Source organism: Vidua macroura, chromosome 2 (assembly GCF_024509145.1).
Source record: "Vidua macroura isolate BioBank_ID:100142 chromosome 2, ASM2450914v1, whole genome shotgun sequence".
NCBI lineage: Eukaryota > Metazoa > Chordata > Aves > Passeriformes > Viduidae > Vidua > Vidua macroura.
In genome coordinates this window covers 67,209,174-67,331,069 of record NC_071572.1, presented here as the reverse complement: position 1 = coordinate 67,331,069, position 121,896 = coordinate 67,209,174, and the positions used below count along the sequence as shown (strand labels likewise).

The 121,896-nt window shown below is 42.3% G+C and overlaps 2 protein-coding genes and 1 long non-coding RNA gene across 3 annotated transcripts; 2 read left to right on the top strand and 1 right to left on the bottom strand.

Annotated features, from left to right (window-relative positions):
- Positions 1-277: 277 nt before the first annotated feature.
- Positions 278-93,573, bottom strand: LOC128803955 (uncharacterized). Its single transcript, XR_008435880.1, has 6 exons — positions 93,492-93,573; positions 74,746-74,908; positions 55,013-55,175; positions 7,415-7,501; positions 6,208-6,317; positions 278-376 (listed from the first exon to the last, which is right to left on the bottom strand). It is a non-coding gene; the product is annotated as an uncharacterized LOC128803955 (long non-coding RNA).
- On the top strand, positions 53,955-57,836 carry LOC128803954 (lymphotactin-like). The gene is made up of 3 exons (XM_053971321.1): positions 53,955-54,056; positions 56,579-56,696; positions 57,408-57,836. The coding sequence occupies exons 1-3, from the start codon at positions 53,987-53,989 to the stop codon at positions 57,511-57,513; spliced, it is 294 nt and encodes a 97-aa protein (XP_053827296.1). The 5' UTR covers positions 53,955-53,986; the 3' UTR covers positions 57,514-57,836.
- Positions 73,502-77,247, top strand: LOC128803952 (lymphotactin-like). Its single transcript, XM_053971320.1, is given in 4 exon segments — positions 73,502-73,714; positions 73,717-73,791; positions 76,312-76,429; positions 77,142-77,247. Coding segments are annotated over 4 exon segments (369 nt in total). The 5' UTR covers positions 73,502-73,644.
- Positions 93,574-121,896: the final 28,323 nt, after the last annotated feature.

The window sequence follows — 121,896 nt, the reverse complement described above, 5'->3', positions numbered from 1 at the left end:
GTGCAAGTTTAAATCAATGGAGAGACATTAGGGACACTGGACTGTGTCCAGAAGTGAGCGAATGAAAAGCACAGGACAGAGGGTAGTGCTCCAGACAGCATTCATACAGGATATCAGATACTGGCAGACCTTGCACAGAAATTATGAATGGAAAATCCTTAGTAAGGCAGAAATTGCCTCATTTTTTAGCTATTCTTGGCATATTTCTCAATACCAAATCTAAGGTCCCAAAACCATAACTAAAGCTTTCCACAGGGTTTAGTGGGTTTACCATGAGTCTGGTTTAGTATAGCATCATTCTCTTCTTTGTGAATCCTGTTAAATTGTTTCCACTCTCTCATCACTGTGTTTCCAGTAAAGTTGGATTAGGTCCAGACTAAAGGAAGCAAAAAAACCAGAATCTCAGTTGCCTGGCAGTAAAACATATGGATAGCTTCTGCAAACACCTTAGATGTTTTAACTGCTTGAGTGCTGAAGGCCTGTACATGGGCTGTTTCAAACAGGACCAAACAAGAGAAAACCTTCACAATTCTTTGTTTGCCAGTGATTCTCAGTGGAGTGTGTCTCCTGAGATTTTTCTACTTCCATGGACATTTTCAGTAGGATTTGCATAAAGAGCATCTACCCCTGGATCTCCTAAGGATGTCCAAAATACTTTTGTCTCTCTCTCTCTCTGCCTTGGTCCTTGTGTGTGCTCCCTGCTTGTGGCTAGCTGGGAGACATTCCTCCTGCATATGTACATGCTTCTGACATGTTCCTCTTCTGAATTTTTCCTGGATAATAAAGACTTAACAGCTTGACTAACCAACTCTCAAGGAATCCAGCAGGCTTTAGATCTGTATCCATATGGGGACAGAATACAAAGCTGATAATTTGAGGAAGCTGCCATGATTGCGACATATGCATGGAGCATGAGATGAGTTCTTGCTTGACTTAGAGAGGCAGTGGGATGATGCACTGACAGACACACATAGAGAGCAAGACCTCCTGTTCACTGTGACTTCAGCATCACAGCACCACTGCTTCTTTCACTCTTTGTCTATCTTCCTCTAATAGATAAGTAACACCCAGGTAGATAATAAATGAGACACTCATTGCACAGGGAGAACCCAAGCAACATGAAAATCTGTCAAAGGATGCTGATTTAATGAACACAATAACGATAAATATTATGTGCACAGAGGGAAATGGCCCAGCATAGTGGTGAAGTGCTGTGCAGATATGAAACAATTTGGTTGCCAACTGAGAAATGTGGCAAATATATTAGCTGTAAGAGTTATATGCCTTCCAACATCATCTTAACATAAACTATTAATTTTCTATTCTTTCCCTCTACCTGGTTAATAAGGCTGATAAAATATTTATTAGGTAACATAAAATATGCACAACACAACCTTTAACTGTGTGTTTGTCAGAGAAAACACATTTTAAAAAAAGAAACAGCTTATGAAACTTTGCTAAAACACACTGATCTGGACTCTAGCAATGCCTACAGCCCTGCACACATATTTTCCCCAAGAAAGTGCAACTAGTTATTCAATATTCTTACTAATGATAACTCTAGTGAAGCCCCAGTAAACCTGAATAAATATATATATTTTTTTTAAAGATTGGGTTGAGTATACTAGCTATAACAGTATACTGTGAATAAGTGGAGTGAAACCTGCAAAAGATATAAGACATCTGTCAGAATTTATGGTGTGCACAAACTCAGTAAATCGTTGGTCTTCAACAATTATAAATGTTCTTTTTTAGATGATTGGAACTAGATGGATGAGCTCTATTTTTACACAGGTTCATTGAAGGAGAAAAGCTGTTGACTATCAGCTGACGTGCACACTCACCAGGGACTAAGCACAGTCAGGGCACATTTCCCTGGACTGCAGTCAGTGCTTTACAGGCTGCTAGCTAAGGAGAAGTCTGTAGTAGAGTCAATGAAGGCAGACAGCTCTTCCTTTGGGAAGCACCAGATCAACACAGCCTCTCCTATAATACATTGCTCACAGATAAGAAGCTCAGGCACCATAACTTGAACAGAGACCAAATAAATATACACACACAGACCACAGCTCCTGGGACCATGCCACAAGACATGGAATCAACCACCCTCTCTCCTCTCTGAATTGGCTCCAAGCCTTGATTCTCTGGCTTCAGCTTTATATGTTTTTTTCATTATAATCAGCTTGACAATGCAGGGGGAAATGGCAGGGGGATTTTTTTTTCACTGTGCATGGACTCTCTCCTCATCTGTTACATGATTAGGTAGTTACATAAATTACCCAAGATGTCACATTCCTCACCCGGGCACTGACCTTTGAAATAGACCAGGCAACATGACTCTGAGTAGCTGGAGGGTCTATTTGTGAGAGGATTTGCTGAGCAGGGCTGCATTATAGAATGTTTTTTCCACCTACATGACTGTGTTCATCAGTGGATCATCATTTGCAGGCAGAGACATTCAGACAGCCATGATGCTGAGAGTTTCCATGATGTGTTCCAAAACTGGATGCACATCAATGGGATACCAGTAATGTTTCCTTCATCTTCCTTTTTCCAAGTAAAAGGAAAAAGGGCAATCAATCACAAATGCACCAACTTGGTTCCTTGTCTAGAAACAAGTAGATGACCTTGAATAAGATTTTTCTCTCCCATCACTCTCTTCACACTGGCTATCTGATCCAGAGCCCACAGAAATCTGTGAAAACTTTAAAACCAGACTTCAAAGGGGCCACAATCAGCCCTTTTTCATCTACCCTTTTCAAACATACCCAGCATTTGATGCAGCACAGTGTATTCAATAAATCTGGTGCCATTCACCTACAAACCACAAAGCATTTCACAGTCATTAACAACACATGGTAACAGAAGCAAATATTATTCAATGGCTGATTCTATGGCTCCTGAAAATGAATCTAAGTGAGGGGAAAAGGATTTATCCAGAATCACACTGAGTTAGTGCCATGACTGCAAAAGAAATCTTGCTCTCTCTTCCCTAAGGAATGTTTCATCTCCCTGCCTACTATTAATTTTGAAAAGACAGTGAAGGAAACACCATCCCTGCTTCTTATGGCACCTTCCCGAGGGTGATTCTCACATGTTGTCCTCTAACACACTATCAGAACATATTGTCCAATTCTCAGAAAGGGCAAAGCACCTGAGCAAGGCTGATGGTAATGCCAATAGACCATCTAGTGAACCCCAAGAGGTATTTGCCTCCGTGCTATAGGTCATTCAAGCATAATTGTCTAATCCACAGAACCAGGAACAGTGCTGGTTTAGAGATTATGTATTCCATGAACTAATGCCCTGTTATCCTGTGCACTACAGGCTTGCAGATCTCCACAAGAAGAACTCACCCACTTGGTTTTGGCCACCAAAAAAGAAAGCTTTTCTTCCTTTTCTTTTTCTTTTTTTTTTTTTTTTTTTTTTTTCTTTTTTTTTAGTAATTTTTAACAAATATAAATAAATTATTACAAATTTAGACCAAAGTGAAAGCTAATGTGCATTTTTACTAATCCTTATTAGGATAAAACTAAAACCCCCTGATATCTCCTAATCAATGATAAAGCTCTGACCTGCAATTACAATTTATTCCCTGTCTCTACTGAAGGTGAGTTTATATGAAATCTCATTACACATCAATTTGCAATGTGCTCCAGTTTCTCATGAGATATTGGATCTAACTGGTCTAGTATATTATTTCCCAGAAAAGGAGTGACAAAAAGGGAAGGGCAGGTATTGGGTTATCTGGGGAGGATCTCTCAGAGAAGCTGTGTGACATGATATCTTGCAGCTGTTTCAATGGATGGTCTCTCCTGCACTTTTCAAAGACAAATGATACACCAAACAGTCAAAATAGAATAGAGCAGCACTCTATTCCAGTTTACAGGAAGTCTGGGATTCAGGGAAAGGCAGGACATAGGGGATTTGAAAGTTGGCTGCAACTCCTGTACTTAAATTTAAGTTCCAAGCCCATCTAGAACCAATGCAAAGCTCTGGGGAAATGCAAGCTCTCGTTCTGTAGAAGCTAACAGAGCTCTATGGTTGTACCAGGGTCTCTACCTTCTGTATTCATTCATATGTGAATGCTATGAGCTCTCTAGCACAGGAACTATATTTTCAACATTCTTGTCTTTCATTTATTTACTTGTGCTTAATCCAGTCCATGACCAACTCGTCTTGAGGCTGCAAAGGGTGACCTCAGTTCATTTAGAAGCAACCCGCATATATTTCAGCTTAGTTCATTTGGTAGCATCATATTCAGTTTGAAGGATAATTTATCTCCAAAATGTAACCTTTAACATTGATACTTGTTTCTTGAAAGGTTGAAAGAATAAAAAGTATATAAGAAATAATATGTAAACTCAATGTAAACTCCTATAAACACAGCTACTTCACTTTATCACACATTCCCAGCTCATGAGGCTTTTGGATGGACAAAATAAGGGTTCCCTAATTTTCACAGGCCTGAACAAGTTAGCAAAATTCTATTATTTAAAAATAAGTCCACCATAATGGTGAAAAAAGAAATATTTTCCTTGCTTTCCTTAGTACTGAAAGACAAAAACTGGCTGTCAGCTGAACCTGAGCTCACAGATCAGCAGATTGACAATGCAATCAGCAGTTGACAATGACAGTACAGCTATCTGGTCTAGTTAACAATAGCCAGGGCAGATCATACAGCTGACAACAGGAAGAATAATTTTCTTCTTATCATGTATCCCTTTCTTAATCTAATCACATACAGAACAACTTACTGTCGTAGTTTGACATGGAAGTGAATTTTTTTTTTTCAGGAAGTTGGGTCAAACCAATCAGTGGTCAGGTTTGGATATTGGCACCTGGAGTGACCACTGAAAGTATGGACACGCCTCTGAGAACACAGGGGGTTAAAAGCAAGAACTCCCAGGGGAACTGTCTCTTTAGTTCCGGTCGTCAGAGAGTGCAGACTCTCCCCGCCCAGCTATGGGGAAGCCAAGCGGCCTTGTCCAGGTAGGCCGAGGGGGCTGAAGGTCTGGAACCGAGCCAGCTCCTGCGGACAGAAGGGTAGAGAGAAGCGGAGATGCCTTTGTCTCCCCCCCCTCAGAGGGAAAGAGACAGAGAGCCTGACGGCACTTGGAGATTCGGCAGCAGAGGAGAAGCAGAAAGGGGGGGGGATGATGCCAGGGTGGGAGTCCAGAATGCTGGGCAGAGATTTCAGCCGTCCAGGGAGTCTGAACTTTTAACCCTTTCCAGGAAATGAGGGCTTTGTAAAATATTACTCCTCCTCGATTTGTAGTGGAAGAGAGACAGTCTGGGACCTGAGATGTTAGAAGAAGAAATTTTTAGGTGGGAGGAGATGATGGAGTAGCTTTTGGCTGGACTTTTCTTGTTAGCCATGGACTGAACCAAAATCTCCTGCAATAGAGACTGCATTTTAGGGGGATGCAGTGGTGACCCAAGGAGACGTGCTTCAGCAACCAACAGCACAGGAATGGCAAGAACAGAGGAAAGCTGAGGAGGGAATGGTGATGTCCTCTGTCTTCAGAAAGAAGATGACCTCTGTTCTTGGACCCTTGGCCCCAGGGGAAAATGCGGGGGACTGAAGTCCCAGGATGAGAAGCTGAACTGTTGTCTCTTTGGGTCCGTGGCAAAGCATTCTTAAAGGAGCCCTATGAGCAGTGTGTCCATGCACAGTGGTGAGAGCACTGTGACATGGAAAGGAGGGTGTCACACTGGCAGATTTTCTCCGGGCGGTTGCCATGTGTGACAGGGAAACACAGGAGGTGGCAACTGTGTTTCCTGGGGGGGGGGTCTATGGCGCAAGAGAGACTTCTCTCTCCCTTGATAGATTGAGTATTGATTATCTGAAGGGTGGTAATTTGATCAGGAATCCCAGGTGATGTTTCATGGTGGTTGTTTTGGAAATTAGGAGGAGGAGGGGTGTTTTATAGGGTCTTCATCCTGGATTTAGTCTGTGTGTCTTCTGTAGTAGTAGTTTAATAAAGTTTTTTCCTTTGTTATTAAGCTTGGGCCTGCTCTGCTCTGTTCCTAGTAACATCTCATAGCATTTATTTGGGAAGGTGTATTTTCATGGGGACGCTGGCATTGTGCCAGTGTCAAACCATGACACCTACCTACTTCTTTCAGCTCAAACTAGCTTTATTAAGTAAAGTTGACATCCTACAAGGTAAAAGTTTCCAGTGTTGTTCTTAAATGAAACCATACCTGTAATAGCTTAACTGCAGATTTAGGTTTTAAAGATGGGGAACCAACACCAGAATATGTGTTGGCATGCAAAAACACACACTCCACATGCTGCCACCAGAAACATTTTCCTTCAAAATAAAAAGAAATAAGAACAGTAAACACAAGATTCTGAGAATGCAGAAATGGTAGATACTTTGGATCCTTTACCTTCTTTCTTGAACCTTGCAGTATTTTTACTTTAGATACAAAAAAGTAGCCAGCAGAGAAGGTATTACAAATTTTTCATTAGTAGGGATCTCCAAGACAGTATTAGGTCAGTCACCTGGGAGTATCAAGAAAATCCTTTCTTCTTCCTTTCTGCTGTGACCAAGAAAGCTATCTTAGCTACATGTGTTGATAATGAAGATAGAGAATGTGTAGGTTTCTGATATATTCTTATTTTTACATGTTGAACTCCCATATCTCGATACTCTCACATTTTGGGAGCCAACCCAGCAATTTAATTTGTAAAAACTCCTTCCCATAATGCTTCAGCCTAATTAGACTGGGAAAGTAACTGTCTGGAAAAGGTGTATTGCAATCATATGGCCCCTCAAAACCATATGGATTTTTAAAATGCCTTCTTCTATGAGGTCTTGTAAGGGGAAGCTGTCCCTAGCCTTCAGCTGTTAGGAAAAGCAATTACTCCTACCTATTGCTACAGGCCAAGCAGGTAATTAAAAATAGCTAATGGCTTAGTCAGCCACCAAGCCTTGTCACTTGCCCCATGCATCCTATTACATTCTCTCAGCACACTGGAATTAAATGTAATTAGTTTGTGACAATCAATCACATTTTTTCATCAAGGAGGAAAATTAGGGGAGTAATTGGGTAAAAGATGATTTATACGGCCCATTCTGACACAGGAGCAAAGAATAGTTTTTATATCATAACATCAAATCTTTTAAATATCACCTAAAGTTCTGCCAAGCCATAATTCTCACTTGGACTTTTCTCACACTATTATAGGTTAAAAAAAGGAAGAAATAAAATATAAAAGCATGTGGGTGTATGTAGACACACAAGGGAATAGTCACTCAGTTTGTCCTAGACATAATAAATCTTTGTATAAAATGGTTGGCTGGAATGATTTTCAGTTAAGAATTGATCTCATGAATCAATTAATAAATAAATTTGCTAATCTGTTGTTAGCAAAATTACCCTTGGGCCATAATTTTGCTAGTACCTGTGGACTCCTTTTTGTCCTTTCTGTCTTCTATTTTACTGTTAAAGTGTCATCATTCTTGATCATTTTATAATGACAAAAAGGCATCTATAGCAGAGACGAAGAAAGAAAACAAAGATGGCGTGAAAAATAAATTGCATAGAAATTAGTAAGTGCTACTATTATAGTAAACTAAAATTAAACTGAGGGAAAGCTCTTGCAAAGATGAGGAGAGAACAGGGAGTTAACCTGTCTGTGGCAATGAGTGATTCACCATGGCTGTAATATTTCACATGGCCAATCTAAATCTGGCCCAGTTCACAGTGATCAAAAGCTGGTACAATCTAGTGTGATGTTTGCTGTCTGTAGAAATCAGCTGATGGTTTAAATCTAATTATTCTCAGAGGGCAGAAGTTGGTAGTGTAAGGATGCTGCCCAGGAAGCTCAGAAGACCGATGGTTATTTGCCCAAGCAAAACCTTTCCTGCTCATTTATTCTCATCACAGCTTAAGGGGACCAAACAACTGAATGCTGCAGGGCCACATCTGACTATTATTTGTGTACTGAAACTGTAGTAACACACCTCTATTCCCCGTCAGGCAATAAGAATACAAATAAAGAGAATAAACATACAAAATTTCTAATCAATTCAAAGGCCATTTTTTCTGTCCCTGAGAGGAAATTCACTAAATATTCACTTTCTCATACAACATTTATTGCCTTTCATTAACACCAGATGAAACACAGTCTCTAAAACCAGGATAATATTTCCTTAATTCCCCAAGTGCTGGCTTTGCAAACTCAAGCACACATTTAGCAGCAAATTAAGTTTTTCTTCTGGCACCAATCAGTGCAGTCTGCAGTCCTGCATGATGTGACACAGCCACAGATCCCTCTCTCTTTACATGAGGGTCATGTCATGGCTGTCCATAAACCTCTGAATCTGATGGACTGCCATCACAGGGTTAAATCTCAGTTCATATCTTGCTGACTGCATGGGAAGATATGCACATAATATTCAGTTCTCTCTCTAATGAAGAAGTCTATTTGGAGAGCTAGAAGGAAGCACAATCTGTAAATATTTATAGTGTTTGTCAAAACTACAATGCACATGGGACTCAGAATGCATCCCACAAGCCAGCCTGCACATTGAAGTAGCTCCATGTTCACTTGCCAGAGAAGAATGGCTCCCTCACAACCCTGCACCACTTAGCCAGAACCTGCTGAAGAAGCCGGTCACAGAACCAGCCTTACCACCCAGCAGCTCTGGGTAAGGAAAGATTGTATCAGGTATTTCACCTGAAAATCTCCTGCTCTGGCATTCATATCCAGGACCTTTCAACAGTGTCCTGATTTAGTCCATGGCTAATACACAATGTGTAGGCAGCCAGTTCAGTTTCATAATTGTACCCTCTGCATAATGAAACTGAAATGAAAAGCAAACACATCTCTTACTTCATACTTTAGTACCCACCCATCTCAAATAGGAGAGTGCCAAAGGAAAAAAAGACAGAACTGAAACATATACTTTGCATTTGACACTGGATCAGCAATGAAAATTTCAGCCCAAGGAAAGCTAGAAGCCTTGTAACAAATGTTTTCTCTAATTATCAATTTGGGGAAATTGTATATTGGAGTTTTAGAGGGGAATGCACACAAAAGCAGCTGCTAACAAGGTGCTGACAAAGTGCTGTAAGGTGCAAATCAACCACTGTCACTACTGTGGACTGCTGCTTCTAGATATTCCTCTTATAGTGTTATGAGGCTACACAAAGGGTGGTCAGGAAAAGCACAAAAGCTTATACACTACAGCATAGAATAAAAGACCTGTTCAAGTGGAGATTTGCAGCAAGGATGGAAGAAGGCTCAGAATGTTTCTACAAGCCTGCTGATATTGCTAACCTTTGTCATTCATATTGATCTTCTACTGAAAAATTAATGTTAAAACTTGCTGTTGTAATCAATTTGCATTAGAAATGTACGGTAAACCAATGAAGTCTTCTAATACTTAATGAAAGTAGCTCCACTCTGTGTAATTTTGCACTTTCTTTGCCTCTCAGATCTTTCATACTCCTCCTTATGATCCATTCTAAAAGATTCTCATCAAGAATTAAATTCAGGAAGTTTTTATGGAACAAGCATGGGAGCACAGATTGTGTGTTATAGGTTTCCAAGCTTCTCAGCAAGCTCATATTTGCAGGCTGGCTGCTGCTCCCCAATTATTTGTAGGTGCCTTCTTCTAGAAAAGCAGTGCAAAGTGTCAGCTCTGTGCTCCAGAGCAGAAGCTTCCAGGGCAGAAGCTGGACAGAGCAGCAAGGACTATGCCTGTGGCCCAAAAGGGAAGCCTGCAGCCCTCATACAGAGAGCTCAGCACCTGCTGCCTACCACTCTCTGCCTTCAGTCATAATTCTGTGTGTCTCCCCAGCTTTTCCATGAGTTTCCTCCAAAAGCTGAAGCAGCAGTATCACATGCAGGTACTGCTGTGCCCTGTCTGGAGTGCAGCTGGCTTGATTGGCATCTTTCTGCCAGTTAGCCAGAGAGCATTTGTATTTTCAAGCTATCACCCGCAGTGACTTCACAGAAAGAACAAGTATTATTCAGCACTGTTCAGTAGCATTAATCATAACACAAATCATGTTCTTAGGCTCATTTGCTTCATTCCAGGCTTGTCCTGGTGCCTTACTCACACTTAACCACAAATTCCCACTCTTATTCACCACTGAATAGTAATTTGATGGACACTGGGGTTACTACCAGCAGGATAGCCTTTCAAGCCAGTTGGCATATCAAGAGCTACTGATTTTATTAGTGCCTCTAGAAACTTAGAAAAAGCAATCTCTAGGGTTTTGTAGCAGGAATGCAGTTCCCAGAGTTGCTGCTACCCTGGCTGCCTTGTAGTGTTCTTGGAATCAGCTCTGGGGCTGAAGGATGGCAAAATGACACCAGGCACAGCTCCAGCAGAGAAAGCGGCTGCAGAGGTTTGTCTCCACACTGCAGGCAGGCTGGCAAATGAGTTGCCCACAGAACCTACCACTCTGTATCCTACATGTACAGTGAATTGCCGGCTTGGTTTCCTGGAAATGTTACTTTGTTTCTTTCCTAAACACTGCTCTGAGATCAGATGAGAGCTAATTCTACTGGGTAATATATAGTTCAAACTAACACTCAAATGTATCCAAGAAGAAAAACAAAACTCTACTTGGCATTTTCTGATGGCAACAGCTTGTTTGCTGCTTTTAGAGTAACAGCTGTACACAGTTGTCAGTGATCAAGTTCTGCAGAACACCCAGCAGCCACTCAGCTCTTCACATGCCTATTCTCTGCCTTGCAGTTATTTTGTTCCTTGCTAGGCTGCTTTTATGGCCAGATGTTGCTATAATACAAGTAATCTGCTCTGGAGGCTTGGTAGATGTTGCACAGGTCAATATGAGATGGGGGGGATAATATAAATAATGGGAACACATCCCAACCTGACCTACAGACTTAAGGGACACCTTCACAATCATATTCCTTCTATCAAGTAGGATTTATGTGTTTGCATAACCTCACCATTGCCAGAGAGGGACAGCAATAAGCATTTCAACTTAACCTCACAGCAGAACTAAAACTTAAATATATATGTCTCAGTATGATCTAGACTTGCAATATGGGAAACATTGGCTGGAGGCAAGAGAATGAAAAACCCTCAAATCATGAACTGGAACAAAACAAGTGGAATGCAAGAAGGGCCTTTAAACAAGCATGGCAACACCATATTTTGTTTTAAATTATGCAGAAAAAATGGGAGCATAGCCAAAAACTCAGACAGATGGATTTTCTTATCTGTCAAATTAAACTAGCCTGCAGATTAATAACTAAAACAAGTATTTTTTCAGCACCCTAAGATGTTAATTTTTCTCTTCATTAAATGCACACTAATAGTGCAATTGTTGCACCAGTGCTGGGTTGAACCTATAATCCAATACTATAGATTGTCAGCAGAAATTTTTACCAGATTTCTTCCTTGCCTTCAGTAACTGAAGAAATTGCATTTCATATTGTGCTTACATAAAGAAAACTTCCTCAAATTCTAATGGTTGCCTTAAAAAAGTGATGGTTCTTCCTCTGGTGTCAGTGTAACTCATATTCTTCCCAATTCCTTTCACTAAATTTCATATCTAAGGGGAGGTTAAGACCTACCACTCTGACCTAGCAATAGGTGTAAGATTTGTGGTTAAGCCCTCAGGGCTGAACTGAGGTCTAAAAGTATAGTTCTCTGCCTGTGATTAAGCAGGCCTAAAGAAAGGAAAAGAAAGGAAGGTTGTTGTATTGTGTTTGCTTTTACTATTGTTATTACCCGTGTTGTTAAGATGGTTTGCCCCTGTTGCTCCCTCATATCCCTTTGGTTCCTTCCTTGTCACTCTCCCCTTAGACTACCCCTTGACTCAGCAGAACTGCTGAGTCATTCCTGTGTCCCCTCCCTGGTGCCCTGTCCATCACTCGGCAGCCCATTCCCACCACCTGGAAACTTCCATCAGGGGCGTCGAGTGATTGGATCAGGACCAGGGACCCCTCCCCTACCTTCCCTTAATAGGTTGTCATCCCTGTCTGTTTCCTCGAAAGTTACTCCCCGGTTTGTCCCTATTGATTGTTCTCCCCTTCCACTCCCCCCTTTATAAGTCGCCGCAGAGCTCTTCTCGGGGCTCTCGTCGGTCGGCTGGAGTTAGGTGCTGTTGGAGCTCCTGGAGCTATCAATAAAACCTGACGTTTGCCCCCGAGGAGAGTCAGCCTCTTTTCTCAGTGGTCTCGCCGTCCCGTCGCTCCTCCAGAGGCACTCCTGGCAAGCCCTTCGGGGAACCCAAAGGGAGTGCCCTCTGCCGTCGCCATGTCACCTAGCTGGGTCACTCGAGCGACCGCCGAGTGGACACGACGGCAGCTTGGCGCCCAATGTGTGGCCCGAGAACACCACCGGACCCCACAGAGGAGGTGACCGGGTGCTGCGGGGGACCGTTCGTCTCTTCAGGATCTTCCTGGTGGATTAGGCTGCTCTCCTGTGGCTCCGGACTTTCAACCTGTGGCTGTCAAGCTACCCCGGTGGGAGCAGACTCTGTTTTAGGGAGTAGCGCTCCCGGGGAAGGGTCTGGTAGCCTCTCCGGCACCCGAGAGGTCAGACCCCCACTGAGGCTCCCTAGCCGAGGATTTTGTCCCAGTCCCGGACTTTCAGCTCCTGCCCTGCCTTGAAGTTCGCAACTTTGGTAAGTTGATTCTTTGTATCCCCTCTCTAGCTAGGGGAGGTTTCTAAGCAACGCTGCCCACTTTGTCTCGGGGCCCTTCCTTGTCTTCCCTTTGGGTGGGGAGGGGAAGTTACCCTTCGTTTTTCTGGGCAGGTTGCTAAGCAACCTCTAAGTAGGTTGCCGGGCGGCTAGGGCAGGCTACATTTTGTTAGTTTTTTTGTCTCCTGGCTAGGGGTTGATTCTTGCGAGACACTTGTAACAACTGACAGTATGGGTGCACGGCTGTCTGTCTCGCAGAAGAGGCTCTACTACCAAGTTGTGGGTATCCTTGCGGGGGGGGAACAGAAATTTAAAAAATCTGAAGTTCAGAAGTTTGTCCGATGGTTGTCCCTCCATTTCCCTGATGTTTCGGCCCAAAAATTACTGCAGGTGCCGTTTTGGGACAGGGTAGGGAATGAGATCCTGAGATTAGGGGATCCATCCCTATCCAAATTTACTTATTTGGCTTTGCAAATTCGCAATATTGTCAAAAATGAAATGCAGGGACAGCCACCTGCTGACAAACTTCTCCCCAGTTCGCAACCCTGTTCGCAACCCGGTTCATCCCATCCTACCCCTCTATCCTCTCCCGCTGTCCCTCGTTCAGGAATTCTGAAGGGAGCAACCCGCCATTCGGCGCAGGGTCGCCACCGTCTCCCCGGCTCCCCACAGAATTCTCGTGACCCCCGCCCGGGCAGTCCTGGCCAGACTGCTCGGGATCTTCCCCATTCCCCAATCTCTCCTAAATGTACAGCCCTGTCCAAGAAACCCTCGGTTACGTTTAATGTCCCTGATCCCATCTCCCCTCAAAATGGTCCCCAGGGGGCACAAGATGGCGGGCACCACGTGGCGTCTCCCGCCACTTGTCCTCCTTCTCCCCATGATCCATCTCCCCGTGATCCTCCCCCTTCTCCTCCCTCTCTTCCCCAAAGCCCCATCCTTTCGGAACCTGACCCCTCCCTATCCTCTGGTTTTCTCACTCCTCCTATCTCTCCTCCCACCGACACCACCCACCCAAAGGTGACATCACCCAATGCCCCTCCCACTGGTCCCATTGTTGTCCCTTCCGGTCCCGCCCCTGATTCCCACGGTTCCCACGACCCCTCTTCCGGTTCCCACGCTTTGGTTTCCGGGGTGGGGGATGGTGGGAACCCAGGCCTGCCTGGTACCCTTTCTACCCTTTCGGCTGCACCGGTGTCATATGTCCCGCAGCCGAATGGTCACCGATCTCTCAGCAAACCATCAAGGAATTGTGTAAGGCCCAAAAGCAATTTAAAAGAGAGAGTGAGTATTTTAGGGGCTTATTAAAAGCCACTTTAACAGCAAGTGAATACACTCCGGCAGACCTAAGGGTTCTCTTCTCATGCCTGTTAACACAGACAGAGTTTATGTTATGGGAGGTGGCATGGGAGAGAGAGGTCCGAGCGGTACTGCCGGAGTTGTGGGCCAATCAAGAAACAACGTTAGATGCTGAGGGACGGATTTTATCACTTGACCAGTTATGTGGGAAGGGAGATTGGGTATCAGGGCAAAAACAGGCCGAGAAGATCCCAAGGGGGGCTCTGCAGCAGAGCTTGAAGGCGGCTGAAAAGGCAATTTTTAAACTCAAGCCTGAAACACCAATAGATAATTATGTATATATTAAACAGTCGCCTTCAGAGTCTTTTGTAAGTTTTGTAGAGTGGTTGCGGAAGGCCATCGACCTGCAGGTGCCGTGTGAAGAGGCCAAGTGGGGAATCCTGACTGAGATGGCGAGGCTCAACACCAACGAGCCCTGCAAAGCCGCCATCCTCAGTCTGCCCATGGATCCCACTCCCACCCTCCATTCGATGCTGGAGGTCTGCGAGAGGAAGGTCAACATTCCGCAGAGGGAGCCGCAGGACTGCCACCGCTCTACCAGAAAGATCTCTGCTGCAGACGCGGTTAACATCAAGCCGCCTCCCATCCCGCCAGCCGTTCCACCTTGGCGGTTCCAGGGACCATCGTCGAAAGGGACCAACCAGGACCAGTTGTGCCATCTATGTCGACAAAAGGGGCACTGGGTGCAGCATTGCCCCTTGAGAACAGAGTTTTTCGATTTCAAAAGGAGACAGGGGCAAAGGGGCCCTCCTGAGGAGGGGACTCAACAAAAAAACTGAGTGGCCAGCGCAGTCCCTCCCTGCGCAAGGACAAAAATGGGGTGGGTCAGACATCATCTGTGGGGAGGGACAAGAACTTAAAGGACCTACCTGGGAATCTCGACATTCCTACACCGGACTTGACTACAATCAAATCAATGGCTAGCACAGGAGAAGTTGGGGGGTTAGAATTCCCTTTAGGAGAACACCCGGACTATCCTAACCCCATTTTAACTATCGATTCTTCTTCTGGCTCTTTTAGGTTGGCCTTGACAGAACCTTTACATCTACGAGACAGCGATTGGCGGTTTGTGTCGGTCGACACTGAGACACCCGGGACCTGGAAGAAATTCCATTGTAAGTACATCGTCCTTGGGGACACCAAACACACGCCTCTCGACATTACCATTGCCCCGGGTCTGGTAACAGCTGATCCGGGGAGCTTGGTAGTATGGCTGCACTGTACTCACCCTCTGGTATACTTGCCAAAGGGCCAAGTGATCGCCCAAGCTCTCCCGGTACCTGAGCTCCTAGGGGACCCCGACCACCTGGGGTCCGCCCCCACAGTGTGTTGGACTCGGGTGCTGGGGAGAAAGAAACCTAGGATTTCGTGCGGGCTGCACCGGGGAGGCGAGTACAAGTATATGAAGGGACTACTAGACACAGGGGCAGATGTGACGATCATTCCCTCTCGGGAATGGCCGTCGCATTGGGAGTTGCAAAACGTGGCCGGACATGTGCAAGGTGTAGGGGGTATTCAATTGGCGAAACAATCAAAGAGCATCGTAAAAATTGAGGGGCCGAATGGGCAATTGGCTTCTATACGCCCATTCGTGTTAGACTATTTGGAACCTTTGTGGGGGAGAGACCTGATGGCCCAATGGGGAGTCACAATTGACATCCCGACTCCCCAGGTTTTTCAGGCGGCGGTCACTGATGAGCGCCCTACCCAGAAACTGAATTGGAAAACTGATGTTCCAGTATGGGTAGAGCAGTGGCCGCTTAGTAAGCAAAAATTAAAGGCGCTTGAGGAGCTCGTGGCGGAGCAACTAGCCAAAGGGAATATCCAGGAAACAACATCTCCTTGGAATTCCCCCGTCTTTGTCATCAAAAAACCAGGCAAAGACGAGTGGCGGCTTCTTCACGACCTCCGAGAAATCAATAAAGTAATTGAAGACATGGGCTCTCTCCAACCTGGGATGCCGTCCCCTGCGATGCTCCCTGAAAATTGGAATTTGGCAATAGTCGACATAAAAAATTGTTTCTTCCAAATTCCCTTACACCCTGATGATGCTCCACGTTTTGCCTTCTCGGTTCCTACCATCAACCGGGAAGCCCCAAGGAAAAGATACCATTGGAAAGTTCTCCCTCAGGGGATGAAGAACAGTCCATCTATTTGCCAATGGTATGTCTCTTCCTTGCTGTCCCCTGTCCGTGCAGCCGTCGAGGGCGTGATCATACACCATTACATGGATGATATTCTTGTTTGTGCCCCCACTGACGATCTGCTTACCCACGCGCTTGAACTGACAATCAATGCGTTGATTGCTGCAGGGTTCGAGCTTTGTGAGGACAAGGTTCAACGGATGCCGCCTTGGAAGTACCTGGGCCTGGAAATTAATAAGCGGACCATTGTGCCGCAGAAATTGGCTATTAAAAATAATATCAAGACTCTCGCGGATGTCCAGCAACTGTGTGGGCCTTTGAATTGGGTAAGACCCTGGCTAGGTATTACCAACGAAGACCTAGCCCCCCTTTTCAATCTATTGAAAGGGGGAGAGGAGCCGAGTTCTCCTAGGGCTCTTACCCCAGAGGTGAAAGCTGCACTGGAAAAGGTTCAGGAGACGATGTCTGCCAGGCAGGCCCACCGTTACCAACCGGGCCTGCCCTTCAAATTCATCATATTGGGTAAGCTGCCACACCTCCATGGGATGATCTTCCAGTGGGAGATCATCCAGGGTAGGAAGAAGGACCAGGACCAGAGGGACCCACTCTCTATAATAGAGTGGGTCTTCCTCAGTCACCAACGGTCCAAGAGAATGACACGGCCACAAGAGCTGGTGGCAGAGCTGATCCGGAAAGCAGGGGTCCGGATCAGGGAGTTAGCAGGTTGTGACTTTACATGTATTCACATCCCTTTAAAATTGGAATCGGGCCAATTTTCAAAAGGAATGTTGGAGCACTTGCTTCAAGAGAACGAAGCCCTACAGTTTGCACTGGACAGCTACACCGGGGAAATCTCTGTTCAGAGACCGGCCCACAAAATTTTCAATTTGGAAGTTCAATTTACATTGTCAGTAAAAAGTATTCAGAGTAAAACACCTCTTAAAGCTCTGACAGTTTTTACCGACGCATCCGGAGCATCCCACAAGTCAGTGGTGACTTGGAGGGATCCTCAGACTCAGCGGTGGGAGGCAGATATTGCCGAGGTAGAGGGATCACCCCAAATAGCTGAGTTGGCTGCAGTCGTCAGAGCCTTTGAGAGGTTCTCTGAACCGTTTAATTTGGTCACAGATTCGGCCTATGTAGCGGGTGTAGTGTCCAGAGCAGAAAATGCAATACTGCAGGAGGTGTCCAACATCCCTCTGTATAACTTGCTCTCAAAATTGGTAAAATTAGTCTCCCACCGAGAGCAACCATACTATGTGATGCATGTAAGGTCACACACAGACCTGCCGGGGTTCATCGCTGAGGGCAATCGGCGTGCCGATGCCCTTGCGGCTGCAGCAGTTAGGATGGCTCCCTGACGTGTTCCAACAAGCCAAGATCAGCCACCAGCTTTTCCATCAGAATGCGCCAGGCCTGGTTCGTCAATTCCATTTTACCCGTGAGCAGGCACGGGCAATTGTGGCCACATGTCCTTCATGCCAATCGCATTCCCTACCCTCTTTGAGTGCAGGAGCCAACCCTCGCGGGTTGCACAGCTGTGAGGTGTGGCAGACAGACGTGACTCATGTCGCGTCCTTTGGCAGACTGAAATACGTACACGTCTCCATTGATACCTTCTCTGGTGCAGTGTACGCCTCTGCCCACGCAGGGGAGAAGGCGGCAGATACAAAAAAACATCTAGTACAGGCCTTCTCCATGCTCGGCGTTCCGAGGGTCATCAAAACAGATAACGGCCCAGCGTACAAATCCAAGGAATTCTGAAGCTTCCTGCAGCAATGGGGAGTAGAACATAAGACTGGCATCCCCTACTCCCCGACAGGTCAAGCCGTGGTGGAAAGGGCTCACCAGAGTCTCAAGAGGATCTTACACCAACAACAGCCGACTATGAAGGTGGAGCCCCCCCAGGTCCCGTTGTCAAGAGCATTGTTCACGTTGAATTTTTTAAATTGCTCTTTTGAAAATCTAAACCCGCCGATCGCTAGGCACTTTACTAACAGTGCACAAGCCAGCCTAAAGGCCAGACCTCCTGTGCTGGTCAAGAATCCGGAGACGTGGGAGCAGGAGGGGCCCTATGACATGATAACCTGGGGGCGTGGATACGCTTGCGTGTCCACCCCCTCAGGTTTGAAGTGGGTCCCCTCCAAGTTTGTAAAACCATATGTCCCGAAGCTCCCGAAGAATGATAGTAGTTCCCAGGTAGGAAATGCGGCGTGGAGGAGGAGGCGACGCCGGAGGTCCTCCCTTTAAAAGTTAAAGTTTTTAAGTACCTAACCTTGCCTTGTTTTAGTTTCCCCCACAGATTTCCTTTGCTGGTGTCCCAACCTTCGGTAACATCGGAAATGAGCCCCATCCTGTTTGTGATGCTGACTGGCTGGGGAATATCTTCGAAGGATGGGGACTCTCTGGTTGGGCACAGTCATTACTTCGAGTTGGACTTTTAATTTTGTTTATTCTGAGTATTTTAGTTATCGGGTTCAGTGTCCTTAAACGGATGCTGGTCGGCCTAATAAGTACCACGGTTGAGGTGAATCGGGTCTCCATGTCGACACCACCAGAGGAGACCCCGACAGAGAAGCAACCATGGCAGGAGACAGCACCGACACAGCAGCCGTGGTTTGGGGACCTGTACCCAGAATCTGAGTTTTTACCCCAGACTGAGTTTACTTTGTTTTAATTCTTAAGTTCTGTTTAAGCATTAAGTTACATCCCCTTCTTTTTAAAACAAAAAGGGGGAATTGTTGTATTGTGTTTGCTTTTACTATTGTTATTACCCGTGTTGTTAAGATGGTTTGCCCCTGTTGCTCCCTCATATCCCTTTGGTTCCTTCCTTGTCACTCTCCCCTTAGACTACCCCTTGACTCAGCAGAACTGCTGAGTCATTCCTGTGTCCCCTCCCTGGTGCCCTGTCCATCACTCGGCAGCCCATTCCCACCACCTGGAAACTTCCATCAGGGGCGTCGAGTGATTGGATCAGGACCAGGGACCCCTCCCCTACCTTCCCTTAATAGGTTGTCATCCCTGTCTGTTTCCTCGAAAGTTACTCCCCGGTTTGTCCCTATTGGTTGTTCTCCCCTTCCACTCCCCCCTTTATAAGTCGCTGCAGAGCTCTTCTCGGGGCTCTCGTCGGTCGGCTGGAGTTAGGTGCTGTTGGAGCTCCTGGAGCTATCAATAAAACCTGACGTTTGCCCCCGAGGAGAGTCAGCCTCTTTTCTCAGTGGTCTCGCCGTCCCGTCGCTCCTCCAGAGGCACTCCTGGCAAGCCCTTCGGGGAACCCAAAGGGAGTGCCCTCTGCCGTCGCCGTGTCACCTAGCCGGGTCACTCGAGCGACCGCCGAGTGGACACGACGGCAGAAGGTAAAAAGAAGGAAGAAGAAATAAAAAGGAGAAGAAGAAGGAAGAGGAAAAGCCCAAGAAAATAGAAAGGAGAAGAGACAAGAAAACAACAGTTTGGTTAACAATTTAGTTGTATAGATATGCATTTCAATCTGAGCACTGTGCAACATCCTTGGTTTGCTTGATTTGTCACCTCTGTTAAAGGTGAGATTTCATTTCTCTGCTTAGCCTAACATAATATTTCTAATAAGAAGCATGATTAGGCAATCACTGGGAAACTAAATCTCTTTGGAAGAGAAGGATAGTTCTTTAGAAAAGAAAGCACAGTAGGCCCTATGAGATAAGTCATTCCTGATTCGGAATAATTAACAGTTTACATATAACTTTTACAATACCCTGTAATTGTTTATGCCTTTTATGTGAGAACTAGATAGTAGGGAGAAAATAACCTTTATGAATTCCTTTAAAACAGATATAGTCAATTTTAGAATAACCCTGTGGCATGCGCACTGTGTGAAAGGTATAAATATGGCAAAAATATTTAGTAAAACTTGTGACCACACTTACAAATTAGTCAGGAAATAAACATAAATTGCAACATATCTGACCTCTCAGCATTAGCTTTTTAAGGATCCAAAATGCAAATAAGGAAATGAAAATTGCTTCATGTATTGCCATTAAGTTGAATGTATAGACACTTTTGCAAATGCCATGAGGCACCTCTGGGCATTCTTAGGGATCTAATTGTGTTTAGAAACACGACATCTGTCAATTAAGAAGCAAGTTCTGTAAGCAAGCTGCTGGGATTATGATGTTGCCAGTGTATCAGTCTGTACACAGCCGTGTCATGACCTGACAAACACATAGTTACAGCTTCCCACTCACCCCCTACATTTACATCATTCTTTAGCCTCACAAAGTCCCAGTTTCTAAACTGGAATAGTCTTCAATTCAAGACACTAGCAGCAGTTTGGGATGAAAAAATGAACTCCAGACACCGCCAAGTGGCATTTTACTCTTTTAGATTGTAGCACTGCTTCTCAGAACACAATTTAGGATCATCAATAACACCTTCCCAATGGAAATCGCCTGCCCTTGGTGCAGTGCTGATATCTGTGGACTGCTGGGGTGCCTCCTCCCCCTCCTCCTGCCCTCACTTCAGGGCTCGAGGTGTTTATTACACTCCTTTCCCTCACTCCTCCCGGCAGGGCAGCATTTAGTCCTTTATCCCACAGCCTCTCCCTGTGGCTGCCGGGCTCAGCTGTGTCCTGTGGTGGTCGTTTGGAGCTGTCTGGAACCGGCTATGCCCAGCAAGGAACACCTCTGTCCTCTCCTCACAGGGGCCACCCTGCAGTCCCTGCTGCCAAAACCTGACACCAGCACCAAATACAGTCGGTATTGTCAACAATTTTCACTGGAGACTGGTCCGTGACTGAGAGCTAGGAAGTGTGAGCTGGTGTGTTGGAGGAAAAATAATCAGCTCCCACCATGACCAATTCTAAGGCATGTGACAGGAGGCATGTGCACACTAATAAGGAAAAGACACAAACAACCTATATGGACATTACTCACGATTGATTTCCCCGGCTGACCCTCTGCTGGCCTGCCTCACCACCAAGCAGGTGTATTCACAGAATCCCCTCAGGGACAAGGCAAGGCAATTATCTACTGCTTCAGCAAAGAGAGATGACTTGACCCAGTAGGTTCAGGGCAAAATCACTACATTTTAGTTGCCATCATATCTCCTGGTGTTTGAGGTCAGTCTTCAATCTGAAGTATTTGTTCTCTAATGACAAACCTTCAAAATTGGAAAAAAGAACAAATCAACAAACTACCGTTCAGAACTGAGAAATTTTTAAATTTTCACCCTGTACCTATGACACAGGTTGACAACTGTAGACCTGTGCTGCTACAGTAACACTACCATCATCTGCTTCTGTGGTGTGCCTCCATGAAAGACAGCACACTGGGCAAATTTATATCTGCTCATCTGCACCTACCATTAACATGGGTGTGCAAATATCTGCTTCTACCATCACCACATACAGCTTTCCCTGCAGTTATACTGGATATTGGAAATGCAGCAATATCGCATTTTGGTGTCTCTCTGTATTTTCATGCCAGTCCCTTAGGAACTCATCATGTGGGAAGAAAAATGAAGTATCCTCCTTTAAGAAAAAGCCACATTGTCTTAGAGATGGCAGATCTCTATTTTTCCACTCATCAGATATGTTTCCATCACACCACAATGAGCTTTTAGCATAGCTACACACTGAGGAACAGTTTTATGTCCCCGCTGCCCTGATACTTTTCTTGTTATGATAATAAAAATAACCCCAAACCCAGAGCATCAGCTATGCAGAAGCTCTTCACCAGAAATCTAATTGCAGCCATCCTCATGCCCACCACAGAGGACATTAGAAAACTCTTAAGAGGCAGGAAGCTTGGGGACAAAATGCATAAATACCATTAGGCACCAAGTGAAAAGTTCCTCCATTGCATGTTCCTGAAGCAGCTTTTCCTCAGTCATTCCCACTCTCAGCAGGTAAGCAAGCAGAACAGCATGAGAGCAGAACAGCGTTCTGGCACTACTGCAGCTTGAACAAGCATTAGCTCTAAGCTTGAGCTCAAATTTCATACTAGAAACAGTTATTAAGGCCTCTTACAAATGTAAATCATAGGCAAAAAAGCCATTTCAGCAGGGTGTTTATGTGCATTTGAATAGCTGTTCTAAAGTAACAGCTCTTTCACACAGATATCTCTTGTGTCTTGAAGCTGGGATGAAGATCTGGGAACAAAATATTCTTGCATGGAAGAACAGCACTACTTAGTAATTAAGCACATTGTGATTCACAACACCAGAGGAATGCCAGCAGGCAGGATTGTCCTCTGATTAGGATAAAAAATGGATTCAGAAAACAAATCAGGTTTCTCTATGGTACTCTTGTGAGACTCTTTAAGGCTCTGTTCTCTGCCCACAAAACAGGAAGAACAGTGCTCCCTTGTGAGACAGAGAAATTGATCTCATTTGTAGTGTCCAGACTCTGCTCTATATGCTATTAAATATTATTGCATGGTACTAATAAAGCTGAGTTTATTGTGGTGGCAGGTGCAATCAGTGTCATGACATCCCAAGAATGTTGTGGAAAACATAAAAAAAAGCAAAACCTGTAACAGAATGGGTATCTATGATGGTTTTGGCTGAGACAGTTAATTTTCTTCATAGTAGCTAGTATGGGGCTGTGTTCTGAATTTGTGCTGGAAACAGTGTTGATATCACAGGGATGTTTTGAGCAGTGCTTGCACAGAGCCAAGGCCTTTTCTGCCTCTCACACCACCAGTGAGTGGGCTGGGAACATATAAGAAGTAGAAGAGGGACACAGCTGGGACAGCTGACCCAAACTGACCACAGGGATATTCCAGATCATGTGGCATTGTGCCCAGCATATAAAGCAAGTAGAAGAAGAAGGAAGGGGGGACACATGTTACACATGATGGAGCCCTGCTTTCCTAGAGATGACTGAACACCTGCCTGCCCATGGGAGGTGTTCAGTGATGAATGAAGGAATAAATGAATTCCATGTTTTGATTTACTTGCATATGTTGCTTTTACTTTACCTATTAAACTGTATCTCAACCACAAATTTTCTCACTTTTGCTCTTCAGATTCTCTCCCTCATCCCATTGGAGGGGAAATGAGTGAGTGGTTGTGTGGTGCTTAGTTGCCAGCAGTGATTAAACCACAACAAGAAATCTGAGGAAAACATGCTTTGTACAAATGTTTGAATGCTCCATGGACCATTTGTGATAAATGGGCTGTGGATTCTGGAAAAAAAGAGTTGGATAAAAGTTACTGGTCAAATAGAAGAAGAAGCACTATGTCAAATAGCACAACAGAAAGTACCATGGGAAATATTTTCATGGCACATATCACCAACCCTCCTCTCCTATGTCAAGTCTAGACCCAAAAAGAAAGAATAGGGTGTAAAAATTTTCCATCTGCTATTTTACTTTACAAAGATGGAAGTGAAATAATTACTCTGAAGAAGAGTATCTGAAACATACTAGCAAAACAAGCTAAGAAAAAGTGCCTATAGTCAGAGCACCCCTGTGCTGCAAAATTTAAGGGTCACTTCAGTGAACCAGAAGAGCATACAAGAAACAGCCAAAAGGCTTAATAAACTGAAGCACCCTGAGCAATCTGGGGAATTAGGAATTGGTTTATGTGGGCTTTTTTCTGGAGTTCACCACCTTGTCTACAGGAAGAAATAAATGAAAAGTTATTCTAACAGTTATGGGCTGGTGAGGTATGAAATGTGCCACATGCAGCTGCCTGCTCAGCTACAGCTTTCACTAACACACAATACCACCTAGGCAGCCGCTGCCCTCAGCTGTGCTCCTAGTGCAGCATACAACCCTTTTTTTCTAAAGGTACTAAAATGCCATTGACCTAACACTGTAGTTGGAAAAACCCTCAGTCATCTTGTCGGATTATATCTCTCTTCAGATACAAGAATGTGTAGATGTGGAGCTTTGGGTCTTTTCCAACCTAAATGGTCCTAAAATTCTATGAAATTATGCAAACACCTCTGCAAAAATAACATAACAAAATTTTCAGTTAAGGATAAACTAAAACATTTGAAATGAGACCCTGAGTCTTTAGATAATGGAAATCTGTGAAAACACAGCTTAACATACATCTTTGCTTTTCAGTAGACCATGCTGCTCTCTCCTGACTGGATCAGAAGTGGTTAAAACTGTACCATCAACAGAACCTCCAGCTCACTCTGTGCATTTCAATAGGACTAGAGAACAGCAAAGACATCTAAGGCCTGTTACAAATTCATGTGGCCAGATGCCAAATACAGGGTGGTCCTGGACAGAGGAAGGATATGAACTTTTCCACTGCTCATATTGTAATGAATTGTCATTTACTTAATGTGGTACTACATTCTGTGGCCCAAGATCTTTATTTATTCCTTGCATTTCCCCTATAAATAACCCTGACTGACACCTTCAAAGACTAGATTAAGCAGAGGAACTGCACAGCAACATTGTTAAGGTTGCCACTCTGGACAATTGGTTAGCAAAGCCTTATTAAAGCAAAGGTTTGAGTGTGGGGATTGTGATCACACTAGGATAAGTTTCATCTTCTCAGTCTAGGATCTAGTCCTCAGAAAGAGCAGTCCCAGACAGTGGTCATGTTCTGTCTGTGTTTACAAAACAAAATGGAGGGGAAATTGACCTTGCCTGCAGAGAGGACCAAAGGGCAGACTCCCAAAGTCCCCGGCATACCTAAAATCAGCATGCCTGTTGTTGTTTACAGCTGTTGTTTACGGCTTTCTTTTCAAATTTAGAAACAGAGCCTTTTCTCATCTCACTTGCTCCTGGCTGCAGAAAGGTCTCCAGCTATTTATATATGTTGTGGAGGTGCCAAAAGACACACAACACGGCTGGCAGCTTCCAGGGGGGGCTTGGCTCCGCTAAGACTGCAACTATCCAGAGTTTTTTTGGAAGCTACTTTAGTCCAGCAAATCTTTTGTTCTGGGAGCACTTTGATCTGGGAATTTCTATGTAAATGTACTTCCTAGCTTGGTATCCTGGAGGTTTCATAATTAGAGAAAAGGGGACAGAGCCGCTTCACATTCTTGATAGCCTTTTAGCAGCTCATTTATTTATTACCCATAAATGAACTTGTTCAGATGTAATACAGGTTTTTTAACCTTCCACATAAAATATGAGATTCACTGCATTTGGTAAATTGTATATAGTTTTGATTATTTCTTTACATAGCCTGCATCTTTGAATCTGTTGAAGAAAAGATGTATCCAGAGACCATGAGCCAATTGTCCATTCTGCCAAGTACAGTGTGCTTTATAGTTTCAATTCATATAGGTTTGCTTTGCTTCTCCAACAAATACAAAACCTTGACGTTCTTAAAAAATTAATATTATGAAGGAAGTTTGTAGTGAGATTCAAAATTTAACTTCTGCTTAGGGCTCTTGACTCAGAGCCCTAAACTAAATTAGTTTTCATTTCCCTCTCTCCTTTTTACCTTTTTTTTTTTTTTTTTTAAGCTGGGAAAAGAAATCAGAAAAACATAATAGATCAAACCATAACTGGTTCACGTAACTCTTATCTATTTTTTTTTACTTTAAAAGTCTGTAAATCAAAGAGAAGCTGAAAAGACTGAGAATAACTTAATTTGGCTTTCCATTCTTTCCCGTGATACGGTTTGGGTTTTCTATGAACTCTCCCATAATTAGGAATCAGTCATGGTGAAACACTTTTGTCCCTTGCTGTTTCTAAGTAACTTCAATTAAAAGCCATGCAGAGTGATAACAAAATACATCAGTCATGCACTGTACGATAAAAATAAGTTATTTTTTTGTGTCTGCTTATCTTTGAATGTAAGAATATTTGTCAGTTCAAAGGAGTTGGGAAGGGTTTCTTCAATTACTTATTTGTTTCACTTTAATGCTGTCCTCTTTCTCAGTTTTCCCAGGATATTGCACCTCTCATATGCCCTTCTCATTCAGATCCCCTTCTAGTATCACCACTGGCTAACACACTAGGTAGAATTCTTCCCACAGCTTCTCATGAACCACCTCACTGCTGTGTGGCCAACCTCCTAACTTGCCACTGTTCCCTGAGAGCCCATTTGTGCTTCTTCTGAGTGCTGTAATCTGATGTGAAGGTGAACCTCAAACAAGAAATGACAAGTAATGCTTGGGCCTAGCAGCTGCTTCAGCCACTCACCATGGGTCATACCTAAACCTTAACTCGGGACCGGATGGGTATTTTAAGAACCACAGATGCACAGCTGGAAAGTAGCCCGTTTAATCCATGGTTAAGATCATGGAGCAGATCTTCCCAGAAACTATACTAAAGTACATGGAAATTAAGGAGTGGATTGGTGACAGCCAACATCACTTCACTACGGGCAAATTGCTCCTGAAAAAACTTGTGGCCTTCCATGATGGGTGAGGGCATTGGTGGATGAGGGAAGAGTAACTGATGTCATCTACCTGGCCTTGTATAAACAAAGCACACAACACTGTCCCACACAACATCCTTAAAACATCTTCTAAAGTGGAAAGGCCCAGACCACATCACAGTGGAGAAAGATTTGGCTGGATGGTCATCCTCAGTGCAGTCACTGGCTCAATGTCCCAGTGGAGACCAGCAGTGAGTGCCATTTCTCAGGGGCTGGGGCTGGGACAGGGGCACTTTAACACTTTTGTTGGCTGCATGGACAGTGGAACTGAGCTCACCCTCAGTGAGTTTGCCCACAACACCAAGCTGTGAGGTGCAGTCAACACGCTGGAGGGAAGGGATGCCATCCAGAGGGACCTGGACAGGCCTGAGGGCTGGGTCTGCACAGACCTTGTGAAGTTCAATAAGGCCAAGCACAAGGTCCTGCACCTGGACCAGGGCAACCCCAAGAGCAAACACAGGCTGGGTGGAAAACAGACTGAGAGTAGTCCTGAGGAGAAGGACTTGACAGATGTTGGTTCAACCCTGAGTCCACACAGCCCAAAAAGCCAGACACATCCTGGGTTGCATCAAAAGCAGCATGGCCAGCAGGGGAAATGATTTTGCCCTACTCTGGGTCAAAATGGAGTTGCCTTCTCTGCTCTGGTGAGACCCCACTTGGAGTTCTGCATCCAGTTCTGGGGTCCCCAACATAAGAAAGATGAGGACCTGCTGGAGCAGGTCTGGATAAGGGCCAGGAAGATGGTCAGAGAGGGATGGAGCACCTCTCCTATGGCAACAGGCTGAGAGAGTTGAGGTTGTTCAGCATGGAGAAGAGAGGGCTCCAGGTAGAGGTTAGAACAGCCTTTCAGTATCTAAAAAAGGGGAAAGGGGCTTGTCACAAGAGCCTGTGGATTAGATATAAGTAAGACATTCTTCATTATGTGGTGATGAGACACTGGTTGACCAGAGAAGTTGTGGATGTTCTATCCTTGGTGGTGTTCAAGGCCAGGCTGGATAGCACCCTGAAAAACCTGGTCTAGTGGAAGATGTCCCTGCCCATGGCAGGGCACTTGGAGCTGGATGAGCTAAGGTCTCTTTCAACCCAAACCATTTTAGGATTCTATGCTGATACCAGCTGCAAGGGATGGCACACATCAACATTAGCTTTGAAAATAATGTAGTGTTTCTTAGCACAAACTCAAGCACACTGCCACAGGCTGTCCAAGCCATGACAAAGCAGCATCTCCCAGAGACAGCAAATACTAGTGGGCTCTCTCCAAGCAGCAAAAGCATACGGGATGTTAGAGAGAAATGTTAGCATATATGGGGCAGGCAGATTCAGTCTGGGACTGGAAAGCTCAGAGTGGATTGTGGGGGCAGGGAAAAGCTACTGGCATGAGAGAAAACAATGAAATGGAGAGAAAAACCAGCTGGGGACTAGAAATCATAGCGAGGGAAACCCATGCACAGACCCTCCGCTGAGTTTCTGGGCATGAAAGATTGGGCAGAGCTTTGAGAAACCCTCAGCACACTGACTGCTCTGACTGAAAATATGAGTCATCAGCCCCTAGGATGACTCATGGCTGCTCTCCTCCACCCTGAGTGGCAAATGAAAATATAGATGAAGAGGAAGGTCGGGCTGAGGACAGTACTACAAGCCAGGGAATTTCTCAGCCTCTCACTATGTGAACACTCATGTCATGAATCCTTTCACATTCAGCAGTTGGTGGCTGAGGAGACAGCAGTGACCATCTGGGGAAGGAGAGCGGTGCCATCCTCCCTCATGTTGTCTGCCAGGAGGGAGACATTTTGGCAACAGAAGAAAGCACCTGAGAGACAGAAAAAGGGCAACTGGTACGTGTAGCTATTTAGCAAATGAACTAGAAATAAGAAGGGGAAAATCACAAAGGGTTGTGTGTACCTTAGTTAATTGAATTACAGCTGTAAGGATAGCACTGCTGAATAGCTTGCCGGGCTGAAATCCTGGCCTCGGAGTCACTGGAAATCTGGCAACAGACCTTAGCAAATCTGGTTTTCACCACAGCTTTAATACCATATGATACAGAGAAACAACCAAGGCTCAAGGTCCAGGCAAAGGCTGAGCTGCATTACTGGCTACATCTGTGCAGCCAGGCCAGATGTCCCCAAGGACCTCTGCTCCAATGGTGCCCAGTGCTTGGAAGACAGGCTCCATGCCAGGCTGTGCCTGGGTCGTGCAGCTGAGGCAAATCAATATGCTGACAAGGATATACAGGCTCTGGGAGCTGAACTTATAGACATCACCTATATTTTGCCACACAGCCAGCCCATAGGGAGCAGCCTGCATCACTCTGCTGCTAGACTCTCTGCTAGTGTGGCATCTGTATTTCATTAAATTCCCATCACCTTTCTTTCAGTCCAGACTGACGGTGAGGAGGGGATAAAGTTGCTTATGAGCCATTAATTCTCGCTGGACTGGCGCATTCCCACATCAGATCTTGCCGCTCTTGCTTCTCACCTCCCATGTTTTTCCCTTATGTCTGTTAAGACTATAAGTTACCGAAGCTGTGACTCCATCTCTTGGGCACTGTTTGTCCAACAAGGCCTCCATTTCCTTTAATTCCTGGATCTACCAGGAGATAATATTAAAACATTCATATGTTGTCTTGTCACATAGCACAGAATTGGCTTTCTTTGTAACAAGTTTTTCCTAAAGTCTTTTGGGCACTGGTTGGATCATATTCTTTTCCCACAACAAAGTGAGTTGGGTCATTCAGTAGCATGTAAAGAAAATTATTAACACAAATCTGAGCAGCAACATTTCAGCTTCTTTTCCCAGACCAGTGAAATTCAGCATTAACTCTGGGCAGTGAAGCATTCATTTTACTTAAGTACTTCATCTTCTTTAATTACCCTCAGCATGGAATCCACCTCCCTTTCCATTCCTTTCAAGCAGCTTTTGTCTTCCAGCTAAAACAAGGCCCTTTCACTTCCCTTTTTTATCAAAGCATTGTCCTGATCACAAAGCCAAAGAATGTCAAGATAGATATATTTTTGCAAATACACTTAATGGTTCTGTAAATGAATGAATGCTCAGGAGAGAGCATGCTTTATGGGCAACAGACAAGTTAATAGGAACTTGAGAGACTTGGCTTTGTCTTTGTACCTGCCATTCCTGCCTCAGGACAGTTCAGGGTTTGTGATTCCATAGTCAGCAATGGTTATTGACTGACTGTTCCCAGCCATGGGCTTTGCTACACAGAGTGAGCACTGCATGGACTCAACCTTGTCCTTCAGAGATGCTTCCCTCTTCTCATTCCTATGCAGAGCAGGTTTTCACTGGCTGCCAGGTCCATGCTGCTGGCAAGCAGCTGAAAGGAGTGGTCAAAAGTACTGGAATTGTCTGCCAAGTATTGGAATGGTCTTCTCAGGGAGGTGATGGAGTCACCATCCCTGGATGTGTTTAAAAAAAGACTGGATGTGGCACTCGGTGCCATGGTTTTATTGAGGTGTTAGGGCATGGGTTGGACTCAATGATCTTACAGGTCTCTTCCAACCTAGTGATTCTGTGAAAAGCCATCATTGGTAATTTATTACATGCATGGAAACTCAGCCAGGAGACAAGAAAAAAGGAGCAGAGGTCTCAATGGGATACTGTGGCAAGGCTAGAAACATTTTCCAGTTTCCAAGAACCAGCCCATAAGGGAGAAGATACTAATATGTGACTGCTGTCCCGAATGTTTTTAATATGCTCCCGAATCTCACAGAAAATTCAGGAAAATTTGAGATGTTTTGAAGGCTCTGCTCTAGTTTCTCTGCTGTTGATGCTTTGTTTTCAATATTTTCTGAGGTCATGTTCCTTGGTTGTACCAGTATGAGTTTCTCTATAGCAAATAAGCTGTTCTACATTTAAAAATTAGAAATCAAAGGCAAATGGCTCATCTAGACCAGTACCTGCCAATTTGCATCATAAAGTGGATCTCTCAGAGCAATATTCCATCTCAGAAAACTGCTCTGTTGCCACACTTCATAAAAAGACATAATGGCAAATTTTCCCCATGCCACAGTACCCCCACTTGTGCAATGTTCTCTAATGGACAAAGGGGTAAAATAAGATTTAAAAAAAGTCCTTATGCCTTGTGGCAACAGTCCTGAAGCTTGATGGCCTATTTTAGAATGTGCAATTTTAAGAGCTCTGCTTGTTTAGCCCAGCCAAGCAAAGGCTGGCACAAAATATAATTATCCCAGGCATATTTATAGGGAGGATACATTGGGGAGGAAGAAAAGCTAATGAAGAAAAAATGGCACAAGAACAAATAGGAATAAGTAAGCCACAATCAAATTAGGCTGGAATTAGTAAACAATTCTACCTGTACTGTTCTGGAAGAACTTCCCAGGAAGAGAACAATGGGGGGAAAAAAACATGGCTATTTTTAGAAAACATGAATATTAGTTTAGGAAAGTTTTATCACTGTGTGGCCTGATGGCTATGAAAGCAGAGGATCATTTTAGGAATCTTCTAGCTCTATATACTTCTCTTTCTTGACAATTTACATTTCTTCTGAAAACAGGTTTCCCCCAAGGGTTTTAGGATACACTAAGTCTTTTTCATCAAACTTTAATCTTGAGTTACAGACTCTGCAGACTTGAATAAAAAAGCCAAAAGTGATTTGCTCGACCAAATCAATCCGATGTCTGCCCAAAAGATGCTTTCTGATTCACACAGGAATTAATCATATGGCTGGCAGTCCCCAAGAGGCAATCTGAAGTGATCATTGAGTACCCGCTTATAATAACTCTGTTAACCTCTGCCAGTAGTAGAAGAAGGGCTCGGTGCCAGCACATTTTACAGTTTTAATTAGTTTTCTTCCAGACGTGGAAATCCCCATCCTGCGAGCCCTCTAGCGGTGCCTTCCGTACTTGTGGGCCGGGCGGAGCCGGGCCACCATCGGCGTGGGCGCTGCCCCCGCCACCCCACTCCTCCATCTGCTCAGTGCCACACGAGTAAAAGCCACAACAATTTCCATCCCCACGGCACATCTGTGGCGTGCATTTCCTGCTTTGATGGAAAGCCCAAAGGAAAGTACCCCCAAATTTCCTGTTTCCCTTCCAAATACTTCACCTGGCTTAACAAACAGTATTATATTGTCTTACAAATCACACCAAGCTGAGACATGGCAAGTTTGGGTACATGAGAATCGGGCTCTGATGGTCCACATGAGCACCGGCATATTTCTGTGCATACCGTATGTGAGCAGATACCCAACTGTAGGACAGAGGAGTAAAACACAGCTGGGAACAGCCCTTGCAGGGCTGCTGGCACCCAGAGATGCTGCAGAGCCTACCAGAGCCACCATGCTGTGTCCCCCAGCTCGCTGCCAGCAGCCTTGCTCGGTGCTCTCCCCGTGGCACTGGGCTCTGCAGCTCTTTGTCTGCTCACGTTCAGGAATTCCATGATAACTGCTGGGATAGGTATATATTTTTTTAAATGCTATCCCTGCACAGAGACCTCCATTGTCACTGCTGCCTGGCCACAGGGGGAAAATCCAAAGAGGCACTTTGCTGTGTTTCTATTTCTGTCTCCTGGACTGCAGAACACCTCATAGTTTAGCCAGTTCCTTGCTGAAGTCTGACTTTCACAGCACTAAATATAGGAATAGTGCACTGTGCAGGGCCTAAATTTAGTTTTGCTGTGTTAGAAGGGGAGTTACCTCATTACTGGAGGCAGGAAAGCTAAACCACTGCAGGCAGGGAAAGTTGGGTGATGCAGTAACAGCCACTGCTCTGTTGTGCCACTGCAGGAAGGAATTGAATTAGAAAGTTCAGTTCTAGGTTTGCTTTTTCCTTTTTTTAATAAATCTGTTCAATGTCTCAGTGAGGTTTTCAAGTAGTTCACTTCCTTCAGAAGAAATTACATACCTCCATATTATTACCATAAAAACCTTTAGGAATATTCCTTATTTAAATTAAGGAGAGAATTTTAAATAGTGCAAGTCAAATTTCAAGGTTTCAGGCACCTGAGCTTGTGACAGCTGGCATGTAAATCCTTGCATAAATATCCTCAGAGGCAGAAAATCATGACTACCTGCCCTGAGCCTGGGCAGGCTTTTTAGGAATGTTAATCACTGCTAAAAAAGGAGGGCCACTCGTCTCACAGTTGCAGCCTTTCACCTTTAAGTCACCAATTCTAGCATAGTTGACAGGGGACACACGACCTGGACTCTGTTCCTAAGATGTGCTATTCATTGCAGATTAGTCACCATGCCTCTATTTCCTTGTCCTTCAGCGGCGGGTGGCAGAATTTCCCTGTGCTGCAGAACATTTTCAGAGCACAGTGACGAGTTAAAACCATTACCCTGGCTTCTCTTTCAAAATCACAGAGCCCTGGGAAGATTTGAAAGACAGGATTTTGACCAAAATGCTATGCAGGAAAACGCCTGACTGCTTGAAAAGATGTTTCCTAGCAGGTGTCATCACTCATGAATCAGCAAAGGCCGCCAGGTGAGCGCTAGAGGCAGCAGACCGAGGCTGTGGGTGCATCATGGGAGATGTAGTGCAAGGAGGTGACCGCACCATGGAAGCAGCTGATATAAATTAAATTTTTTTCAAGAATTAAGATGGCATTTCAGAAGCATAAGGGGTAGGTTTTGTCAAAATTCTAGAGTCCCATTTTTCCATTACTATTCTCATTTACCTACAGTGTTCACCAATACGAAACAGGGCAATGAGATCATCTTCCATGTGAAGAATTATTATTTAATAGGAAAACAAATCAAACCACCACTAATTTAGCTATTTCATCTTCATACAGATGATGATGATACACAAACTACACAGTGGAGGAGATGACCTGTTCTAAAAAGAAAATATTGTTGGGATCCATCAAATTTTCTTGTCAGACTCAAACATAAGGTGGAAAAACACCCTTTTATAAGTCCACACTAGATTCAACCCTGGCTAATCCATGACAAGTGACAGCTGCACAACCATTTTACTGCAGATTGCTGACAAAAGTATATTATTCACTGGATACCTAATGTTCATACTGGGAAGGTAAATGCATCCCCAGCACTTATTCTCTGGACTGTTTTTCACATACTTCTATAGCCCAACTCCTTTATAGCCCAAAACATTTTGGTCCTTGTTAACTTTCAAGCTGTGCCTGTGAATTGTCTGGGAGCATATTATTTGGCTGAGGCCAAATATCAGTGACAGTAGCTGAGCACTTGTGGGAAGATGGCTGGGGCCAAAAAATAACAGTACAGAAATTACAGAGGAAAATAAAGTGGGATGGAACATGGTCAGTACACCCTACCTCCCACACACAACACAGTGTAAGGAGGGGCTTAGGGGTGGAGCAGAATGGAAACACCATGGCCACACTCTATCAAAACCCTTGCAGGGGAGGGAACTCAGTGGTACTTTCTAGCCAGTAAGCTGCACAACAACTGAAAACCAAGGAAAATAGAGGAAGATGTCCTGCTGTTGAATCAGCAGCTGTAGTGAAATCATTCTCCTTGGACTGACCCATGTGCCCATGAAACACTTTTCTTGGGTGCCATATGGAGATATCTACCCCAAGGTATGACCACCCCTCAGTAACTCAGATGTATGACTAAAGTCACTCAAGCTCAACATAAATGTAAGGAAATAGTATAGAAGTGAGTCAAGAATGGGAAGAAGTTGGGGAAGACTCCATCATAACTTCTGGGATCAGCTGACAGGCTGAACCTGTCTTCTCCCCCTCAGGGACCCCTATTGGGTTAGAACTGTACTCTACACACACTGAACTTTTGTTAGGGATTAGATCTTGTTAGCATGTTGTTTTGAATTATATTGCTTGTTATTCTATTGCTTTGAATACGTTTTTGAAGTGAGATACCACCAGCAGCAGTCCTTAAACATGTTGCAATTGTATTAATAAAGAGTGTTATTCCATCACCTGCTAATGGGAGTCTTTCAAGCACGCTGGCAGTGGGTAAAGGCGTGGTGACCCAGGAGGAGGTTTCTCAGGCATGTGACCCTAAACAAGTCAGTCAAACTGCCCCTAAATGTAGTGAACTGCTCAGAGAAGGGCCCCCATAACAAGATACTGACAGACTGGTTGGGCACAAGGATCCCAGTTTTCCTAGGGAGCTAACAGACTTATCAAACACTAAGAGGTGGAGCAAATCTCCCCTTTTCATGTGACAATATTATAAACAAAATCATACTCAGCACATGGAAACAACCTCTGGGACTGTTTATTAGCACAGATACAGTCACTGAGTTTAAAATAAATTTGTCTGTCTTTTCCCTCAATGCATCCAGTAAATCATGTTAAGTCAAATACTGCTTGGTCTCACTCACAAGCTACACACATCTACCAGCCCTCTCAATACCCCATTACTTCAAATTTTGGTGCTGGGAGTCAAAGCTTGTGTCACTGACACACTGAGGTGTAGGAGTAGATAAGTCTTCAGAAAGGAACAATCAGCAAGATTTTAAAATTCAGTATACGTTTGGCATCCATCTGTTTACACTTTCTCTTGCCTCTTTATGAGCAAACCATGCTTTCTTGGTCTCATGCATGGCCAGCCTTGGACCTTCAGAAGGCATTACAAAAACACCTTATGACTGCATATTCATGAAGTAACTATCAAAAGAAAGAAAAGGAGAAACAATTTCCAAATATAAACTCATTGAAACAAAATTAGAAAGCATGGGAAAAGGAAGGGACTCCATGCAGGACTATCTATAATTTGAATATTTTTGTAGATTTTGCTTCAGTCCCTGAGAGACTGAAGATAGGGTAGCTCCTTAAATTAATCCTCTCACAACCCTGATACTCTTTCCATATTGTGAATATTTCAACGGGTGTAAGGAAAGATGTTACCAATTCCTTCAAAACCTCTGCCCTCTCTGACACTAAGGGGTCATGAGCACAAACCCAGTGACTGAAACATTAGAGATGATATCCTGCTTGTACACCTGCTTCCCAAGATCCTTTTCTCACACTTCTCACATGTACCAGTGGAGATTTCAGATACTAATTATTCACAGCTGTACAACAAGGCCAGTGACAGCACATCTGGAAATAAGCCTAATGAAACATGCAATGTTATACCACAAAGCGTATCTATGAAGAGAAAGAAAAAAAAAAAAAAAAAAAAAAAAGAGATAAAATTAAGGAAGTTGAGCTAGGTGCTCAGGAGTTCTGTTGCTCAAAGACTCATATCAAAATTTTTAATTTCAAGTAACAATTCCAGGCTCATCTAATGCTGCAGGCCATAGTTCTTAGTCTTCTATATTTTCAAAAGACAAGGGATATTTTATCCTTTCCTGGTTTGGGCTGGTGATTTTCTGTGTAATAACTTGCATGGTGTTATGTGTGGGATTTGTGACCAAACCAACGCTGATAACATGGGGATGTTTTTGTTACAGCTTCCATAGGTAGCATTTCTGTGGGTCATATCTGTAGGTATTTCAGCTGTAAAAAAAGGCATAACATTTACCTTGCTCTCCAAACACCTATGCATTTTTTAGATATTTGATTATTAATCATACTGTTGGCATTACCATCTTTGATTTAATTTTAATAAAGACACTTCCTCTTTTTTAGCTTAGCACTTGCCATCCCTATCAACATGAGCATGGACTTGCTTTTAGCTCTCATGTAGACAAATGTATTAATTTAATCTTTAAATCAATGTCAGCTGTGAGAGCAGATTTATGAATGTAACTGAAGATCCCCAACTCCTTTGTTGTGAAAAGCAGATTGTATAGCTGAGCTCTGCCTTCTCCAAGAAGAACCTCTCTGAATTCTTCTCCAATGCTGTATCAATAGATTTGGAGATACTTTCCTATTTCCTTATTCCCTTTCCTGTATGTATGATCAGCAAAAGCACATAGAAGCAAACACAGGGGAAGTCAATCAACTCTTGCTCAGGTCAGCATTAACCACTGAAACTTCTGTAATAGAAATTTCCTCAAAAGAAAACATTTCCCCACCTGCCTATGTATCTGACAGGCAGAGTGAAGGAGAAATGGGCTAGGAGGCCTTCCAGCTTGCAAACAACCTAAATGGTATTATTACAATGTGCTATTAATATTGTATAGCTAAACAGTCACACAGATGTGACTTAACACCTCTGTGTAAAAATCTGATATGAAATGAGAAATCCGATATGAAACAAAAAATCTGATATTACATCTGCAACATTTACAAATAAATGTTTATGTGGTTAGATAGACCTACAACATAACCTGAAATTGTTTGCCATAATGACAGCTTCGTTGTTAGACTGAGGAATCTTCCTTCGAACGTGGTGCCTGTTTGGTTTAGACCTTTCAGCTGTTTACTTAGGTTGTGGATTTTTGTCCTTCACAGAGTATTCTTTCGTTACATATTTGCTTATTATCTGCCACAATGGTTCTTGGTGCAGGACTAGAGTTTCTGGATCTTATTTTGATGACAAAGAAAATTCTGCCTTAGGCCAAAAATATCTGTCCTGAAGCTTTCAACTGAAGTGATTGCTACACTTATATGGGGCCAATAGCTCTGAATAATTGATGAAACCAGAGAAAGAGACAAGATGTGCAATGCTATTAAAGGATCACCTATGATGCAAGTTGTATAAAAGAAAATATGCATCCCATCTTCAAGCTTACACAGTCAATGCCATCTCCTTTGGAATCAGGAGTGGCCAGCTGCCCCTACCTTCCAACCACAGCCAACAAATGCTTGATTTGAAGGACTTACAAAAATGCCTCGTAACTCCTTGTCCGTGAGGTGATGAATTGCTAGACAAAAAAAGTGTGTAGAATCTTCAGGTATGAATTCTTGATAACATTGGGAACAAGATGAAAAAGAAGAAATATAATATATGACCTAGCTTGAATATTTGTGCCAGTATTCAATCTTTAACTTATAAGATAATTTATTAATCTGACAGAACCTTGATGTCATTATCTTGCTGAGACCAAGACAGCATGTCAATGACCACAGTATGTTATTCAATAATAATTCTATTAAAATTGGAGTTTACAACTTGAGTAAAAAAGACAAAAGATGTGCAAATACTCCATATGTATATTCCTTTCATCTTATAAAAACTTTGTGTTTTTTTCCAGTTTGTCATATCAACCTTAAACAATAAAAGTAGAATAGTCAAGATGGATGATTTGGAGAAGGAAAGAAGAAAGCACAAATGTCATCATCCTGTAACAAACCACGAAGATAGACAGACATGTTTTAGATCACATCACAGTCAGAAATGTTAGATGCACATTATTTTGCTTGCAAGGGATAAAATTAAAGCAACTGGTGAAACAGCAGAGCCTGATTCAGGATAAATTGCAAGAGTTAAGGCAATAAAATGGGTCCATTAGTGAATCTGCTTACTTTCTGCGCTTCAGTCAGTCTGAGATGTGCTTAATGTATTTTTTCCCATTTTACCCTTGCGTTTATCTCCTGTCTTTTCACAATTTAACTTCATATTTCCACTTAGACTACATTAATAAGAGCATGCAAAGAAAGTCAAGTTTCATCTCTGTTAAATGTACATGAAATAGCTTTTTAAACCACATATTTTTAATGACATAATTTTGCAAAGTTACTTTGCAGAATTCTTCCGGATGAACCAAAACTTCTAATTCTGTATTTAAATTCCTCATTGAAGAGGTGCATTTTACCACACTGAGAAGGGCTGACTTTCTTTAAACAAGAGGGAGTTGTGCTCTATGTTTATGAAATTGGTTGATCTAAAGTTAGAGTTTCTTAAGAGCTGAAGAAGAAAGAATTCAAAGCTTTCTTTGATCAAAGCCTCAAAGACCGACATTAGAAACAGCAAAGGAAACAATAAAATGAAGCAAACAAAACAATATTCCACAACTTCTGCCTGCCAATTAAACCTCCCAGTGTCAAAAATGGGGCAGAATATAGACTAGCTTAGCAAATACATTTTTTTTTAAATCAGAGTTTTGAGTTATTGCTCTCCAGTTTATAAGATGTTTACATATCTAAGTGGCTCAACATAAAGGAAGCATAACTTTGAAGTTCACAGGACTACTCCTTGCAAGGAAGTAAGCAGGTGTGGATTTGGCACCACGAATTTGCATCCCATTGGTACAGTTTCATGGACTAAATAAGCTCAAGGCCATGTGGGGAGGGAGAGGACCTACTGCCACCTGAAGTCCTCATCCAGAACAGTCATTTAACCAGCACCAGTTAAACACTCATCTCCAGCACCGAGTTTAAACACAGGCTGATAATTTAAAGTATAGACAGACAAGAAATAAACCTCTTAAATTAGTTTCAACAGGGGGGAAAATGACATTTCTATTGACAATAGAAACCTGAGCTCCTACTCCAAATCACCCACACCAATTTTCTGTAATCACTACTGACTACTTATTATTTTCTTTTGTTTCAGCAATCTGTATATTTAATAAGGTAGCTTTATCTTTTTTTAAACTTCAATTTGTAATAAGCAAACAAGGTAGAGAAAAACAATTTATTTGAAGTATTAGAATATAGGTTTCAAGTTTTTCTCTGATTATATTCTTATATCTATAGAAATTAACCTATTTTGTATTTCAAATGAAATTAAAACAACAAATGTTAATAATTAATTATAATACTATAAATTAGGCAATTTTAAACTATCATTTATTGACTCATTGAGTTTTTGTAAGTAGTTACAGTAGTTAATTCTTTTTAATTGAAAGAATGGGGCAAAATACCTTTAACTAAATTATCATATTCCTCTTTATTTATAAAGTACAATAAATCATTTCCTGAATTAAGAAACTTTTTTTCATCCAAATGCCAGCACCTACAGATTTTCTATATTGGCATATTCACTGCTGTTATCCAGAATTCTTTAAAGTGCAACTTTTACTGAATATTTTGAAACTTGCTCAGTGTGGAAAATCTATTAAGTCATATTAGAAATTATTTGGAATGCTGTTGTTGAATGTATAAATCTGTGTTTCAGTCTTCTTCCAAGATTAACTTGATACAAAGAGTAAACAGAAAGGCAATTGAGGCAGAAATGAAACATTTCATTCTCCTTTTCCTAAATCTACTACAGTGGGAATATCAGAATGGAAAGAATTATTTTATAGTTGCTTAAGGATACACAGAATATCTTTATCCGATAAAAAGACCCCCAGCCCTACCATGTAAAGATTTTCATTTGATGTCAACAATCAAATTAAGATAATTGTCATGGTTTGACACTGGCGCAATGCCAGCACCCCCATGAAAATACACCTTCCCAAATAAATGCTGTGAGATGGTATCAGGAACAGAGCAGAGCAGGCCCAAGCTTAATAACAAAGGGAAAAAAACTTTATTAAACTACTACTACACAAGACACACAGACTAAATCCAGGATGAAGACCTTTTAAAACATACCCCTCCTCCTCCCAATTTCCAAAACACCCACCATGAAACATCACCCGGGATTCCTGATCAAATTACCACCCTTCAGATAATCAATACTCAATCTATCAAGGGAGAGAGAAGTCTCTCTTGCACCACAGACCCCCTAGGAAACACAGTTGCCACCTCCTGTGTTTCCCTGTCACACATGGCAACCGCCCAGAGAAAATCTGCCAGTGTGACACTCTCCTTTCCATGTCACAGTGCTCTCACCACTGTGCATGGACACACTGCTCATAGGGCTCCTTTAAGGATGCTTTGCCACAGACCCAAAGAGACAACAGTTCAGCTTCTCATCCTGGGACTTCAGTCCCCCGCATTTTCGCCTGGGGCCAAGGGTCCAAGAACAGAGGTCATCTTCTTTCTGAAGACAGAGGACATCACCATTCCCTCCTCAGCTTTCCTCTGTTCTTGCTATTCCTTCGCTGGTGGTTGCTGAAGCAGGTCTCCTTGGGTCACCACTGCATCCCCCTAAAATGCAGTCTCTATTGCAGGAGATTTTGGTTCAGTCTATGGCTAACAAGAAAAGTCCAGCCAAAAGCTACTCTATCATCTCCTCCCACCTAAAAATTTCTTCTTCTAACATCTCAGGTCCCAGACTGTCTCTCTTCCACTACAAATCGAGGAGGAGTAATATTTTACAAAGCCCTCATTTCCTGGAAAGGGTTAAAAGTTCAGACTCCCTGGATGGCTGAAATCTCTGTCCAGCGTTCCATCTCCCACGCTGGGCATCATCCCCCCCCTTTCTCCTTCTCCTCTGCTGGCAAATTTCCAGGTGCCATCAGGCTCTCTGTCACTTTCCCTCTGGGGGGAGGGGGGGGGACAAAGGCATCTCCGCTTCTCTCCACCCTTCCGTCCACAGGATCTGGCTGGGTTCCAAACCTTCAGCCCCCTCGGCCTACCTGGACAAGGCCGCGTGGCTTCCCCTCCCCCACCCAGCCCATGGCTGGGCAGGGGAGAGTCTGCACTCTCTGAAGACCGGAACCAAAGAGACAGTTCCCCTGGGAGTTCTTGCTTTTAACCCCCTGTGTTCTCAGAGGCGTGTCCATACTTTCAGTGGTCACTCCAGGTGCCAATATCCAAACCTGACCACTGATTGGTTTGACCCAACTTCCTGAAAAAAAAAAATTCACTTCCATGTCAAACCATGACAGTAATTTATGGTTAGCACCACAATTCTTGATTTTGGAAAATGTGAGTACCAGCGTCACTGAATTAAAAGATAATTTTAAACTTATTGATTTAAAATTGACATGACTTAAAATCAGTCCTTAGTAGATCCTGTTGAATGAGATTCTCACTGCTAGAAAATTATTTAATCTGATGAAGTTTCCTTCATTCTAATTTGAAAACCAATTGTGAAAAACCTTCTCAAATAATTTATTGTATGAAGCATAATTATTATCATTAATATTATTTATCAAACAACTGTGGGTCAGCAATGGGTTATCAATTGATAATTTTTCCTCTGAGAATCCAAAACTGAAATTTTGAGTTGAATTTTCTCAGCCTCAGTTGTATACATTGTATACGTGACAAGCAATCTTCCATTTCTACATCAGACAAGCACAATTTTTAGGTTTAGTTTTTGAGCAGAAATGCTTGTGTGCTTGAAACTTTTCCCATTTGTGTTCTCTACCTTTCCTTTGGTACGTCTTACGTAGACCTCTAACAAACACCCACACAGGAGATCTCTAACAAGCAGCAGAAATAATATTATAGGAACTTGAGTCTCTCCCTTTCAAAATACATCTGGAACAATGTTTTAATGCCATATTGAAAAATTTAAGTGTAAATCCCTTCTGAGCAGTAGGATATACTGAATCCAAAAGCAGCTGCCTATCCCAGCAGCAGTGCAATATTTGGACCCAATATGTACAGAGATATCAGCAGTTTTCAGAGTAAAGTGCAGCATGAAGCTGGTTACAGCGTCCTGTCACTAATCACCCCACAAGGAAGGCCCTTCTAAATAGATGAATCAGTGAAAGAAACTCATTATTCAACTCATTATTCAAATCTGTCCTGCAGAGATCTGAAATGTGCATAAATTAGACTATGTACTCTCCCTGTACACAAAAATTGGTAGCCATACTTCTATGCTCAAATGTTACAGTACAGCACCATTTAGTTTCTTCACAGAGATAAAAAACATACCAAAAAAGACAGAAATTTCCATTACTGTACATGCTCAACTTATTCTAATGTACAGCACATGAGGGAGATGGAAACTTGTAGTGCACAGTATCAGTTTCTACAGTTTGTATCAGCACAAGGCTGCTCCTCACTGGAGGTGCTCCAAGGTGCTACCCTGTGCACCCAAGGCCCTGATGGTGTGTTCCATGGGGCTCTCCTCGTGAGGTGGAAGCACCACTGTACCCAAGCTCCACACCCCCACTCATGTCCCCAGAGCACCCAGTGTCCCCATCGGCAGTGCAGCTGGCCCCCAGACCACACGCAGGCAAGCCTCCAACAGCTCCGAGTAGAGACCATGCAGGCACAATACTAAGTCCATCAATAAATTGCACTGAGACAATTCCACACACATTTATAGGCAAAGCAGACCTCTAAATAGGCAAGAGATAGGCCAAATACCATAAAAGAACCTCACAGGAAAAAACGTCCCCCTAATACCTAATCTAAACCTACTGTCTTTCAGTTTGAAGCCATTCCCCTTTGTCTTGTCACTACATGCTCTTGGAAATAGTCTCCTCCATCTTTCTTGCAGGCTCCCTTCAGGTATCAAAAGGTTGCAATCACTCTGAAGCCTCTGCTCCAGGCTGAACAATCCCAACTCTCATAGGAGAGGTGCTCCATCCCTCTCATCATCTTGGTGGCCTCCTCTGGACTCGCTCCAATGACTCCAACCTCATATTGATAAGGTGCTGTTTTTCCTGCTCATAGAGCAGCTGAGTTAGAGGCCAAGGACATTCCCACTTCCATAATGGAGCTACAGCATTGCAGCACAGGCACTAGGGGCTGCAATCAAGCATTACTAATGTGCTCAGTAGCTTAGGTATTAAGTTCAGTAAAGAATAAAAAAGGCATGGAAAGAACACGTAGGCAAAATGTAATGGATAGCCACAGGTGGGAGGAAAAAATCAGCTTTGAATTCATCCTAGAATAATTCCTTGCATAAGACTTTATATAAGCTGACAGCCTTTCATATTCTCAGAATAGGATCCCAAAATTCACTAGCAAGGTCTGCACCCTCCAGTAAGAAGGGCCCCAAGACTGCAGTCACCAACTACCACACTGTTTATTACAAGGGAAAACAGGGATAACCACTTTCAGGTGGGGTTGGAGCCCCACCCAAAGTCCCAGTATTTGGGACTTTGACGTCACTGACTGGGTCAGCTTACAACCTGGCAAGCTTGCAGAGGCCCATCACCCCCTGTCTGTGACTGTGTGGAAAAGAGATATACAGGCAGGGGCAGGAAGCAAAGCTGATATTGATTAAAGCCTCTCTGGAGTCCAGTCTTTTAAAGAAAGCAGAAGAAAAAAAACCCAGCTCTCTGTGCCTCCTGGAACTGCTGCTCTACAACAGTACAGGTGCAGGCAAAACAGGCAGCACCGAGGCACCCTGCTAAGCCAGAGGTGTGTGAGCACACACTTACTTGCCAACAGCCCCACAGGGAAGGCTGGGCTCAAACAGAGCTCTCCAAGATGAAAGGAAAAACTGTGAAGCCTGTCTAGCTTTTGCCACGTGAGAGCATTTTTACTCCAGAGGGCTTTTAGATATTTCAAGCCACCCAGTTGTTTTTATGAAGGAGACCTATGCTCAGCACCTCATTTCAAAGTGAGTCAGAGGCACGAGCAGCAGGAGAAGGTAAAGGTTCAGTTTCACATGCCGGGCTAACACTCATCTCATTTGTTTCATTATTTGGAACCATATGCCCAACAGAAGAAACAGGGAAACAATAATACCAGCATTGCTTTAGAGCAGTGCCCAAGGGACTTGTCATCTGACATTCAACATTGCCAGAATTCCTAGTGCAATGAGGACAGTTACATTCCCTAACTTTGTTTCCCTACTCAGGAAGTGGCACACCTGCTTCATGGAAGATAAGAACAACTTTTAATTTGTGTTTCAACTTCTAGACTAAATAAAGTTTTCTCTCAAGATCTTGATGAAAATATTGACAGTATAACATTACTATATTCCTAAATACTCAAAATTCTCACCACAGAAAAGCAAACCCTTCTTTTGATAAAGTGCAAAGGTGTTTCAATCTAACCTCATGTTTCGGGGAGCTTGAGTTTCTAGGAGTTTCAGATTGGAAAATTTGGTTATCACAAATCCAAATCTCTTAAAAGTACATATTTTAGATAAAGAGGAGGAAATCAATAATATTCTGACTGGGTAGGCATAGTAACATTTTGCATGTAAGCAACATGCAAAAGTTTACAGGAGGAAATGAGCAATGTGCAAGACAAATCCAGACTTTAGAATATTTTCGTAGAGTGTTCTGAAAAAACACTCTTTTTTTGCATAAAGAACCTCTATGATGACTTGGCATGGCATCTCTGAATTGAATCCACCAACAGGAAGGAAAACCAAAACTTGCTGTGGAAGGAACCTGCTGGGCAACCTCATTTAGGAGGGCAGAGAGGTGGTACATCTCCACATAAGCTGAATCCCCAGGTATGAAAGGAGGGAACAAAGGCAGGTAGCCTTTAGAAATGTTCTAAGTGATCCTTAAAAGTCAGAATGTTCACTTACCGTTTCATAAATCCAGTAGGGAATATTATTCACTTTTTCATAACAGAGAGTATAGCAGACTTCTGGAAAGCTCCCTCAGCTTAATCCAAATCAGGTTCTGGATGTGCTTAAATACTTTCATAAGCTAATATTTAATATTTCTGAACCCACAAAGATTACCAGCTGAGAAGTCCTCTTGATCCAGATGGTATGGGGAAGGGTTACTATTTAACAAAGAAGATGCCAAAGAGGATGGAAATTAAGAATAATTACATTTGGCTGCCCTGCTTAGTTTCAGCTGGGGTTTTGTTAGTTTTTTGTTTGTTTGTGGGGTTTTCTGGGGGCGTGTTTGTTTGTTTTATGTTCCAATTCCTTTATTAATCAGGTAAAATTGGAATAATACCACACACCACTGAGAGGATATGAAAAAATACACATGACCCTCTGTGCACTTTTGTGCTATTCATGTGTTTACTTGTTCATGCTGCACCAAGCAGGTCCAATATCTTAAAATCATATAGAGGAGAATAAGAAAAATTCCTCTGGAGCAGGTCAAGTCTATGCTGAAAGGGGTTTTTAGAGGACAGTATAGGTCATACAGTTAATTCAGAATTAAGATCATGATGTAGCTGACCAAGGAAAATACTGCACTGTTTTTATTTTTCTGTACAAATCGGATTACTTGCCCATGTTTTGGCCTGGAAATTAGAATCATTAAAGTACAGTGATTTGTTTGTAAACAGACTTAACACACAGCCAAGAAAACAAAATTTAAAAGTAGATGTTCCTCAACAGTCAGCTTCCAAATGAGGGAGCTTCACATACAGATGTTTTTACATCAATAAAAAAGCCCTAAGAGTAATTTCTCTCCCTTTCTGAGAGCACAGCACATTATCTCTGGCTGGTACACCCTGTTGATTTTTAACCACCCCAGTTCTGCCTCAGCAGCTTCATGCCTTTACCCATCCAGAGCAATCAGAGTGCAGGCAGCCTCCAAGACACACCAGGACCATGAAGGCACAAAACTTGATTCTCACCTGTTAGAACTTGATCCTCTTTCCCCCTGCTGGGAACAAGCCTAAACAAGGTCATGCCCAAAGTCATCTGAAACTGAATTGCTGCAAGACAAGCTCTGCTGATGGGAAGTGGCTTTCAGCAGTTTTTCCCGAAAGGACCACCAGACTACAGAGCCTGGCCTGCTTGACAAAGGCTGCTGCAGAGAATAGCTGCTGGGAAAAGGCACCTCTTTCTAACCTGGAGCGAGGCCAGGGCAAGTCTAAGATCAGTGTCTCCAGCCCCTGACTGAGACGAATGAGGCTGTTCTCTATATGGCAAACATCATTCCGTTTCTTTCCTCTCAATAAAATAAGCCAGCTCAGTTTGACCTTGAAATTCATTTTATTAGACTCTATGTCCCCAAGGCAAACAAGCCTCTAAATCCTTGAAATTTCCTCCTCTCCTGCTTTCAACAGCTCTGTCCAGGGAGAAGAGGCTTAGCACTTGTCTGCCAGTTTCTTCTCTTCTCTTTTCTCTCTTTTCCCCTGGCTCCTCAGGCTAGCCAGCTCTCCCAGGTTTAAGGCCTTGGGTTCATGGCACACCTTTCAAACTTTTTTTCTCCCAAGGTAAAGCTTAAATCACAAAACAGATATTAGGCAACAAGGAAGTAGATGAGCTATTAAAGGTTGTGACTTAGAGTGTCTAGACTGCAACTACCGTTGTCCACTTCCCCTTACAACATTCTTTGGAAGTTCTACATTCCCTCCCTACAAGCTGGCGAGTGCTTGTAGGAGGATGGCACAGTAGCACTGTGACAAAGTTCATTACTCTCTGCACAAGCCACCGACATGACAAGCCAAGGTTGGGAGAAAAGGGGAGCATTCTCCATGACCCAGCTGTCACCTCACTCAGAGGAGAAGCAATGGACATAGCCTAGAGGAGTCAGGCAGAGCTTTGGAATGTGTTCCACCTGATGAGCTGTTGGTCTGCAATGAGAGCTGCGCTCCCTCACAAATAAAAAACACAGAAATGGGTTATATTTAGTCACAGGACATAACAGAAAGAAGATAATAAGTAAGAGCATGAGAGTGCTTCAAAGATGAAGAATTAATCCCAATTATGAGGTCAACTAAACCTGTGATGGAAGGATTGAGGCACACATTTGGAGACAGAACTGAAGAGTTCGCAAAATTCCCAGTTCCAGTTCTCTATGAGGGAACTCCTGCAGTCCTGCAAGGAGCACCAGATCTGCACACCTCCCCTGGATTTCACTGCCCAACAATACAATACATGTACAAATCTTACCTAAACACTAATAAGTGCAGCAAATTGTCACTGAAAATTGCTACTGCTAACCCAAGGCAGAGTCCAGGTCCTACGTAGCTATTTTCTAATGCCTTTGAGACCTGGGCCATGCAGTTTCTTCTATATCTAATAGAAAAAACGGAGCTCTATCCACTGACAGAGCACAGGAATCCAGGAAAGACAAGTGGTGCCTGAAAACTACAGTGCCCTCTTCACAGACAATTTGAGGAATAGTGCACTATTGCAGCAGTAATTCCTTCTTCTGCTAAACCCAGACCTTTTCTCTTTTGGGGTTAAACTGTCCAGTAGTCCTACAACCTTTTGAGAATCTCTGGAGAGAAGGGCTATGCAAGAGAAGTGTCTTTGCTTACACAGATCTGCTAGTTGCACATGGCAAGAGGAAGCAAAGTAACTCACAGCTGGACTGACAGAGAAGAGATGGAGCATGGTAAGGACTGAGATAAATAAGCAGGACAGTCCCTGAATCTTGCAACTAGTGTCAATCAGGTGACTCTGATCCCATTTCATTTGGGTTTGCATCAATATCTGCTTAGCCCTGAAGTGCAATCTACCCCATGAACCAGAGATTAAGTCATCTTTTCTCATGTATGTCTTTGACAGCATGAGAGTGATGGCCTCCATTTCATTCTGTGTACAAAACAAGGAAAATAGTCACTTATCTTAGAGAAGATAGTATAGGCAATGGAAGAAACCAGTGTTCTCTGTCAGTAAACAAGCCAGTGTACAGAGAGCAAACAGATAATCTGACACTATACGTGGCACAGGCAGGTATCTTTACTGGCCATGGGGACATGTGGCTGCTTTGGTCCAGGTTTGTGGAGGAGAGGAGGGGGAAGGCATTTACCATGCCTGGTAAGCTTTGCTGCACGGGGTGGAGAGCTGCACATGGGGCCATGCTGAACCATGGGTGAGGAACATACAAGTCCATGACCACACTGAATGCAGCCAAATTATGTGCAAGAAATATGATAACCATGGGAGGGAGCTCTTAATTTATTGCTGTCTTAGACATGATGAGGGTTTCTGCATCCTTCAGTGAGAGAAGTAGTTTGCAAAGGAAAAGTGAAAAAGCATTTAACAGTCTGAAACTGCAAAGAATAAAATTAATGCTTACTTGAGGAGGAGAATATTCCCATGCCCCTTGCCTCCCACTTGCATCACTCACTGCAGTGAACTCAGGTGAATAATACAGACTGATGCATTTGTCTAACACGTGGTTTCATACTCGCTGTCATTACAATGGAAGAAAAAAACATAGAATAAATAAACCCCAAGGACTCTCTTTTATAAAGTCCAGAGCATTCGGAAAGTCCAGAGCATGGAACATTTTAAAGTGTGGTATTTGCTACAGCACCCTGTAAGCTCTTTTTTTCCTTGCCTCTCTCATTTAAGCCTTCATTTGCACAGTGACTCTTCTGCTATTACAGGCTCACTGAGAAAATGGCTAATACAGAAACCAGCTTGTAGAAAACCATTACTTCTTAGTCTGTATCTGTTTGAGGGTACGGCTGCAAGAGCACCAAGTTCCATTTCACTGCAAGGTGGGGATCAAATGCTGTGATCAGTTTTAAGAAGCTCTAAAACACTTTGTGGAACAGGATGTGGCCCAAAATTGTCAGATTAAAGTCACCAGTGTGAAGCAAGACAATGTATCTCACCAGTAGCGTGGTTAGAAAGTGTGACAGTTCTTCATCTTCAGAGATGAAGTAGAAAAGCACCTATTCCAGAGGCTACTGTAATTCTCTTTGAAGGAAGGAAAAATATGCCCTCTCTGGAAGAAAAAATCCATAGATTTCTTTTGCAAAAATTCTTGAATTATCTGTTCTTATCTTCTTCTCTGTGTTTTGGGGTGGGGGAGGGTTAGTTGGGTGGTAGTTAGTTGGTTGGGGGCTGGTTGGTTTTTTTGGTTGGTTGGTTTCTTTTAGTTTCATTTTTTTATTTTGTTTTATGTTTTCTTGGTTTATTATTTTGTTTCAGGTTTTTTTGTTGTTTTGGTGGGATTTTTTTTTTATTTGGTTGGCTGGTTTGGGGGTAGTTTTTTCATTTGTTTTTTTGGGGGTATTTTTTCCTGGAAGTCATAGGGGTTAAAATCATAATTATATGTTAAAATTTGTCATATCTTGTTAAGTTCTGTGGTAGGACCTCATGAAGGTTTGGTTATTAAAACTGCTTACAAGGATAATTATTGTTTTAAACAAATGCATTTATGAGAAATCAGCTATTTAAGGGGGTAAAAAAGGCCAACCAAACAAAAAACAGAAGAAAAATCCCACTATTCCCTTTTAGAAAGTTCAAGAAGGTGATATTTTCAAAAAAAAAAAAAAACGGAATTTCACATTATTCATGTGTCCCTTAATTTTTATCTTTTTTTAAAATCCATTATCTTTAATTTTAATCTAATTTCAATGTATGGTAAACAAAAGGCAAAAATCCCTATGAACTTTCCAAAACCTAGCATCTCAACAGCTGAAAGACTATGGATGGTGCCTCCACTGTGGGGAAAATCCAGCAGAAAAGAGATATTCAATGCAGCAGGTCTGACAGCACAAGTGACCTGGACAGCTGAGTGTAGATTCAAGGCTCCCTTTGGCATATGAAAACATATGCTGAGGACTTGGAACATTTATTGGATGGAGGGAAGAGAAGTTAGCTGATGAAAGATCAACAGTTGAATCCAGGCTTACTGGTTCTGCTTATTGCTCTGCTCTCAGGAAGTTGGTGCTTTATTGTGATTCTCTGTTACACAGACTGCCCTTGAACAGATACGATGGTAGAAGTATTTAATGGTAGTAATAAGAAAAAGTCTATACTTGTAAATACTGTTATGTTTGAAACATACAGATATCACTGATGTGTGTTCTTGTACCTGCAACTCCCCCTTTCCAATAACAATCTTAGCTCTTCAACATATTCCTTGTGATGACTGTCATGGAGCAAAGGAATCCAAACATACAGACTGGCCGAGGATTTGGTACCTCTCCAAAGCATGAGGTACCACTGAGAAAACCGTTACCCACTGAGAAACATAAGTATCTGAACTTCTTCAGTTTCCTGAGAAAACTCAGTTTTACCCAGAAACAACATATTGGTTCGGATCCATTTCCAGTGCTTTAGGCACTGACTATCCATAGTTCAGCTAAAGTAACTTATTTTTCACAGAATCATCTTTATTCTTCTCCTGAAGACTAACAGCGTAAGACTTGGTTCCCATCCTTGATCCTGCAGATACAGCACACACAAAAAGAAGCACTACACAGAAACCAAATTCTCCGATTTGTGCAACAGTCGAGGCAGTGGAAAATGAAATAACAAAACAATCCAACAAAATAAGGAAGAAAAAGGATACTCATATCATAGAGTCATAGAATGGCCTGTGTTGGAAGGGACTTTATCTAGTCCAACCTCCCCTACTTTGGGGGCAGGGACATCTTTCACTAGATCAGATTGCTTAAAGCCCCATCCAAACTGGCCTTGTACCTTTCCAGGGATGGGGCATCCACAGCTTCTGTGGGCAACCTGCTCCAGTGCCTCACCACCCTCTAAGTAAAGAACTTCTAATATCTAATCTACGACTACCCTTGTTCAGTTTGAAGCCATTGCCCCTTGTCCCACAACTACAGGTCCTCTCCAGCTCTCTATAAGCCCCCTTTGGTACTGGAAGGCTTCTAGAACGTATCCCCACATGGACTGAAAATATTCCACAAAGTCCCAAATGTATTCAATGCCTGTTTCAGCATGTGCAATATTATGTACCTTCACAGAACCGAGCTATTGTCACCTCTGTGTTTTTCTGCAGCAATAGTATTGCACAGGGTTTCATTGACTTCTCACAATTGATTTCTCAAAGAAAAAAAGCTCACAGGACTAGGATTATGAAGAGGATATGAGTATTCCTTTTGTAGATCTTGGGGGTGTGTATAGCTAAACCAAAACAAGCTCATTGAACTAAACCAAAACAAGATAACACTGAATGAAAGAAAGAGCAAAGATCTCTGGGCCCTTTCAAACAAAATTACTCCCAGTGTAGTTTTACATATCTGAATACTTCCAGTTGAGTGACTAAAGAAAGATTTTGATTAATTTGAATTTTGGCTGTTATTTAAGAGCACATAATACATGAAGGAAAGATGGCAGGACCAGGGAAAAGCTGGCAGTGTAGTAGTGGAAACAGATGGTGTACAAGCAAAAACTCTAATATGTTTAAGAGAAAGTATTGTTAATAGGGCTACATTTCTAAAGAAAGACTTCTGCCAAAACCAGCACAAAACAGAGTACTTATTAAAAATGTGATTGAAGCCATCAATTTAGATTAGAAATCATCTCTCAGCTGAGTTGTGAGCATTGAGGATGTGTTTGCTTCAACTCCATTATAATATGAATTAAAATACTAAACACAAACTACTATTTCAGGTGCTTATGAAATCAGAATGCAAACTACAGAGCAAAAGTGATGAAAAGGGAAGAAAATAATGGATATATCACAGCTGGATGTCACTATCCAGTAATTCTTCAACCAGTACTCCAAGTGTTAAGAAACAATGTAAAATCAAAATACATTAGGGTCCCATATATTCCACCTAACTTCACTTACTGTCCTGCATAAGACACATACACAAATTGCTTCTATAGATAAAAGAAACAGATATTTATCCCCTGAGGTAGACAAAGTCCTTTCTAAAACCAGTTGACTGAGATACAGCCATGTTTAAGCTGAGGTTCTCAAGTCCCCTCCGAAAGTCACCGAATGCCCTCATTTAGACTTCAGAAGTGATTAAGTGACCTGACGGCACAAATTCAACTTCAAGGGACTGCTGAACACCCACTAAAGATACTAATTTCTAGGAGTGCATAGGAATTTAGTTATTCCTGAAGATCTTGGCCTCTCTTTTTAAAAGCTGACTACAGGATGAGAAAATTCAATACTACAAACCCTTTGCCCTGATATGTAAACTCTTGATACTAGGCAAAACTCTGCTCACTGCATATTTCTTCAGCAGGGCTGCTGTCATGAAACAGGGTACATACCACAATTATTACAGTTAAAAATTCTTGACCTTGTTAAAAATTAAGAAAACCATTACATTTAGCAGTTGTCCCTGGCTCAGGGTAATCATTACTCAGCAACAACTGAAATACCTGTGTGTTATCAATATTATTCTCATGCTAAATCAAAAACACAGAACAGTACCACCTACTAAGAAGAAAATTCCTCCATCTCAGCCAAAACCAGGACACTCTCATGATTTCTCCAGTGTTTGCACTGACAGCTGTTCACAAGCCCAGGCTTGTATTCAGGCAGCCTGGTGTTTACCTCTTCATACCAGAACTAGCTGGGTTTTTCTACAGAGCTGCAGAGGGCATGTGTTATAAACAGTCATGTAATAGCTGGCTTTCACTGCAATTTATTTGTGTTAATTACAAAACTGTAATTGTTTTTAATTAATTAAGTGTTAAACTGCTTTTAAAGTATTTGTACAATTTGTAATTGTTTGAGGGCAGTGTAAAAGGGGAAGTAAGGCTTTCACAAGATGTAAGTGGGCTTGTGAAAGATGTATGTGAAGATGTTTGCTATTGCAAAATGTATAACCAAAATGCCATAAGTGGAGAGCAGAGGACCATAAAAGGAATAGCACCAAGTTTAAAGTGGGGTCAGAAGACCATCAGAAGACCACCCTAGACTGCCAACGTCTGCAACTATTGAATTGTGCAAACACTGCAAAAATCTGAAGCAAGATTGTAGTCAACAAGCCCAAAATAAATCTGCAAAATCATCCAAGGAAGTAACACAATTGTAACAGTATAAAAGACTGCAGACTAAAGAAGTCAGTGTGCCTCTGGCCTTGCCATGCACCCAAGTCTGTAACATTTGGTTTATGATAATCCCTTATTATAATTTATTAAAACACTTAAAAATTTAAGAGGAAGTGGGCTTCCTTTCAAACAGGATGTGAGAAGATTTCTGCTCTGAGGCTCTGAAAGATGATGCCAGCTCAGGTACTGCTTCATGTATGGTCTGGAGCTCCAAAACTGGCCTGAAAAATATTTGCAGGCTCAAAACAAATGGTTTGCAGCAAAGCTGTGCAGTAATTCAGATCACATTCAATAGAAAGGGCACCTAAATCTGGGTAATAGAGTTGGCACACTGTGCAAAAAAAAGGCACTTTTGATAGAGGCACAATTGTAGCAAGCACACAGACACAGGTCTGGTTATGAGCACCATGTTTACATAAAAGTGCAATTAATTTTTTTTTTCCCTCTTTTTGACAAATTGTGCCTCTCTGACTGCCTAGTTATTTCTTGGGCCCCATTCTTTGCACTAGAAAGCCCACACCACAAAAAATTCCAAACCAAAGCAAAGAAAACCTGACACAGCCCCTTACAAACTCTTATTCCTCTTTGAAACCATCACATTTTTGTTATACCTGACTGGCAGGAGGCATACTGGATCTGGATGCACAGGTGTGTTCAATCTTGTCTCTTCCAGCACACTGATATCAGCTTTGGCCATATCAAGTCACAGAGCAAACACAAGAGTTCTGACAACAACCACTGCTCATAAGAAAAAGCACTGACACCCCTCCACAGCTACATGTTAACAGGACAAACCATCCACAGCTGCTTGGAAAGAGCCAAGGTGTTCCTGTTTCCATCATCCTGTAGCTCACAGTTCCCCCTTCCAGTGGTTCATTGGCCAGCAAGGTAATTCTCAATGTCACTCTGTGTCTCTGCAGTGCAGCTTAGCTAAAGGTCTCAAAACTGAAGTGTGAAATGACAGGAACATTTATTACAGGTTTCCACTACTGCACAAGAGCTCTCACTTTTTGCAGCTTGAAATAAACCCAAGTCACAGCACAGAAGCAAGTGCAACCACAGTGGGTTTGGGCAGGAAAAGCCTTCTCAGGGGGACTAGTGAAGGACTGGTGGGGGACAGGACGTGGTTCTGTCACCAGAAAAAGTACTGCCACTCAATTTTACTGTTTATAGTCCGGCCCATCATGATACCACATAAAAGGAAAAGAAGAACTGATCACAGAATGACAATACATAAACCCTGTGAGAGAGCCACTTTCTGCCCTGCCTTGATAAAGAAGCCACAGCAATGAAGCTCCACACTGCAGCAATCCTGCTCCTCTTCTGGCTTGGTGTCTTCACTGTGCATGCAGACAAAGGTAAGTTTGCAACTCAAGAGGAAGACAAGAATTGCTCCACATTGCACCTGTGATCTCATGAGCAAAATTAATTGTTGCAGACAGCTGATTTATAAGATAAAACACAGAAGACATCCAGATGAAAATTGCAAGAATGGCAGCTTCATGGGCGATTTCATCTGATGTCCTGCCGGTGGTTGGTTTCTGCTTTAATGCAAGGAGAGATTATGTGCCTGAGAGCACTTAAATGGTTTCTGTGAATGTTCTCTCTCTTAAAATCAAAAAATCTTGAAGGCACAATGTCTTTTAGTCTCACTGATGCAATAGACCTGTACGTACTATAGGTTAGTAGTATTCCATTAAAAAAATCTTTCTTGAATAAAACTTACATTTTCCTTTTTCCAGATAGATTACTTTTATATGAATCTTATTGTATTAATTATTTGTCTTTCTCTAAGTATATAGCCTTTATCCCTCAAATACCACTATTTTAAAAAGATCTTCCAGTTCTATATCACATATTTCTTACTGTCTTGCTTCTAGACAAATCCTTTGGTACAGACAGGGAAACTATAAATGAGAAGTAAAAGGAGGAATGATAGAATTATACAGTACCTTTCTCTTGTCACTGAATCATACAATTGAACATCTTTCAAATCAGTTATGAACACTGAGATGAGCCATTTTTATTGGCCATGCTTTAAATAAATTTGTCTGCAGTGCTGGCTAGGTCAGTAAATCTTGGTGAAAGTACCACATGAAAACACCCATTACTACACACTTTCTCATCACAATGAAATTACGTCAAAGAAGCACACAAAAATCACACAAACCACTGATATGCATGCCATATGCAAACCCACAGATACGCACTCAGAAACACAAGGAAAAGGTATACTCACAAAACCACACCAAAACCAAACTGAGACCTGTTATGCATTCACAGGACTATGAAACTACACAGCCTTCATGCTGACCTACTGCCTCTCCAGCTACATCCCACTGCATGCTCCTATTTTCACTGGGGACACTGCTCTTCATCCTGGCAACAGTGGCTTCATATCACAGACAATGTCATTGTCCAGGCTGTATAACTGGCCATAAGCATCACCAAGTTTGAAAAAAGCACACCGAGATGGTCTACAAGAGAGAGAAAAAAGAACAAGAAATAACGATAAGAAAAACAAATACACCTGGAAAAAAAGGGTAGTTATAGGTGCAGAGCAGTCAGGGTTTGTTCCCCATCTTGAGAAGCTTTGCTGCAATTCCCAGCTTTTGTTCCCTGAAGGTTGTGTAGTAGCAGAGGAAATATTTCCAAGACTAATAATGATTCCTTGAGTGTCTTTGAGCTCTTTTAATGCCACATTTTGAAAGCCAGTCTGAGGCAGGAGGCAACATGCCACGAAACATACAAAAAACTACATTGCATTATTCATGACTAAAGCAAAATCAGGAGAGAGATTCCTTCAGGCAAACAAAATCTCAGGAATTAGCAGGTCTGCCAGTACCTGTGCACTGGCTGTCCCACACCTTCTCCAAAGACTGATGTGTGTTTGTCTCAGCTATTCCAATTATTTCAGTAGCAAGACTCTGTGCAGCAGGTTTTGCATTTAGCAAGGTGCACCAGAACAGCTCTTGGACTTTTCTCAACACAGTACCTCTCCAAATTCTTTATAAACAAACCACAGAATAGAACAGTGTTCTTTTTGTCCCCTGCACGCTTTCCCAAACCTGTCTGCCATGAACAGGAGAAAACCAGAAACTGGCAAGTGGAGACTAGCATTAATGTATACTCCATTGTATTTGGATGAGCTCCCATTTTTAGTTAACATCACGTAAGATAACATTGCCTAGAAAATTTTATACCAATATTTTTATTGTCTTTTTTAATCACAACTGCATTTCTCTGAATTGTATCAAAATATTGGAGGAATGCAAGGATTAAGTAGCAATGCATTGCCTATGAAATCAGAGTTATAGCCAGAGGATATAAGCACTTATTCTTCTGGCAGCTATATCTCCCTTTTTGTCAACAATTTGTGTTAATACTACTTTTGGATGTCTACAGTGAGGGAAGTAGCCTTGCTTTACTTTTCTTTTCTTCACTTGAAAATAGAAGGAATTACTGATCCACATTTAGATAACACATGGCAATCCACCTAGTAAAGTTCCAGTTCTAAGCACTAATTCCATAAGTGCACTTATTTCCAGATGATGCAGTCCTAAATATCAATGATTCCAAACAGCTATTTTGCTAAGGAAATAATGACTCCCCAGGCACAGAATTACTGTACAGTTGTCTGGGACAATGAGTGAAGATTCATATCTTAACTGAAACAGCAGTAACGTTTTAGGGATGGGAGGATGCATCACAAAACATAGCTTAGGCTCTCTGGTATAACTGGTATTGTGGCTGTACATCATGAGACTCTCTCATGGTCTAAACACAATTGGAAATCTTCTGGAATTCATAACTTATGAAGTAATTATGGCTAAATATTAATATTAAGTACCTTTGACATTTATCTATTTTTCCCTTCTAGGGAGTTCTAGCAGTGAGGTCATGCGCAAATTCAAGTGTGTAAATCTCTCTACAAGGCAGTTGAACATCCGAAATCTTGTGAACTACGAAAAGCAACAAGTACCAACAGATGCCATCATGTAAGTATCTCATGCACCCTTCAGACTTCCTTACGCAAATACAAAACCATCAAATAGGGAAGGGGCAGCAGAACACAATTCATGGCCCAACTCACTATGTTCTGGGTAGTTGAAGTCACCCTTCCAGTTCTTCCATGCCACACGGCAGCTGAGGGAGTGAGGGGAGAGGAGCAGGCCTCAGACAGCTGGGAGATGTGTGCTGCTCATAAATAATGGCAGGAAGCTCACTGACCAGCTCACATCTTTGTGCCCAGTGAGTGGGGAAAAGTCTCAACAAGGGTGGAGCAGTCAGAGGCCCTGTGCATGAACTGAGTCAAGGGGACAGATCATGTGGAAGAATATAGGGTAACCCTGTGTCCTGCTAGGAGCTGTGTTCCTTTGAGCTCACATGCATGCATTTTTACCACATCTGAGATCTGCTACTGGGAGATAAATGTTCATCAAGACTGAGCATAAAATCCCAGAACAGCAGATATGCTCAGTTATCTAAAATCAGTATATATGTACATGACCATGTAGGCCGCATATGTACCTATGCCAAGAACACCAAACTGACATCGCTAACTGCTGTTAGTCTAACTAACATTTACAAACTCCAGCATTTGATATTGTTTTACCACATTTTTGCTCATGTTCTGAATCTAAACCAAGAACAGACCCGGGTATAGAGACTGGAATTTTACGCCTGGTTTGTTTTCCTTTTTCCTATAGGTTTGTCACTACAGGAGGTATCAGGATCTGTGTAAGTACTAATCAGAAATGGGTGCAGGCTGCTATAAAGAGAATAGACTTAAGATGTGCTGCCAAACCCAAATAATCCAAGCTTCTATGGAGAACCAGCCGGAATCATCATCAATGCTGCAAGAAATAAGGAAAATCTTACTAGCTACTTTTATTTCCTTGCTTTTAATAAATGGCAGTAAACTCTCTGAACAAACACAAACTCACCTCCCACTGAGCTAGAAGAGTGTAGACCTCCATTCTGATGGAGATCAGACCATTCTGCGTTGGGTGTTGGTTTTAAGAAGGTGCTGTATAATCGAGTTATTCACCCTCTTATGCGACAAACCTGAGACAACCGGTTTGCTTTTCCCATTGCTTTTCTTTGAATAAGAACAAACCATGGCTGGAATCAGTATTTCACAAACTCATAGGAATTTCCTGACCTAAAGAATTATGTACATAAAAATATCTTATCATCCTAAAACTGATACATGCTACTAAAAGAAGACTTTGAAATTCAATAAACTTACTATAAACCTGAATCAAATAACACATTTGTTTGCTGGATTATAATGCAGATGGATACTGCTGGAAAAGGTCCCAAGTTGACAGCACAAATCTGAGAACTTATGGACAAGTTTGCTAGAGCTGACACTATTGCTAACTGATTGCTTTTCAGTGATGTGATTCCAAGCTTTCTACATTATATTTCAGCTCTGAAACTCACATTGCATACGATACTTCTTCAAAAGTTCAAGTACTCAAAAAGCAAAGTTCATACCATGCTCGGGTGCTCCCCACATTACCAGAAGCAGAAATGAAAGATCTCTCTGCTCAGAGAAAGAAAAAAATGGCATTTGAGGACCTTGAGGGCTAGAGAAGAGGTATAGGCAGTGGTGCTTCTGGAATAAAGTTCCCCTCATACTACCACATTCATGCAGGCTGCTAACCTATGGGCTTTTCATCCTACATAACCTCTTACTGATACTTATGGAACAGCACCACTTTCAAACTGCACCACAGAAATAAGATCACACTACTCTAAAAGCCAGTCTTTACAGTCTCCTGCTCTGCAGAGTGGACACACGCCTACAGCATTTGATATTGTTTTACCACATTTTTCCTCATGTTCTGCATGAAAACCAAGAACAGCTGACCTGGGTTTAGAAAGTGGAATTTGATAGCCACCTGATTTCCTTTCTTTGTTCTTATAGTTTATTATCACAAAAGATATCAGGATCTGTGTAAGGCCTGATCGGGTATGGATGCAGGCTGCTATAAAGAAAACAGACAAAAAGCAGACATTATCTAAGAACGGTATTCCCCAATTTAATGTTCCCAATGTAACACCCCGGAGAGGGCTGCTCATGCACCTCCTCCGTCATCCTACTGCACGATTGAGAGAAGAACTGGAGATAAAAAGGTGAAGACCAAGGTCTGAGATAAGAAAACAAACAGTTACCACTACACAAATAGCAGAGCGTACCAGACAGACAGACAATTCACATGGGATTGCTCACCACAACCGCAGACCCCATGCACCAACCAACCCACCTCCCTCTGTTCCCCCAGCACAATGTGAGGTGCTATAGGGTAACGCCAGGGTCCTAGCCAGCTCATGAGCATCTGTAGCAGTCAGAGGCCCTGCAAGGCCTCCATGGTGGTCACTAGCCTAAGATAAGAAATGCAGAGTCATGATGAGTGGAACAGAGCTACCCCTCTTCCGCACATCAGACCCCTGTTATCTCTCTGTAAGGCTATAGGTCGTATGCTCCTCGACCTCAGCCATAGGACAAATCCTGATCCCTCAACAGCCTATATAAACCCATACCACTGCCCAGCTCGGACGGAAGAGCTGTCACTGGAACCCTTTGCAGAAGCTGCCAATAAAGACATCTCTGCAGAACTCCACACAGCCTTCACCTCTCTCCTTCTCTGCGTCTGCTGAGGCACTTTGCGAGCACAGAGCCGAAATCACTAAGAGCTGAAATCACTCCACAAGTGCTCGCAAGGTAGCCAGCGGCTCGGAGCTAGCCGAGGAGGGCCCAGGCAGGCTGCGCCTCATCAGCACAGTGCTATCCGGGACACCTATGGCGGCTGCTGCCCCGGGAGCCAGAAGGACCCCTGGGGAACACCAAGCCGTAATACGTGGCGCCCAAACAGGGACGGACATCCTGGTACTCCTGAGAGCAGCATCCTTCGTGGATCGTTACTGCCTCAGCCTGCCACGACTCTCTGAGGGTAACTTCTCCGTTATAGAAGAAGCTATCTGGAAGAGGCCTCCAACGAACCTGAACATCACCATCTGGGACGAAAGTCCTCAGGAGTTGGACAGAGCAGACCACCCACCCAGCAGTTTCTGACCCAGTTTCGGCTGAAAAAAGTGTAAGTTTAAAACAGCCTTTCTGTGTGCTTTTAAATTTGGGTCAACATTTTGGATTTTTTTTCTTTTTTTTCCTCCTTTTTACTGCTGGGGGGGGCAAGGGATCTTACATCAATGGGATCAAACTCTAGTAAATTAAAACAATCCCAGAGCGAGAGAGATATATATTTACAAATCCTAGAAATCCTAAATGCTAACAACTTTTCTTTCTCTAAAGGCAATCTTTCAAAAACTAACTTGAAAAAATTTATAACATGGATCCTTTCTCAGTTTCCACACGCTAACATAAGCATGATTAATTCAGACTCCTTTTGGGACTCCTTAGGGACAAGAATATATCTTTTCCAGACCAAAGAAGACTTTTCTGTTACTAAATTTCTGCCTCTCTTTCACTACATTGCAAAAGCGGTAGAAAAAGCTAATACAAGCAGCTTAACAGCAGCTGAGCAAAGTCCAAACTTATCTCCTATAGCAGATCCTCCAAATGCTAATCTCTCAGATAACAGTCCTCTCTCTGTCCACTCACTCTTTCCTGGGTGGGGGATCAGGGGAACCGCACCGCCCCCACCCACCCTTCCTGCACCCGCGGGGTCCGCGGAGCCCACCCGTCCCTCCACCTCCCCCCATCCCTCCGCCCCCATTCCAGACGCGGCAAGCCAGAACTCAGCTCCTTCGGTTACGCAATGCACAGCACGGTGCTGGCACTGCACCCCCTCCTCACGCTCGGGAACAATCGCGTCGGTCTCGATCGGGTCCGCCCCGCCCTGCCCCAACACTGCCCTGCAGCCCGCCGCGTCCCTTCCTCTCCCCCCTGCCGCGCCTCTCCCCCCCGCTGCCACGACTCTCTCTGCCGCCGTGACTCTCCCCACCCCCGTTACCACCCCTACCTGCCTGTCTGCCGTGGTGCCAGCAGCAGCAGCACCCCCTAACCCCACCGCCTCCTCTCCCCCCCTTCTCCTCTGCCTGCATTCCGAAGCGATGCATCCACCCACCCACCCTCAATGCCCACCTAACGGCAACCCCCCACACTCTGTCCAGTCTCCCACACCCCTGCAAAAGGTCGCTCCAACACGCCCAAAAAAGCATAGAGCACCTCCTGACCACACCTCATCAGAGGACAGTGAGTCTGAATCTGACACAGATGAAATTGATCCATGGGCTTTAATTAAAATGGAAGCGACTCAGGCAGGAGATTGGGAACTAGCTCAGAGAATTATTGCCTTCTCAGTAAATTATATAAAGGGGAAAAGAGGGGGGGCCACTACTAGAACAATGTGGGAACCTAACACAAATAAAGAATTGATACAACTACGAAATATAGCCAAAGAACATGGTAGAAGTTCACATATTTTCAGAAACTTCCTTGAAGCGCTTTTTTGCGGCGCATATTCTGGTCCCCATGACCTTAAAAACATTGCCAACTGCCTTCTTTCCCCGGCAGAATATATGCTATGGGAAAGACAGTGGAAAAGGCAATTAAAAACATTATCAGACACCTATGCTCAAGATGCAAATAAGCCAGATTTTACAGTCCAACAACTGGCCGGAGAAGGGGATTTACAGAAGCCCTCTGACCAAGCTAACACCTTACCTAAGGCAGCACTACAAGATTTGGCTATTGCAGCAAAAACCTCATTGCTTCTTACCCCAGATGACTCTATCCCTACCCAACACTTCTCTAGTATTAAACAAGGAATAGATGAAAGTTTTATCAAGTTTGTAGACAGACTTAAAGATGCTCTGGAAAAACAGATAGAGAGCACAGAAGCAAGAAAAGAACTATTGTGCAAGCTTGCTTTGTCAAATGCAAACGAACAATGTAAAACAATTCTGAGGGCTTTACCCTTGGATACAGAACCCACCATAGAGCAAATGGTGGAAAGCTGCACACGTCATCTGTCCACTGAAAACACAGTGGCCCAAGCAGTCTCTAAGGGAATTGCAGAAGGAGTCTCTGGTGTGTATGCAATAGTCTTCCAAAGACCAGGACCGCTGCTATTACTGTGGGGAATTTGGACATTTCATGAAGGACTGTCCAGACAGGTCACCTACCCGAAACCCCCGTAACACCTACCAAAGACCCCAGGAACCAGCAGCGATACCAGCAGCGTTTGGAAAACTTCCAGCAGAGTGCGGCCAGGCCCCATGCAAAGACAGCAAATCAAAAGCCACCCAGATCCAGTCACGTGTCATCCCAGCAGATTCCAGGACACGTGGAGAAGATCCAACCCACGGAGAGATAAAGATGGGAACACGGCGCCAGTTGGTAACTGCTTTATCCATTGACTTTAATAATAAGGATGTCTATCGTGTTCCCACATGGGAACACATGGGCCAAAAAGTGGTCCTTTTAACCTCTTAATTATAGGGGACACTCTCTATGGCCCAGAGGAAATCTTGGTCATTCCAGAGGTACAAACAGTGCACCCAGGACAAGAAATCTCTGTTCAGCTGTGTTGCACGGACTTACCATTTTTTCTTTCAAAGGGAACTCCGATCGCACAAGCCTTTCTACTCCCAAAGAATCACAGGGAACAGCTTCCTCTCAATCCGACAGTAATGTGGGCACAAGTTGTGGGATCAAGCAAGCCTACCATTGAGTGCAGTCTGTCCTACAGAGGAGAAAAGTTCCACCTGCCAGGGATGCTGGACACCGGTGCGGACGTGACCGTCATCGCTCGCTCGGAATGGCCAGCACACTGGGGACTACAACCAGTAGCAGGAATGATTTCAGGGATTGGTGAAGCCACAGTATCCATGCGAAGCAAGCACAACATCCTCGTCGAAGGGCCTGAAGGCAAGCTGGCAACCATCTGCCCATTCGTGGTAAGAGCCCCCATCACCCTTTGGGGAAGGGATGTTCTATCCCAATGGGGGGCCTCCCTACGTATTCCCAGTCAGGATTTCTGACCGGGGCCACTGAGGAGTGCGCACTACCAGATATCCCTCGGCTCACCTGGAAATGCCAAGACCCAATCTGGACTGACCAGTGGTCCCTCTCTAAAGTAAAACTGCGCGCACTACAAGCCCTTGTGGAAGAACAGCTCGCCAAAGGTCGCATCGTCAAGACCACCAGCCCTTGGAATTCTTCAGTCTTCGTACTGCAGCCTGGGACGGACATGTGGAGGCTCCTCCGTGACCTTTGCAAAATTAATGCGGTACTCGAGGACATGGGTGCCCTCCAGCCTGGCCTGCCTTCACCATCGATGCTGCCCCGAGACTGGACACTTGCCACCATAGACATTAACGACTGCTTCTTCAGCATTCTGCTGCACCCCCAGGACGCTCCACAATTCGCTTTCTCCATTCCCTCTCTTAACAGAGAGGCTCCACTCAAAAGATACCATTGGTTGTATCTCCCCCAAGGACTAAAAGTCTCACCCACCATATGCCAGTGGTGCATCGCTCACGTCCTATCTCCTGTTCGGAACCTATTTCCAGATACAATCATCTACCACTATATGGATGATATCCTGGTCTGTGCATCAGAAAAAACTTACTTAGAAAAAGCAGTTAAAGAGACAATTGAAACCATAGAAAAAGCAGGGTTCGAGATCCGTGAGGATAAAATACAATACACCAACCCATGGACATATCTTGGATTCCTGATCCGAGAAAGGACAATCGTACCCCAGCAACTTGCTACCTGAGATGACCCAAAAACCTTGAGAGACTTACACAGTCTGTGCAGATCCATCAACTGGGTACGCCCCTTGCTAGGAATTACAACAGAGGACCTCGCTCCCCTGTTCAACCTTCTTCGTGGCAATGAAGACCTAGACTTTCCACGCATGCTCACAGCAGAAGCCCAAGACACCATCGCCAAGGTCCAAGAAGCCCTGTCTTCATGCCAAGCCCATCACTTCAAGCCCAAGCTGCTCTTCCAGTTAGTCATCCTCGGAAAAGCACCTCGGTTCTATGGACTGATCTTCCAATGGGATTTTCAGCTCCGAGACCCTTTATTGATACTGGAATGGATCTTTACAAATAACCAACCTTCAAAGACAATTACCACCTTCCAGGAAATAATGGGACAGTTAATAAAAAAGGCCAGAACTCGCCTCTGCTCCCTTGCTGGGTGTGAGTTCACATGCATATATTTGCCACTAACCACTGGGGATCTGGAACATTTGCTCCAGACCAATGAAAACCTCCAATTTGCCCTAGACAGCTATACAGGCCAAATTTCCATTCATATCCCAAAACATAAACTTTTTAATGCAGTCTTTAATCTGACCCCAAAATTAGTCCAAAGTAAAACACCTCTCAAAGCTCTAACAATCTTTACAGTTGGCTCAGGGTCATCCCATAAATCTGTAATGACTTGGAAGGACCCTAAGACTCAAAATTGGGAGTCTGATATCCAAATAGTGGAGGGATCTCCACAGATTGCAGAATTAGCAGCAGTTGTCAGAGCCTTTGAGAAATTCAAAGACGAACCTTTTAATCTGGTCACAGATTCTGCATATGTTGCAGGTATAGCTATGAGAGCAGAACACGCTCTTCTCAAAGAGGTTTCCAATCCAAAGTTACATCAATTGATTTCGGCATTAACACGTTTAATCTCTCACAGAAAGAAACCTTACCATATAATGCATGTGAGGTCGCACACTGATCTCCCACGTTTCATCACAGAAGGGAATAGGAAAGCGGACGCATTGGCCATGGCAGTAGAAACTGCTAACGTCCCTGACATCGTTGCCCAGGCAAAGTTGTCACACACATTCTACCATCAAAATGTACTTGCCCTTATTAGAATGTTCAAGCTTCCAAAAGATCAAGCAAAAGCTATTGTCGCCACATGCCCGAACTGTCAAAATTACCAGATACCCTCGATAGGGACAGGAGTCAGCCCCGAGGACTGAACAGCTGCCAGCTATGGCAGACGGACGTAACTCACTTCACACCTTTTGGAAGGTCCAAATACGTGCATGTATCGGTCGACATGTTTTCGGGAGCAATATTTGCATCAGCTCATCCAGGAGAAACTACACAGCACACCATAAAGCACTTCCTCCTTGCATTCACCACCCTGGGAGTACCGAAACAAATCAAAACAGACAATGGACCTGCCTATACCTCTCGAAAATTAAGAGAGTTCATCAGTGAATGGGGAATAGAACACAAGAAAGGTATACCAGCAAATCCCACAGGACAATCAATCGTGGAAAGGACACATCAAACCCTCAAAAGAGTCCTCAATCAGCAGTGAAGAGAGACAAAAATCATATCTCCAGTTGAGAGACTTTGCAAGGCTCTCTACGTCATCAATTTCCTAAATGGTACAACATCAGAGCCTGACCCGCCAATACTTCACCACTTTGCAAATACCACCCAAGCAAAGCTCACTGAGAAACCACCAGTGCTAGTGAAGGACCCGGAAACACATCAAATTTCTGGGCCTTTCCAGTTGATTACTTGGAGTAGAGGGTATGCGTGTGTTCTACTACCATCGGTCCAAGATGGTGCCCAAGAAAAAACATAAAACCATACCTAGGCACTGCAAACACTACTCCCACAGTGACAAGAATTCTCCGGAGTCAAATACAAGACCACCTCAAAATCAGACAAGTTCTGCCTGGAGACAAAGACGTTGCCAAATGTCCACATACAGAAGAAAAGACCATCCCTCTATACGACAGCAGACAAAACAGAAAGTGGAAAAACATTCTGCTGTAGCAGTTAAGCCATAAGCTAGAAAAAACCTAAACACAAATTGTTCTCTGAATGACATATTATTAACTTTGTTTACCCTAAAAAACCCTGTTGCTTTCCCTTCCTATCTTGTTAACGCTTACCAAAAACCTCTAACCTTATACCCGCTCCCCCATCCTTAGCTTATAGAAAGAAAAAAAAAAAAAGAAAAAAAAAAGGGGGGGGAGGGAAGGGAAGGAGGAAAGGAACAAGGGAGAAAACCCTCTCCTGCCACCATAAAGATAATAAATGTTGCTTATATTCCCTATCAGAAGCCCCATCCTTATCCAAAGACGAAAATTATCTCCATCGGTGCTGTCCTCACCGCTGCCTGGATGTTCTTCAACATACAGTATGCCTGCAGTTGGATTAGCCCTCAGCCTAGCCACAATGTTTGGGAAACCTTAGCAAAAACATTAAAACAGGATAACATGTGCTTATCCATGGGAAGCATTGATAACTCACTTTCCACATGTTTAGTAGGGATTCCATTCGTAGCAGACGATTGGCCCGCCTACAATTCAGAGTTTCTCTGCACCACAGGTAAAAGACCCAACACAGTAGATACTTGGGATGAGTGGACAAAAATGTTGCCCAATGCTCAAGAGGAACCCCAAGAATTGGACCTGTTGGGGTCCTCCAAGGCAACATACTGCGTCAAATTTTACTTTAGACATCCAAAGAGCCATTGGCCAGAAACTGACCAGACAAAAAATACATACAGAAAGGATGTATCACCCATTAACAAAGCCTGTAACTATCCGGACTGGTGCAATTACACCGCTCGGGTGATCTCTGTGTCCACTCTCCACCCCAAAGTATTACCCAAGGGAACGTTTCTCATCTGTGGTGACAGAGTATGGGCTGGGATTCCCTCCCGCCTTCAGGGAGGTCCCTGTAGCCTTGGAAAACTTTCCACCCTCACTCCAAATATTACCTTGTTACATAATTGGAAAAAAAGTAAGCGAATTAAACCACAAAAGATCCTACATGAAATTTGATGAAAATTGCGATCCAAAATTATACGATTGGAATAAAACAAAAAAGATTGCAGTTTCCCTATTCCTACCCTGGGTAGTTGCAGCTAAAGCTCTTGGGGAAATAAATCACTTAGGGTGCTGGCTCAGCAAGCAAGCCAATGCTACCTCTGCTGCCCTAAGCCATCTTTTAAGAAGAAGAAACCACGAGACATGCATCACTTCAAAATCGAGCAGCGATCGACTTCCTACTGCTAGCCCACGGCTGCGAAGATTTTGAAGGGATGTATTGTTTCAACCTCTCTTCACGCTCAGAATCCATCCACACAAACATCCAGAAACTGAAGGACTTAAAAGTAGAAAACAACCCAGACTGGGTTAATGACCTTTTCGGTCAATGGGGATTAACGGGATGGGTTGCATCTTTGGTTAAGGGAATTTTGTGGATTTTCGTTGTAATTGTCATTGTGTTAACTATGTTCTCATGCCTTGTCCACTGTTTCAAAAGAACTACAGGACATGCATTTTTACTAAATACGGAAAGTGGAGTTGTAGCAGTCAGAGGCCCTGCAAGGCCTCCATGGCGGTCACTAGCCTAAGATAAGAAATGCAGAGTCATGATGAGTGGAACAGAGCTACCCCTCTTCCGCACATCAGACCCCTGTTATCTCTCTGTAAGGCTATAGGTCGTATGCTCCTCGACCTCAGCCATAGGACAAATCCTGATCCCTCAACAGCCTATATAAACCCATACCATTGCCCAGTCCAGCTCGGACGGAAGAGCTGTCACTGGAACCCTTTGCAGAAGCTGCCAATAAAGACATCTCTGCAGAACTCCACACAGCCTTCACCTCTCTCCTTCTCTGCGTCTGCTGAGGCACTTTGCGAGCACAGAGCTGAAATCACTAAGAGCTGAAATCACTCCACAAGGTGTGGAGTCGCAAGGTAGCCAGCGGCTCGGAGCTAGCCGAGGAGGGCCCAGGCAGGCTGCGCCTCATCAGCACAGTGCTATCTGGGACACCTACGGCGGCTGCTGCCCCGGGGGCCAGACGGACCCCCGGGGACCCCCAAGCCATAATAAGCATCTATCCAAGCCAAAACTTTTGGACCTCACTGGAAGACCTAGACCCAACTTAGGGCCCAAAACTGACCTCCCTACACAATCACGCTCTAGATGAACTGAAATGTCAATCACTCAGCTTCTCTTGTGCTTCATAAACTCCTCTGGGTACCTTCCTAAGCCACACTCCAGGTAATAAGGATCTCAATTAATTTCCCTTCTTGCTTCCTCTGCTAGCACCCACTAGAACTGAAGTAAATCCTGAGAGGAAACTCTAGTTCTGAAGGTCTTCAAAACACCTTTTCTCGTCTCTCTGTAGGGAGAAGACACCAGGTTTCAGGCCTCTCAGTCTAGACCATCTCAATACCATTATGTTTGGTAATAAACCCAAGTTACTGTTCACATGGGAATGGCCTCTGTGGTGACACAACATGGAGAAACTTACAGTTCCCTTGAAGCCACAAAGTAGAGCTTGAAGACTAACTAGCAAATTAGATAAAAGAATATAAAAGGAGACACACAGGATGCTAAACATAGCTGGAACCTATAATGATGAGGAACACAGTGGGCTTTGTGACAAAGTTATGCAACAAGAGACAACAGTGCATGCCTTAAGAGAAGCTCAATACAAGGTCAATACAATTCTGAGGGCACTCAGTGAATATGGCCATTGGAGACTCTTTTAGATGACCCTCTAAGACCATAACGGACTTCCAATAAGATATGGAGACACAAATTCATTCTAGGAAAAGTGATGTTTATGCATTAGCTAGGAAGTACATTGTAATGATTATGATATATGATCATGACGGAATGAATACCCTGCTGTAAACTTTCATGACACATGTTTGATTAGAGGAAAAAACCCTCCAAATGTGTGCAGTGCTATAATAAAGAACCTTCTAATACTTCCAGTTGTGTTAGAAAGCTTGTTCTCTAGCTGATTTCAGTATTGATGGTAAACAGCTGCTGAATAACAGGAAAAACAGACAAGGGCTGGAACAGTAAAGATGTCAATAGGATTTCTATAGAAATCTTTACAATCCTTATCCCTTTCACAGCAGAGAAGGTGGGATGCCATATGCAAGGCAGGAAATTCAATCTGTGCTTGCCTTGGGTCATGCACTTACCCAGCTCAGATCAGGAAACAATTTCGTCTCCCTTCTGAACCAGACAATGAGCATGAAGGAGACTCCAAGCTAACAATGTAAACAGGATGTTTTCTACTGAGCACAAAGACAGGTCTTATCTGAAATACTCATTTCAGAGGCACATAAACCTCGCCTCCATGTTTATTTATATAATCAATGCTGAGAGAAGCCTGTTACAGTCTCATTTCCAGTTCAAGTCTGTCGCTGTTCTTCATAGCCTTATATTATCAATTGATTAGCAGAGTACAGGAAATCAAAGAATATTGTTAGAACCAAGTGGGTTTGCTATGAGCTGCTGTGAGTTCTGGTACAAGAGACCTCTAGGACTGTTGTTTGAGTCACCTGGGCATCTTTCTCCCAAAATATCTCCCAGCAAGGGAAGCATTTGAAAGGTTTATGAAGTAAACACAGAGACTTTCTCCTTCAACACAGATGCACAGAGAATCAGTGAGCACTGAAACTCAGGAGCTCTGTGACACTGTTCTCTAGCAACACTCTTCAGTAATTCAGCACTGAGAGACAAATGCTAAGGGCCTGCTGCTGAGCTGGGCAGTGCTGGCAGAGCTGTCCTGAAGTCAGTCTAACAGAGATTTGCACAGTGACTCAAAGCTGCACCATCCCAAAATTGTAATTACAGCTTGACACTTCTCTCCTAACCAAGACCACTGTGATCCCCTCAGACAAAAATTCAATATAGAAGTGTCACAGTGCCCAAGAGCTTGTCTTGGTTCTGGGCCCAGTTCATTCCTCCCGGCCAAACAAAGCCTCAGGAGATTCCATGAGAACTCCAACAGGCTCCCACAAAACTCCTGCAAGCTGAGAATGTTCCAGGACTTCAACAGGACACCAACCAGCATTAGGATGTCAGAGAGATATGCTCCATCAAGGAGAGGAGAAGCACTGACAACTGATTTTAACCTGGTTTCTCAGGGCTTCTGCTGTCCCTGCCATGGGGCCAGCAGGGCAAACAGTGACACCTCCAGGCATCCATCTATCTGGACCTGCAGAATGTGCACGAGCAGAGCAGGACAGACCATGTGTTCTGTCATTCTCTAGCAGCAGTGCATTTTGAAACCCCACAGGTTCAGATTGGGAAGGCTTCAGGATTCCTGTTCCAAATGGAAGAAGATATCCCTGCACTACTCCAAAGCATTTGCATGCTGGGAACACAAGACTTTTTTAGGAGCCCAAAGAACCCTTGCTCAAGGTGGCAGGATCATGATTTACCAAATTAATTCTCTATACAAAGCTCCTTTCTAGCTTTATAGTTTGTTCTTTCTCTAAGCACTATGCAATAGGCTCTATTTATTTATTCATTGCTTCAGTCAGTGACTTAGTTGATTCCCTTAACACAGGAATCCATGACCAACAAAATCCCACAACTCTAGAGAAAACCTCATTCCTGCCCCCGTTTTTTTAATTTGTGACTGCACGTGGGAAGGTAATTAGGGCCTCTGTCCTTTCCAGATCCATTATCTGTTGCCATTTTCACAAAATAAAACCTAAATACTTACTTTTCTTCTGACCCAGATGAAGTTTGGATAGAGATGCATGGTGTCCCCTTTTCACTTGAGCAACACACAAATGTGTAGTGTTTAACATAAAAGCATTCTCATCGCTAGCTAATAATCCACAAAAGCCAATTTGCGCAGTGATTTCATACCCTTTAAATCAACCCCCAATATTAATGAAAAAATGGTCAGGGATCTGGCAAAACTTTGGGGAATATGGTCCAAGTCAGTCACCATCTTTTCCAGATGAAGCGATACAAAGGTTGACTTTCTTCATCTAATTGAATGATTTAAAATCCCTTGGATTAAGTATCGGTCTATTTGCTTATGGATGTTCTTCTTGGCTCTCTAGGGAATAGGGTCCTGTCTCATGGTGGGTGCACTCTCCTCTTTTTGTTTTAATAAATATGGGCTGTGCTGTGACCAACAGTCCCACAGCTGTCTTTGTTCCTGCCAGATTGGCAGATGCTTCTTAAAATATCTCCTGATGTCAGGGGCTGCCTGATCTGTGAATGCACTAACAGAAAATGTGTCATTAAACACTTGTGATGACCACTGTCCTGCTGAGCAAGCAGACCAAGTTATAGCTGGTCAGACCTGCTGGCACAACTTCACTGCAAAATTCTACTATAGCAAACAACTCACCACAATTTTGCACAGCCTCGGCCAAGGGTGTCCCCTTATCTGTGCTGTGTTTATTTTCCATCTGTTCAAACACCAAAAGAGGGACTTGAAAATCATTTTTGTGTGACAAAAATAAGGGACTTCAGCCTCCCTTCTGTGTGTACTGGAGACTCTGTCACTCCCTGTGTGGTACAAAGGACTCCACATCCCTTGCATGGTCTGAGGAACAGAAGCCTCCCTCTACATGGGTCTCCAAGCCCACCTACATCATAGGAGAGACTCGAGCCCCCCCAGCCCACACTTTTTGGAGGCTCTACGTGCACCTTACACTGATCAGGTTAAGTACCCAGTGCAGAGGAAAGAGCCTTCTGGTGTCTGTGCTGGAGTACATGAAAAATGAGCCTTATACAACATCAGAGATCACCAAATATCCACAGAAAAGGCTGTGGGACTGCAGCCCACAAAACTCTTCTCCAAAACACAGGTTTTACTGGACATAAGCCAGACACACAGAACAACAACTCAGGAGGCCACAGAAAATGAGAAGCACAAAGAAAAGGAAAAACTTGCCACAGGGCAATTTCTCCATCCCACCTGAAGAATGGTGGAAAACCGAAGAAGCAATAGGCTTCCCAGCAACATCTTAGAAGAATCTAACACCTGCAGGAGGTTCTGTGGGAAGAACTGAGCTTTCAGAGTTGGCTCATGCTCAATACAGCTGGTGACCTTCCTCTGAAAACTGTAGATGACATATGTACGTACTGTACCAGTGGGCAAAAGTGCAGGAGCATCTTGCCTCTTAAGGCGTAGAAAGCTGCTCTTTACCATCAGTGACACAGCTTCTATCCTGCATCTCATCGCTGACGAGTACCAAAAAGTTGGACTATCTCATTTCAAGCAGTAATTTCAGCCAGTGTCCAGCAAAACATGAGACTGCTATACTGCTTGAGCACAAACTTAAAGTAGATTTCTCAGTAGGGCTCTTGAGGTCCCCTGTGTGGCATCAGGCATGTCCTTTAGGGGCTGGGGTTGAAACTTTGGCTTCAATTCATTGTACCTTCCTTAGTGGTTCAGTTACAGCATTTTCTACTTGCCATTGGTGTTCTCTGGGTTTCCCTGGTTTGCACAGTATATGCAAGATGAAAGAACAAAACCAAAGGGAGCAAAGAATGCGTGTGTACACAAAAGTAAACCACACAGTGTGTGCTCTACCTGCAAGACATACAAACTCCTCCTGAGCTTACTAGCCTTCACAGCCTAGGACTCACGTTTGTGAGTGCAATTCAAGGTTCAATCTTAATTTGCCTGAGGAATCTTGGGAAATTGACTTCCACATGCTACATTACCCATGCAGAGAAATTTACACTGGTGCTATCAAGAATTTGGAAAACTGGGGAAAACCAGCTTAGGAGAGGCCTGGAGGTAAGAGCAGGGGAAATCTCATTGTTGCTGATGTTGTGCAACAACAGCCAGCAAGTCCCTGATTCAGAGTAATCATTACTTAGCAACAATTGAAATATCTGTGTGTTATCAACATTATTCTCATGCTAAATCCAAAACACAAAACGGTACTACCATCTAAGAAAACTTCCTCTATTTCAGCCAAAACAAAGACACTCGCGATTTCTCCAGTCCTTGCATGGACAGCTGTTCCACACCGCTGTTACAAGTCCAGGCATCAGGTACCCTGGTGTTTACCTATTCACACCAGGCCAGGCTGGATTTTTCTATACAGCTGCAGAAGGCACAAAAGATTTCTGGCACTGGAAGTTGATGCCAGATCAGGTACTGCTTCATGTGTGGTCTGAAGGACTACAACTGACCTAACAAATATGTGCAGGCTCAAAACCATGAGCTTGTAGCAATGCTGTGCAGTAATTCAGATCACATTCAATAGAAAGGGCACCTAAATCTGGGTAATAGAGTTGGCACACTGTGCAAAAAAAAGGCACTTTTGATAGAGGCACAATTGTAGCAAGCACACAGACACAGGTCTGGTTATGAGCACCATGTTTACATAAAAGTGCAATTAATTTTTTTTTTCCCTCTTTTTGACAAATTGTGCCTCTCTGACTGCCTAGTTATTTCTTGGGCCCCATTCTTTGCACTAGAAAGCCCACACCACAAAAAATTCCAAACCAAAGCAAAGAAAACCTGACACAGCCCCTTACAAACTCTTATTCCTCTTTGAAACCATCACATTTTTGTTATACCTGACTGGCAGGAGGCATACTGGATCTGGATGCACAGGTGTGTTCAATCTTGTCTCTTCCAGCACACTGATATCAGCTTTGGCCATATCAAGTCACAGAGCAAACACAAGAGTTCTGACAACAACCACTGCTCATAAGAAAAAGCACTGACACCCCTCCACAGCTACATGTTAACAGGACAAACCATCCACAGCTGCTTGGAAAGAGCCAAGGTGTTCCTGTTTCCATCATCCTGTAGCTCACAGTTCCCCCTTCCAGTGGTTCATTGGCCAGCAAGGTAATTCTCAATGTCACTCTGTGTCTCTGCAGTGCAGCTTAGCTAAAGGTCTCAAAACTGAAGTGTGAAATGACAGGAACATTTATTACAGGTTTCCACTACTGCACAAGAGCTCTCACTTTTTGCAGCTTGAAATAAACCCAAGTCACAGCACAGAAGCAAGTGCAACCACAGTGGGTTTGGGCAGGAAAAGCCTTCTCAGGGGGACTAGTGAAGGACTGGTGGGGGACAGGACGTGGTTCTGTCACCAGAAAAAGTACTACTACTTAAATTTTCCACTGACAGTCAGGTCCTCCATGACACCATAGAAAAGGAAAAGAAGAACTGACCACTGAATGACAATATATAAACCCAGAGAGAGGGGGCTGACAGTAGACACTTTCTGCTCTGCCTTGACACAGAAGCCACAGCAATGAAGCTCCACACCGCAGCAATCCTGCTCCTCTTCTGGCTTGGTGTCTTCACCGTGCACACTGTCAAAGGTAAGTTTCCAACTCATGAGGAAGACAAGAATTGCCCCACATTGCACCTGTGGTCTCATGAGCAAAATTCATTTTTGCAGACAACTGACTTATAAGATAAAACACACAAGACATCCAGATGAAAACTGCAAGAATGGCAGCTTCATGGGCGATTTCATCTGATGTCCTGCCGGTGGTTGGTTTCTGCTTTAATGCAAGGAGAGATTATGTGCCTGAGAGCACTTAAATGGTTTCTGTGAATGTTCTCTCTCTTAAAATCAAAAAATCTTGAAGGCACAATGTCTTTTAGTCTCACTGATGCAATAGACCTATGTGTACTATAGGTTAATACCCTTCCATGAAAAAATCTTTCTTGGATAGGATGTAAAGTTTTCTTTTTCTAGATAGATTACGTTTATATTAATTTTATTGTATTGTTATATTACTTCCTGTAACTATATAGTCTTAATCTTTCTAATATCTACATTTTTTAAAGTTCCTCATTGTTTAGAAGTTCAATATTGTTTATTCATTTGTTTCCAGATAAACCTTTCATTACAGGCAGGGAAAATATGAACAATAACTAACATGGGGAGTAACAGATTTATATAGTACCTTCTCCTGTTTCACTAAGTCATACAATTGAACATCTTCTTTTAAAGAAGTTATGAACACTGAGATGAGCCATGTTTATTGACCATGCTTTAAATAAATTTGTCTGCAGTGCTGGCTAGGTCAGTGACTTTTGCATTAGGCTCCATGGATCATGGAGAAACATGAACATAGATCCATTATGAACATCATCTCATCACAAGTAGATTCCATACAAACCACTGATGTGCATGCCATATGCAAACCCACAGATACGCACTCAGAAACACAAGGAAAAGGTATACTCACAAAACCACACCAAAACCAAACTGAGACCTGTTATGCATTCACAGGACTATGAAACTACACAGCCTTCATGCTGACCTACTGCCTCTCCAGCTACATCCCACTGCATGCTCCTATTTTCACTGGGGACACTGCTCTTCATCCTGGCAACAGTGGCTTCATATCACAGACAATGTCATTGTCCAGGCTGTATAACTGGCCATAAGCATCACCAAGTTTGAAAAAAGCACACCGAGATGGTCTACAAGAGAGAGAAAAAAGAACAAGAAATAACGATAAGAAAAACAAATACACCTGGAAAAAAAGGGTAGTTATAGGTGCAGAGCAGTCAGGGTTTGTTCCCCATCTTGAGAAGCTTTGCTGCAATTCCCAGCTTTTGTTCCCTGAAGGTTGTGTAGTAGCAGAGGAAATATTTCCAAGACTAATAATGATTCCTTGAGTGTCTTTGAGCTCTTTTAATGCCACATTTTGAAAGCCAGTCTGAGGCAGGAGGCAACATGCCACGAAACATACAAAAAACTACATTGCATTATTCATGACTAAAGCAAAATCAGGAGAGAGATTCCTTCAGGCAAACAAAATCTCAGGAATTAGCAGGTCTGCCAGTACCTGTGCACTGGCTGTCCCACACCTTCTCCAAAGACTGATGTGTGTTTGTCTCAGCTATTCCAATTATTTCAGTAGCAAGACTCTGTGCAGCAGGTTTTGCATTTAGCAAGGTGCACCAGAACAGCTCTTGGACTTTTCTCAACACAGTACCTCTCCAAATTCTTTATAAACAAACCACAGAATAGAACAGTGTTCTTTTTGTCCCCTGCACGCTTTCCCAAACCTGTCTGCCATGAACAGGAGAAAACCAGAAACTGGCAAGTGGAGACTAGCATTAATGTATACTCCATTGTATTTGGATGAGCTCCCATTTTTAGTTAACATCACGTAAGATAACATTGCCTAGAAAATTTTATACCAATATTTTTATTGTCTTTTTTAATCACAACTGCATTTCTCTGAATTGTATCAAAATATTGGAGGAATGCAAGGATTAAGTAGCAATGCATTGCCTATGAAATCAGAGTTATAGCCAGAGGATATAAGCACTTATTCTTCTGGCAGCTATATCTCCCTTTTTGTCAACAATTTGTGTTAATACTACTTTTGGATGTCTACAGTGAGGGAAGTAGCCTTGCTTTACTTTTCTTTTCTTCACTTGAAAATAGAAGGAATTACTGATCCACATTTAGATAACACATGGCAATCCACCTAGTAAAGTTCCAGTTCTAAGCACTAATTCCATAAGTGCACTTATTTCCAGATGATGCAGTCCTAAATATCAATGATTCCAAACAGCTATTTTGCTAAGGAAATAATGACTCCCCAGGCACAGAATTACTGTACAGTTGTCTGGGACAATGAGTGAAGATTCATATCTTAACTGAAACAGCAGTAACGTTCTAGGGATGGGAGGATGCATCACAAAACATAGCTTAGGCTCTCTGGTATAACTGGTATTGTGGCTGTACATCATGAGACTCTCTCATGGTCTAAACACAATTGGAAATCTTCTGGAATTCATAACTTATGAAGTAATTATGGCTAAATATTAATATTAAGTACCTTTGACATTTATCTATTTTTCCCTTCTAGGGAGTTCTAGCAGTGAGGTCATGCGCAAATTCAAGTGTGTAAATCTCTCTACAAGGCAGTTGAACATCCGAAATCTTGTGAACTACGAAAAGCAACAAGTACCAACAGATGCCATCATGTAAGTATCTCATGCACCCTTCAGACTTCCTTACGCAAATACAAAACCATCAAATAGGGAAGGGGCAGCAGAACACAATTCATGGCCCAACTCACTATGTTCTGGGTAGTTGAAGTCACCCTTCCAGTTCTTCCATGCCACACGGCAGCTGAGGGAGTGAGGGGAGAGGAGCAGGCCTCAGACAGCTGGGAGATGTGTGCTGCTCATAAATAATGGCAGGAAGCTCACTGACCAGCTCACATCTTTGTGCCCAGTGAGTGGGGAAAAGTCTCAACAAGGGTGGAGCAGTCAGAGGCCCTGTGCATGAACTGAGTCAAGGGGACAGATCATGTGGAAGAATATAGGGTAACCCTGTGTCCTGCTAGGAGCTGTGTTTGTTCCTTTGAGCTCACATGCATGCATTTTTACCACATCTGAGATCTGCTACTGGGAGATAAATGTTCATCATGATTGAACATAAAATCCTAGAAGAGCAGGTATGCTTCATAGTTTTAATAGCAGTTTATATGTACATGACTGTATATGTTACCTATATCATAAACAGGGAAATAATGTTTCTAACTGCTGTTATTCCAACTAATACCTACAAACTCCAGCATTTGATATTGTTTTACCACATTTTTCCTCATGTTCTGCATCAAAACCAAGAACAGACCCAGGTTTAGAGACTGGAATTTAATGCCCAGCTGGTTCGCTTTCCTTTTACTTATAGGTTTCTTACTGCAGGAGGTATCAGGATCTGTGTAAGACCTAATCAGAAATGGGTGCAGGCTGCTATAAAGAGAATAGATGAAAGACAGGCTGCCAAACGCAAATAATCCAAGCATCTGAGGCCACCAGCTGGAATCATCATCAGTGCTGCAAGTAACAAGGAAGAAAAGCTTACTATCTGCTTTTATTTCCTATTTATTAAGTGGCAATAAAATCTTGGAACAAACACAAACACACCAGAATGTATTCCTCACTTGTTGAATGCCTGCAGACTTCTTCATTTTTTGGTTGAACTCTATTAGTCTCTTTATTTTCTGAAATGCTTGCTAATATTTATTTACAACTGAACATAGATATCATCTCATCCTTTTTGTCCTAACCAGGATGGCATTTATGGTGAATGACTGATAGTTTCACACAGTGTAGTGAGGATGACCACCCAGAGAGCTGGAAGAGTGCAGACCTCCATGCTGATGGAGACCAGAGCATGCCACATTGAGTGCTGGTTTTAAGAAGGTGATGTCTAAGTTAGTCAGTCACACCTATATAAACCATACAAATTGATTTCATGCTTCGGGCTATCCACCTGATCAGTGCCATATTCAGAAGATGGTCCTTGAGTCTTCTATTTTTATACAGTATTGCACTATTAGTTCAGATCACAAAGGCGTGTTAATATTCTCACCAAGGGATGATGTGGAGTAATTCAGTGTAACCCTGCTCAGTCTTGCCCTGGCGAAGCCTTATCTTACCAATGACATCTGTGAAGTTACTTCAGTTTTGCCCTCATGTGAAACAAACATGAAACAACTGGTTTGCTTTTACCATTGCTTTTCTCTGAATAAGAACAAACCATGACTGGAATCTGTATTTCACAAACTCATAGGAACTCCCTGCCAAAGGGAACTATGTACATAGAAGCATCTTATTGTCTTAAAACTGAAACATATTACTAATAGAAGGTTTTGAACTTTAATAAACTTATTATAAACCTGAATCAAATGGCATGTTTGTTTGCAGGATTATAATGCAGATGGATACTGCTGAAGCAGGTCCCAAGATGACAGCATAAATCTGAGAACTCATGGGCTAGCTGGGCTAGAGCTAACACTATTGCTAACTCATTACTCAGATGGCTTTGGAATGATCTGATTCCAAGCTTTCTACATCATATTTCAGCTCATATTTCAGACCATACATCTTCAAAAGTTCACATACTTCGAAAAACAGAGTTCATATCATGCTTGGGTAGTCCCCCATATTACCAGAAGCAGAAATGGAAGAGCTCTGCTCAGAGAGAGGAAAGATGGCATTTGAGGACTTTGAGGGGTCAAGAAGAGGTATAGGCAGAGGTGCTTCTGGAATAAAGCCCTTTTTATATTACCACATGTATGTAGTCTGCACCACTGCTAACCTATGGGCTTTTCATCCTACAAAACCTTTTAGTGATACTCATGGAACTGCATCACTTCCAAACTGCATCACAGAAATAAGATCAGACTACTCTAAAAGACAGTTTTTACAGATCCCTGCTCTGGTCAAGACTTCAGACAGAATTTGTCTCTCATGGCTCACGTCTTGTCAGAGCTCAGTCCTGTGTGGGGAAATAGATTTAGTTTTCACTATCCAGGGCAGCTTTTTAATAGTGCCATTGCTGAGGCAGGGAAAAGAAGGATGACCATATGTGTTACACTACAGAACAGACCAAGGCAGGCTACTGAGTCTCTATTATAGGGAGTTATGCTTCCTTACTGAAGTTCTCAATATCAGCAAGACTAGAGAAAAATAGTTATTGCTACAATCTTTGCAAGGAGAGCTTTACAGGTAGAAAGAAATGTTGACAATCAGATGTTACTGGAGTATGGTGTTATATAAACTGTGTTCAATAATTTTGAATTGCTGATCTCAAGGCCCCAGATCCTCATATTAAAGACAACAGAAACAATTCTGTTCCCTTCAGCATGACCAGAGTATTTGTAGGCTACAAACCTGGTCCCCTATAAAAGCATTTTATGGTAAACACTTGCAGATAAATACCATCAACTCTGACAGATCAAATTCATCCAGGACCCAAACTATCTAGCTTGCTTTTTGCAGGCAGAATTTTAATGCCTATGCTCATACTTAATAGTATCATATACTGAAATGAATCTTGTTAAAGTTGAATATAATTTTTTTTTAATTAGGACTCTCACAACCTGAGGATATATTAACCATCACATAGCAATTAATACTTTATATCTGTTCATCCTCATCAAAATTCATAGAATTATTAATAATTTTTAAGAGTGAATCATCCTACTTAACAATTACTCCTTGTTTGTTATACCTTGTAGATCTGTAGAGATCCTTGTAGAGTCCTTGACAGTTAATTACTATTGGGGATCAGGGCTCTCAGTATCTCTTCCTACTCCAACATTAAACTCCAGGATCTTCTCTGTCTTTCCCTGACTGTTCCTTACCCCAGTCCTTGCTGTGGTCCCAGTTGTGTGCTATTTTTGTCAACTCTAGCTGTGGATAATGTGGAAGTTTATCTGTAATAGCACTGTTTCTCCCTAGCACTTTTCTCTAAGGCTCTTAAAAGAAAGAATGGAAAACATGATTAAACCTCCTTTTCATACACACAAGCACAAAAGGAAAGTGCAAAATGAAGAGCCAGAGTGCTGCTCTTGTGTTGGAGGCAAGTAGGAACCATAGTCTTGGTCTTTCCAACATCCATAGGAAACACCTACAAAACAGCAAAACACTCAAAACCCACAAAAAATTAGGCTCAGGGTCTAAGGTACATTTGAAGATCTGGGGCTGTGGTTGAACTGATGTTCTCCCAGGTACTGGCTGCTCAACATTTCTTCTCCAGATGAGGTAGAGAGCAGGGGACTCATGGTCACCATTTCCCATCTTGCTCAACCTTTGCTAGGTGGCAGCCAACTTTCTTTGACTCCTTTTGTAATGCCCATGCACCACTTTGCCACAAAGGACTCTCCAGATACACACGTGCAGACCAGCGTGCATCAATATTTGAAACAAATCAACTATGTCTTTCCTGTTCCACACCACTTAAGTTTCCACAGAGACTTAAGAGATGCCCTCTGGATCTTTGGCAGAGGGGAAAGGCAACGGAGAGCACAGTGGACAAACCCTCAGCCTGTGTAAGTATTCACACCTTTCCTCACTTCAACAGAGGCAGACAGGGCAACTACCCATGCCTTTGGGCACACTGGCTTTTTTGCACAAAAGCAGTAATTCTTCCTAGGCAATGACTTTACATAGCTGCTGCTGTAGTTTTTCACAATTTATTTATAATTAAGGAGCTGGAAAGTTAAAGGTTTACAGTGATCATCAGCTTTCCTGGAAACTGGTAATGCATCATTCAACCCCTAGACCCCAGTTAGGGATATTTTTTGATTTTTGGAGTTTCTTGGTTTTGTTTTAGCTTGTTTTTTTACTTAACTTCTAACTACCTTTTGTGCTTTGCTTTATGCTGGAGATTTTCATCAGCAGATAACCTATTTAAACAGATTGCTCAAGACCCTTCATAGGAGGAAGAAAATGGAGGAGGACTGGGTACCTCTGTACAGCAGCAATGCTATTCCACCAAATAGTAAGACAGGTTAATTTAGCAAACACACTAATTTAGCAAACATGCTAATTTAGCAAACACAAATATTTTCTTCACTCATTCCTGTGGAAAAATGCAGTGTATGCATTTTGAGAAGCTAAAGCTTATATTCTAAATTGCAAATTAATTGATTACTTAACCCAAACTGTTGGGATTTATTACAGAAGATGCTAATTCAAATTCTATGGCAAGTGAGTACAGGAAAAGGTGAGGGGAAAGAAGGTAAAAATAGAAAAGGGGTGACAAGGAGTCATTTCAGCAGAAAATGGTATGAAGTATCTGCCATTAAGTCCTTAATAAATCAATCTTTTAGCAGCTCCCTTGAGTTTTCATCTCTGCATTGCATATGAGCTATATCTCTCAATCTTAGGAAAAGAAGCTTAAAAGAACTGCCATAAACCTGGAAGCCCTTAACTACATTCTTCCACTAGCAAAGATGTGGGTATGAACAAACCGGAAACACCTGAAATGACTAATCTGCAGATGCTTGTCAGTGTAGTTCAGAAGAAAAATTCTAGCTGGGCACGATTTGTGGGGCACTATAAAGCTCTCTCTAGACCAGCACCATCACTGTTGCATGTCCCAAGGAACAGACAATTCCAAGGTAATTCCTGCAGTAGCATCTGGCCTGTTCCAAGGGCCCCTCTGACTGCTCTTACTGACTGGGCATCCACAGCCACAATGGCCCTTTCTCATGCTGAGAGCTATTTCTGTCTGTCTTTTACCACCTCTTGCTATCTATCCACCCACAACTTTTAGTTTGGTTAGAGGATCTGAGAAGAAGGGAAGAGACTTACCAAGATAATTCCTACAGACACTGCACAGAAGATTTTAAAAGTATACTACTGTTATGTCATGGTTTACTTTCCCTTCCATTTACAGTTGTATGAAACAGTAAATAACTATTCCAAGCCAAGTATGGGATTGCAATTTAAATGAACCTTTTAACTTTGTGAGGCTCACTTGAGATATTTGCATAGCACGTTCTAGTTCAAAGCCTGCATATAGCCTTTACTCTTAGATCTTTTAAAGGAACAACAGAAAAATGGGAGTGCACAGCAGGCTCCTTCGTGGAAAAGTTTTGGTTTTCCTTCCCACCTGTGTAGGAAAACAGGACAAAAGTGTCTAGACCAAATTATTACACATTTGCTACGCTAAGGAAGTAGCTGGTCCTGTCATCAAGGTACAAGGAAAGGACTCTAAAAATACAAGCTCATGTCCTGCTCTCCTAATGATTTATTGTGCATTTTTGTAATTTGATTTGGGCTGAGTATTATGTATCATATTGAATATTTCTTCCATCAAATCCTTAAAACTCAAGGAAAAAACACCTCAAAAGCTATTAAAAACTGTAACACTTGGAACAAATCCAATAACTCTTTTGTTTCCTCTGGGTTTCTGAGCCTTTAGGTTCCACTCTGGGGCTACAGTTTTCTCAAGAACCATTATTGTTATAAGACTAAGCACTAAGACTTGGAGCCCCTCTGAGAGACTGGTGTTGAAAAGAGGGATGGTAAGAGTGCACGAGAACATGAATGCACACACAAGTGGACACATGTTCAAAACAAAGTTTTTATAGGCTCCTCACTGGGGAAAATACCTACTTGTTTCCCACCCTCTGCTGTCTAATATCCACCGAGTTGTCACCTCCAACATGCCCACTGCTCTGAAGCCATTAGCAAGTTACTTTGCTATTTCCCAGTGGAACAACACTGACTCACACAAACCCCCTCAAGTGATCAGAGCCTCCGTGTGCAACATGAGAAGAAAATGACTGTTAGGGCTCCAGTCAACCTCCAGGGTCAAAACCTGCTTATAAATAAACCCTGAACAGGAATTGCCATGCTATGAGTTGCCAATTCACCTGGCACTATCCTTAGGGTGCTTTTCATGAACTGCTTTTTGGTTCAGGTTTCATTTATAAAGGCCTTCTAGCATCAGTATCTCTGATGAGGGAGACCTTTTCTGCTCAGAAGGAATTGTTGTAATAATATCAAATGAGTTAAGCAACTAATCTGGCAAAATATTGCAGATCTCCATTTCAAGATTTTTACTACACTTGAAAAAAGTGAAGTGGTAATTACTTACTGGATACAGTTCATTATATGATTATAAAAAGCTTGCTCTAAGGCATATTTTTTATGGGTACAGATTTAACTTTTAAAATAAAAAATCATCAATTGGAGAAAAATAGCTGGGGTTAACTTCACTCTTTAAAATCAAATTGGTTGATTCTTCCCTATTGTGACTACTTGTAGTGAATGAAAATTTTAAAAATGTGTCTTTTAAACTAGAGACTTAAGAAACAGTTATCACTCAGAAAACCCTGAACGAAGCTTTGTGGTTACAGCTACAGACTTTAGTAGAACTATAGCTGGGTAGGATTTTCCATCTCAAAAACCATTTAAGAGCTCTCAGGACTTCAGATGACAGTCTAGAATTACATGAACATATCTGCAAACTCTTAAAATGTGTTTTGCTTTGAAGCCCACAGGCTTCCCTGTGGCTGCCTAGCAGAGCCCCTGTTCAAAAAGCAGGATTCATGAGGTGGCTTGTGGTGATGGTTATGTTCTGCAGAAGAGATCACATCTTCTATGCTTTCCCTCAGCCAGCCCAAGCACACTGTGGTATCAGCCAGGGCTACCTGGAGTCAGGAGAAAGCACTAAACTTTGGACAAGCTCCACCCCACAGAAGGGATGTGTGGTACCTCTCCTACAGCTGCTTCTATTCACAGGGAGAGTAACCACAGGCATACACAGCCATTATGACTGGGGTCATATTCCCCTTAATAAAAGTGACCTTTCCTTTGATGTGGGATTTTGTCAGTGGTCTGTTGGGCAGAAAGAGCTATTCTGTGCTTCTGTGGGGCCCTTTATGTACCACATTCAAAATGTAGACAGTATAATAAGCAGAAAAGTAGTGAAATTAAAACCAGCTAAAATGAAACGTATTTCAGAGAACTTCAGCCACAACAGGATTTGAACAGGAAATGCCTTCACATGGTGGCTACTAACAAACAATGAACAGGAAAGACACAGCTCTTTGTCACCAGAATGAAATCTTCTACATATGCCTAATGCCCACTACTCCACTTCCGTTTTTTGCCAAAACCAGGATCTTAAAAATTAACAATAGTACATCAACTCAATGACATGAGGCTCATTTTTACCACTTTCTTTTCTTCCTTAACACAGAAGCCACGAGCAGTGAAACTCACACCACAGCCACTGTGCACAGGAAGACAGGAATTCCCAGCAACAGTGCACCTGCTGTCTGGTGAGCTTAGAATTCATTCTCACACAGAGCTGATTCCTCTGATCAAAACAGCAAGAAATTCTGTTGAAGGCAGCTACAGCATAACTTGCCTAATGAAATATTCATCTTAGTGGTGGGCTTTCAACTTAATGCAATGAGAGTTCCTGCACCTCAGAAATCTCTTATTTTCTCTCCTTTAACTGTGACATCTGGAAGCCATATATATAATGTCTTATGGCAATGAGCTGCATGGGTTAATGACATTTTATGAAGATTCCCAAGCCAGTTTCAGATACAGCCTTTCCCTTTTTGCCTTGCATACTTGTGTTTCACCTCTTATTTACCTTTTCCCTGTTATATAGACCTAATCTTCCAGTGACCTCATTTATCAGTCTGTCAGCTTTCTGACAATGTATCTTACCTCTTTGTTGGAATCTTATTTTACTGGTGCACTGTATTAAATTACAAGTCCTCCGGGCTTCACCCGGGTGCCCAGCCAGTCCGGGGGAAAACCCTTGGAGGACCGGTCCGCGGGGAGGATGTGGCGGGAACCCAGATAGCTCCACCGTAAGGACGAGAGGGCTCCGGAGTTGCTGTATTCCTAGAGGCTTTATTGTAGGAGAGTCACAGGAACAGGAGGGGGAAGACAAGAGGACACAAGCTCTCTGGAAGGGAGCCAGTCCCGGGAGCCCCAAGGGAAGGCGGGGCTGGGTATTAAGGGCAAAGGAGTAGGAGTGGTTAGGGTACAAAACAGCCAATGGGCAACGGGTAAAGGGGGGGGGACAGAGTGGGGTGACATACAGAGAACTAATCGGGGTACAGAGGAGGAGTGGTATTCTAATAGGAGCCAATGGGGATAACAGAATAATTGAACTTTCTGGAACTGGGGAGTATGCTAAACATTGATGGACAGCTCAACTGGGGTGGAGGGCAGCAGGTGATTGGCAACCTTTTCTAAACTGTTGCTGCCTCCCAAGGGAGAGCAGGAACCCCTCCCACAGTGCACGTGTTATAGATGTGAAGACACACAAAATTTGTTGGTTTTGGAAACAAAAGTAGCATTCAAGACAAATGAGTACAAGTGATTTATATAACGAAGTCTCATTCCTGACTTTGTACAGTTAACACCTTTAGATCACTGTTGCCTCCTATTCACAGTGGTGACAGCCTCAAATCCACAGACCACACCTTCTGCAGAAGCTCTCATGCAATGTACATAATAACAAACAGGAAAAACCCTTTTGTATAGACTCAGATTAAAGCACAAAAAAAATACAAATTCACACAACATGGGAAAGACAAACTAAAGGACACCTCTAATTTTTCATTAAGTGACCCTTGCACTCTGAGCTTACTGAGTAACTGGGGTTACTGTCACTGGTTTTGCTGCTGCTTATTCAGTGTTTTCCTGAAGAGTTCTATAGCTGATTTCCTTGTTTGCAGCATTGTTAGTAGTTTTTCAGAGCCAAATTATTCTGGTTTGGGGGAGGGATAATTCACTATAAATGTTTTCATGAGAGGGGAGAGGTGCAGGAGAAAGTCTGTAGAAAAATACCCTGAGGTTTTTTTTGTTGCCAAGTACCAAGGCTATGCAGAGGTGACAAGGCTTAGAAGTGTAACCAAGGTAGCTAATAGTTCTGTTGACTAACACACTAAAGAAGAGAGATATTGCCAAAAATTAAGTGAAAAAGAGACAAAACCACATGCCTAGGAGACTATATTGTGAGGATACTTTTCAAGGAATTTGCTGTTGGAGTCAAGTTTGTTTTTTTCTAAAAAGCTAGTGTTAAAGGCACAGCACGCAGCAATAGCTTTTAAGAGGGAAAATAATTGCAAGGAGTAAAAAAGAGGGGAGATGGATTAGTCTTGTCATAAAAAGAAGAAATGGAAAGGGAAGAACAGCAGCACCAAAGGAGAGTGGGAGGCAGAGGGTGAAAAGACAAAAAAAATCAGAAAAGTGAATGACAGGAGGAAAAAAGGAGAGAAAAGAAATTACAGATGTGGACTGTGGTGCTCATGTCATTTCCCAGTTTCTCAGGCTGATTCCTGCAGTGTGAACTGACAGATACTCAGAGTTTCTTGGTAAGAGCTGCCCAGACTCTCATCTCTGCCACAGTGTGTTCCCTCTGCAGAACACACCAGCATGGGGAAGAGAGGAATAATGGTTGGGATCACCATTACTTCCCTAGCTCTCAGAACAAAGCTGTTGGTCTTCTGACAGCCACACTTCTTTCTTTTCAAAACTGCACCCCAGGGAGAGGAGGGAATGGCTTCTATTTTTGGTTACCTACCTTAAGACAAACTAACCTTCCCTTTTGGAGCTGAACTGCCATGCATACACAAGTTACAGGTGTTGTACAATACTGGAAGTTGGCCCCAAAAATAAAACGCTGCAGTTTTTATACTTGGAGAAAAAGGAGCTCAGATTTCATTCTGTGTAAACATTGGTCTGCCCTTGGGAGAACATTTTGAGATGTTCCTACCAACAGTACTTAGTGCTATTCCACAAACATACTTGTTTCCTAAGCACAAATAATGCTTTTTGCCAGGTATTTTTATCCTTCAGCTTAGTTACCCTTTCACCAACACTTCTCCAGCTATTTTCTGTATATAAGACCTCCTAGAGTAGTTCACAGTTGCATGCAGCGACACCAATTTTTCAGATAATGTGCATGACCATAATTATATATACTCATAATATAGATAATTATAGTTCTTAGTGTATGAACAGTTAATATTGCTGTCTGATTTTGTATGGAATGTGTGATGACAAATGTATTTAAAAGGTCCCATTAAAGTATTTATAGCAAATCTTGGATTAGGAATCAGAAGTGCAATGGCAGCCTAACCTCACTTCTCTTCTGCAGGGTCCTTACCCAGCACACCACAAGAACTATGTGAGAACTGATCTCCAGTGGGAGCAAGATGCCACAGAAATACCAGATGAGAGATCAAAAAACAGACCTTCCAGCAGAACAGTGTATGTCATTCCCAACATAAACAAAGGGCTAGTCAAATGCATCAAAGACTGCATTTTTTCCAGAGATCATGCCCACTCCTGATACTTGTCCCAAGACCACATTATCTTCCAGATGGACTCACAAGGCTCCATGAGCACTCCACTCCCACTCTCTGGCCCAGCTACAGAGGCTTCCTCAAATGTACCCTCAGGGCCACGATCCCTCCCCTAAGCCAACTCCCAAGGCAACTCATATTCCTGAAGTTATCCCCAATCCCAACAGTCCTCTGAGTGCCACAGACACTCTTAAATCCATTCATAAGTGACAGAACAAACCTCCAGCAAGTGACTAAACAGGGCACCTATTAAATACAGCAAGAAACAGCAAGCTCCCCATGTGCACACAAACTACTTGAAACTGTAAATCACTAGGCAGGAAGGAAGTCTCTGAACAAACATGGGCTTCATTCAACCCTACACCTCTGCTTGTGTTTTCTGGGAATTACCAGCTACACAAGGTTCAGAGCTATCCAGCTGTAACCACATCATGAGAAGGGGTGTGTCTATCATCCTGGCCATTGCTAATTAGATGGAAAAATGGGGTTTGAGCTCTCTGAGCCTCCAGAGCCCTTTGAGTAGATCCAAGCTCATTGAATAAACCAAAACAGCTTCTTGAAGCCACAAAATTATATTATTTCACTTCAGTAAGGAATCCTGCTCATACAACTGAAGATGACATTTGATAGTTGATATTTTGCTGAAATTAAAAAAAGAAATCTCAGGTTGACTAAAACATTGTACAAGTTAATTTTTACCTTGGCAAACTATTGGGTTGGCAATATGAATAGTAAATCCCACAAAAATCCTGAAAATTTTAGCAGTTTCATCTGTCTACATTTGTATTTATAGGTCAGGTTTAAATTTTAAAATAATATTTACCTTTAAATTTTATTGTGTTTTTATAATTTAATGTAACATTTATAGATAATATAACTTCTAAAATAAAATATCCTTAAAAGTTTGAAAATTAAATAAATTACAAAGACTAATTTCCTGGAAAATGAAATAAAGTTTGTTCTTATAAGGTTTGCATTTTGGTTTAATTTGAGACCAAATGAGAAATTAGTACTCTTGGAAACCCCCATAAATCTTGGCAATGATGCTAATATGGTGTGGGTACTAAACACATTAGCTGTTACTAAGGGAAAATGTATGAGAAGTCTGAAACCTGGCTGAGGAACCGAATAAGTTCCAGTAATTCAATTTACACTTACATGTCAATAATTGGTCCAACTTAACCCATACCAAGTAATTACAGAGAGCATTTTAGAGGGAAAATACAGAGATGGAGAAAATCAGATACCCCAGGGTTATCTGATTCATTTTTAAAGCCACTTGACATTTACACCTATGACAAAGCTGTGGGCTGGTTAAATGGGACTAATGGAGGGGGAAATACAGAATAGGGAAGCCACAATGAACAAAAGGTGGTTGGGGGAAGGTCCAACAAAACCTCATTTTTACTCAGATAACAATTGTGGAAATTATCTTGCTTCAGCGTTCACAGCATCATGATGCCCACCACACACTGCCCTCAGAAAAACCCAGAGACACCATCTTCACAGAAGAGCAGGGAAAGGAGACTGAGGACATTTTATCTGCATGTTTGAATCCTAACTTAATACAGTAAAGGATTATTTATGACCACCTGCCACCCAGCCACCGTTATACCTTTCAGCAAATGTTTGAGAGCTGCACAGGGTGTATACAAGGCTGCTTTGAACTGGCTGTAACATAATTACCTTAGAGAACTCAGGAAACAAAATAAGAAAGGACACCCTAAAACCTAAGTTTGCAATTCTAGCAGTCAATTAAAAGCATATATTTTATAAATCAACTAAGATACAACTTTTCCTTTACAACTTTGAAAAAGCTGCCAAATGTACCAAGATCCTTTGGGGGATCTAAACTCCCTTTATATATAGAACAGAATCAAAGGAGGGATGGGCAGTCTGTCCTACTGTAGTCTAAGCCCACCATCAGATAAAGACACTTGGAGTACAGCATTACTTCAGTTTACTAAAAGTTTGCATCCTTATGCTAGAATTTCTCCCCTCTCTCTTCTATTATTTCAGATTAAATTTGCTGTGGACAGTACCTACCTTCCTCAAGGTTCCAAAATATACAAAAGAAGCCCTATCATGTTCTTCTGCTGGAATAAACAATGCTGCTTCTAAGGGCTCCATGAAGGCTCCCTTTCTGCCAGCCTATCCCCATCAACCTGCTGCCATCTGGGGCTTGCTCTTCTTACCCACAGAGCTGTCTTCACAGGCAGCACTGAAGGAGGAGGGAAGCGGGTGAGAGATTCCCAGAGTACACTGAACACAGACAAAAACTCACATCTTCCAAGTCTCCTAACATCTTTAAAAATGCTGCCAGATCTTCTTGTTAAAATGTAGATCATACAGACAACTCATGCAGTGCCATTTATTTTTCTAATTCTTATCTGACAGTTCAGCTGTCATTTTGAGTCCTTCTGGCTATTCATTTGGTGTGAATTTTTCACGTGCCAAACACAAGTCATGCCTCCTTTCGCACTGATGTGACAGACAAGTGTTGCTGGTCGTCTTACAGTCAAGTAGTAAACCAATCCAGACACACTCAGTCCAGCAGCACCATGCCATCACTACCCTTGAACTCAAGCAAAATGATTCCTTTTGATGCCAGCAGTAATTTAACAGAATACAGCTAAAGGACATGCAGAATTTGGCCCAGCAATTTTGACTGACAACATCCTTGTTGTTTTAGCTGTTTATTCCCATAGGCATTACATTTGTTGTTGCTAAAGTGAGTTACTGGAAAGCACTTCTAGGCTTTAGAAGAGCTTATTCAAATCTGATAGGGGAAGAGGGGGGGAACAGGCAAGTGGTGTGTATTAACTGGAGATTGTTCAGATCAACTAACCTTTAGCTCTTTTTCTGTGCAGAATTCTCCCCTGGATTTATTCAGCACTGTATGAATTACTGCCTTTCTGCTTCTGCTCCTGGAGGGCCAGGCAAGCAGTACTGCACAAGATTCATAATGCCCTTCCAAGACTCCAAATACAAGCTGGTACAGTCAGAGTGGAGTCAGTGATCCTCCACATACAGTTAGGTAAGACAAGAAGGCAAAAGAATTGCCAAGAATGAAATAATACTTCATGAGATTGCATTTTTATGTGATCTGCTCCATCTCTCTTTGCTGGCCTCAGATCAAATCAGCTAGAGTTATAGAGCTAACTGTAATCCTGTTATAAACCCCTTCCAGACAGGCAAAGGAATGTCCCTCTGTACTGTAGGTCAGATTCTTTGGTGTAAGACAAATGCTCTATTGACTTTCAGTTTAGCTAATGGACATATGCCTGAAGTTTAAACTCACAGGTTAACTCACAAAATTATATGTTAAATCACTTTGGTTTTAATTCTGAAAACATTCGTCTAACTGATTTTAAATTAAAAGGTTTCAAGAAGAAAGTCCGAGCACTCAAACAGATGGCTTCAGGCATGCTCCATCACTTGAAATAGCTAGTGGAGCTCAGCCTTGCTAGGGGAGGCTCAGTGACTGTTTGGGTCTCCTGTGTTTCTCTGGGATGCAGAGGTGCACAGTTCTTTCATCAGGGTCTCTACAAAGCCATTACACCAGAAAAAATTCTCTGCCAGCATTACTAGCTAAGATGAGTGTAAGCAAAATTCTCCTTAAACTACACGATACAAATGGTCCTTGTGTCATCAAAAGCACAGTTTTGCTTTTTGTTAACTGTTCATCAGGGGAGCTTTCCACTGAAACGGCAGTAGATCCCACATGTCATATGATGGGGAAAACACAGAATGTATCCAAGCATGCTGCACGCTGATCATGAATGATTTAGACTTTAAAACATCTTGGACTACTGCTAGTGATGAAAAAGAATCCTTTGTAACAATTGACACTACGTAATCTACATCTGAAATCATGAAGAATTCTGCTAATGGCCAAGGAACTGATATATGGCAAGAAAGCAAGAAGCCTGTACTACTCCCAAACCCTCTGTAGAGGAGTAGCAACAGGGAGTTCTGAAAACATCTGTCCAACTGTTCAACATGAAAGGAGTGCTTTAGGCAAGCCAGACCCAGGCCAAAACATTTGGACCTCACTGGAAGACCTAGACCCAACTTAGGGCCCAAAACTGGCCTCCCTACACAATCACTCTCTAGATGAACTGAAATGCCAATTATTCAGTTTCCCCTGTGCTTCATAAACTCCTCTGGGTGCTTTCCTAAACCACACTCCAGGTAACAAGGATCTCAATTAATTTCCCTTCTTGCTTCCTCTGTTGGCACCCATTAGAACTGAAGTAAATCCTGAGAGGAAACTCTAGTTCTGAAGGTCTTCAGGATGGAAGTATTGTGTAGGGACAGGACAGCAGGTTCTAGGCCTCCCAGTCTAGACCATCTCAATACCACTATATTTGGTAATAAACCCAAGTAACTGTTCACATGGGAATGGGCTCTGTGGTCACCAGCTGGTGAATAACAAGAAAAGCAGCCAAAGGCTGGAACAGTAAAGATGTCAAGAGAGTTTCTATAGCAAATCTTCACAATCCTTATCCCTTTCACAGTGGAGAAGGTGGGATGCCACATGCAAGGCAGGAAACTCAATCTGTGCTTGCCTTGGGTCATGCACTTACCCAGCTCAGATCAGGAGACTGGAAACAATTCCCTCTCCATTCTGAACCAAACAATGAGCATCAGTGTAAATAAGATGCTTTCTACAGACCACAAAGACAGGTCTTATCTGAAATACTCATTTCAGCTGTTTGCCAGAGTTTCCTGATGTTTAAACCCCTCCTCCATGTTTATTTATATAATCAATGCTGAGAGAAGCCTGTTACAGTCTCATTTCCAGTTCAAGTCTGTTGCTGTTCTTCATAGCCTTATATTATCAATTGATTAGCAGAGTACAGGAAATCAAAGAATATTGTTAGAACCAAGTGGGTTTGCTATGAGCTGCTGTGAGTTTTGGTACAAGAGACCTCTAGGACTGTTGTTTGAGTCACCTGGGCATCTTTCTCCCAAAATATCTCCCAGCAAGGGAAGCATTTGAAAGGTTTATGAAGTAAACACAGAGACTTTCTCCTTCAACACAGATGCACAGAGAATCAGTGAGCACTGAAACTCAGGAGCTCTGTGACACTGTTCTCTAGCAACACTCTTCAGTAATTCAGCACTGAGAGACAAATGCTAAGGGCCTGCTGCTGAGCTGGGCAGTGCTGGCAGAGCTGTCCTGAAGTCAGTCTAACAGAGATTTGCACAGTGACTCAAAGCTGCACCATCCCAAAATTGTAATTACAGCTTGACACTTCTCTCCTAACCAAGACCACTGTGATCCCCTCAGACAAAAATTCAATATAGAAGTGTCACAGTGCCCAAGAGCTTGTCTTGGTTCTGGGCCCAGTTCATTCCTCCCGGCCAAACAAAGCCTCAGGAGATTCCATGAGAACTCCAACAGGCTCCCACAAAACTCCTGCAAGCTGAGAATGTTCCAGGACTTCAACAGGACACCAACCAAGCATTAGGATGTCAGAGAGATATGCTCCATCAAGGAGAGGAGAAGCACTGACAACTGATTTTAACCTGGTTTCTCAGGGCTTCTGCTGTCCCTGCCATGGGGCCAGCAGGGCAAACAGTGACACCTCCAGGCACCCATCTGGACCTGCAGACCATGCACAGCTGTGAGCCTGGCCCCAGGACAGACCATGTCTTCTGTCATTTCAGATTAGGAAAGCTTTGGGGTCCCTTAACCCAAAGGGAAGCAGATATCTATGCACAGCTTCAAAGCAATTGTATGAACACAAGTCTTCTTTAGGAGCCAGAAAGGCCAAAGAACCCTTGCTCAAGGTGGCAGGGTCATGGTTTACCATGGTTTACCAAATCCACTCTCTACCGAGGGTAAACAACTATTCTTAAATTCTTGGACGTAGCCAGGAAAACCTCTAGAAAAAAAATTCCCAGAGAAACTGGTATGTGTTTTAAATAAACAAAATAGCTGAACTCTTTACCCCTCAAAATGGAAAAAAAAAAAAAAAAATCTGTTGTATATGAAGTTCTTTTTTTCTGTTTCCAAGTGGGAACACCTTTTTACAGAATTTTGTCATTTCCAAGGGTCAATAACCTTGAGTTTTACTACCTCTAGCTGTCAAAACCTCATTTAGATTGCTTTTCCTATCTGAGAGTGTCTGGTTACATAATGAATTTAAGGTGTTATGATAACCCCAGAAACTAGGTATTGATAAATCTTACATATCATCACATAATGAGTAAATTGACACAGAAACTGAGTGCCATATCTGTTGTTAAACTACTAGTGTTAGATCTAAGAACAGAGCAAAAAAATCTTCATTCCAAGGCATTCCTGAGTCTTGAAAAAACAATAGAGCTGATTAAAACTCTCCTAAGTACTACATATGAATTTTAATTAGTGTAAATTGTCACTTGCTTACCTACTATTTAGTGGATTCTTTAAAAGTACATCGAGTCTCAGTCGTTTCCAGATAAGATCTGATGAGCAGAGACCTCTAATCTGTAATGCACGAACATATTGCAGTTCATCCATATACCAGTTTTATGTATTTTTCCCAACAGTTCTGTATGTACATCCACATCACAGCACAGACTTATTTAGTAAATTGAAAAAATAAATGTGATGAACAAACGTGTAACATTAGGAAGAAAGACAAAGTTAGTTTGACTGCATGAGACTGACAGTGGAGTTGATTCTCCATTGTTCTGTTCTTTGGTTCATTACACTCCCAAAAAGACAGTGAATGCTCTATGCAGAATTGGGGTTCCATGTGAATTAGTCATAAAACTGTCCTGATTCAGTGGTGTCTAATAGTCAGTTTGAATGTAAGCTGATGTGGAAGGGAACACCAAAACTTGGAGTAAGGGAGTTTTTTTCAAAGCTGTTCCTTTAGAGTTTTTGTATCTATATGTGAATGATTTTTATAGTTTAAAATTCATAAGGAAAAAAAAGTCACAAAAATGTGATAAATTGACTTTTTTTTCATTATACCATTGTTACACTGACTAAACATGCAGATTACCTCTGGCAAGGGTGGCTAACCACTTTCTGGGGTTTTTTTTTAAAGTGGCAAGTCAAATGGAAATCCATGACTTAAAGGAAGTTTTTTTTTTAGTTTTTAACTCTAAGTTAAGAGTTACTTAACAGCAAGGTCTACTATGTTGCTTCTGAAAAAATTCAAAGAAATATTACCAAGTATATAACAAAATTCCTTGCAGCACTGAAGTACCTCTCGTCCTCTATCCTTTCAGTAACTGAACATCCTATCTCAGATGACATAACCAAATTACAACCAAAACATTGATAAATGGTGACTCCAAAAAAAGACATCAGCTCCATCCTCAGGGAGGGCAGTGTTTTTAGAATGACAGCTATTTCTGAAGAAATAAATTTATTTTTAAAATAAACTGTGTATTAGACCGACATGTACACACTATCTAAACAGAAACATGGATGATTTGTTGTAGAGGAGTTTTCAGAAATAACTAGCACTGTTTCATCCTCCCCCTCATTGTATATAAATAGCAACAGACACGTTTTACATACATTCACATATAGGGAGTGAGATTCTTACCACTATACAATGCCAGAAAGAACAGCAGCCTTCTGGTAACTCATAACCAGCCCACAGTATGCAGCTATACAATAAGTCTATCATGAAATACAGATTTAGCTAGGGAGGACCCCCACATCTGACATTCCAGCAAAGGAGTTGAATGGGCTCCTCAACTGCAAAGTGATTTTTCAGTCTTTTTATTCTGAGCTTTTCCAGTGAGTAGGCCAGGGAGCTTTCCCTTGACAGTCTACCCCAGGTTCACAGAACAGCCTGTGACTTACTTGAAAGCCCTGTCAGCAGATTCCTCATTCCAGACTCTGGAAACCTGAAGGTTAGTCCCTCCTACTCTCCCAGATGCAGCAGATATTGAAACCTTTTATAATCTTATTTAAAAAGTCAGATATTTTTTCCACTATTAAAATGGGGTTTAGATATTTTAATGGTGTCAAAAAAACCCAGCATGAGGTCTCAATGCTAAATTTCTACTTTTCCTTTGCCAAACCTCTGGTTTATACCAGAGACCAGCATCTCTTCAATCGCCTGAGGAGCAATCTCATTTTCTCTTACAGGAGCCGAGTTTGCCTTCTGCTGGTGCTGGGATGATGCAAGTATGTCTGCAACCCAGTATTAGCCTTTTATCTGTCCCTAGTTCTCTCCTGGCAACTCTCCTTTTCCTCAAGCAGAGCTAGCTAAGTGGCAAGCAGCTCTGAAGGTGGATCTTCACACCTACACAAAACCCCACTGGAACAGGCTGTGTTTTGTGTGAACACAAGGTGAGCCTCATGTACAACTACATGTAAGAGGATGTAGGAAGAGGGGACTTGATTGCTTTCACCTTAGTTCTCCTACCCCACCTTCTCTTTGTAGCTACTGCTGCTGTCCTATATACTCCTGCTGCTTTTTCTGTCACCCCTTTTTAGTTATTCCCATTTCATATAAACTCCCATCTTATTTTTAGATCCATTTCTTTTCACAATGTGCTTTGCCCAAGGCAAAAGCAAACACAAACAAATCTTCCAGCCAAACCCTGAGATCTTTTCTTAGTGTTTGCTCCTCAGCGCTCACCAGAGTCCCTGTGCTTCACAGGTCACTCTGGCTTTCTGCGTGAGCCAGTGTGGTGTTAGAGAACAGATAAACCAGAAGGAAGGAGGAGGAGAAATACAGCGTGAGCTCAAGCCTTCTCACAAGCTCTGCTCAAAGCACAGAGCAGAAAGGGGTGCTTAGCTCCCCAAACCACCTCATAGCTGGATTGAGGCCCAATGTCCTGTTTGTGCCCAGCCCCCAGTGTGCCCCTGTACAATGTGCCTTGCCCCTAAGAGATTAGGACAAACCTGTTAAAACTCTCATCTAAGGAAAAGGCAGAGATACTTCTGTGCTGTAGGAATACTGGTCCCAAAACGCAAAGTTCTCTCAGATAATACAACTCCCTGCAGGAGAGTATGGGCCCGGATGAGCTGGGAAGGGCACAGACATCCACACTGCCAGGATTGTAGGTGTGAGCCGCCAGCCCTCTAAAGAGAATGGCTGAAAGCTGGTCACTGCTGATGCTGGGCACCTATCTCAGACCTCAGCCATGAGTAAATTGCTTTGTCTGTGTGAAAGCAGTGAACCCTGCAGTAGCCCATGTGCTGTACCAAGGTTATTTGTTAATGAAGCTACATACACAAACAATACCCAGAGGAAGGGGGTGTAGAAGAATTTTTGGAAGAGCAGTCATAGTGTGTGCATGAAATAGAGCAGTCATAGTAGCTGCATGAAATGTGAACCCATCTATCTCAGCAGAGCCAGATACAAGACTGAGCAGGTGAGCACATCCCTGAAGCAGACACTGGATTCAGTTTCACCAAATAACTGTTATGCTTGCTACTTGCTTTGAGAAATCCTACAGAGGGAAGGAAGAACCAATAAAATCAGTAAAATAGTTAACTTATTAAAATAAATATTAAACCTAGTAAAACACACTCTGTATGCAAAATGCAGTCATTGCATTAATGAAACATCTCTAAGGAAGCCATTCTGAGGTGGTTAGAGAAACTAAAAGCATATCTTCTACAATTGTTAATGGAGGGGAAAAAACAAAACAAAACAAAAACAAACAAACAAAACAAAACAAAACACCTAAAAACAAAGGGGGAAAAATTCAAAAGCAGCAGCATGAGAAACCAGCAGAGCATGGACTATCAATAGCTCTTTGTTCTGTTCCTCATGTTTGACTTGGTGAAGAACAAGCCTAAGGCTGAGGATACAACCAGCCAATTGTAAATTTAGGTATATTTGTTCTCCTTCATGCTTGCCAAAAGCACTGGTAGTTTTAGGTTTATGCAAGCTGAGAGTACAAAAAGCAGTGCTACCTCAGGAGTCCCAGAAGAAATGTATTTAAGCAGCTTTTTCCCCAGCTCTATATCTTTACCTTTATTGTGGCTGATGAAAGTTTGGCATATACTTGAAGGATATCTGGCCATGTTCAAGCCTCCAGAGATAGAGTTACAGAACAGAGATCCCAGAAACAACTTTAAAGCTCTGGGCCTCAATCACCAGAGATACTCCTCTGATTTCCAGAGAAATATGAACATGACTGAAGACTACAAAATTACAATCTTATCAGGAAAAAAATGTAAATCTTTATTTGGTGGCGAGGGACAGAATACTTTAATATTGCAGTGTAAGCAACAAATCAAGCCTTGGTTCCCCAAAGTCAGAAAGAATTTGGACCAAGAGTACAGAGTGAACTAAGTTTAGCCTTAAGCAATATTAGCTTAAGTATTGTAGAAAAATGGGATACATGGACTATGATACAACTTAAAGTTGACATTTTTCAAACTCTTCTCTGCTTTATAAAAGAACAGCAAAATGAATGAGTAAAACTTTGGGGGCAGGGAGTATTGTGCTTATTTGCTTTTAAAGTAGATTTTTTCATTTTCAAATTAGTATTTTTCCAAGATTCTGTCTTAAGTCTCTAGCCCCTACTCAGATTAAAAGTGAAGGTTTTGAAACACAAACACTTGAGTAGAAATTCTTCTGCTTTGACATGAAACTGCAGAAATATTCAAGCCTGTTCTGCCCAGCACCTGACACTTCAGCCTGGTTCAGCTTACCAAGTCCAAGATAGGAGCAACAGAGTTGGTCTTTTCCATTTTTGCTGTTATCCCGCCACTTTTATACCAGTTAAGAATGGTGCCTCTGTCTGGTTGACATTCCAGTTCTCTGCCCAGCAAAGCAGTGCAGGCCTGTTTTCATTACAACACAAATTAACAGACCAGACTCATACAGCAAGCTGGGGTAGCCAAGACACCAAGATCTGCCAGTACTGTTACATGCCCATGAAATGCAGCATCCTGATATTTCAAATTGCTGCAGTATGATTTCTCAGAGGTTTTCTGCTAAAGCGCAGAGACAGAAACAAATTCGCAAGGTTGGCCATCTACTGCCCCAAATCCCTTTGTTACAGCCGTGAAGGATGGAGGAAAATTTTAAACAACAATCAAACAAACCCCACACCACCCTAAAAACAACTGCAAATTGAATTTCTGGGCACGCTTCTAAGACTTGACTTTTGGCCCAATAGTCAATGTTTTTTAAAGGCTCTTCTTATAAATTCAGAGATAGAAGCAGCACCACAAAGCAAACAAGTATGAGAAAAGCAGTCATTCCATAAGAACTGTCACAAACACCTTTTTTCCCACCAAAAAGAAATTTTTAGTCAGAAATTTTCCTGCTAGATTTCAGTGGAACATTATCAAAAGTCAAATGGACTTCCTAGTGTGTTTGACCAGAGAGTATGATATATTACAAAAATACTACTTCAAGACATTTACTACTTTAAATTTACAGATCAGACTGAGGACTCTCTCACAACTACTTCTGAATATTGAGGAGATGCAATAAGGCTCAGATCCCCATGTGGCAACTTTTATGCAACCAAGAACAATGTCAAATATATGAAATTAAATTGTACTCTGCTTCAGTTTGAGCCATCTTCTAGAAAGCACTAAGAAACATAAAGTGATTGTGACATCCAAAGCTCTTGTTACATTCAATTCCAAAAGGGGTTTCTTTAAGGGGACAAGCTTCAGCTTAATATAGAATTAACAAGAGTATCAGGAAGAGAAGCTTGAAGTAAAAGGGATTCAAGCTTAACTCACATTCAAAACAGAGTGACAAGAGGAAACAAATACCAGACAAATCAGATCTTACCAGAGCAAGAGACAAGAAATAAAATTACAGCAAACACAAAGCTTTGAAGAAATGAGTGGATTGAAATGATCAAAAGTAAGGCTAAGTCTTCAATTTTAGATGTCACTTAAAGGATAGTTATTTCCTGCCACTTTAAGTCTACAAACTCCCTGTTGCATCAATCTGTCCAAAGGAGTTGGTTGAGAGAAAATAAATTGCTATCACTGCCAGGGAAGTTTGGATGCCAGTGAAAAGGCTCCTATCCAAGTACACACCAGATAGTTTTTAACATTAAAAGACATGGCCTTTGTTCCTGACCACCAGAAGACCAAAATAATCAATCATGAGTTTCAAATGCTGCTCTGCTTTTTCAATTCTAATTCCTTTCCCCTGATACTTGATTTCCAGCTTCCTGTATGTATAAAATGCCAGCACAATAACACATTTTGCCTTGGATTATTGTTTTCATGCAGTCCACAGCAAATGCTAGAGTATACAACTCTCATTTCAACAGTCATTTAGCAAGAGGTAAGATTTACTTGCTAACAGATGCCCTTTTTTCCTAACAAGATTAGAGTGCACAGCTTAGTTTTCTGCTTCCAATTATGCATGCCATTTGTCAAAACAGGGTAGCAGTTCAAAACTCAAGTCCATAATTAGCTTCTTCTCTGACATCTCAAAGACATTCTCATGTTAGATGTGCACCAAAAATGGAACCATTGCTTCAACCCATACACAACTAGGCCAACCCTTTCTTCCAGAGCTGCCTATATTTCAGAACTCAAAAATGAGCTGACACAGCAAACATTGCTGGACTGTATTTTATGCAAACAACATACACCTATAAGGAATTACTTTTACTGTCAGCTTGCCTTTCTTCTGGCTTTTTATCTTATAAGGAAAGCTGAAGATCCTGTTCTAAATAGAGAAAGACATGCATAGATTTGTGACGGCCTGCTAAAAATCAGATTGACTCAGGCAATGTGCACAGTTTAATCTGTAGAGAAGCATTTTCCCAGAACAGTCTCCTCCTTTGATCAGCAGCTGCAGGTGATGAACGCTTCAGCACTGCCTAATGCAGTGAGAAGCAGACTCAGAGCACATTTGTTGCGCAGCCAAGCAGAACCAGCTCAAGGCTGGTCGTCCGTATGCACTGAGTCAGTGTGGGTGCCAAGGGATGAGACACCAAGGACAAGCTGCTCTCACCATGGTGAAAGACAAGAACCTGGGATGAAGAGCTGTTGGACACAAAGCCCCAGCTGAATTGCCCATGGCAGGGTGGCCAAGGCTGTGGTGCAAGGAGGGGCCAGCCACAATTCCCCAGAGCTCACACCTCTCTGCCAGGGCTTTGGCACAGGCCAGGCAGGCAGCTCTTCCACTGCCCACAGCAGCCTCCACCTCTTTTATACCAATAACTGGCCCTGCAGATACAGTTAGATGACAAAGCAGAAGGATTTCTATACAGCTTTGAGACCACCCATTTCCCTGTGTTCTATCAGTGCTGTTTACGTGGTGGTCCTGCTGCACCTTGTTTACATCTCCAAATCTAGCAGGAGAGAGATCATATCCCAAGCAGGGTGTCAGAAGTGTGTAACACAGCAGCTATTCATTCCAACAAAGCATTTTATCTTAACTGTCAAGAAATATTACATGTGCCTAAACAGCACTGTACAACTTGGTGATAGTTGAAATTAACTGAAAATGTGAAAAAGCCTCGTTATTCACAACTATTAAGCCAAGAAAAGAAAAATCCCCTTTCACACTTAGTCCTGTGGTTTGATGTAAACCAATTGCTTCTGCTTCATGTCAATTTAAAATAGGATTGTGTCTTATATATTTTTATTCATAAACAAGGAATAGACAAAAGCATCTTACGAAAAAGCCAAATGAAAATCCTTGTTTCCCTTCAAAATACTGATTTAAACTTATATTTTTCTGGTTGTTTTACCTCAAAGGAAATCTCAGCTTCTTTAAAGACAGTATTTTCCTGTGGAAGTCTTCAGGAGAATTACTGTTGGCAGTAGCAGAACGAGCCACAGGATTTTACAGCTCTTAATTCACCCTGTACAGGACTAACTATACACACGTGCTTTACCCAAATCCTTCTCATCTACACAAAACTCCTGTCTGTCCTATTTGTGTTCTCACACTGCTCAGCATCTTCCCCATGGTACTAATATTTATGCTGCTTTATGCATCCCATCTTTTTACTTTCACCACACCCATGGGCTGGCTCCTCTCTTTACCATAAAGTAGCTCCATCAAAATTCACTCCCAGCAAGAAAAAGCAGCAGGAGGGCAGGGGTAGGTGTGGAGGAGCTTTCTCATGGCAAGGAGACCTTAAGACTTCAATCCTTTCACCTTTTCAGTGTGTAGCTCCCCACTGGAAGCAGCTGGTTATCTTTACACATTAAGTGGAAGAATACAAAGAAATTCTTAACAAGATCTGTCTAAAACAGAGACAAGACAAAAATCTAGTTTCCTGTTGTTGTTTATGGCATGTCTTGGAAGCCACAACTGCAATCTGGGTCTCTGGCGTCCTTGGCACCAAGGGAAAGACAATTCATGCACCATATGTTCTACAATCTACAGAGGCGAGACAAACAGCAAGGGAGCACATCGCTCATCCCATTTTATGGGTGGCTTAAAGCCAAGGAGTGACTTGCTGAGGCTGACAGTCCACGGGACTCAATGTAGCTCTCTTGGTTATCAGTTCAGCTCCTAAATCATTCTCTCTCCTCATTCAGAGCCTTCCTAGCAGAAAAAAGGAATTTTTTCTTCCTAGCAGAAAAAAGAGCAATTTTGTCCTGGCTAGGAGATGGATAATAGAAAGCTTAAAAATAGTGTTATGTCATAGCTTAGGTAGAAAAACAACCTTCCCATCATGAAACTGCAGCATATTTCTTTCACAGTTCCTGCTGAACATATATATTTCCCAGTGAAAAAGAGAAGGTTTTCTAAACATTAGTAGAATTGAAAAGTGATGGAAAACTACTCCTTCATGGTATCCAGCCAGAATTCCTGTTTCAAGAGGATGGGAAGGATCCTAAAAGCTTCTCAGCTGGACCTGTAATCATAGGAAAAAACATCCAGGTTCTCAACAGGACCTTGTATAAAAAGAAAATCAGTTATAATGGCAATACAAGTCAAGGTTATCAGCCTTAGCAACTAAACATTCCCTGCTTTAGCTGTATCTCAAGTAACACCTGTACATGACTTTTCTGATTAGACTGCTCATTATATTGCAAGACCTGCTGGGGGTTTTTTCCTTCCTTTTTTCCACTCTCTTAAGTACTTATTCTCCCCAGAATTGCAGTCTTCAAGACAGGCAATAATGTTTGCAAAATCATACAAAGCACTTAGATTAAAAGACATTGCTTTCTTTAGTGCTCAGAAAACATAACTATTCCGGCTACAAACCTGCAAAATTAAAAATCTAAGCTTTTCATTTTGAAAGGGCAATTTGAGAGAATCACCTTCTAAACAGAAGCAATTTATTTTTTAAAAATATGTATCCATCCAAATAAGCTATCCTTTGAAGTTCTATTCATCCCAAAGAACCACTTTGGTAGGAGCCAAGCAACACTTTGGATGCATTTTTTGTGTGCAATATGTACATATATAACTATTAAACTGATCTTCACTAAAAGCCTACAAGTCCAATCACTTCCAAGGACAAAAAACGAGTACTGAAAACAAAACATTATTTAAATAAAAAGGTGCATAACACTTAAATTTTCTCATCATTAACTGCTTACAAGTAAGCCACATTTTCACATGTTAGAAAGGAAGCAGGAAGCCTCAGCAAAATTTAAAAGCTACTGGCAGGTATATTATGTCTGTTCTCATGTAAGTCTTTTTCTGAAGGTAGGAATAAAGATGAAGCTAAACAATTGGCAAGCCAGCTCACAATAACTTGTGTCCTTTTAATTTAGCATGAACAAAAAGATCAAGGACATAGATAAGTTGGACAGCCTTGCAAGGTACAGATTTGAGAGATTTTAATGTTTTTTCAAATGTAACAGCTTTCAACGAAGCTGTAATTGCTAGCACTTTTGCTGGAAAAATTGAATATGGGAACCCATCTGCATGTGTTGACTGAATCCTGTGCCTTATCCATTGCCAGTGAAACTCAGAACAATTTTGCTATTAATGGTCTCTGTGGACTGAATCAGATCTAAGTCTTTCAGAATTGCTTCTTGAAAGGTGAAGAACTACCTGAGGGGATATTTTCAGCCTGGTTTAAGTATCGTAACAGGCATAAGTCTTACAAAACTGAGCACTGCCTCTAGAAATCCATCTTTAAGCCCCCCCCAACATTTGTACATTTTCATGAGTAAAAGGGAAAGCTGTTTGGAGAAAGGAGAAGGTGTGGAAATTACTTTAAGTCTCCCTCAGCTCTAACCAGAGAGCTGGAGCATGTGTGACACTGATGAGACAGAATAAGCAGCCTGCAATGTGCAGGAGCCCTGGCCACAGTGGAATCCCCATAATATAAGCAAAGCAACTATGTACCCCTGAGATTCCTCTGTTTTAGAGGAGACAGATGGTGAAACAGAAACAAACATCCCAAACCTTTCAGGTTACAAAGGCATATGTGGTCCTTTCCTAATCTTTCAGTCCAATGGACAGAATTGTTTTCCCAGAAAGGAATATTGTGAAAGACAGCACCTGCAAATAGTGAAGAAAGTTGTGGGGCTTGCTTCATCCACTTTTTGGCACCTACAATGAATATGCCTCCATCTGAGATGAGAGACTACTTAGGATCCGTTTATAGTCCAGGACAGGGAAAACAAGCACTTACCATGCCATTCAGCTGCCTATCTGTTTAGAGATCTACTTTAGAAAAAGAGGAAATGAACTGCTGATGTGTTTGTGGTTCTCTCTTGTATATAGAGTCCAAGCGACTGCTCAGACTGCAAGCACCCACACTGTGTCAGACCAACTGTGCTTCAAAGCAGCGTACTGGGTATAGAAGCATGTACAGTAAGGCCTTTTTTGTTTTGTTTCTAATAAGAGGGACTGTAAAGTACTGTCAAGATAACTACTGCCCCCCATCTAGTGGTAGAATTGAATTTAAAAATGTCCCACCCACCTTATCAGACTACATTTTAAAACTAGTGAAGACTGAAAACAGTACCACTGTTCTGCAAGATCCCAAAAACCTATGGCTGTGATTACTGCAAGTCACCTAAGCCATGTGTCAGAAGCCCTCACTTCTTAAGTTTGTATTTTTAGCATCCACATCATGTTATCTCTGCTTTCCAAAGTGATTAAAATTCATGAAAGATATAAACCTATCATACTAGTCAATAGCTTGCTTATTTATAGATTAGGTGCTAGGGATTGACTCTTCCCAGCTATAGTTTATTTCTATTTTTAGTACTCCTGAAGGGCTTTGTTATTCATCTGCAGAAACTGCCGTTGACATGTGACATCTGCTTCAGAGTCAACTCACCTTTTAACTGTTTCAGCAAGTGAAAATGAAAGAAATTTCTAGACTTGGAGGATCATGTGAGGTGATAATCCAGGTCTGGGTCAGATTTTCAGCAATGTTCATCTAAGCATCATTGGCTAGATGTTTCTAAGCTAGTCCTCGTCCATACTGTGCATGATGGTTATAGAATGTTCCTAAACAACAAATTTTAACTTTGTTTTATTACAGGCTGCTAAGCTGTTCAGTGTAAGAGGGTAAATCCCAATTAATTTTGGAGGTAGTCTCAGAAATTTTTCAAATTTGGGCGTTCAAAGAAAAGCTTTTCACCAAGAGCAGAAGGTTTCCAGTGTGCAGTTCCTAAAAGAAAGTAACTACCTTCCATACCTATTCTTACACTGGATCCATGATCCATACTTATTCTCTCCTTCTTTTTACTGAAGTCAATTGATTCAAATGCAGCAAATCTTCTGTGGCCCTAGGTAATATTCTGTGAAGTCATTAGTTCAAATTTAAATAGGCTTGAAACACCAAACAAACACAGCTGAGCATTCACAGAAATAGCACAAAACAGGTACAAAAACAAATCTTAGGCACACTATAAGCAATATGTCAAAATGCCTATGACAAGACTGAAAATGGAAAAACCTGTTACAAGACTTACTCTTAAAATAGCACAAAATTGAGACAATTCATTATGAATCTAAATGGGGCTTAATGAGCCAAATCCATATTGTGAATTATCTGCCTTTCCTTTACCTTCCCACAGTGCAGAATATATTACCATAAACAGAAATGTTCATAGAGAACCACTTGCCTTTCCAGTGGGAATGCACCAAGAGGAAAGTCACAATACACCTTATAGTTAAGTACTTCAAGATGCAGTCAGATGAACAGACAGCTAGCTTAATATTTTAGCTGGTCAAAATTCAACTCAGGCCATTTCCGGCAAAGCTCTAAAAAACTTGCTGCTAGTCCTAAAACCATTGTGTATTCATTCCACTAATTCTTTATCTCATTCCTGTTCCACACCAAAAAAGAAGGTGTGGAACACACAAGCGACAGCACAATAGGTCCTAAATTTATCCTCTTTCACTGACTCCAGATGCAGCCTGGGAATGGGTTTTCTAGCCCTTGTCTTTTGCTGGTCTCCTGCTTCCTGAGCAGAACCTGGGGACTAAGAGAAGTGCTTTTCCTCGTAAGAACTAAATCACACTTTTCTATCCAGCCTTAGCCTTAAGAAGATAGCAATGCTTTATGTGACAAAGAAACACAATCCATTTATATCTCAAGGCAGGACATATTCTCCATCAATTATGATGTGACAGTGTAACTGGTATCTAGTTCATCTCACTGTCTCTGGCTTTCCATCCTGGTTTGACTCTTTTCCTTCAATTTCTGTGCTGACAGACTTTCATTTACCTGGTTTTATAACAAGTAGATGGAAAAGAAGTGTCTGATCACAGACACAAAATTGCCTTTGCCAAAAGCTAAATTGAAAATCGGAGCAAACAAGGCTTGCATCTTCTCCCTGGCCTTCCGTGCCAACAATAATAACCACTTACAATATAACTATAATTTCATATAGCTAGCTATACCTGAAACAGAAGCAGAAGTTATCAGTTCCTCATCATGAAGAAATCAGTAAAACAGAAAATACTCTATTGTCTGGTAAGTTTTGTTTCAACTTCACTCTGAATCACTCCTTTATCCCCCAAACCTGGCAAGGTGCTCTACAAATAAGGGTCTGCAAGTGCCTGTACCAGTATCTCAATGTCACACTGAAGTCCTGCTTTCACACAATTTACAGGTAGCAACTGAGCTGTCACACATTCCCTCTGTGTGCTTCTATGCCATTCTCATGCAAAACTCTCACACATTCCTCCATATAATCATCCTTTGAAAAGTTTATTGCTGTTTTGAAAAGGTCTGCGTGCGACACCAGGTAAAAGCTGTCACAGACCTGCTTGGAACCAGAGGCTGAAGAGTTAAAGAAGGCCACAGGTGCAGACAGGGGTTGTCATGGCAGTCACCATTCAGAAGCTGGCAGCGTCATATGTCTTTGAACAGGACCCCTGAGTTTTGCTCACCACCACGGAGTGTCAACACCCCTCTCAGTGCAAAGCCACTTCTTTTAGCTGAGCTATCAGCCTGAAATCAAAAGAATTTCAGCTTACAAGCTGGCTTTCACAGGTTGTGTTTTGGGGGCCTACAACGCGGTAAATATCACAGAACACCAGGCAGCACAGATGTCTGTGAGTACCTTGCAAGGTAAACATGTATGCCTACAGCCTTGTAAGAACAAGCCATTCCTTGGCAAGCTACTGGATTTAACCTGAACAAGCACAGATTACTTGTTTCTTTTCAACTAAAAATAACACCTTACAGGCATCTTAACTTATGCTTAGACCTTCCTTCATAAAGAAATGGAAACAAACAGTGCTGTTACCATGAATTAAATTTGCTGTTTGCCTTTTAGCCCACTGTTTCAGGAATAGGATGACCTTAGGTAGCACTTAAAGATTGTTGGCACTAGACTTGGCTTTTGAACTGCACTCTGGATATGACATAATTAACTTTAAAACAGAATGTCTCTAAACAAGGAGGTAAATCACAGTGACAGATCATTGTCCAAATTCAGTGAGGTGTAGCTAACCTAGAGGAAGAACATAGCCCTATCAACTATAGCACACAAAGAATCTCTGCAAGATAAAAGAATCAGAAGGGGGTTAGCCAAAAAGCTTGAGTTCTCTGCAGTCCATCCCAGGATTCAGAAACTGGGGTTAGTTAAACATTCAAACACTGTCTGAATGACTTGCTCTCTAATGCTCACAACCACCAGATAAGAGATATGGCAGCCTCTTGAGAGGTGAGCTGTAAGCCCTGGAAATCCCACACTCTAGAGACTATGCTCTACAGCTCAAATGCTGAGGAAGGACAGTGTATGGTTTGGGGTCAGTGCATTTAATCTCTCCATGATCCTTCACCAGAAAGGCCTTGCCCCAAGGCGACTGCTTAAAAACTCCAGACACTAATGAGAGGGAAGGAAACTGAACCCATGGGCATCACTTTAACCATTCAGATGGCCATCCATAGCTATAGATAAATCTCTTGAAACCACAGGCTATTTATTACTTCAAAAGAGCCCTATGACACCACTCTTTTCCCCACATTTCTCCTCCTGTGCAAGCCAAAGAATCATTAAGCACATAGAGCTGTGACTGGCAAAGCCCACTCTTTCCTTCACTCACACCAGACTAATGAACCTCCTTGCACACAAACCCTTTCCTGCCACTGCACTTCACACAGATGTTTCCCCACACACCCTATCCCTCCCCTTTGCTAACATTTCCCCTCCAAGTAAGCAGCATCACACACATATTTTCCCCCACCTTACCACATGTTTCACACCATGAAAAGACAATTTCCTGGCCACAAGACCACTGTGCTCTTTAGCAAGCCAAACTTTCACTTGTGAGACTCTGACCTTCCTGGGACTGCCACTTCTGTTACAAGAACACATTTCTGTGAGCATTAATGGCCAGTCCACATGGATTTGCCCTTGGGTTCCATCTCTATGATGTCAGGAGAGCTGGTCATAGACTGAGTGAACTGTAGTGACAATGACACATTTCAGAAACTAAAATCTTCTGCTGGTGAGCAGAAAAGGTACAAGCAAAAGCAGCAAGATATTCAGGCCTGAAATATTACTTGGGGGAATGATTTCATAAATGAAAAACACTGGTCTCTGTGGAAAGATGAGCCCCAAAAAAGGCAGTAGTAACCAAGGTTCTTGCACCATCATTATCAGTGGTGCCCCACACCACTGATAGGTCTGTACCTGTCACTGCCTCTGGGGACTTCACAACCTGTGGCAGGATGACTGCTTGCACTTTACAAATGGGAACGATAAACACAAGATAATCAGGACTGGCTCTGTGCTGAGGGTCTGTAATGGAGGCAAGCCTTTACACTGGTCACAGCAGCTCACGCCAAAGGTCTGCAGTGAATGCCTATGTGTCAATCCAGCCTTTTCTTTCCCCTATGAGCTAAAGGGCATAAGGAAGGGAGGGAAAATTTGTACATTTGGTCATAGGACACCTCATGAGGTACCAGGCTTGAACAACATGAGTTGTGCAATGAGAAAAAGGAAATGAAACCTAGAAATCAGTGTCTTTAAATTTTCTAGATAATCCAGTGCCCCATAGCAGGGCTACAAAGACAGGTAATGCTGAAACCAGTAAAGTTTCTACAGCATCTGCTCAGTCTAGTACTGAAGTACAGCACAGTGCTGGGTTGTATCAATGCATGGCAACAAACTGGGAAGCCTACTGACTCAGGGGCAATGATGCGTATTTGCAAGACACTGCCTGAGTAGAGCCCATTCATCTTTAAACTTCCAAAATGCTCAGCAGAAAACACATGGTTAATATATTTTTAACTCCTTTCTATGCTCAGAGGCACAGCTGTGGCTCTTCACCTCCACTCCCATGAGTTAACCACACAGGCAGCTTAAACAGCAGTTTGTTGCAAGTGCAGAGCACAGACTGAAAATCAATAAAGGTTGATACTATTTTGTTTTCAAAGAATTAAATGTTCTTTTCAAAAACACTAGCAGCCACTCAGAATTCAATTACTTTGGGGGAGTCACTAAGGACTAGGCACTGCTTGTAGCAGGGGCAGCTTTGAATGCAGTGCTGAGTATCCTGTACTCAGTGACTGTCTTATGAATGCTTGAGAAAATAGCCAGAACCTCCCTCCATGGTGACAAGACTACAGCTATTTTTGCCTAGAGGAGCAAAACCCCTTTATGGCAGTAGCAGATTTCAAAGCCCGTGCTTTATTACAGCAAAATAGCCAATAGCTGCATGACAAATATTTATTGCTTTCCTGTACAAACACTATTCAGGCTTCCTTCTCATCCTTCAACTATATTTTGGAAGAGTCACTCATGAGAACAGTTTTGGATATCTTTTCACCTTTTACTCTATAATTGCTTCCCATGACAAAAATTGTTAAGACAGGGAAGAAGGCAGCTCTTAAGGAGCCAGAGTCAAGCCCTTAGCAAAAACTGATTAGCTTCCAATTCCACTTTTCATCAGCTGATGATCTAGTCAGTCTTTGATTTGTTTCCTCAACAATTGATGGCCTAGGCTCAAGAAACATACCATGCAGCTGCTTTTGAGGAGGCATGCAGAGTGCAAATTAAAGTGATTAACACACATAAAAAGACTTTGGGAAAACAAGTTTCTTCATGCTTTCCTTCCTCAAAGGAAATAACTATACATCTAAATACATCAGACTAGTGTCTCAGGAACTGGATGGATAGAAGGTCTATACTACACAGCACAGGCATTAATGGTGTCCCTCAATGAAAATGCTCACTAGCCAGTAAATCCCAGTGGCCCCTTTGGGAACAGCCTAGCATGAGATTTTTTTGCACAATATTGCCCTAGAATGTTTTGCACAAACCTTGAGGTAAAGCCATCTGAGCACCCAGCCAGGCAACTGGTTGCAGGCAAAGCTTTGAAGAAATGACACAAGGTGTTTCAAATTCCCAACCAGCACCAGCTTGCACAGTGCTGGCACTTCAGGCTGAAAGCAAAAAGACCTGACATGTTCACCCTGGTACTCTACAGGAACAGACCTCATATCTGTTACAGGAAATGTTTGAGCTTCCAAGGGCCCTTGTGAAATGATTGCTTCAGTTTGATTTCTGGGGGTCTACAATGAAAATTGGTCACACTGCAGTCCCCATAATACACCAGGAGCAGCACAAGGACTGGCCATGCCCAGGCACCAGGTGTGCTCCCTGGAAATTTAGTTTGGTTCTTCCTGTACTGCTATATATAGCAAGGAGGAGAACAATACCATTAGATTGCCAGAACAACACTTTTCCCAGCACAATAATGCTTGCAAAAAAAGCAACCAAACAAATCCAGACTGGCAAACTGAAGAAAAAAATAGAAACCAAAGTTGTGCTATCTGGTGCAATAATGGCTCAAAAAAAAAAAAAAAAATCAGGAAAAAGCATTTGGATTGTAACCTGGCACTGAAAAAGCAAATCAAGAGTAAAGTACTTAAAGCCCAGTGTCATTTGATTACATTATGAAAAGGCAGTATAGTCTATCCTCTGCATTTGTAAGAGGAGAACTACATTTTCAAAGTGTTTGTATTTCCTACTTTTATATGTTTAAACCACTCACAGTAAGTATTAAGAGCATAATACAACCTCTACATGTAGTTAGTTCCTGCCCTTGGTTTGCCTTGTATTCCTTGGTACATCCTTACACTCCACACCTTTAGAGGTCAAAATTCTTTTCATATACTCTGCTATGCCTTGCTCCTGAGAAGACCAACCTGGTAGCCAAAAATCTGCTCTTGTCAGAAATGCAGAGCCTTCCAGACTCTTTAAGAGCTTCACCTCTTACATGTGAGTTTTAAGACTTCTGAAGCTATATCCTGGTAAATGAAATTATGTCCAACTCAGCAAAAAATTTCATAGATCTAGCATTTAATGAGATGATAGTACATTACTTTAGAGGAGGGATGACCAAATATCTGAGAGCTTACTGATATAACAGAGCACTGTACTATGTATCACTGTAATTTTGAGACAGAAATATAACTTTTTTTCCTGGTTGGATCAGACCTGAGTCCATTCTGCTGTATTGCCTCACTGGCAGCAGCCACTATTAATGCTTCAAAGGAAAGATGTTAAAAAAAACTCTGAGAAACAATACTCATGTCCTTAATGCTTTCTTCCATGTCTCAAAGAGGAGTTAGCTTATGCCTCTGAAGAATACAGATGGAACAGCCTTTTAAGTATTTCTCATATCATTTAATCTGGGGTGATTTTAATATCCATGCAAGCAGATAATTCTTTTTGACCCACTGAGCTCTGGTTCTCAGCAGGAGGCAACCACAGCATCAGTTTTGCACTGTGTGCTCGCCTTTAACTTTTTAATCATTAGAGTTCCCTCTGTGTTACTGTATTAGTTTTCCAAACACACAAACAGCTCAGTTCCCTTTTAAAACGGTGGCTCTATACTTCATTAAGCTATCTGTGATAGCATCTACCCAAACGTTCTGCGTTCACAGCAGATTGCAAATTCAGAGCCCAGGCAAGTGAGGAGAAACTTGGATTACTTTTGCCAATGGGCATTATTGTACCTTTATCCATGTCAAATCTCCCCTCTCACTGCACTGCCAAGATTTTTAATTCCTGCTGGAGTGTCTGACAAACCTCAACAGCTTTCACCAACTGAAACAAATTACCATGACAGGCTAAATTCCCTAGCTTGCTCTCTTGCTCCTTCTCCACACTGCTGATGGGGATAGAGAGCATCCCTGGCTAGACCCACATAGCTCTACTGATCAGATCCTCCAGAGTCAGCACACACTTCACTTGGCTTTATGTTGAAGACTATTCAAGCTGCTGGCTTCAAGTATGTGTTGTGATGCAGAAGAATGCAAAAGGAAAAAAATGAAAGATCAGAAGTGTACCCTGTTTTGTATCCTGCTGGCTTTGCTGTGGAGAACTGCAAGCCCAGTAGGTGACTAACTAGATTAACTGGATTGAAAGGAATTAACAGGAATTGATACCCACAAAGACGTTAATGCATTTTGGGGTTGCAGGTATCCAAATGATGTGGCTCCGAATTAGGTGGTCATTTCTCTGCAGAGAAATTTCCGGAGAGATGAAACTAAATACCACCCTAGTGCAAAGCTGTTGTAACATGATTCTGTATGAGGCTTTTCTTGCCAGCTATCTCATGTCTGAATAGAAGCATCTCAAGAGACAAACAAATGGAAAATGCCTCAGGAAGCCATGATTTTCCTATACATACAACTGAGGAAGTGAAGAAGCACAGTTATTTTTCATGCATCACCCTACTTTTTTGCCATGATAGGACCAAGCTCAACAACACAGAGATTTGAGCTAGCAAGGCTCATATTTAGACCAAGAAAAGAATCTGTGGTAAACCTGATTAAATGAGCCACTCAGCAGAAGAAACCGAAGTGGCTTGGAGTCACTTTTCTCCCCTTCTACCCAGCCCTTTGTTATCTTCTGGTTTCTTTCTCAATTCACTGTCTCAGAGCAGCAATCCAAGAGCACTTCTGTGTCTTCAGCACAACTGATTTTACAGTCCACTGCATGCCTTACAATTCACAGAGCCTTTTTCATTAAGGATTACTTTCATCTCTCCTGGGTAACTCCATATGCTTGTATAAAATTTATCCCCTCTGTATGGACCCTATACACACGGCCAAGAGTGGGAGTCGACTTTATTGCTCAGCACACCTCAGCTTTCCCATTTGTTTCCCAGGTGAGTGGTGCTGTGAAACAGAAATTCCTCAGAGAGGCTGTGAAAACAACCACATCACTCATCTCATGTGAAACTTACTTCTTACCAAGCCCCCAAGCTCAGGAAGCCCTAACCAGTCAGTACTTGTCACCAGGAAGGAAAGCCTTCTGCTAGATCTGATTAGCAAATTATTTTTGTTACAGTCCTATTGTCATGTAGGACACAGCAGCTTCATTTTAGCACTGCCCCTTATATCATCCAGGATCTGTTGTTTTCCTGCATTGTTTTTTCTTCAGCTCATCCATCTAACAAACTTAAGCAAGAGCTCCAGAGTTCCATAGAGTTCTTTTCCTGAACAAATATAAATAAACCATAGCTTGGGTTATTTCTGTGGGTCTTGTGGCTTACCCCCAAGAGTACCCCACCTTACATTACTCCATGATATCTAACAATTCCAGAAGCCCATCCACAGAGCAAAACTGTCTAGCACTGTGGTCCCACCACATCATGCTTGCCAGAGATGCCATTCTCTCAGCATCAGGATGCCAGCTGGTACTCATCTCACCCAGTGCCCAAAGCTGTAAAGAAGCTTTTCAAAATACGTACAGAGCCTTCAGTTACCCCGTCAGACAGGTTAAGGCCCAGCACAACATCTCAGGGCAGACTTATCCTGACCACCAAAAGTAGTCAACTGCTTCTTTTTGCCCTTCACTCAAAGAAGAGTTCCACTCCATTTTTCTGCAGTAATTATCTTTCCTACCCTCATATCAACTATTTTTCTCCAACTATTTTAAATAAACAGAGCTCATCAGTAGGGATATTACCTGCTTTGGTGGTATTCAGAATCAATCCATCACTATCTCTCAAGTCTTTTGCTCTCCAAAATAATTGAAAATAATGTAGGGATTGCTGCTGTAGACAGCAAGAATCAAAAGCCTGATGAATTTAACAGCTACCTGTTACTGTACTTGAGGGTGCCAGTTAAGCAGCACAGATGCAGTAACTCAGGCTGCTCCCACACCATTTGCTATCATAGAACAGTCTACAGACATCAAGTCTCTGTGAGAATGACAGGTACAAAGCACAGAATGAGCCCAGAAAGGCAAGACTGGATGGCCAGTGCAGAAGAGGGGAGGTGGCAGAGATGTTTTCTTTTGTTCTAGGTAGGAAGGGATAGGAGACAGATATCATGATGTTTTTCATCACAAAGCAACAGGATGAGGCACTGCCTGGACAGTGGAGACAGATACAGTCAAGCACAGTGGAAACCACAAGAGTGTGATGCAACCACGAGAGCAGGCGTCAAGACAGGGACAATTCAGTCCTGTGGCTGTGCGTTTTTATTAGCATAAGGCAAAGGCAGAAGCTGTTGCTCGGGGGTTTTCTAATTATTCCAGACTCCTGGCACTGAAACTGTTGCCGAGTTCGACCTTATCACTCTCTACAACTTCCTGAAAGGTGGTTGCAGTCAGGTGGGGTTGGTCTCTTTCTCCAGGCAGCAATGCACAGAACCAGAGGACACAGCCTCAAGCTGCACCAAGGGAAATACAGGTTGGGTGTTAGGAAAATGTTTTTCACAGAAAGAGTGATAAAGTACTGTGGGAGGGGTTCCTGCTCTCCCTTGGGAGGCAGCAACAGTGTAGAAGAAGGTTGCCAACCAACTGCTGCTCTCCACCCCAGAAGAGCTGTCCATCAATGTTTAGCATACTCCCCAGTTCCAGAAAGTTCAGTTATTCTGTTACCCCCATTGGCTCCTGTTAGAATACCACTCCTCCTCTGTACCCTGATTAGTTCTCTGTATGTCACCCCACTCTGTCTCCCCCTTTTACCTGTTGCCATTGGCTGTTTTGTACCCTAACCACACCCACTTCTTTGCCCTTAATACCCAGCCCCACCTTTCCTCGGGGCTTCCGGAGTTCGCTCTCTTCTGGAGAGTTCATGTTCACCCTCCTGTTCCTGCGACGCTCCTGAAATAAAGCTTCTAGGAATAAAGCCATTTCGGAGCCCTCTCGTCCTTACGGTGGAGCTATCCGGGTCCCGCCACATCCTCCCCGTGGACCAGTCCTCTGAGGGTTTTCCCCCGGACAGGCTGGGCACCCAGGTGAAGCCTGGAGGACTTGTATTTTAATACAAAGTACTGGAATGGTCTGCCCAGGGAGGTGGTGGAGTCACCATCCCTGGATGGGTTTAAAAAAAGACTGGATGTGGCACTTGATGCCATGGTTTAGTTGAGGTGTCAGGGAATGGGTTGGACTCAATCTTGAAGGTCTCCTCCAACCTTGTGATTCTGAGATTCTGAGTTACAGCCGATTTCAGCTTGGTGTGTCCCGCAGACAGACAGCTCGGCACAGGGCACAGCCCAGGCAGGGAGAGGGAGCTCCCACTTAATGTCTGCTAACCCTGCCTCAAAAACACCTTTCCCCGCGTTTCCAAGGGGAAATCACTCAGCGAGGAAGGGTATTTAATCCTGCGCAAGTTACTTTCTGTGGCTGGGGAGGAGTCTCAATGCCCTCTGAAAAGAGAAGGGTTTCTAGGGGCCAAAATCAGCTCCTCCATGCTGCCCCATCAGACAGGGGCCAAAGCAGCAGCTCTTCACTGAACACATCTGTCCCACTGCTGGGGCCTGGAACACACTTTGGATGTCCTGCACCACACTCCTGAGCCTTTTTAATGTGGAAAAGGCTGAAAACATCAACACAGGCAAAAAAAGAGAAAAGCATAGAAAGAAAATTTAAGAATCACTCTGTAGTCCCTGGAAAGTCGATATGGGAGCAAAGCTCTGCTTTTCCTTTGTGATATCCTCTAATTAACCGAAAGGAGACACAGAACAAAGAGAAAAAAACAACTTCCATTCTGCTTTGGTCATTAGTTGAATTAAACATCCACTACATTGCTTCCAGCAGTCAAATATTTCTTACAGGCTGTGACATAAGAGGGGGAAAAAAATCTTACATAGAACAAATTAAGTGTGTAGTACAAAAAGTCAGAAAAAATGCCAGCTATTCTTGACTTCTGAACCTTTGATCAGATTTTAAATTTGCTTTGACTTTTAGTTTTTACTAGTTGCTGAAGAGCCTGTAAAGAAATACAGAGACATGTAAAGCTAGAAGCTATGAGGTCAGCTTTAAGGGCCTGGAAAAGAAGCCAGGCTTGAATGCTGAGTAAATGTCTTTGACATCCCATGACAAATATCTGTCTCAATGGGCTGCCAGAAAATTCTATCAGCAGTGCTTAAAATATTCCAGTAAATATTTAGCTGTTATTTTGCTTTGCCTTGGGACTGAGAGGAAACAGTTTCTTGGATACAAACAAACAAGAAATGAAACAAAACAAAAACAAACAAACCTCACATTATTTTCTCCACAACTGTATATAGGACTCTAGGCATCAGATGCATGCATAGGAACAGCAAAAGAAAAAGTTTATTCATAATTTATGGCTAAACCACACATGCTACTACTGGAATTGACCGCGGTAAGTCAGAAACCAACAGCACTCATGCTCTAAACAAGTATGATGACCTTGTAATCCATGTTTGAAGGCATGCTGCACACAGAGTACAGCCTTGTATCTCAGCTGGAGAATGGTTGGACAACCCTACTTTTTTCATTTGGTACAAAGCTACCTTCAAGTTTATGTAGACATAACACAATTTCTCAAGCAAATGCATATCAAAAACTTTCAAAGAATATGTGATTTACATCTGAAACAAAGTCCCTAAAATTTCTACTTCCAGAAACTTAATACTTCAGCACAAAATATTGACTCTGTCCTTGTAATCATTAGTTTATATTTCTGATTACAAATACTAATAAAGTTCTATCATGCAGCTTTGGGATTAAAATGAATGATTACTTTTCAAATGGGTGATAATCCTCCAAATGAGTGACAGATGAAACAAGTATCTGAAGCAAAAGGATAGAGAGAAACCATCTCTTCTCTCCCTCCAATGCTCAAGAGAGGGCTCAAAAGAGACAACAGTAAAGCAGTAATATAGGCCAAAATATTTAGAGCTTCTATATAATTAATTTGTAACACTAAATGGAAACTCCATTAATAGACGTTAAAATGGGAAAGTGTCTGGAGAGGAATCCATTACTGGAGAGGTGCTTCAAGCAAGTGACAGAAAAACCCTCCAGAGTTTCCTTGCACTTTGAAAAGACAGAACAAGAAAGAGAAGCCACTGGGGAAGAAGCCTCATAGCAAAGCTGCCAAAGATAGGTGACCTGCCCAAGCATAGTATTAAGGGAAGTCACACAGACCTCCATCATTTAAAAAAAAGGGAACAAAAATCTGAAAAAAAAGAGGCAAATTTCAGAACAGGAAGCTCATGCCATCTCTACCAGTGTTTTTTGGCTTCTAAAGTGTAAAGCAGCAGGCAGCTCACAGAAAAAAATGCTAAGTTCCTGCAAGATCTTTAGAAGTGTATAACAAGAGACAGATCTTAGGAGGACTACAGTGTACTATGGATTAGTAGCAAAAATAATCAAGCCCCACCAAAATGTACACTATCAAATGAATAGCTGGGGATGAGAGCAACATCAGCCAGTGGTCTTCAGTGACAGCTGGAGTTCAGCATAACTGTGCTCTGTATGCACTGGGTCACAGTCCACAGAAGATAAGACTGTTACAGGCAAGTAAGAAATGTAATGGAATATTCCAAAATCTATCTTAAGATTGCCAGGATCCATTCAATACATTGTGGAATAGAAGGAGTGACTCCTGCTAATATCCTAATAAAGGAGCTCATTTATTTTTAACAGTAGGACAAAACATATAGCTAGCATTGTCCCAGAGGTACCCATCAAACATAGGTAAAGATGCAGATCATTTTACCTTCCAGGTAACAAGAGGAAAGACCATGTTAGGTGGCAAGATAGTTATAAAAACCAAATACACACTCTTGTCAGTGCTGGTACAAAAATATGAACTTTCAATGCTGTCATTGTGGGTTAAGTCACCAAAATTTGCCGCACTGATTGATAGAAAAACTAAATCATACTCAGAGTCCACCAGAAAAGTTTTCAAAAGAATTCTAAACTGTTACACTGTTACAAAAATCCCCTTCCCTAACTATAAAAACAAATAATTTTGTGATGTTACTATAACAGTTAATATGTATTAGTTTACATTACATACTGAAATGTAAGGAAGTAGTAAAATTTTAATGTAGGCTTTGGTACTGCTCATGCTTATGTAAAACAAGTAAAGTACAGCCTGGCCCTGGAAATAAAGGCTTTGATTCTAAGAAGATGTCCATGAAGGACAAGAGATACCTGTGGATAACTAAGATAACACCAGCCTCCTCTAACATCTTTGAAACCCTCCCAGCATTGTCTGGCATAATAGATAAGTAATTGGAGCAAAACTGACTCCAGGGACATCTGGATAAACAGACAAACAGCAACAGAGTTGCAGAAATACAACTGTTTTGTGGTTTGACTATGATTAGTAATTGGCAATGTGAGAGACAGTGAACAGTCAAATTGTGTTGTACCTGAACACTTGAAGGGTATATGAATCCTGTGTAGAACCATGTTCCAGGTGCCCCAGTTTGGCTAGGAAACCTCCTGCAAACAAATATTTACTTAGCCTTGCAATACTATACTTCGTACCCCAGCCTCTCTCAGCTGGCAAAGGCCAGTTGCAAAGTTTTGTGGTATTATCAAGAGCAGAGGGGTACACAGTTCCAGGACCTCTTACCTGTACAATTCCTTATGAACCTTCTAGGAAAGAAAAGAAGCAACCTAGAAAAACATTTTACAGAGTAACTGAAGAAAAATACCAATTCACCACTAGGATATTCAAAATCATCCACAGGCTAAAACTGTGGCATTTTGTCTGGCTCCAAGTCCAGATGAAATGGCAGAAAGTGAAGGAAGCCTTATGCATTAGAGATTCCAGGAAGGCAAAAAGAAAAAAAAGCAAAAGTCTATTGGTATGAGATGTAACTGTGGAACACAATACAGTAACTTCATAAAAACCAACAAAATTTAAATAAAATCACAAGCAATAAAATCCTAATTTGTTCTCAGTTCTCTTACTTCAGACAATAAAGCTGCTCTGCACAGATGGTATGGAAGAAAAGTTACTCACTAATTCAACCTGAACCCTTAAATAGAGATGTGATTGAAGTGATTTTTATCCCTACATCTACAGAACATGCATTGGCTCCTGTAGGAGACAGCAGTTCCACTCTACCCAATGGATTAGTGCAGCAGCTCCAGAACACACACAGGATACATGGTCTGCTTCTCTACTTGCACTCAGAACTCAGTAACACCCACCAGCTTTGCTGTTCCCCAGGAAAAACGTGTTCTAAATTGTATCTAACTGCAGATCTCTGCCTGGAAGCTGAACATGAATGGTGTACTTTCTTAGCAGGAATCAATAAGGCACCAAAAGGATACATGGAAATGTGTCTGGGTTTCTCTTCTTCTTTGTTTAATCAAAAATAAGAAGCCAAACTATCAAGAAGGCAGTAATAGGTGAACTAGGTGACGGGCTGCAGTAGGGGAATGGAAAAAAAAAAAACCCAAACATGAAAGAAGTGTTTGAATAAGACTCTAAGTTTACCCTGTATTGAGGAGAATTGCACATAATCCTCTGAAATTTCACCTTGTTATCCTCCAGCGTTTTGTTATTTTTTGATCTCTCATGTATTGCTCTAAGATGCTTCCCAAGAAGGAAAAAAATACTTGAAAAATCACAGATATTTCATTGTTAAATGGTTGTGTTTCATTACACTTTCCTACCACTTTCAAACTTCATAACCTTTCAACTTAACTGGTACTGCTGCTGATTTCCACCTGGGTGGTAAATTACCTGTTGCAAAGCCTATTTCACTCAGTGAATTGATATGACTGCACTGATTAAATTATGAGAAGGAACAAGTAGATTCCAAAGAACCTATGGTTTAAGATATTTCCTAGCAGAGACTGAGCTAAAGGAGTATGATCTCTACCATCTCAGACAGGCAGGCATGGGGTAACCTGACTCTAGATCCCTAGAATTTGTTCCAAAGTTCGTGTCATATGCTTTCCCTTCCAAAACTCCAAGCAGATCTGTCATGTGAAGAAAGTCTGAGCAGCTGGCTCCAGTTTACATTAATCCCCTCAGAAGTTTCCAGGAACAAGGAAGAGCCTGCATGTTATACAAGCCAGAACTGGCTCAGGCTATGAGGAAAGAAGAAAAAGATATTCACAAAAAAGCCAAAGGAGCCAAATTTCATAAAAAAGAAACAGAGAGGGAGAAGCTTTAGGACAAATAATTTCAGTGTCTACCTGCTGCTCTTCATACATCTGTTCCAAAGCAGAGAAGCAAGAACTTGCCTTTGCACAGCCAGCTCTGAGGTGAGAACAGTCCACTTTTCCTCCCTTCTTCATCTCTCTACAGCCATTAAGTTCTAATACAGCATAGCCCTGTTTTATTCACCACAAAACAAATTCATCCAGCATGCTAGGGCTCTCTCCCACTCTCCTTAGGAAGCAGAAGAAAGGTCTCACTGCCCAGAACATTTCTGCAACATTCAGCCAGCATTTTGTATGTCCACTCATTTCTTTTCCCTTTAATTTGTCTGTGTCCATGTGCTCCACTTTACATAGCAGCTTGCCTTCATCATGGCCTAACAGTTGTCATCACTTAACTGAGCTCAGCAGAATTCCTTCTTTTATTGTTCTTCACAAATCAGCCTTCACAGTTTAGCTGTCAATAGTTCCACACTGGAAACCACAGTTACTTCTGCAGTGTAGCAGTTTTTTCTTCACTTTTCATCTCAACATTAATCTTTCCTACAGGAAGATCACCACAAATATGAGTGACTCAGTCTACTGCTTCCACCAAGCATACACATGTCCTCTGCAGCTCCTAACACTGGAGCACCAAGCCCACTCCATCTGTTGAGATCATAGGGAAGGCTGCAGCAACAGACATAGCCATCTGTGCTAATCAGAGTCCCTTACAAGGTTACTCCCACCTGGGAAGGAAGGAGATAGCAGACAGGCATAGGATAATACACTTTACCCCTGCTACTCTGGACAGAGACCAAATTGGATAACAATGTTCTGCCAGCATAAAGTCAGCCTGAAGTTTAATTTACCTAACATCTAGGCACAAACTCCACTGAAGAAAAAGACCCAGCTGTGTGCAAATTCAGGTTCCAATTCTGAACACTGAACAACTTTATGTAAATAACCTAGAAAACCCAATTTGAAAAGAAAACTCTGTACTTAGCAGGATAGCAGTAATGAATCATTAGCACCAGTGACAAGCCCTGCCCAGCAGAGCTTTGAGCTGGTGACAAAGACAAATTTAATGTCACTTAACACATTAAAGTTTGCTGTGCTCACTCATTACAACAACCAACATAACAGCACATTAGTCCTTCACTGCAGTTTTTACACACTGCTGGAAGTCAGGTTATTCACTAAACTGTAAGCATCCCTCCTTCAGGTTAAAACAGACAAGTCACACCTGCTTCTGGAGGCAATAGCACACAAGAGTGCACTGTATCCTGTCATGATATCCCATCTGCTTTGATTTTCTTGTTCAGAAATGGTGACATGTGGCTGTGATACAAGATCAACCTGATCCTGAAACTCATGCTCTGGGTCTGCAGTAGGAGATTAAGCTCTCCATGACTGTATGTGCATTTCTGATGGGCAGAGGAGGATATGTTGGATGGGATTGCTGACCTGCCAGGTAGAGGAGGTGTCTCATATGGAGTTCCAAGTATTACTGCAAACCAAACAGCAAAAAGGTCACACAATGACAGCTGACATTATCATGGAGAAGTAGAATTTGGAAATAACACGCAGCACAGGCCTGACCAAGACTCAGCTTGGCTTGTCATGGCATAGGTACAGGATCCACCAGGAAGCCCCACCTACACTATCAGGAAGATGCAGATGAGTTTCCTGAGAAAGCTGAAGTTTTGACATATCTGATCTTCCCTTCAGCTCATGAAGGCAGCAGTTGGATTCAGCAACAGCTGCAGTGAAACCAAAGGGACTGACTCAATGAATATACCAGTAGAGATCAGCAACTATAACAGAACAAGCAGGGGCAGATTGTCAGCATCAGATCGACAATCTCAGGGTGCTGTGGACAATAAGAGTTCATGTGGGTTTGTGGTGAAACTAGATAAATTCAAAGAAACAAGGATTACTAGGATACATATAAACCATTAGCAGGTCTGAAACAGTACCCCTGGGAAAGTTCCACCCATGATTGAGCTGTGGTCCTGTACTTCCCCTGCAATTCACTGTTGCTCATTGTCAGAAACAGGTATGAAGTTAGGTGGGAATTTGACTTTGTACTAATATTCCTTTATTCTGTCAGATTTGGTCTTAAG

Excerpts from the sequence above, each read along its gene's own strand:
- LOC128803954 (XM_053971321.1), top strand. The coding sequence starts at position 53,987 with ATGAAGCTCCACACTGCAGCAATCCTGCTCCTCTTCTGGCTTGGTGTC. Across the intron at positions 54,057-56,578 it reads CACTGTGCATGCAGACAAAG|GGAGTTCTAGCAGTGAGGTC; the intron begins GTAAGTTTGCAA and ends TTTCCCTTCTAG. Across the intron at positions 56,697-57,407 it reads GTACCAACAGATGCCATCAT|GTTTGTCACTACAGGAGGTA; the intron begins GTAAGTATCTCA and ends TTTTTCCTATAG.